General features: G+C 26.1%; 6 protein-coding genes and 3 long non-coding RNA genes across 14 annotated transcripts in view; 5 read left to right on the top strand and 4 right to left on the bottom strand.

The window, feature by feature from the left end:
- Window positions 1-29010: 29010 nt before the first annotated feature.
- Window positions 29011-55271, top strand: LOC135922012 (uncharacterized). Of its 3 annotated transcripts, none has more exons than XM_065466141.1 (4): window positions 29011-29670; window positions 42561-42747; window positions 43186-43899; window positions 55196-55271. In XM_065466141.1, exons 1-4 carry the CDS (start codon window positions 29102-29104, stop codon window positions 55250-55252), a joined length of 1527 nt encoding a protein of 508 aa, XP_065322213.1. In that variant the 5' UTR covers window positions 29011-29101; the 3' UTR covers window positions 55253-55271. The 3 variants fall into 3 exon arrangements, with proteins under 3 accessions (XP_065322213.1, XP_065324104.1, XP_065315663.1); XM_065468032.1 differs by lacking the exon at window positions 55196-55271 and adding an exon at window positions 45728-45824; XM_065459591.1 differs by lacking the exon at window positions 55196-55271 and having other exon boundaries at window positions 43186-43990.
- Window positions 53351-65685, bottom strand: LOC135931561 (N-lysine methyltransferase KMT5A-like). 2 transcript variants are annotated; one of them, XM_065456704.1, is made up of 5 exons: window positions 65539-65685; window positions 65044-65419; window positions 64782-64841; window positions 54366-54513; window positions 53351-53932 (listed from the first exon to the last, which is right to left on the bottom strand). In XM_065456704.1, exons 1-5 carry the CDS (start codon window positions 65541-65543, stop codon window positions 53817-53819), a joined length of 705 nt encoding a protein of 234 aa, XP_065312776.1. In that variant the 5' UTR covers window positions 65544-65685; the 3' UTR covers window positions 53351-53816. The 2 variants fall into 2 exon arrangements, with proteins under 2 accessions (XP_065312776.1, XP_065325185.1); XM_065469113.1 differs by having other exon boundaries at window positions 53360-53932; window positions 54323-54513; window positions 65539-65664.
- A 7600-nt stretch (window positions 65686-73285) lies between these two features.
- LOC135922675 (uncharacterized) lies at window positions 73286-89330 on the bottom strand. The gene is made up of 11 exons (XM_065457107.1): window positions 89161-89330; window positions 84567-84706; window positions 80787-80831; window positions 79346-79455; window positions 78375-78510; window positions 77714-77831; window positions 77218-77412; window positions 76621-76707; window positions 76216-76325; window positions 74936-76071; window positions 73286-73508 (listed from the first exon to the last, which is right to left on the bottom strand). The coding sequence occupies exons 1-11, from the start codon at window positions 89324-89326 to the stop codon at window positions 73325-73327; spliced, it is 2427 nt and encodes an 808-aa protein (XP_065313179.1). The 5' UTR covers window positions 89327-89330; the 3' UTR covers window positions 73286-73324.
- A 7161-nt stretch (window positions 89331-96491) lies between these two features.
- Window positions 96492-103721, top strand: LOC135922676 (uncharacterized). Its single transcript, XM_065457108.1, has 5 exons — window positions 96492-96539; window positions 98034-98133; window positions 102645-102822; window positions 103062-103175; window positions 103480-103721. Exons 3-5 carry the CDS (start codon window positions 102718-102720, stop codon window positions 103669-103671), a joined length of 411 nt encoding a protein of 136 aa, XP_065313180.1. The 5' UTR covers window positions 96492-96539; window positions 98034-98133; window positions 102645-102717; the 3' UTR covers window positions 103672-103721.
- Window positions 103722-108340: 4619 nt separating this feature from the next.
- On the top strand, window positions 108341-109145 carry LOC135922177 (uncharacterized). Its single transcript, XR_010570768.1, has 4 exons — window positions 108341-108470; window positions 108515-108646; window positions 108687-108963; window positions 109007-109145. It is a non-coding gene; the product is annotated as an uncharacterized LOC135922177 (long non-coding RNA).
- A 795-nt stretch (window positions 109146-109940) lies between these two features.
- LOC135931367 (uncharacterized) lies at window positions 109941-110704 on the bottom strand. The gene is made up of 3 exons (XR_010573022.1): window positions 110373-110704; window positions 110163-110334; window positions 109941-110080 (listed from the first exon to the last, which is right to left on the bottom strand). It is a non-coding gene; the product is annotated as an uncharacterized LOC135931367 (long non-coding RNA).
- A 39-nt stretch (window positions 110705-110743) lies between these two features.
- LOC135931365 (pyridoxine/pyridoxamine 5'-phosphate oxidase-like) lies at window positions 110744-118417 on the top strand. Of its 2 annotated transcripts, none has more exons than XM_065468425.1 (5): window positions 110744-110979; window positions 111027-111176; window positions 111374-111476; window positions 117375-117634; window positions 118142-118417. In XM_065468425.1, the coding sequence occupies exons 1-5, from the start codon at window positions 110906-110908 to the stop codon at window positions 118335-118337; spliced, it is 783 nt and encodes a 260-aa protein (XP_065324497.1). In that variant the 5' UTR covers window positions 110744-110905; the 3' UTR covers window positions 118338-118417. The 2 variants fall into 2 exon arrangements, with proteins under 2 accessions (XP_065324497.1, XP_065324498.1); XM_065468426.1 differs by having other exon boundaries at window positions 110920-110979; window positions 111020-111176.
- Window positions 118418-120921: 2504 nt separating this feature from the next.
- LOC135922024 (uncharacterized) lies at window positions 120922-121535 on the bottom strand. Its single transcript, XR_010570701.1, has 3 exons — window positions 121279-121535; window positions 121051-121226; window positions 120922-120992 (listed from the first exon to the last, which is right to left on the bottom strand). It is a non-coding gene; the product is annotated as an uncharacterized LOC135922024 (long non-coding RNA).
- A 6932-nt stretch (window positions 121536-128467) lies between these two features.
- LOC135922964 (DNA mismatch repair protein Msh3-like) overlaps window positions 128468-144179 on the top strand; it is a 25373-nt gene continuing 9661 nt past the window's right edge. For both annotated transcript variants that reach the window (XM_065457520.1, XM_065457521.1), the window contains exons 1-8: window positions 128468-128852; window positions 128929-129422; window positions 129593-129845; window positions 130425-130612; window positions 130947-131137; window positions 133216-133325; window positions 141183-141425; window positions 141563-141684. In XM_065457520.1, coding sequence (XP_065313592.1) covers window positions 128474-128852; window positions 128929-129422; window positions 129593-129845; window positions 130425-130612; window positions 130947-131137; window positions 133216-133325; window positions 141183-141425; window positions 141563-141684 — 1980 coding nt within the window. In that variant the 5' untranslated portion in view covers window positions 128468-128473. The remainder of the gene's footprint in view (window positions 128853-128928; window positions 129423-129592; window positions 129846-130424; window positions 130613-130946; window positions 131138-133215; window positions 133326-141182; window positions 141426-141562; window positions 141685-144179) is intronic.

Below are 144179 nucleotides of genomic sequence, written 5' to 3'. Positions count from 1 at the left end.
CTTATTTATTTATGAAATAAAAAATAATAATTTGTCTAATTTATATTTCCTAAATTTAATAAAAATATCTATTAGATTATCATGGATAAATTAAACAAGAAATTATAAACTAAAAAGAATTTTCTCTAAAATTAAATACATGGTTAATGATTAATTTTTTTTAAAATTAAATTTATAAAAACAGGAACAAACCGAAAAGAACCGTTATAAATTATAAACCGAACCGATATGATTTTTTTTAAAAAAACCGAAATGGAACAAAACCTTTATAAAATTTTAAACTAAAAACCGGAACGAACCGAACCGTTATACTAAACGGTTCGAAACCCTGCCTGAGGATATACTGATTGCTCACAAATAAAAAGTGGAAACATTTTACAATATTAAATATATTCTTTCGGAGAGAACGAAATATAAAATAGGCAACACAATACTATGACAGGATAAAAATAGCATAAACTCAATAGGCAATAGTAGAAAATATTTTAGTTAGACTGTCTTTGTTTATTGCCTTTTTAATGTGTTGCGTAATCGGCTAAAAACTACGCCTAAGCCTAATAAGGCTAAGCCTAAAAATCGGCTAAGCCTAATTAGGTAAGCCTAAAAATCGGCTAAAACAATCGGCTAAGCCTAATTAGGTTAAGCCTAAAAATCGGCTAAGCCTATATAAATCTGCTAAAATTAAATTAGTCAAAATTCTGCATCGATGCTTAGTATTAATTATTATGTATTTATTTTAGTAAAATAATTTATTTTATTTATATTTAATGTAAATATTTTATTATTATCAACAAATAAACATGATATGATTTAATATTTTTTATTTATATTATTATATTTTGAAATGAAAATAAATTTATTTATTTGATGTTATTTTAATAAAAAAAATAATATGCTGCTATATTGTAAAATTGTAATATTCTTTTTAATATAATTTATTAGTGATTTTCACAATCTTCTTTATAAATACATCTTTTATTGAGGAATTATATTGTAAATTTTATTAGATAAATAAACAATCTTTTAAGTGAAATCTTTTATAATTTTTTTATCATTTTTTTAAAATTATCTATTTTTTATTAAATGAGGTGGATTTTATGAAACTTTATTAATGATTTTATATGATCTTTTTAAGGATAATATTTTAATGTGACAATTGTCATAATCGTTATTTTATAAGTTTTTTGAATTTTTTTGAAGAAAATAGGTTAAAATAAGTATTAATAACATGTGTTAATATAAATTTAGTTAAGATGTACCAAAGAAAAGTGACAATTGTCATAATCGTTATTTTTAAAGTTTTTCGAATTTTTTTGACGAAAATATGTTAAAATAAGAATTAATAACATGTGTAAATATAAATTTAGTGAAGATGTACCAATGAAAAGTGACAATTGTCATAATGGTTAATTTTAAAGTTTTTTGAATTTTTTTGACGAAAATTTGTTAAAATAAGTATTAAAAGCATATTTAAAATTTAGTGAAGATGTACCATAGAAAAGTGACAATTGTCATAATCGTTTTTTATACGTTTTTTGAATTTTTTTGAAGAATAAGTATTAATAACATGTGTAAATATAAATTTAGTGAAGATGTACCAATGAAAAGTGACATTTGTCATAATCGTTATTTTATAAGTTTTTTGAATTTTTTTGAAGAATAAGTATTAATAACATGTGTAAATATAAATTTAGTGAAGATGTACCAATGAAAAGTGACATTTGTCATAATCGTTATTTTTAAAGTTTTTTGAATTTTTTTGAAGAAATTTTGTTAAAATAAGTAGTAAAAACATGTTTAAATAAAAATTTAGTGAAGATGTACCAATAAAAAGTGACATTTGTCATAATCGTTATTTTTAAAGTTTTTTGAATTTTTTTGAAGAAAATATGTTAAAATAAGTAGTAAAAACATGTTTAAATAAAAATTTAGTGAAGATGTACCATAGAAAAGTGACAATTATCATAATCGTTATTTTATAAGTTTTTGGAATTTTTTTGAAGAAAATATGTTAAAATAAGTATTAAAAACATGTTTAAATAAAAATTTAGTGAAGATGTACCATAGAAAAGTCAATTGTCATAATCGTTATTTTATAAGTTTTTTGAATTTTTTTGAAGAAAATATGTTAAAATAAGTATTGATAACATGTTTAAATAAAATTTAGTGAAGATGTACCATAGAAAATTGACATTGTCATAATGGTTATTTTTAAAGTTTTTTGAATTTTTTGACGAAAATAAAATAAGTATTAATAACATATGTAAATATAAATTTAGTGAAGACAATGAAAAGTGACAATTGTCATAATCGTTATTTTTAAAAATTTTTGAATTTTTTTGACGAAAATATGTTAAAATAAGTATTAATAACATGTGTAAATATAAATGTAGTGAAGGTGTACCAATGAAAAGTGACAATTGTCATAATCGTTATTCTTAAAGTTTTTTGAATTTTTTTGACGAAAATATTTTAAAATAAGTATATATAACATGTTTAAGTAAAAATTTAGTGAAGATGTACTCTAGATAAGCGACAATTGTCATAATCATTATTTTTTAAGTTTTTTGATTTTTGTTGACGAAAATATGTTAAAATGAGTAATAATAACATGTTTAAATAAAAATTTAGTGAAGATGTACTATAGAAAAGTGACAATTGTCATAATCGTTATTTTTAAAATTTCTTTGATGTAAATGGGTAAAAATTTAGATTGTAAAATTAAAATTGCCTGAGTATATGCTATAGAAAAACTAATGGTAATAATAGATTCTTCCCCAAAAACAGGAGCAAATTGGCATTTTATAACATTAGTTCATCGGGTCAGAAATTATATGCAAAATTTATATCATAATATCTAATCCTAAGTTAGAAATTATTATTTTTTTACCAATTTTCACCAGACAATCTTGTTTAAAATTTGGGTAAACTTTTTTTTCTATTTTAAAATCAATATCGATGCAAGTTAACTATTTTCGTCAAAAAAAATCAAAAAACTTTAAAAATAACGATTATGACAATTGTCGCTTATCTAGAGTACATCTTCACTAAATTTTTATTTAAACATGTTATCAATACTTATTTTAAAATATCTTTGTCAATAAAATTCAAAAAACTTTAAAATTAACGATTTTGACAAATGTCACTTTTCATTGGTACATCTTCACTAAATTTATATTTACACATGTTATTAATACTTATTTTAACATATTTTCGTCAAAAAAATTCAAAAAACTTTAAAAATAGCGATTATGACAATTGACAGTTTTCATTGGTACATCTTCACTAAATTTTTATTTACACATGTTATTGTTGTAACTGTTGAAAAAAGAAGAAATAAATTTAATATAATACATCAAATGTCAGTTATTTTCTGACAGGGGAATTTAGTTTTCCTTGGGGGAAGAAGGGGAGATGGGATCACGGGGGGTTTTCATTGATAGGAAAAACCCCTAGTTGGAGATTGGGAGATATTGGATAAGATGTCAGCTGTGGACCTTTGGATGTCAGCTGTGGACCTTTGGGAAATGAAGAATTAGATAATTAGATATTTATGATTTGTAATCTTTTCAATATGTATAGAGATTGTTGTTGGTGTTTTTTAATAAAGAAAGTTGAGTCGTATTCTTATTCTTATTATTATGAAAGGATGGCTTGCTAAAAAAATTAAGACTTTACTCGAAATCTAAACTTACACACTAAAAAAATCCTAAACACAAACTAAGAGGAAAACAGAAACAACTCAAACAAATTCCCGAATAGCCAAAGATTACATGTGGTGGCCTGGTATAAATAATGACATAGTAATGGAAGTGAAAAGTTGTGACGATTGAAACATATATCATGATAATCCTATAAAGATACAAAAACCATTGGTTTCGGCAACCAAACCGTTTGAAAGGATACATATAGATTATGCGGGTCTGTTTTTCACAAAAAATTGGTTGATAATAGTCGATGCCTACAGCAAATTTCCAATTATTATTCCTGTTAAAAATATTACGACTGACGTTACTTTAAAAAAAATCTTTAAAACTATTTCGCTAAATGGAATACCTGAAACTATAGTTACTGATAACGGCACTAACTTTACGAGAAACGATTTTGAAAAATTTTGCAACAATTTCGGTATTAAACATGTGCTCACGTCTGCGTATCACCAGCAATCCAATGGCCAGGTAGAACGCATGGTGAGAACGTTCAAAACACATATGGAAAGGAATATTAAAATTGACCTAGATATCGCACTTGGCAAATTTTTATTTAATTACAGAAATACGCGTAATAATACTACAGGTGTTACACCTTCTCGGAGAATGTTTAATCGAGATATTAGAATTAAATGGGACTTATTAAAACCTTTGGAGGAGAAGGAGAATAAGATAAACGTTACTTTACCACGTAATAGAACTTTTAATGTAGGAGATTATGTTTGGTATAAAGTAAAAGGTGATGATAAATGGTGCAAAGGCATGATCACACATAAAGAAAGTGACATGATGTTCCAAATTAAGACAGAAGGTATTTTGAGGAGACATTTAGATCAAATAAGAATTAGAAACTGTTTTAACACAATTATTAACTATGACTCTAAGGATTCTTTTAAGGAGGGAAGTGTGGACAAAAATATAAAAATTACTGATAATAACGATATAACACCTATTTCTAGACCTGTGCGAATTAAATAAAAACCTGTTTATTTAAAAGACTATATAACTTAAAATATAAAATAAATATTAAAATGCATAAAGTAAATTAAATATTAAAATGCATAAAGTAAATTAAATATTAAAACGCTTATAATAAAACGCATAAAATTAAAACGCTGAAAATATTATATAACAATCTTATTGATTTATCATTCGTCGTTTATTCTTATATCCAATATGATGAACTATTATTTCTTATTATTCGCAACTTACTGATGATAATAACAATTTTGAAAAATGATAATAATAACAACTGAGTACTACCAAGCAAGCTATGATTAATGGAGACAACTTACGATAAGGATATCAAGCTTGCGATTTAAACAAACCAACGTGCAAAATCGATTTAAACAAACCAACGATTGGGACAAGCCAACGTTATGATGATTTGTGAAACAACTTGATTACTAAAACGATAACAAACTCTATGACTTCTCAGATGAATTTATGGGAAGGCTTTCAGAAGAGGGAGAATGTTACATTATAGTCTAATTTTTAACCTTACTTTTACTTTTGTTTTTTTTGCATACAAACTTTTTATAATCTAATTTTGTAACTTTACTTTTTATTTTTTGTAATCTTACTTTTTGTTTTTTTGTTTATATTCTAATTTGATGTAGTATATATACGAAGTATAAAATGAAGAAAGATATAAAATAAAGTTAATAATAATAAAAGATATTTTTACATACTGGCACGTTTATCATGATTCTCTTCATATTTTAATAAAATTCTCAATAAATCTTTAATACTTCCTTCAAATCCTGTGATTAAAAATAAGTAAATCTTAATACGAGGGGAGAAGGGGATACGCGCCGCAACGTAAAATTGATTTGCTCATATTTATTGACCATTTCTAGTTCTAATTTTTTTATCTCTTGATATTTTAGGATTTAGGGCATTGACAATGTGAGTAGTGTTGTTAAACGGCTCGTTTTGAACCTATTTTTCAAAACAGCTAGCTCAATATTTTGGCCAGAAAAATATTGCCTAAGCCTCGAGATTTTGATAATATATGTCTAAACCTTTGTTCTTCTATGAGCAAAATCTTCAGACTTGCGTAATATTTTTCTGGATGAAATATTGTGTTAGGCGTTATTAAAAATGGACTCAAAACGAGCCGTTTAACAACACTAAGTGCGAGTCTACAGCAGGGAGGGTCAACAACCATGCCAATAAAACTTATGGCACATTTTGAGGTTATTCGAAATTTTTACGAAATGGTTTATAAAAACAAAAAATAAATATTTTTCCGAGAGGGAGGGGGTATTAAAAACCTTGCGTCATTAAATTCAGAGAAATTTTAGGGTCAGAAGCGTAATACGTGATATAGTTGGGCTCAAGACAAAATTTTGCAGATACAGGAGAGGAGCCCCAAATTATGAGAAGAGGTTCAATAGGAATTTTAATTTTTTGGCAGATCCTCAATATTTTGTTATCAGAAGGGATTGGGTATGGGTAAGTTTTAAACAGTGTGCAGTAAATAAGAAAGAAGTTTATTTTCGAGCTGCAAATTTAATTTTTTAAAATGATTTTACAATTGTTTTCTTTCGGAAAATGAGCGGAGAATAAAAGTTGAATTTAATTTGAAATGAAATAATAAAAAGATCATGTGTAAAAGAATTATATTTAATATTTAAAGCTAAATCGGTAGAAAAAAATTTAAATAATGGGTAGATACAATTATAGGTAATTTTTAAACATGTCCTGCTGTGCCCTAATAGCTAGCAGTTTGGTTTTAGTAGTAAAAATATGTTTATTAATATCTATATCGATAAAATGTGATTTTATATTTATACTGAGTAAGCCAAAGTATATTGACAAGAGGATAGCTATTGATCCATTTCTAATTTAATTTTTTTATTTTATTTGATCCCAGGGATCATTATATTTTTGTAACTAAATCATTGAGGCTAGAGTTAAACCTATAGAGATATGGGCTAGAAGTGTTGTCAAAATATACTTTTCTTTACAATTACCAGTTAATTAGTTACATTTAAAAATAGAAGTAATAAGTAACTCATTACTTTAAGTTCCCTTACAAAATATTTTATAGACTCATCATTTTTGATATAATCTTTCTAACATAAAAAAGAATTTCGCTATTTAAAAATTGTAATCAAATGAATTTAAATGAAATATAATAAATAAATAATTGCATGAGAAAAATATACCATAATCTATCAATTGTTTATACTGAAAAAATATATAAATAATATAATTTGCACTAAAAAAAATTAAATAACACCACAATATATTATAATATTTATTTTCATAAAAATTTGAGCTTAATAAATTTTATTTGGATTTTTCTAACAGCAAACTATAATCAAAATTGGAATATAAAAAGTGGATTAGTTTTTCAAAAATAATATTTCCTAGAGTAAAACAAATAGTTATAGAGGAGCGCTTGATTTAAATGAGATATTGTATAAACAGTAATTTTAGATTTGTTATATCATCATATAAAGATAATGAATAATATATAAAATTATTTAACATATTTTAAAGTGTAAAGTAAAAATAACTCGTACTTCTATAGTTACATTTTCAAAAATAATTAATTTTTATTTTTTCACATGAATGTAATTACCGTTGACTAGTTACTTTAACATCACTATGGATTTGGTAGAGTTTTTAAAATCACTATGGATTAGGTAGAGTTAATATATTTAAAAAAAATAATAAGTCATCAACTACCCACTTATCATAATAAATATGTTACAGGTGTTTTCAACTAAAATACTTTTTTTGCCAAAATTTAAATATAAATAAATATTCTAACTTCTAAAATCCATTTTGCTAGTTAATTATTAAGAATATAAAACGTTGATGAAATAAAGTGCATATATAAAAGTTTCACTGACCATTTAAAAAGTTAATTAATCGCTTAATATAAAAATTTACCTTAATTTATCCTTTTAAAATTAATGAACAATTATTTATAGATATTTCTTAATTTATTATATATTTTAACCAAACAATTAGTAAAATAAATATTTAAATAAAAATACTATCGATAACTTTCATAAAAGTAAGATATTAAATCTCAATTAATCGTAAAATTGTACTATAATAACAATAATTGCAAGACATCAGTTATAAGTGAAGAAAAGATAGAGATTAAAATAAAGAAAAAAAGAATTATTTTAATAATATGATAAATAGGCTAAGTTGTTATAAAAGTAATTTTAAAAAGCAGGTGACCCTAGGTCGCAAATTAAAAAAATTTTAAAAAAATTATTTTTTCCCCCTTTATTTTATTGTAAATTTAAACACCTTTAAAAATATGAAATAAATAATTAATTATTTTTTAAGATAATAGATGGGATGGATGTACATATTATATTTCAATTTCTGAAGAAAAAACAAGAAATTTAATTGAATTTAAAATATAATATTTTCTATATATGATTTCCTTTTTAAAATGTACTGTCATGTTCATATTACAGTGAAACGATACACATGTTTAAATATACTATAAAGGGGGTAAACAAAATAAGATTTTATTTTTAATAGAATAAAGATTGAAATTAAATATGGACAAGCAATTAATTAAGAAGATTAATAGTTGATTAATCATTATAAAAAAAATGTGTAATTTGTGATGAAAAATGAATTTTTTTTTTTATTTTCTTTGAGAATGCTCAAGTAAGATATTTGATTAAATTTCATTTAAAATTCTAAATCATTTTTTGTAAAAAGTCTTTTTAATATTTGAAAATATTTTAGAATTTCTTAAATGTAATCTATTTTGTATATACATTTATTTCGATAAAAATATGATAACACTATAAACTTTTATAATAATTTCGATAAAATAATTAATACATAAAAAATATAATTATAATTTATCAAACATTTGTTGTTTTTCCGGCATTATAATAACATTTTGGTAACTATATCTAATTTTTCTTTATTCCAATATTTGTGTATTCTTTTCGGTCTTTGAATTCTCGACGAAGATTGGGAGTTTTCATTTAAATTGGAAAAATTAGTATTACTATTGGATAATAAAGATTCTATATTAAACATTTTTTTTTTATTATTTAAGAAAAATTAAAAATAATTAATATGTAAGTATTTTAATTTTTTATTTTGAATTAAATTTTAACACATTTTTTTTATAATGATTAATCAACTATTAATCTTCTTAATTAATTGCTTGTCCATATTTAATTTCAATCTTTATTCTATTAAAAATAAAATCTTATTTTGTTTACCCCCTTTTATAGTATATTTAAACATGTGTATCGTTTCACTGTATAATATATTGCTGCATTTTTCTTTTTATAAATGTGGGAATGGCTTCTAAGTTATGCATAAGTATCTAAAAGAGGTCTAGAAATAACTAAGATTAGTGATAATGGCAACGCCAATTACATATGCTTTGCAATGCATATAAACTAAATTTGGTATTAATATCTTGTCCTATTTGATATTAGTATCTGTATTATAAAATATTTTAAGGCAATTCAAAAAAAAAAATAATATTGCAAAGTAGTGTAGTTAAATCACCTAATTTTGGCTATCTCCAAAACGGCAAGCCAAGTTTAAAATATGGTCTCAATCTAAGTTGAGTTTCTAGAGGTGTAACAGTTTTTACGCTAAAAACTTGGCTGAGCTATATTGGAGGTTATTAAGTTAGGTAATTTAACAACAATATTACAGTCTACTTCGAAGTAGTGTTGTTAAATGACTCGATTTGAGCCTATTTTTTAAAACGGCTAACTCAATAATTTTGCTAGAAAAAATTGCCAAAGCCTTGAGATTTCGTTAATAGATATCCAAACATTTGTGCCATCTATGAGCAAAATCTTCAGGCTTACGTTATTTTCTTTTGGATAAAATATTGAGTTAGCCGTTTATAAAATCGGCTCAAATCGAGCCTTTTAACAACACTACTTTCTAAGTATGTTGGTAGATTTAAATCAATCTATTTAGTCTTATGGATATTAAAGTATAAGTTACATATTTATTTTATTTTTTCAAAATTAAATTTAGTCAGTTAAGAAGGCATTTGCTGTTATAAAAATAATATGTGGAAGATGTCATCGATGAAGAGAGATATAACTAAAAAAAGGTAAATTAATAATCGATTGTTATTTTTTACTATTTATATATATTTTTGATTTGACTTGGTATGTGCCAAGGGGTTAATCGACCTTTATATAAATTTTAAATAGACGAGGTTGTAAATTGTATAGAAATCAGATTATATAAACTTTAAGGAATTTTTAGAAATAAGGGACTTTTAAACTTATTTTACATTAACCCCCCCCCTCCCCCTACTTAATATAATTTTCATTCTCATTTTTTAAGCACACCTAAATTTAAAAAATCACAACTTATCCTAAATTAACAGCGCGAATTCGAAAAATAGAGCATATTTTGTATACTCCGCCGCGAATTCGCGCTAACTATGAATGCAGGATTACGCATGCTAACTATCCACATATAAACTAATTTATTTATACATGATACTTCATTTTTTTATAAACATTTGTCTTTGGCTCATAATAATGAAGAAGTGATTAGCTGATTCGTTTTTCTAATAAAGGGACTAAAACTAAATATTTATTACTGGGCAAGAGTAATCTATAAATTTAAATAACCTTGAAAATTTATATTTTTATAATTATATTAAAAAGACAACGTCTCAATTGATTCAGACCGATCAGGTGATCTTAAAGATTGCAAGCTTTAAGTTTCAGATAACAGTTTAAAATTTAATTTTTTCAAATGGTAGTATTTCTCGTCTAATAATAAATATTATGAGTTTTTCTCTTTTTGAACATTGTATATTTTTCGTTAATAAAGCAAACCATATAGAATATTTTGTCTTATTTTTGAAAGGGATAGGTTAATTTTTTTAAATTAAATGGATTTTATTTTTTTGACAAATAAAGTATATTATTTATGAGAAAATTGAGATATAAGTATATAACACGATATTATCATAACAAAAAAAAGGTTTAAAAGGTGTTTTTCTTTATTAGAAACGTTTTTTTGTTTTAAAAATAAACAGTTCAGCAATTAACTTTTTCAATAAATAAGTATATTATTATAATTAGTAGCTTATATTTTTGGTTCACAAAGGTAGTATTAATGCGTACACCAACTTTTGTAATATTCGTGAAAATAATTATTTAGAGTGTGAAAATTAAAGTATCGATATTCGAGAAAGGAAATTTAGTTGTTTAATCAAATGTATTTTTATTTAATAAAAACAAGTTATTTCATTTTATCATGTTAGATAATGATATTAACTTACTATAAATTATATTTTTTCTCATGTTTTTAAATATTTTTCTAAATAAAAACTATTCTTTGTGAAACATGTTTTGAAAAGTTTTTTGGGATTAGCCTTGAGATTCACAGTAGGATAAGGTCTTTTTGCATTGATATTTTCATTCATCTTTATTGTTTCAATTCCATTTTGATATGGATAAGTTACATTTGTCTCATCTATTTATAAAATACTTCGGCAAATAATGCAGCTCTTTCGCCACAAGGCATTTGGCTCGTTTTTTTAATTCACGATTTCCAAGGGTCAAGATCACTATAGGGTAACGAAAACAAATAGCAATTTCTAATGAAGGGAAGGCGGGGGGGGGGGGCTGATAAGGAGACTAAGAGTGGTTTATTGAAAACAAATACTAATATAATTAGAATAATATGGGAATTTTGTTTACTCTAAAGTAAGTGTTAGAGATCTGCAAAGCCAGGCCGGCTCGGTCCAAAGTTTATAACCAGTGACAGGGATGGGCAAAATTGTGCCGTGTTGAACATTTTATACATGAAGAAATCAGTATAGCCTAACAAATCTTTAAGCCAGCCCAGATTTTAAAATTTTGATATGTTTTTTTGAATATCAAGTTAATATTTTTTTTATAATGCTATTTGTAAATAAATCACAACTATAATTATTTCTTTGCATTTTAAGAGCTGTCTAAATACCAATGTTGTTAAACGCTACTTTTAAAAGTAGCGCGCTATCGCTACCGCTATTTTATAAAAAAAGTAGCGCGCTATCGCTACCGCTATCGTTTTCAAATGAGTAGCGCGCTCTTAGCTACTTTTTACGCTACTTTGATTTTTTTTTAAAATATTTTTTTTTACGTAACTTTATTTCCACAAATAAAATATTGATATAAAAACATGACTATAATTTGTTACATATATATATATAATTTATTTATTATTGCACTTTTAATAATAATAACATTTCGGTACTATCATCCCCAAGTCTAGAGCGACGATCAGAAAGTATAAGCTTTGCCATACTAAATAATCGTTCAGCACTAGCACTTGAAGGCAACGCAGTATTAAATTTAATAAACAAACTTTTTATATGAAAATATTTAAATTAGTATTTTTAGATTTAAAAAAAGCATCTAGAGGTTAATTAAAATTACTTCAGTATATTCTTTAATAAAAGTATGCTCCTCCACATTAAAATACTGTATTTCCATTTGATCCAATATATAATTCATTTCCATTTTTTTCTCATCTAGAAACAATGCTAAAAGTTTCATAGCATTGTAAACACTATTCCATCATGTAGTGTTTGGTGTCATTAAATAACGTCCTAATTTTTTTTTGAAAATATCAGACGTCTTTGATGACTTATTTTGTTTATTCCAAAGAGCTTGGCATTTAGAAAATGTAGATCTTGATACTCTTTTAAAATCCTCATTTAATAATGCTTCTTCAGCATCCACTGTCGCAACTAAATTTAGGTTGTGGCAGGAACAACGATGATGGCTAGGTAACATAGAAGACTTTATTGAAGATCCTAAATATTATAAATTTTATTTTATATTAGTGGAAAATTAAATATAAAATAATTTAAAACCAAGGATGTCATGAACATCAATTATCTCAAACTCCATTTCATCATCCTCTTCTTGTTCTCCATCTTCAATATTTTTGTCAGGAATATTACTAGTATTGTTATTATTATTATCTTCCCCAAATATTCTATATTATTTATATCATATAAAAAAAATTATAATAAATTTAAAACCTGAAGGCCTTCAGGAAATTAGACCCATTATCCGTAATCATCTTACAAACCTTGTTTTGAATTTTGTAAGACCTATGGATTTCTGCAATAATATTGGCTAGAATGTCATAAGTCTGACAGCCAATTATTCTCTTTAGAGCTAACGCTACAGATTTTCGTTTAAGATTTTTGGGATCAATCCAATGTGCAGTTATTCCTAAATAAGCTCTAAAAATATGACATATTATAAATCAGAAAATAAACATTTTTACCTTCTATTGTGAGTCCAGCAATCTGCCGTTGTACAGACGTAGGAGACATCTGATAGATTTAATATCAAAGATTCTTTCATTTCCTTAAAGCTCTCCAAAATTCTTGCCATCAATGTCTGCCGGCAAAATATCTTGTTCCGTGGAGAAAAAGTGTTTATCATCTTTATAAAAGAATCATTATCCACCAAGGATAATGGTTGAACTGTATCTATTATAAAGTTCATAATGACTTTGACAGCCAATTTTTGGGATACACCAGGTGTTGATGAATCCAAATTGGTTAATTTTGTTTGTATTAAATTTGATTTGGAAGTGGGTTTATCTTCTTCCATTACCCCAAAACTTTTGAGATATTTTTCAATCTCTTTATAATTTAAAGTGTGCACAGTCTAAAATTATAAAATACTTAGAATAAAAATTAAGTAGGAGATAAGTACATAAAAATGATTGAAATAACTATTTTAAAATGTTTAAATAATTTAGATAAAATTTATGAATATATAAAAAAAATGATTGGTTTTTGATTTTAATTTATTTTAAAAATTAAAGATTAGCCTACACATTGATATTAAATTTGTTTAATAAATTACCTTTAAATGTTTTTTCAAATTAAAGCTGCTAGTATGATTTGAAGATATAATTTTGAGGCATATCTTGCACCGAAACCGATATCCAGTATTAATTTTTTCTTCAAGGTTAAAGTATTTCTTAAATTTTGGGAAAGGATCATCTATATTTTGCCCATTTTCCAAAGAAATTTCAATATCTTCAACAATCTCACACATAACAAGATTTATAATGCTTAATATAAAATGTAAAATGAAATATAAAATAAGATAAAAGCAAGGACATACCAATAACGGAATTTCAAAAATATATAATTTAATGAATGCGCAAAATATAAATTAAATACAGATTGCTATTTAACAACTGTTTATATCTAATATATAACAATAATGTATATTTTTAAATATAAATTTAAATTTCAAAATAAAATTAAATAAAAGGATAATAATTAAAAAATATATTTTAATAATTTTTAGATGTATTTATTATGTAAAATTGAAAGTAGCGAGCTACCGCTATCGCTATTTTTTTAAAAATGTAGCGCGCTATAGTAGCGCGCTATTTTAACAACACTGCTAAATACAATCTATTAATAAGATAAATTCACAATTTAAACAAGTTTTTTATGATATGAAATAATTACAAATACAGATATCAGGAATATAACCCATAAAGATATCAGTGTAAAAATAACCGCTCAATCAGTGTTTAGGTTAGTTTCGTAAAAAAAATATCCGTTATTAGGTTTGAACCTTTAAAAACTTGTTCAAACTTTTTCGCATATTATCAGCCAAAGCAAATTATTAATTTTCTATAAAAGGGTTAATAAGATATCAAAAATTTCAAACCAGTTCACACTTCACAGGCATTTTTAATTCGGTTCAGGTTCTAATGATAAATTTTTTAACATTTCAGATTTGATTAATACCGGTTTAACGGTAAGGTTTGAATCCTTGTATAAATGCCAAAAAAAAATTAGATATAGATATTAAAAATATATTACCCGAAAAATTCATACGAAAATAGTTCACAGGTCGGTAGACTTTTAGCAAAATTTTAACGCGCAAGGCAACTTGTGCAACTTAAAACGATTCAGACCGCACTTTTTTCAGTAAGCTATTAAAAGGCAAGTGTCCTAAATCTTCTGTTGTAGTAAAACCTAAAAATATTATTGCTTATGAAAAGTAGACTCGCTTTGAGCGTAATCTGAAGAAATTGCACTTCTAAAAAAAACTAGTTATTTTAATATATAATGGGTTTTGCATTTCGAACTAAAGCATAATTTCATTAGGAGATCCGGCTTATAAAAATTATGGAAGTCAGCTTTAATTAGGTAACAGTATTGAGCTTGAGGGTAAGGTGGTGGGATCATTTGAAGATTTACCAGAAAAATGTTATATTGATTTTCAATAATTTTCAATCATCTTTTTTTTTGATATGAATTTTGATAACGTTTACGTGTCAATAAATTTATATATAAACTTATCTTAAAATTATAAATAATCATATTAAATATGAAATTACTAATATTTTTACGGTGTCTGGTGAGAAAGATTTTATTAATATTTGATGTTATATGTAATCCAATTATCAAGAAAAGAATTATATTCTTCGAGGATGAATATGAACTGTTTTAAAGTACAAGAAAAATATAAATTCAAAAAAAAAAGAAAAGTAAAAATGTGTATATTGTGAATTATGTTAAGAGCAAAAGTACTAATTTTCTTCTCTCCTCGATAAAATTATTTGTTAAAATGGAGTCTAGAAAGTTCTAATCAATAACAGGACACTTCTTATAAAGAAAAAGTATAAGATTTGTATGATTTAAAAAATAACATACTACAAAAAAATATTTCAAAAATTACAAGATCAATGATGAATATAAACGATAATATTCAAATAAATGCTGATTTATTGATATTCAGAGGATTAAGCGTTTTACGAAAAAAATAAAATAAACAAAACACAAATAAAAAAAACGTAAACGCAACTATAAATTGAACTGTTATTTTTTATTTTTTTAAATAAGTTATAATCCTAATATATTATATTACTCTTAAATAGTTTCAACCAGCCGGTAAAAATATTGGTTCGGTTCAAGGGAAAAATACTATATTAAATTAACTAGGGTTGCAAGAGAAAACAAGATTTTGGATTAAATATATAAATCAGGGAACTGCAGCATAGCAAACTCCCATAAATACAAAATATTTTCTTTCTTATTTAATCTTAAATCGCCAAATCCAGTATGTATCATTCCAATACTTTTCTCTGTAATCGTTGGGCCTTTTTTAAGTATTTTCTCCTGCCTTTCTATAAGTTATATTAATATCTCTAAATCATCTTCAATAATAAACCAAACTATTATCATCAGATAAATTGGCGTGTATTTGGTTTAAATTCGATTCTATAAATTAACAAGATGCCTTTTCGCACAAATCTGATCATCATTATTAAGTATTTAAGGATTTATAACGTTTATATTTAAATAAATTTAAAATATTAAAGAATCTCATTTAAATTATTGATATTTGTATTTACAATTAAACATAGATCTTATTTTAAATAAAAAACTCACTGAACCCGATTCTGGGTTTAAAAAATTTCCAGGTTCGGTTTGGGTTTTTAAAAATTTTAAAGATAGGGTTCAGATTCTGGTTCAGAATTTTTTTTAAAAATCTGTGCTTTCTGTTCCGGGTTGGATCCAAAACCCTGATTTCAACGTGATAATGTCCAAAGTCCTATTCTAAGTTAATATATAATTTGTCCGATAGTCAGTAACGATACTGGAAGAGAGGGGGTAAGGGGTTAGAACCACCTGAAAAATTTGAAGATTCCCGTTTTTAAAAAGTCAGATTAATTTTTTAAAAAATGAGCCCTCTGAGATAAAGATTAGTGACGCCAATGTTGATAGGTAATTGTTTTTTTAACAGGGTAAGTTGATTTTTTATAGTTTTTTTTTAAAAAAGATGGATTTGGCTGATTAGGTATTTTATTCCTAAAATATATTTAATTTTTTAAATTGCCAAAAGATTTAAAATTAATTATCTTTAATTATTTTTTTCAACTTCATTTGTTTCCTATTAATTACCTTTCTCTTATTTTAAAAAAAAGAAACTTTAAAAAATCAATTATCATACATTGTCTAATTATCACCTCTTTTTAAATTAATTATAATTTTTAATCAAAAATTTTGTAAAATAGATTTTAATTATCAAAAATACAATGTTTTCTTTAATTGTTAAGCTTTTTATTATATTTATTTTTTCAATATTTTTTTTAAAAAAAGGTGTGAATGTGGACACACAAGAGAGACATAACAATACAAAAAATAAAATAAATATTAAATAGAACATATGTTTTTTTTGTATACATAAATTTTGCGACAATTAATTTTCTTGAGCGTAAAGTCGCAAAATTATTTTGTTATATTTTTATGGTTTATTATATAAAAATAAAATATTTATAATAAATGATCGATTTGGATATTTTTTTCATAATTTTATTTTGTAAAAATCGTGATTCAATAAAATGCCCGTAAAATGTTTAATTTATTCCACTGAGAATGGGAAGATTGATTAGAACCAATTCCATAATTTAATTAAGGTAAAACTCTATTCATTTTTAAAAAAATTCATAATTTACAGACACGACTAAGCCTCGAGAAACAGTTACTTATAAAATTATTATTAATGTAAACGTTTTTTTATATGATAAATACCTCTGGGTTTTGTTTTGAGAGTTTTTTTTTATTGATTTACAATTTTGCGTTATATAATTATGACCTTTTTTAATGATGCAATAATGCATTAGAACTAAAAATAATTTATATACCATATAAGAAAGTTTAACATGATTAACCACCCTTTTGACATTATTTTCGGACTATGGAGTGCCCTGAACCTGTTCGATCGACCTTTATTAATTAAAGCCTTAAATTTTTCGAAATCCTTCATACCTTTCACCTGCCTATCCATCAATGCCAAAATTATAATCATGGTTTTATCATTAAGCCATCGCTAAATTTTATCCTAATTTTTTATAGAATATCTCTTATAGTCTATTTCATCAATCACCCTTCTCCCTACAATGCAGCACGGTATAATACTACGGAGTCTATATATATTTTGCGAACTATTTTAGTGAGGATAAGAATGCGATAAAAAAGTTAACCACAACTTATGATTTTAAAATATGTCTTTATTTATTTTTTTTCATAAAAATAAAGCCATATTATTATGAACACTAAACACCTTCTATTTATTCTTTTTTTTCTTCTGTCTTCCATTCACAAAGTAGAAAGGAATATTTTCATTTATTTATCAACTATTCGCATAAAATAGGACAAGGCTTTAAGATATTTTTAAGTGATGTAAAATGTTTACAAACATTACTTCTTTGACACTGCCAATCTCCTGATTAGAAACAAAATACATTTGATGATTATAAATTTTTGGTTTATTATAACGGGTATTAAGATTTACTTTTTATATCTTTACGACCTGAGAAACTGTAACTACGATTCAGACATATTTGTTCAGGACTGAAACTTCGCTTTTTATCATAAGCGTAAATGTTATGGAAAATTTTGGTTATTTTAAGCTTAACATCGTATTTAAAAAAATATATTATATACAAAAGATTCAAATGATATTCTTATAGAGATATACTAATTATTATTCAAACCACATTTTATTTTATAATATATATAATATATTTGTTTACATATCTGACTGGGAAGCAAAATATCAGTTTTATTTTATAATATCGTATTAATTTGATAAGACGAAATTGTGTCTGAAAGTATATTATAAAAACAATAAATTAAAATGGAGATTTGGAAGAGATAAGGGCATAACGGACCGGTTTTTATAAAAACACTTACAAAATCCATATTAATAAAAGAAATTCTAGCGACTTTAAACGGTAGCGAACTAAATGATATATCTAATTTCTAGTGTATCAAATTATTTTCGGTTGTATTTTATTAATCGTTTCAAAAAAAAATTGAAAGAAAGGAGCAACGAGTTTCAACTAGTTAATTATAATTCCTTCTCTGCCCTACCCAGGCTTTCTTACCAAGATATTTTTTTAAGCCTAGCCCAGCCCGATTTGTTATCTATTTTTAAGCCCCTTCCAGCTTTACAAAATCCTATCATTTTTTTGGATTGCACCGGGATAAGTCTGCAGATAATAGGAATTTTATTATCGAGGAAGAAGCCTTAAAGTTAAGATATTAATTGTTTGTTCTAGGATTTTACAAATGAGGAGAGCTTGGTGTTCGCTTATACCCTTAGTAACTTATACCAACAAAAATATATCAAATTTCATAATTATTTATACATACTGGTAATAAAACCATTATTCGGAATGAATCGTCGTGTTTCGATTTTAAAATTAAATTCCTTAAAAGTATTTTTAAAAGTGAAAATATATTTTTAAAAGGAAATCCAGTAAAAAAATAAAAAGTTCGAATAGTTGAATATATATAAAATAATTTTAAATATTTACGAATAATCGTTCGTATAATAAAAAGGTTATGTTCGACGAATAAATTTTTTTTTCATTATTCATATTTGATTCAAATTTTTAAATCAAATTAATGCGTTATTCGTATTCGTAAAATACGAATTAAAGAATGAAGTATGTTTTGGATATAACTAGACTAAAGAACATGTATAATATTATTGAGATGCCTATATTTATTCTCTTTATGGTTTTCTGTTTGGGCTGATAAAAATTTATAAAAGAGGTTGCGAATTTATCTAAGCAAGGTGTAATCCCAAATGTGTGCAACTCATTTTGACTCCATTAGATGAGGGATTATTTATAAGGCCTGATAAATATACTAGGGTCGGGTCTGCAGATCTCTGATTATTATATTCATATTATGAGAGTAATTCATACCCATATTTTTTTTTAGGATTAAGAGTTTATTAAAATGATCCCTATATTATTTATCCAAATTAATATTAGAATAAATCCAATAATAAAAAATATTCAAATAAATGAAATGAAATCACTAGAATTCTTCATCATTATTGTTAATGTTAACGTTAAACTATTAATTATTTCATTTTTCAAAAATACGAATTAACTCAGGCGAACGTCATTTTGATTTAATACCAAATTCAATGTGTAATTATTACTAAATTACAATAATATAATATAAAATGGAGCAAAACTCAAATTTCGGTGGACGCGAAATTACAGATATATAGATTTTTTGGACAAATATTCTCCAACAGATAATTTCCTTTTTCAAAGACATAATACGAATTTATTATTTAAAAGATGCTTTTTAAAAAATTAATAAATAAGATTTAAATTGTTAAGAGATAAATGGTAAAAGTATATATCATTCCATAACAAATGGATCTTTATTTCTTCTCAATTTTTTTTAAAGATCGAAGATAAAAGCAATATACCAAAATTAAGATTGGGATTTTGGAATACTTGTTAATTCTTCCATATTTATGTTTAAGCAGTATATCCTCTATAGGAGGCAAAAGCGTTGACCTGCGTGTTTCCCTAAAATTCATTTTTGGTGTATGTTCTAAACATTCATGTTTGAGGGCCACTAATTTTAAAAATAAAAAAGGAACTTTTTATCACCCCTAAACGTGATGATACTGTTTACATGGATACAAAAATAAGAAGGAAAGGGTTAAAATAAATAAAATAATAGGACTACAAAAGAAAAGATGATATACTAATTTGTTCCTAAATATATTATGTAGAGATTACCTGGCCCGATATTCCCATTAAAATTTTTATGTGGATTTTCCAACTTGGCCTTGATAAAACAATGGTTTTGTCAAAAAAATGACATAAAATAAAATATCTTTATACTAATACACATAAATAATTAATTCTTCTTAGTTTTAATACGAGCGCGGACATGGTAGCCATGCAAATATGTATTGATATGTGTCTATACAATATGATAATAACGCTTTTTTATCGTCTCTTGAGCCACTTTCTACTGACAAAGAATAATAATAATATGGAAAAATTAATTAGTGTCACACTTACACCAATGACATTCTCACAAATTAAAAATAACATTTTTATTTTTCATATTTTATATAATAATAATAAAAAGCCTTTATAGTTTATACATAAGTTATGAGTTATCTACTATAGGAAATAAAGTTTTTTTTTATAATTAAATTTTATATAGTAGTATAATATTTTTTTTATCTCTTTCTTTCTGAGCTTAATATTTTCTTAAAAACTTGCGAAAAACACAAAAATATTTTATAAAACACCACGAGGGAATTCTCTTGAGAAATTTTGGTATAATATAATTTTTAGTGTGTAATACTAGATAAATTTAATCATAAATTTATAGTCATTAAATGTGGGTGTATTATATATGTATTGCATACTGTAAAGTTGTTCATGTTTTATACAATATAAATTATATATCATATCTAAAATAAACTATGAAATGATGGATAAATTTTGGGTGCTTTAGACACGAATAACTCGATTCAAATAAATTATAATCCATACTGGCTAAATTTATTTATACTACAAACAATATTTCATTCAAATTTCGTCTGAAAAACATAGTGTCCTTATTTATGTCTGGTTTTAAACATCTGCAAAATCTAAATAATACTATTATTCTATATAAATTATTTGGATTTGTTACGTTTGACCCGACTTCTGAAATTAATATATTTTTTTTTGCGTTTATATATAAAAAAAAAATAAATGAAAAGAAGTGGCACTATTTATTTTCCTATTATCCAACTTTACAACCGACTAAAAAGTTAGTCGTTGTTGACTTTCAACATTGTGTTTATCGGAAACCAATGCTAGACATCAGAAAGGAAGCGAGGCTACAGAAAGAAGAGAGGTATTTTGCTAGACTTTACCAAACTAAAATCACCCTCTATACTCCTCCTATTCCTCCATCAAATAAGGAATCGGCAACTGGCTTGGCCTCTCAGCTTGAATAGCGAAACTCTTGCTTCCAAGAATTTACCGAGATTACTATTGGTGATTCTATGAAAGCTTTTGAAAATTTTAGTCCGATTCACTTTAAAATGAAAAAAACCCCACCACCAAAAACCTCCGATTGCCCAAAAAAGCTTTAATAAGTATGGCCGGGGAAGGTTTTTATGTTCTGAAAGAGTTAGACACTCAAACAAGAAATAGATCAAAGCATTGCTATAAAATCTTTTATTCTCCTTCTAGCAACTATATTATGATTCCATTATTGATCGCCTATTCTTTGCTTCTATAAAAAATGTTTAACACCCTTGAAGAAATGTTTTAGGAAAATTAGGACTTATTCCTATAATTGACTAGTAAAAATGAACTCTATCGAATTCAAATCTCCCAAATTTCTTCTCGACTTAGTTTTAGAACTCTTATTTAGTTTCTTACACATAAATTTAATTTATAGGATGGGAGAGATTATACTTTATCTCACAGATTTATATAATATACACTAAAATAATACTGTCAGCAAAGTAATGTCCTTTCATTTAAAAAAAAGCAATATCCATATTCATATTCATGAATATTTAATTAAATTTTTATATATTTTATTTGTGAAATTCCTATTTTTAGTAATTAAGTTATCGTGTCCTAAAATGTTCTATAAAGGTATTGAAAATATCTTTATACATATTTATAAAATATTGTGTTTATTTGGGATTTAAAATGCTTTGCGACCTATAAATAATATTCAACAATTATGCATATATAATATATACCCATATTAAATTAAAACCTTGGCCAATTTATAGAGTTCTTGGAAAAATTTCCACTATTTAAATAAATTAAAGCTAGTTAGTGATTTTATTCCTTTTTTTTAAAGGCTCCAACTTTAAATGCAAGTATTTATTAGTTATGTTTAAAAAGGTGTTTTCAACAATATGCAATCGTATTTGAATAGAGTAAGATTAGATAGATTTACTTAATAAAAGCTATATTTTAAAAAAAATAAGATCTTAACTGAAGATAACTTATTTTCACGGGTTGTTAGAACTAAACTAGAAAGGAGATTGGAGCACAGTCAGTGGCGTAACCAGGAATTTCTCATGGGGAGGGGAATTTAAAAGACCCCCCCCCCAAAAAAAAACTCTCATTTTTTATGAACATTGAACACAATTGCTTGTATCTTAGGCTATGTTAAAATTATTTTAAATATTTGCATATAACAAAATTTTAGATAGCATTTATTATAGATTATTTATTATATAAAAATACTTTAGCATAAATAACATTCCTTTATTTAATCATGTATTTATTTTTATTATTTATAATAAATTTCAAAATAGATATTTTATTCAAATTATAATATTAAAATTTTATTGTATAAAAACTCTATTTAAAAAAATATTTAACAAATTACATAAAATATCAGTAATTTTTAAGCAAATAATGGCATTTAAACAATATGGCAATATTATCAAAATAAAAATATACACAGTACTTTGATTAAAAATAGTATTAACATAAATTTTAAGAGTTAATACAAAAATTATATAAATATTATAACCTAAGAATTCATTTTAAGAAAAAATTTGATTATATTATATATTAAAACTAATATAATAATATTGCAATTTTTTAATTTGAATTTAAAAAGAGATATCTACTTTTCTCTGAGATTTGCTAATTCATCTAGAATCAAATTTTTTTTAGAATAATCTCCTTAAAATATTAAATAGGGCTAATCCATTTAAACATTTTTCAGCTGTGGTATTTTTTAAATAGGTTTTTAACCTTTTTAAAGTTGAAAAAGACCTTTCATTAGTGTAGGTACTAATTGGTAAGGTAGCTAAAATGATTAATAATGTTTTGATATTAGGCAGAGAATTTAAAGTGCAATTACACAAGAAAAGAGCCTGCGGAGCATTTTTTGGTTTCAATGAATACTCTTTTCTTTAAGATTTTTATGCCAAAATCCGACATCACAAATAACTTATCATACCTACTAAATCATCAGCGTAAAACTCTTAGATTTTCTTAATATCCTCTAGTGTTTCAAGTGTAATCAACAATTTAGACTCAACCGGCAAAAGAAAATAAAAACTTTTAAAATAAAATTATGACTATTAAATCTTTCTTTATTGAAATAAAAATGTATAAGGGGAATAAAAAAATATATTTTATAAAATCCTCAATCGTAGATGCATCAATATTTGAGCGATTGGATTGCCTAGAAACTACTCTATATTTCACAAAATTTTTCATCCACATTCTCTCTGATATTTGTTAATATTTCAACATTATCTTTTGCTCTATTCATAACCTCCCTTAAATCCCTCAACATCTGCTGAATCTTTTCCCTTGCTTGATATATAAAATTCCAGTACTGCAGATACAACATCATATAATTTATTTAAAAAATATAAAAATAATCAAATACTGTAGATTATTATTATATATAATAATTTAAAAACGAATCCCGGAAAAAAACCCCTGGAAAAAAAACCCCGGAAAATAAACCTCCGGAAAATAAACCTCCGGAAAAGAAACCCCCAGGAAAAAACCCCCGGAAAATAAACCCCCAGGAAAAAAAAACCCCCGGAAAATAAACCCCCAGGAAAAAAAACCCCGGTAAATAAACCCCCAGGAAAAAAAACCCACAGAATTTTTTTCCATTTTTATAGAATTTAATTAAGACCTTATTTGGCCTACTCTTCATAAAAAAATGCTTAAATAAGAAAAACTGATGTTTAAATTGGTACTGGGAAAAAATGCCTCAGTAAAATAACTATGTATTGTAAAAAAAATTTGTTATAGTAAAAATACAATCTTTAAATATGATATTAAATAGACTAAATTTGACAAAATAAGAAATGTTTATTTTATTGGTAAATCATGATTATGTATATACAAATTTTATAATTTATAATAATAATTATATGGGTTGACATCGAATATTGAAGGAAATCGCTCTTATAAAATCTGGAAGGCTTCGCACCCCATCACGGTATTCTTCGCAAAGTTTCTTTAGCCGAATCTGGTTGTTAGAACTCTGCGATTTTGTTTTCGATGTCCAACTACCTATGCGCCATCTTTCAAGTTTGGTTTCATCGGCAGCCACCTCGCATTTCATTTTTTTAATGAGTACCCAGATTGATGGGTGTTTATTCCCAACCAGATTAGAAAAACGATGATTAAAACCTTCGCATTGATTATTTGTTCGTTCTTCATCTGAGAGAGTGCTCTGATTCACGTTCCAGGTTTCTGGAGGAAATCGAGGCTCAATTCGACGTGTTTGGGATTGAGAATTGCTTCTTATGACCTCCCTTGATACTCCATTGACATAATTTTTATCGAAATAATCAAGAATATCCTTACCATTGCTCGGAGTAACCGATCTCAGGAATGTCATTGCATTGCCCATATCACATAACGGAAATGCTAAGCCGTCCATCATGCCACAAAAAAACTTAGTTTCATCGGTCCTGTATATACCACTCTGTCCTATTAAATATTAGATTCAAGGAATCATCTGTTGCGAACATTATTATGCGTTCTTCAGCTTGTGGGCCATTATCAAATAATAAAAATCGTTTTGAGTTCTGGGAGCCACAATTTGCCCAATCACCTATAAGATTTAAATTTTTATGAAAATATAATTATATTTAAACTAATACCTTCAATAACTAGGTCTTCCAAATTCTCAAGATTTGAAGGGTGTTGCATTGCTTTGTGATTCCTTAGAGTTCTTTTTATAGAATCTTCTGATAACATATGCGACTGAACTCTTTGGTCTAATTTTACAATTTCCTCTGCATAAATTTGAAGAGGTTTTGCCAAAGAGTCTGCACATCGCTTCTTCATGTTAGCAATGGATTTCATTGCTACTAGTCCATCAATATTTGAGGGATGATTATGAGCTGTATCAAGAACCGGGTCTTGATTATCGAGTGTTGAAAAAAGTATTGCTCGGCCTTTAAAAGAAGAATATGAATAAAATATTTTTGTAAATTAAAATTTTTTTTTTGTCTTTATATACGGCATAAAGATCCAAATTATTATTGTTTAATTTTATAAATAAATACCAATTATAGCGTTTTTAATTGATAAACAATTTTTATTCTTTTGATTAAAAATACATTTTAAAACTTTTTTCCGGAGGTTTTATTTCCTGGGGGTTTTTTCCGGGGGTTTTATTTCCTGGGGGTTTTTTTCCGGGGGTTTTTTTTCCTGGGGGTTTATTTTCCGGGGGTTTTTTTTCCTGGGGGTTTATTTTCCGGGGATTTTTTTTCCGGAGGTTTTTTTCCAGGGGTTTTTTTTCCTATTACCATTAAAAACACAAAAATAGTTGTTTTTTTAAATTTCAAGCATATATTATCAATTTAGTAAGTTAACATAAAAAATAATTTTCATGGGTGGGAGGGATTTGAATCCTCCCCCCCCCCTCCCATGCCTATGCCACTGGGCACAGTAGATTTAATTTTTTAAAAACTCTTATAAAATTAAATAGAAAAAATATTGCCCTAATTCAAACGGTAGTTGATTAAATTATCTATTTTTTTAGCAAATAGAATTTTTGATTTTTCAAATAAAAAAGAGCACATTGGACCAAGTAACAGGAAACATAACATAAGATAATATTTAAAAAAATTTTCAATAATAAAATATCTTTGTATTAATAAAGATTATGAGAAACAATAAAAATCTAAATATTTTTTATCTATAAAAATTTATGATAAAATATTGAACATGGTCCTACATACCTCGATCCAACGTGCCCCTAGTCCTCAATCATGATAGAAAATAATAAAATATATGAATAGTTTATATTTATATCTTATCTTATCTAGTACGTTGGTCATAGACCTGCCCAAAATGAGCGAACGTAAATTTTAAGATGGCCCACCCTTCATAAAATTATGCCTATTTTTTTCTCAAGGATATCAACAAACCTTGTACCCACTTGTAATTTAACAAAAATGAGTGTAACTTATTCTTTCCAATTTTGTAATAGTGAGATTTAGTAATGAGTATTATAAAAGAAAATATAAATTTAGTAATATTACCCATTTGAATCCATAGAATAACCACATCAATAATATAGAATGAGTTAATAATATTTGAATCCATACAATTACCTATCAATAATATAGAATGAATTAATAATATATAGTAGTTTCCATTTCATCGTTAATTTTTTGAGTCTAGAAATAAACAAATGATTAAATAAAAATAAATACTAATTCAAAAAACAATACAACCACTTATCGATAATACTAGTGCACCGGATGTGATAAAGGGCTTACCTCGGACTAAATTTACGAAGATAAATTATATGCATTTTATTTTCGCTTTAAAGACATCTTTTTTGAGTGTAAGTAAAAATTTAATGAGTTGACATATGATATAAATATTTTTTTCTCAAGAGGTTTATTTATATCATAATTATTTATTATAGGATAAAATTTAAATCTTAAATTTAATTAGTTTTTACACAAATCGGATTGGACCGATGTGTTTATTGGCCCCATATAACGGGTCTCTCCTATTTGTATTTAAAAAATTGAACTTTTCAAAATTATATCATTAAATGAAGAATTTCAGATTATATAGACCTTTAATTAATATATACTAATTCTTAAATTATTTCTCTGCAAGAAGTAGGCCTACAAAAAACGAATCGAATAATTGGGCTATTCGTATTTGTATGTACGAATCGAATAATTCATTATTCGTATTCATAAGACTAATAAAATCGACTCGATTCGAAAATTTTTCTAAAGCTATAAAAAATAGATTATATTTTGTAAAAAATATTTATAAACAGATGTTGTTGGTTTAAAATGACATTTTTGAGATGATATTTTGTTCGAATATTTTATCCATGTTTGACTGGATTGTTGTTTTATCAGATCATGTATTAATATTAGATATAACTTTGTATTCATTAAATATTTCCTTAATTTTTTTTAATAAAGTTTTAGTATTTATATTATATGTGGTAGGTAAAGTTAAAAGAATTCCATTATAAATAATTTAGAAATATACGAATAATTCGAATCGAATAATAAAAGTTTACTATCCTACGAATATTTTTTCTCATTATTCATATTCGATTCAAATTTTCGAATCGAATAATTATGCTATTCATATTCGTAAAATACGAATCGAATGTCGAATAACAAATAATTAGTTTTAGGCCCAGAAAGAAGTGTTAATTTTCAAGGATCTATCTTATTTATACGTAATAAAAAGGTTTTTAAATAAACTATATTTTCCAGTTGGTAATGCAGTTATAATTTATTAACTGAAGTTTTTATTTAGAAAGCTTCATCTTATTTACTGTTTCAATCAATTTCATTGAATTAAAAATTAAAACTTAAAAATTTAATTTATCATTTTAAAGGAATTCAATATCCGTTAGGAGCCGTCAAAAAATTTTTGTAAGTAAGAAAAGAAGTTCATATTTTTAATAACAATAATTGATCAAAATTTCTAAAAAAATATAACGAATAAATTAACAAAATAACGTTAACCGATTATATACCTAATAACATATTCTATCCCCTACTCCTATTTATTTATTGATTCAATACATTCAAAACAAAATGTTTGTTTTTTGGGTGGATTTTGTAAAACATTTTTGATATTTTTTGAATTATAATAATCTTTAACTACAGAGGAAGCTATATTAATATAAAAAGGGTAAATGATCAACCGGCTTACTAAGTAGTATGTCTAAGTAAATTCTCGGCAGAAGCACTAGGCGAAACAGATACCCTGAGGCGCGGGGAGGCCTGAATAAATTTTTTTATAGACAAAAGGACCAATATGGATATTGGCCCATAGGTGTTTTTGTTCGTGGGGGAGGGTTAGGGATTTTGCTTTATGCTTTTACAAAATTTGATTACAAAATAATTACAAACAATATATTTTTAGTTTAAAAAAACAACTTTGTAATAAAATTTTGTCCAATTTTCCCCATTTTTATTTATCGATTTTCTAGTGAATCCATAAAAAAAATTAGTGCCAAAATATAAAAAAAATTCATCAAATTACCACAAATTCAAAAAATAAAATCTTTATAATAAAAAAGTTAATTTTTGCTGGCTATTTTAAAATAATTTGGACAATGATATTCATTCATTAAATAGTATTCAAGAAGGAGGGAAGGAAGCATGACGGAAAGAAAGAAAGAAAAATAAAAGGAAGAACGAGAGAAAAAATAAACATAGGATACCTATAAATACCTCTAATGATTAAGGATATCATTTATTTTCTTTTATTTGTTAATTAATAAAAAAAAGTATTCTCTATTTATGTTGTAAAATTTTAAATAACAATTTATTTAAAACAATTTTTTAATTTTTTTTTATTATCATTTCAGCTTTATTTATTTTTTTTAATTATACCCATCAAAATTCAAAGCGCACATTCATAAAAAAGCCATTCCTATCAATAAATTTATGCCTTTAAAAGATCCAATAGCAATAAACAACTGCCAATATTGCCGGGTTCAATATAACAAAAGACTTCAATATCGTCCTAATTTTGACTCAGATTATGGAAATGGAGATCGCTTAAGGTATAAAATGAATAATTTTTTCCTAGTCAAAAGAGACCACAAAAATGTTATCACTATGCGCAAAGAATGGGCATTATCGGAACCTCCCAAATTCGACATTCTGCCTCCACCTTCCTTTTTCGCCGAACATTGTCTTGAAGAAGCTCTTATTAAACCAATAGACTTACTAAATTCTCATTCAGTCAGCTCTAAATGTTCGAGACCTTATTCGATGAATCCTCGAAATGAAATCAGCCCTGGAATCTATGATAATAATTTTAGAAATAAGGATTTGTTACTAGCTTTCAATAGTCTATATAAAGATGAACACAGTAAAAACGGTAATAATTTTAGCTGGATATCTTCTTCTTCCATTAGCCTCGCTGATGATGATGTTAAAGGGGGTTACCGAAAGTATGACGATTTAATGAAATACAAGCAGGGCGGACATGATTGGATGAGTGATAGTGATGCTAATGCCAAAGTTGTAGAGATGGATGTTTCTGTAGGTTTTTGGGTGACAATAGTGGTATCATCTCTATTTTTGGCCTCCTTGCTTTTCCTCGTATTTCTAACCGGATATTTCATTTATAAAAAGTAATAATATTTATTTTTGAATTATTTTTTAGATTTATTAATAAAAAAAGCAGCTAATTTATAAAACAGTTTTAGTAATAGTGAAAATCATAGTCCGGTATTTCCTCCGGACCATGCCGAAATCCAAATTGATTGGACGCTTTAAACGTTTATAAAATTAAATGACGCTTTAGCTAATAAACGCAGAATTTTTATAAAAAGTTCTTTTGAAAAAAATAATGTAGTAAAAATTATCTATAAACGAAACATCATGGAATAGTGTGGGCAATAATGAAAATTTCACTTTATCAGATATTTTGGTTTATTACATCCGATCAATTACTCTAATTGTTCAGCTATGCAAATTTTTTATTTAATTAAATTTCTTGACTTGAAATTTCTGAGTAAAAAAATTCCTATATTATAATTATTGTCATATATATGTTGTAGTGGGATATGTAATCCATTAGGATTCGGGATCTCTAAATTATTTACCTAGGGCGAATTTTAAATTTGATATATGTGTATGATATGGTTTGAAATGTATAAAGAATCCACATTGTGAATTTCAGACAATTTTGCCTAGAACCTTTGAATCATTTTAAATTTATATTAATTTTTTTAAAAAAATACAAAAGTTATGACAAAAATTTATAGGGTAAATATTTTATACATGCTGGAGAAAATTTTCGGTCAAATTAGATCTATGAAATTTAAAAATCTCCATTAGCAAATAATATAAAATTTAAAGATTCCACATTCCAAATCCAACATATACACACCTTTATTTAATTATGAATTGGTTTATAAATTTATCGAATAAAACACGTTAGTGGAACTAGGAAACCAAAATGTTTCATTGAGGGAATAGTTAAACGGGGTTGGTTTTGGTTTTATTTTAACTATTTAAAATAGTTTCGCTGGTGAGAGGAGAAATACAAAAGAATGCATTTAAGATTTAGATTTATAAATATTAAATATCATGATTTCACGAATTTGATAACTCACTCACAGTCACAATCACACCCATCTTTGGCCACTTCAAAAAAATGTAAAACCTTTATTGTTTGTAAAATGAAGTTGCTTTACAGTAGAAAAATGAAAGTAATATACACTTAAAAATCACTTTAATTCGATTGATAATTAAAGAGTAATATAAAAAACAGATTATCAATGATATTAATTATTTATTGAGCTTTTGTAGTAATTACAAAAGGCGCATCTTTGAACAAAATATCCTTTTCACGTTTTACAATATACAAAAAAAATTTCTCTATATCAAAAGTGTTTTGCAAAATTTCTTATTGCCTTAGGTATATATTTTTCTTTTTTTAAAAAAAGAATACTCATTCATTCAGAGGAATTTGTTTCGATTTGATTTGCCGATGTGGTCACTGTAAAAATCGATTTTTTTGTTATATAATACAAATAAATAAAATAAGAATTTTTTTTTAAAATAGGCATCCAAAACTGTTTTTAAAATGTGAAATTAACCAGTTCCATTCATTCGTCACTTTTCGATAAAAGATATATATGTAAAATACTCATTCAATTTTAAATCCTTGTCAACTTAAAATAATATTGTTGATAATGCATGTATGCAAAATGTCGATTTAAAAAAAGTGAGTTTTTTTTGTTACGTTTTTATAAAAAATTTGAGATTAACGATGTTTTTGTTCTTTAGTATAGATAATAGTTTCGTAATTTTAGCGAATTAAGGAATATGGAAAGGTCCCAGATGATCGAAAACAGAATTGAATATTGGGAATAGTAAAAAAATTAAATTAAATAAAAATGCCGGATGTGAAGGATTAAAAAATATTTTGATTCGATTGTATAGGTTTTTTTTCTATAAAATCCTGTATACTGTCCGACCCTCCTGGAGACCCTGGAACGCAAATTTCTTCTTTAGTCATAGGAGTAAATAGATGATGGGAAAAGAGTATTTTTGAATAAATTTAACATTTATCACTATTTAATGATAAATTTAGTCGTTGAAAGCAAGGGTCAAAATTTAGAGGGCTTTATTTGATTTATGGGGCCTGAGAGTGTAGCATAAATACCAAACGTTCAGGTTATAATACTATCAAAAATATTCATTTAGCACTTTCAAGCCTCACATTAACAAGAATAAATTTACAGATGGCTTTAGGTGCACAAGTTACAATACACTTACATACGTGGTAGAGATTGAGTGAATTCAGGGTATGGTGTATAGACAAATCTTTAAAACTTAAATCATTTATGGCGCGCGTTTATTATTTAGACCTGATTTTGCCCGAATTATTTTCTAGCATGCCTAATATGGCACCTAACCTTTGATTCATCCCCCCCCCCCCATCTTCTTTTCCCGATCTTTATTGATTTTTGGGCTTGAGCCACTAATAATCAAATGTATGAGAAGCCAGGAATGTTTAAAATAATCCATCACGTATTTTTTTAACTGTATTTATTTAATTTAAATTTATTTTTAAAACTTATTAGCAAGGTTGTAATTTTATTTTAGACTCGGTCTTGACTGCGATAGGGGCCCACAGGTCTCTGATATTTTTTTTTATGGATAATATAGAGTCTCTTCCTGATAGAAGCACCCTTTTATGTAATAGTTGGAGAACGTTCTGAGAAACTCCTGTATAAAAAATTTCAATGCCCATATCAAAAAACTGCGTCAAGAAGATATACTCTTATTTAGGTGATATTTTTTTAAAAAAATGAATATACGTTGATATCGGTAAAGGTCCTCAATTTTAAATCCTAATATACAAATTGTTAATATAAATTTTTAAATATAAAATATTAGCATATATTAATAACTTCGCTACGATGAAGATGATTTATTTGTAATTTTCATTTTATTTATCAAACATACTTAATACATAAAGGGGTCAAAATAATTTTGGATGGTTTAAAATGTTGTTTTTATAAAAAGAAAAAATTGTTGGCTAATTCATATTTAAATATTTAATGAACCTTGATAAAACAAATGCGATGGATGGGCAATAAACCACTGTAATTATTTTTTAAATATAGGAAAGTCTATAAAAAAGTTCCGAATTTATTGATTAGTATTTTATTTTATAAAAATATTTTAGCAATTTTGATAAGATATAAGAATATATTTTTGCATTCTAGACAAGGGTATAAATTTAGTATTCATAAATTATTGATTAATCTATTAAAAAAGGTTCAATATTTTAATTTTTGTTAAAATAATTGAATTAGCCTAGTTATTTAAGATGCATTGAAACACTGGCCCGTTAGAGGGGGTTCAAGGGGAATTTGATCCTACCTAATGGGATTTTACTATAATATAATGCAATTTTTATATCTCCCTCCTCCGAAAAAGGTTCTTACTTAAGCCACTGCTTTGAATTGAAATACCCATAAAATTATCGCAATAACAATATTTTAAATAGTTTTTGCTATACAAAAAGATTGATATTATAATACGGATTAAATATTATATTTTTATTATTCGCATTCGAAATTATTTGTGCTATTCGAAATTATTTGTAAATATTTGTAATTTTTCGTAAATATTTTATATTTTCATTAGTATTCGTAAGTAAGCAAAAATAAAAAGTAATTATTAAATTTTCCCAGTGGATTTTATTTTCATTTCCTCTTTTTGTTATTATTTTCATAAGTTTTATTTTGTGATTTCATATTATTACAAAATATTTTAAAAAATCGCATTATAAAGCGTACCAAGTTTTATTTTATGAAGTTTAAAAAAATGAAACGATGCAAAGTAAAACATTTTATTTTATATATACAATTTTTTCAAATATTAATATTATTCATATAAATTTGTTCAGATAACGCAATGAATATTGGGTTTTATTTATTTCTCTTGTTATTTTCTGTAGATTTTGATACGCTGATGACATTTACAGTGTGCAGATTTAATTTAAAACATTTCCATATTTTTTAATTTGTTTGTAAATAAAATTTTTTAATGTAAAAATTGATAAAAATATTTAAATAAGTTATTTTAACAATTTTTTATAAGTCAAATAATTTTATTTTCAAATAAATATGGAAATGTCTTAAATTAAATTTGCACAACACTGTAGTTGTTTTAGTATAATTCTTAAAAGTGTCATTCATCCACATCTGTAAATAATTTTTTTTGCAAAATATAATATATTTTTTTTATAAACTTTAGTAAATTTTCGAATCAAAGCGTATAATTATTTTATTATATACGAATACCATAATTATTCGATTCGAAAATTAAATCGAATTGATTCGTTTTTTTGTAGGCCTACTAATATGGCATCTCTTTAAAAATTAAATTTTTTGGGGTAATTTTGATCTAAATTCAATAAAAAAATGTAACCTTTCTCATTTCTAAAAAGAAAAAGGTTTTTGGATTCAATAAAAATTCCCTTAACCGGGCTCAGGGTTCGGAGCCAAATAAAATAAGAACTTACAAAAATATATTTAAAATAGAGAAACACCGTTTTTTACAAAATAATTTATCATAATTATATAATAATTAAATTAAAAAAATATATAATTGTATTTGAAATATTTCATTGCAAATTATCATCGATATGCTGTATTTTTGCATTATTCGCGCGAATTTTGTATACTCTGCAGCTAATTCGGGCGTGAATTTAGGGTAAGTTTGTCTGACAATTTATATTTTAACGATCCAGGGTTTAAAAAAATTATTCGCCTAGAATTTTGAAAAAAAAAATATCTTCTAAGATCAAAAGAATTGAAGATCTTTTTTCGCAAAAAAAATTTTGAGCATGCTCATAGAAGATTTTTCAAAATATAATATGTTTTTTGCTGTATCTTCTTCGATTTTCCCTTTGATGTTCTTTTTTAAAAAAGAATAAAAATTTTCCCAGATGTATTTTTAAATAAAATGGCTAAATTATTTTTTTTATAAAAAAATCTTCACATTTTTTGATCTTCAAAAGAGCAAGGAACTTTGAAGATTTTTAATTTTGAACAAATGTTAAAACCTGCTTTCAACACTTTTTAAAAACCATGACCATACAGGTGCGTACGCAGCGGGGGGGGGCAGAGGACAAATCCCCCCCCCCCCAGCCAAAAAATGCAGATGCCGAATTATATTTCCAAAATATATTGTTAATATTAATTTATATTTGTTAATATTTATAATCCTATCTCATATATATATTTAATTACATTTATATAACATATTCATCTACTAGTTATTTTATCAATTAATTTCGATTTCAAGTTTTCCTTGGCGTAATTTACCTATTATTTTAAAATTTTAGTGGCGTATTATTTATCTAAATTTCTAGTCAAATAATTATTTCTGAAACTCCTTTTAGGGAGAAAGAAATTGTAAGCTTGTCCAACGAGATCGAGTCTCCGCCAAGCAATAACAGCTTTTATGGAGTTAGAAGAGCCGATTAATGCTATTACTGAAATATCACAATGACTTGAAAGTAATATTTCCTCAGAAGCAAGAAAATTATTGGATTCAATACTTATTGCAAATTTGTAATACTTTTCAAAAACATAACATTGACTTGATTAAGAAGATGAGAATAGCGGAGAGCATTTTATTAGAACTCAAGGAAATTAGAGCTAATGTTGAGGAAGGATTTCATATTTTATACGTTATTGGAGTCAAAAGCAGAGCTATACGTGTTTAATATTTGTCCTCCTCAACTTACAGCAAGCTCATCGTCAAAACATTAATATAGGATCAGTAGAAGAGTGTTATAAAACGAATGTCCTCTCTCTTAGATACATTCATAACCCAAATAAATGAATGGTTTTTAATTCATCATGCAACACTTACAAATCCGCAGATATTACTTCCACAAAAGCCTTTCCAACCTTTTTCAGATGGTGATAGAAAAAAATATAAATATTTGTTAGATTTTTGTCATGAAGATGTTAAAATAGTGATGCCTTATTAGCTGAATAACTATGATTAAAAGATTAACTATGGTTGATATAGTCCCAAAAAATGCTATGGATGCTTTGCATTATTTCAAACACATTTTAGATTATATTCCCACTGTATTAAAATGGTTATATATATAAGCAACTCTTCCCGTTAGTAAACTAATGAGAGAACATTCTCTTTTTTAAGAAGAATAACAGAGCCTTGCAGAGGTACAATTTGCAGGGCACGGCCCAGATTTTTTAAAAATAAATTATATTTATTTTTTATTTTTATAGCTAATAATGGCGATTTCATATATTTGGTTTTAAAATAATATACAGTTCGGCCCGGATATTTTCTTAAAAAGATTTTCAGGCCCAGCCCGGGTGTTTTTTTTAAAAAAATTTCGGGCCCGACCTGGGTATGTTTAAAAAAATTAAATACGGCCCGGCTCAGGGGCCGGGCCTGCAAGTCTCTGTATAACATATCTATGAAATACAACTTCTGAAAGTAGATTGAATGATTTGGATCGTTTGAATATTCATAGGCATTTAACGCCAAGCAAGGATAAATAATTGAAAAATTAGCTCAAAACATACAAAATACAATTATTCCTAAGAAACTTTTTGTGTATTAATTTATATTTCCAACATTTAAATTTTTTATACTTTATATATTTTAAAGGCTCAAAAAATTCAAATTTCAATTTTGGGTCATTTAAGTGATTCATATCGTGTAATTCACATTTATTTTATAGTTTTTCAATACCGGTTTATATATATAATTTTTTTGTAATTCACATTAATTTAAAATTGTGTAATATAAAAGTTATGTCATAATAAATTTATGCTTAGTATTTTTAATTAACAATAATATTTCTTAAAAAAATTTATTATCCTCCCCTCCCCCAGACTAAATTCCTGTGTACGCGCCTGTCACCATATATTACGTAAAGATCTTAGATACGCCAGCCACTCACTCTTTTAAAAGGAAACATTACACTTCGTTTAAGACTCACACTATCCTTAATGCTGAAAAGAATAACATAGATGTTAAATTAAAACATAGATTTTAGATAACCAACCTAAATCGCAGACCAGCATTTAATTTAGTATAATTGATTTTGTTATTTTTTATTTTCGTTGGTCTTACTTTTTTTAAATAATAATTTGATAAATAAAAATAAATTTTCATTTAAAAAAAAATGTTTAAAATATTGTATATCTTTTATAATATTAATTAATATAATAGTATTGTAAAAAAGTACAAAATTTCAAATATATTCTTTATTGTTAATATTATTACAGGGTTTCCCATTCAAAAAAGGAAAAGGGTCAATCATAAAAGGAAAAAGGTAAATCATAAAAGGAAAAGGTTCAATCAAAAAAGGAAAAGGCCCAAACAAAAAAGGAAAAGTGTCAATAAAAAGGAAAAGTCTCAAAGTTTTAGGAAAAAGTCCGATCAAAAAAAGGAAAAGTGTCGAAAGGAAAAGTGTCAAACAAAAAAGGAAAAGGTCCAATCAAAAAAGAAAAAGTGTCAATCGAAAAAGGAAAATTTCTAAAAGTAAAGGAAAATTCCCATTCAAAAAAAGACTTGTCAATTTTTCTTAAATTTTTATTTATTTTTGTTATTCCTTCTTATTTTATTTCTAACTTTTTGCGATTTCTTTACATTATTTTTCTTACTGTATTTTTTCTCAATTTATTTCTAACTTTTTGCGATTTTCTTTACTATATTTTTCTTACTATATCTTCTCTCAATTTATTTTTCTTCTCATTTCTAATAATTCTTTTGTATTTTTAAAAATAATTTATAAATTTAGGTCCATTTTTTTAACAATTCTTTACGTTTTTTTTTTCATCATACATACAATATACCAGTGGCATATCCAAAATTATCTTATGGGGGGAGGGATATTTTTGGGGGCTTCGCCTCCAAACCCCTTTTATCTGGCCTTCGGCCGGGTCTTATGTTTTAGCTATTCCATTAAATTATTTATAATTTAATAATAATTATATTTCTATTTGTAACTATTATTTACTAATTCGTGCTAATGTATATTACAAGCCTATTTTTTATTATTTTTAGTTAGGTATATTATATTTAATAAAGTTTTTTAAATGTAAAGTTGAAATAAAGTTTAATGTCATTTTTTTTATAAAATTTTCTTTAAAAGCTAGCCTCAGCTTAAATTCTCATACAATATAAGTATAATATAATTTTTTTATTGAAAATACTAATAGTAGGATGTATATAATATTAATGTTGTTAAACGGCTCGTTTTGAGCCGATTTTTAAAAACGGCTAACTCAAAATTTTCGCCAGAAAAATATTAACTAAGCCTCGAAATTTCGATACTATATATCGAGACCTTTGCTCCTTCTATGAGCAAAATTTTTAGGCTTGCATAATATTTTTCTGGATAAATAACTGAGTTAGCCGTTTTTAAAAATCGGCTCAAAACGAGGCGTTTAACAACACTATAAAATTTTGACTAGAAAATAATTTAAAAAACAAGTTTTTTTTAAACCTTATCAAATACAATATTATACAAGTTTTTTTAAACCTTATCAAATACAATATTATACAAATTTTTTTATTAAATAATATAATTATAATGTGATTTTTAATTTTCGTGGGAATGTTGCCAATTCATCAAGAATTTTGTTTGTCATTAGAACCAAATCTCTGTGGATGTTTAACAGAGCTAACCCATTTAGCCAAGATTCGGAAGTAGTACTTCATAAATATGTTTTCAACCTTCTTAAGTTGGAAAGTCCTTTCATTCGTACATGTTATAATAGGCAAACATGGTAGAATATAAAACAACTTCAAAATATTAGGAATTTGAGCCAAGGTTTCTTTACACCGATTGAGCGCATCAATAGCATGCTCAGGTAAAAAACGTAGTAAATATTTATACCACAAATGCGAATTCACTGATTAAATTGATTTAAGTATGAATATCATAGGAATAAAATTTTACTAAATATTTAATTTTACCAATAATGGCATCAGAAAACGAAGAATGGTCTTTAGGTAATAAAATTTGATGATTACTAAAGACTTGTTTTTTATCTAAAAACCGTACTTTTATTTGCGATAAAAAAGTATCTAAGAATGGGATGAAAGTGGATATTTTATAATATTCTTCAGTTGAGCCAATATTTATTTTGTATCTCAATAATCGCCCAGGTGCTAAGCTAGGTTTAATTAGTGTTATATCATAAAATTTAGCCTTCGATTCAATGTCTATATAAATATTATGAAAATATTCATCTACATTCATTCTTATTGTATCTACCTGTTCTTATATATTTTCCACCAAATCAATAACCTGAATTTGGTTTTTGTAAATTTCTACAAAGTAGTGAGCTATAGGAAAATAATTTATTGATGCAACTAGCAGCAATGATAAACTCTGAATGATCAATTTAATTCAATAATGATATCGCTTCTGACGACACATTACTTTTTTCATGCTCAGCCTTATTTAACTTTTGTATTTCTATTTCTTCTGTTCTACAAAAAATACTTATTAATTCTAACTTACTAATAATTTTGAATTTAATAAAATAATTATATATAATAATAAAATAAATTACCATTTGATTTCAATCTCTTTGACTTAAAATATTTCCATTTATTAATATTTTTGAATAATGTTAATGTACTCACAAGGAAAGAAAATTTTAATAAAATTTATTTATAAAAAATAAGTTTTATGTTGGAAAATTGATATTCAAATATTTGTAAAATTTTGATTGGGGGGGGGGGGGTGGAGGGTAAAATTTTTGTTAGCTTAAAATGATATTTATGAAAACAATCAAATTTGCGATGGGGCCCCCCCCCCACCCATTGTTTACGCGCCTGCTATATACTTTTTATGATTTTTTCATTGTAGTCTTTTACATACATTTCTAACCTTTTCAATCTCTTTAAGTGATTTTTAATCTTTATTTTTTTAGCTTTTCTCAATTTTTTTTCTTCTCATTTTTGAAAATTTTAAAAATATGAATTTAAAAATGATTATATTTTATTAATTTACATATCGTTTGGTATTACAGTTCAAACTTATTTAATTTTAAAAAGGTACATTATAACCAAACGATTAATTTAATTTAGCAATTGCTAATTATAAATAATTTGATATTTGTCTGCCAAAAAAAATAAATATAATTTTAAAAAATAATTATCAAAAATGAGAAGAAAAAAATTGAGAAAAGCTCAAAAAATAAAGATTAAAAATCATTGAATAGGTTAGAAATGTATGTAAAAGATTACAATGAAAAAATCACAAAAAGAATATTGTATGTTTGATGAAAAAAAAAGTAAAGAATTGTTAATGGACCTAAATTTATAAATTATTTTTAAAAATACAAAAGAATTATCAAAAATGAGAAGAAAAATAAATTGAGAGAAGATATAGTAAGAAAAATAAAGTAAAGAAAATCGCAAAAAGTTAGAAATAGATTGAAGATACAGTAAGAAAATTAATGTAAAGAAATCGCAAAAAGTTAGAAATAAAATAAGAAGGAATAACAAAAATAAATAAAAATTTAAAAAAAATTGTTAAGAAATTTTAAAAAATTACGATTTTCCTTTTTTGAATGGGAATTTTTCTTTTTTGATTGACACTTTTCCTTTCCTTTTGGGAATTTTCCTTTTTCGATTGACACTTTTCCTTTTTTGATTGAACCTTTTCCTTTTTTGATCGGACTTTTTCCTAAAACTGATTGACACTTTTCCTTTTTTGTTTGGGCCTTTTCTTTTTTTGATTGAACATTTTCCTTTTATGATTGGGACTTTTCCTTTTTTGAATGGGAAACCCTGTATGTGATTTAAAAACAAGCGAACAAGATATAGATATACTATAAATATCATATGAGTTTAATAAATTCAGGACTATGCTTCGTAGGCCCGGATTAGCAAATTATAAAAACTTAAATTATCTAGCTCATTTTATTTTATCGGAATATGTATAAACCTAGCTTGTGAATTTTAGACAATTTCGCATAAAATATTTGTTAATTTTTAAATTTACTAAAAACCGTCGAATATAGAAATTAATTTAATTTAAGAATAGTTCAAATGTTTACTTAAAATTGCAAGGTAGTACTCCTTGCATATTGAAATAAAATTATAAACTAATCAGGTCTTTCAAAATTTAAATAAAAAATCTTTACTACTACAAATAATTTTCATAAAGATTTGCTAAAACTCCAGATTTGCAAAACCCTAACGATTTTCATATTCATATTTAAAAATAAAAATATCAATTTTAAAAAAACTGTCATTCTGTAAATAGAGATATGACATTGAAAGTAGTGAGGGTTACAGTTCGGTCTTTAGGAACTACGCACGGATCGGACCACGGTCATTAAATAAAAGATGGGGCCTAGGCAGTAGTCCTATATAAAAATACCATTCTTTTAATTTTTTTGTTATTTTAAAAATATTTTTGTTTTTCCTTTATTTAATTCTTGTTTTATGATTTAATTTAAATATATAAGTATTTTATGATAATCAATTATTTGATATAAGTAAAATACTTTTTTGACAAACATTTCGTTATAGTATATTGCAAAATAAAAATGAACTAAAAAAGAAAGAGTATCTCCAATATGAAAGTAACTCCTCTAGAAAAGTAATATAAAATAAAATATATTCAAAAATTTTCTAAAAAATTATATAAATTAATAAGGCAAACTTAAATATTAATAAGAAACAGCTTTGGACTACGGTCCTCGAAAAATACCAAAGTATTTTAATGACGATGATCATTTTAAAGATCAGAGATAGAGACAGTTACTAAAATTATTCAACTCATTGTATCAAAAAACACTTATAATTCGACTTATTTCCATTCAAACTTTATAATTTAGTTATGATGTTTGTAGCGGTTATAAAGTCTTTTAATTAGATTAGCTAAAATAAAATAATTTTATTATTCGGTTACATCAAAAAAAAATTGAAATGAGTTTTGATTTTAAAGAAATCCTAAAAATTTTATATTCATACATCGAGACTATTATTTTTAGTAGAGACCTTGATAGCTTAAATGAATTAATTTGAATTAAAATTGAATGTGTTCTAGTTTTTATAGTTTTATTTATGTTTTGCCGAAATTCTTTGACCATTATAACTAATATTATATCATAATTTAATTTAATTTAATACAAATTTATTATGATTTGTAAATTGTAAAAGATTTATTTAATGGAACCAAAATTTTAAATTTTATAACAGAAATAATTTTTTATTATATTGATTTTGCTGCCTTTTATAAGGTAATCATAGGCGTATCTAGGTTTTTCCTGTAGGGAGAAAGCACGATTAGGTGGGTTTTTCCGTAATAAATTTTATAAAAATGCTTTTTTCAAAAATTTTTGAATTATAGTCGGTATTTAAAAAATTTATTAACTTTTACTTAATTTTCTTTCATGTTAGTGTTTATAGTGATATATTATATGCATTCGAGAGGTGTAGAGTCTGGGATTTTTTAAATGATATTTACAAGAACAGACAAATTTCTGGAGGTAATGATATGTATAATTTTTCAACCCTTTATTTTACTGATATTAATTATCTCTTATAATATACTTATTTCTTATAAATGGCTAAAATATTAAATTTTTTGTTAGCTTGCTTTTGTATAAATATAATATCAAATGTGGTTTTAGGATGATCTGAGATTACTCCAGAATTCCTAACACTTTAACAGGAGTCAGCGGAATCTGATATATATATATATATGAAATAATTCCAAGCTCTATGATTTAGAGGATAATTGGTCGAATCTCATTTTATTATTATAAAAATTTCTTTAAAATAAAGTATCGGGCAAACAACAGTAATTCAATAATTTATTTGAAAATATTTTGTGACAAAATATTATTTTCTTATAAATACAATTTCATTCCACACTTTACCACTAAGTGGTTGTATAATTTTATTATGCATGAAAAAATATTTTATCTTAGTTTTTTTTACTTTAACAAATCTATTTTTTTCTAAAATATTCTAGAAATCAAAAACAGCTTAAATGTGTCGGATTTAAAAAAGATTCTTGCTTGATCTACAAGAATACTGATAATTTGATCAACAAAAAAACTAATCATTTAGACAATTTGGAATTGAGTAATAGTTTACTGGAAGATAATCGAAATCATCAATGCATAGTGGTTCCAGTCCAGAAAATATCTCAAACACAAGTTAACTATTTAAAAAAATAAATAAACTATCATTGATATAGTAAACATTAGTGTCAGTTTTAAACAAAGACTACATTGGGATTGGTTTGAGAATATTTTAGGGATTCATTCATAAAAATTTGCCAAGAGTGAGAAAGAGTCTACTCTTGCTAGGCCCACAAAAATGAAAAACTATGAAACCTTAATAAAAGATTTATGAACAATTTTATTGAAGATGTGAGAAAATATTGTGATTTTTCAGAATCGTGTAAGAAAAAAGTATGAATGATTTTAAGGATATTCTTTTTGATATGAGTAAGATCTTAATATTTCATTTTCTAAATCCATGAGACTTCTTTTTTTTTTCATCTTAGACAAACCTGAATTATTTTTCAATTACCCTTATCCGGTTTTTTTTATTCATAATTCAATTTTTATTTTTCTTTTATTTACAACTAGAACACTAATCTTCCTTGGAACCTTCTATGTGCGAATAAAACCCAAGGAGTAGAATCTGAAAAAAATGATAAATTTTATTATTATTACAATATCAACCAGCAACAGAATAGGTGGTGGAATAAATATCAACATAAGAATGAAAATACTTTTTCCAAAGAAACAGAACCGACTTATATTATAGTGCCTATGACCACAAATGATCCTAACACAAATAATCTAAATAGACGAAGACTGTCCGCCTATAATGATTATTCCAAGGATTTTCACAATGATTCTAAAACGTATTCTTTTCAATATCACACAATGCAATATCCTGTCAAATCAAAGCTTCATAGCAATAATAATATTAAAAGATATGAGGCATACAATCAATTAATGGAGCATGGGGCTATAGTTGAAGACGTTCCTAAGTTAATTGAAGATGAAAATGTATCCCAAAAATTTGTTTCAGAGCTTCACATTAATAGGAATATGGCACAATCTCACCTTAACATAACAAATAATGATAAAAAAAATGCAATAAATAATCTTCCCGACCTAACAGATTGCCATTATTCTGGAAACTATCCACCCATAGACTGTTATAAATATCTGAGACTATTTCGATATCATCAAGACCATATCTCACGCGAAGATAATAATGTTAAATTAAATGACATATTTAAAGAAAGATACGATATATTCCCCGAACATAATTCATCAGCGGAAACTAAGGTACCATTTTGCTTGAGCTATGATGCTGGAAACTACTTATCTCATATATATTCCAAGATAGATGACAATTGTTAATAATTTAATATATATATATATTATGTATAAAACTGATGTTCATAAAACGTTTTACTGAACTTACGCATTTAATAAAATAGAAAAATGGCTAAAACGACATTTAATTTTATCTAGAAGAGAAATTGAAAATCAGCAATATCTAGATATATACTTAGGATTAAATAACGATAATAATATTTTATTCGGTTGTGAATATTTATAAAATTAATGAAAATGATTTCTAGTTTTAGTGGATTCTATTTTAATGAATATAAAGTTAAAATTTGTTTCATATTTTATATATACTTCCAAATTTATTTATAATGGCTTATATAGAAAAGATACCAACCCCTCCCCCCCGCCCCTTCCACCAAAAAAAAATGTTAACCCCCAAAAACTTGGCCCTCTTAATTGCAACTTTTTAGCTCTGGGCCTATATATAATATCTTTAACTATTTATTTATATTTGTCGATAGTGTCCTTTATAATATAAGCTAGTTTCATTCTTCGACTATTTATTTTAATAAAAATGCTAAAATGTTTTAATAATATTCACCAAAATATTATGTTTTATTAATAAGTTTTTTATTCTTCTATAACCTCTGGTTCAATATTAAAATTACGATGCGTTTTTATGTGATTTCAATTGGTACAGTAAGTTGCCAATGATGGGAACCCTAGATAAAAATGTAATGACTAAATCATACATTAGTAGTATATTTTATATTTTCGTAATAATGGAACTAATATGAAGGATATTTCCAATCTTTTTACTCAGTCATCTGTTTAAAAATATTAGTTCACAAGAGATTGAATTTTTTATATTTAATTTGATTACTGTAAAAAGATAATATTTAATTTATAAAAATATATAAACTTTATTTATTGCAGAAAGAACCAGGGAAGCAATTCTAAAGACCTTCTGTCCGATTCGAAAAAATAGGATCGTTTGAAAATTTGAGATATGATTTGGTGATAATATTTTACTCTATTTTTCAGTATAGACTACGTGTCACCTATATTTAATATAAATATAATGAAATTGTTTATTTAATTACAAGGAGAGCAAAGATACTTATTCTTTAAAAGAATGTATTAATTAGGGTTGGTAAAGGTTTTTTTAAATAGTAACTAATTTATCACGTTCAACTTTATATTTGCGGTGTAAAATTGATTCCAGTTCATGCAAAGTAAAAACTTTGGTTCAAGTTTATTTGGCTAAATCTAATTAACAAACTGAGTATTCATAATGAAAAAGAAAAGATACAAATATTTTGCCAATTTAATTAACAATATTTATTTAAAAAATTTAACTTACTTTTTAAAGCAATCATAAATTTTGATTTAAAAAAAATGAATATATTTTTTTTATTGAATCTGACTTGATAAAAACTTTTTTAGCTCAGCTATAAAAAAATTAATGATAACTTTTCCTTAAAGAAACTTCATTAAAATAGTCATTTATCACTTTCGCTTATGTTTAGTGTTCACAGTTAATCATTTTTGCTTTCTTTCTCCCTCTTAATATTCTCGTTTTTCTACATATCAACGATTATTATAAAGTGTATTCAGTGGAGTAAGCAAGAGAGGAGAGGGCGAAAAATTAGCCCCCTGCCTCTATCGGGAAATTTGCAATTGATAAAATATATTTAAAAAAATGTAAGTTTGTAACCTGAGAGAACATGACAATTATTAGGGCCCATAGGAACACAGCTTATAATTAGTAATTTTCTATTATGTATATTCTTCAATTTCCTGTTCAAATTGAACATAGCCTGATTATATTTTACAAGAGAAAAAAACATAAATGTTGTAGACACCGCTTACCATGGGCAGGCTCTATAAACGTATGATAACCTTATAGAAATTAGATCACCATATATTTTATTTTCATAACAGTTTCAGCATAAAATTTCATATAGAGAAATGTGATGTTTTAATTCAGAAATTTTATAGAACTGTAAATAATATTCGTGAATCAAACTGATCGCTCTTACTTAGAATTTTCAGAGAATTTATAGGTTGCATCTTCTATTAATTTATATCTATTCCTATTATTTTATGTTAAAATAATTTTTTATATATTTTAATGTGGGATCCTATGATGAATTTCTAAAGTATTAATGATTAGTCGTGAAATTATTCATGATATTATATATAGATCTAAAAATACTCAATCTAATACTTTTTAGAGAAAAAGAGATAGGAAATGCATAATCGCCTAACGAGATTTGAGATGTTCGAAAAATATATAAGGAAAATGAATATTCAGGTATGAGTGGTATTACTTCCGAATGAAATTCATTTCTCGAAAAAAACCTTTATTACTTGCGGTTTTTACATCCTCCTCCCTCCCAAGTTAATTTTTACCCCTAACTAACAAAACTGACACTGAAACTTCGAAAAATAATTAATATTAATATAAAATGGGCATAATATCCATTTTATCTTGCAAAAGGCACAGCTGACTAGTACAAGAGGGAGGGCCGCGGAACGATCCTTTTTGGAGGGATTCCGAAATAAAATACTGGATATGCCACTAGGTAGTGGTATTATCATCAATAGATTACTGGGTGGTGTAGATGTGTCTGCCACCAGGGAGTATGGGGCGGCATCCACCATGGATTACTTTTCTTGTGAATATCATTGTTACACTAATGTATATTTCTGTTTAAAACAACCCATAACCTTATAGGTTGAATTTAATATAATCAATCGACAAAATCTCACTTAAATTGATTAATAAATTTAATAATATTAAAGGAAATATATTAATTCATTTTCATAAACTACTCTATGTAGGCGCAATAGACGCATTACATTTTTGTGCCAAAATATTTTTATAATAAAAGGTTCACTCAAAGGAAATTTTTTTTTTTAAACCACAAACAAAAATATACCTTTTATATACATACTACCATTATTTATATTTATAATATTAATATCTTAATTTTCATTTTAAAAAAAAATATTTAGAAAAAGAAAATATTAAATTATATGCTAAATGAAATTTTATTTTCATCGTATTTAATAGCTTTAACAGTTATTTCTAAGCTTAACAAATAAAATTATTATACCACACAAATTCGAACATTTTACAATTTTGGATAATTATTGATTTGCACATATTTTATGAACCAAAAGGGATGTCCATAGCCTTTGCTATATACAAGGATGAAATGAAAATTCTTGACTTGGACAAATTTTCCTAAATATTATTTTATGCAAAAAAAGAGGAGTTTATCTTATCACATTCCTTATGAAATCATTTGACCATTAAAAAAATAAACTAATAAAATACTAGAAATAAGTAATTTTAGGAAAAATAATCCGAAATTTCTTTAAACCAGGGATCTGAGAAAGTTTGATTATATTTAAGAAACGAAAATTTCGAAAAAATAGAAACTTTTTTAAATGTGTTAATTATATAATATGATACTTATAATGGCCAGTTGCGTAACTACACCCAAAATTAGGAAGAGGGGCATACCTAAAATTTATGGGTAATGATATAGAGCGTTGGCCACTATATAGTAATTTGCTAAACGAAATTTTATTAAAATGGAATAAGACCCACTTATTTTTTTATTATATATTAACGGTATCGAGCGATCGCCTCCGATATTCCATATATCATTGTAGTAACATGGAATAATCTAATTGGTTTTAGAAATAAAACATGGTCCTAGCGTTACAAGGACTCAACCGACTAGAACAGAGACGCTACCTTAAAACAATCAAATTTTTTGTATTACCACATTAACTAATATTTTAATTTTTAAAAAATCAATGGGGTTCAACGCTACATCATTATACAATTTTGTAGGTGATCCGATTTAAACTCGGCTCACTAAATTATTCCAATTTTATTATTTTCAATTTAGCATTGCTCATATATTAATAATTTTATTAAATCACAAAAATAAGACATTAAAAAGTTTTATTTAGCATACAAGAAAATTTAAAAAAAATTGTATTTTCTCATGTAGGAGCAGAGATTTCAAAGAGGCATGGATTCCAGGCTTGCCCTCCCATAGTTAGCCCAGGCCTCTGACATATGAAGAGGAGTATGAAGCATTTTCTTCGTGGAATCCCTGGGAGGGGTAATTCAAGTGAGAATTCCTGGTCACAAAGCTGAATGATATTGTTTACTACAAAAACAGGATACCCATATACAGAAAAATCAAGAATTAAAGTTTCTCTAAGGAATAAAAATTTAAATCTTAAGCTACAAACTCGTGACAACCATGAATTCTGTAAACTGTAATTAAATGTAAGAGAAACCTAAAAAGCTAGTCTAATTGTCGATAATTAAATATAATAAAATTAGATTCTGAGGGTACATTCTTGCATGATTATTTATTCTAAGATCAAAAATAAAAGATTGATAAAATTAGAAAGGTTATTTAATATTATATTCGTAACAGTAATAAAATGATTTAAAAATTAGAAACAAAAAAAAGGTTGCTCAAATTTTATAAGGCAAACGATAGAATTGTTCGGAGCAGAAAAGAAGGCAATCTCTATTTAGACCAGACAAATACACATTTCTCCTGAAACTCCTTTTTAATAGTGTTTTTCCTTGTATTCCCTTATATCAAACGAAAAATTATTTTCCATCTTTAGTTTTCCAATTTTTTACCTGATGAGCTAATAATTTTTATATTTAAAAAAGATGTAATTAATCTTTTATCATTCTTTAAAAATCAATATTTCTGATATTTTAGTTAATATATTAGGTGATTACCCTAAGAAGAAATAATTATTTTAATGGTTTTTAAAATAATTTTAGTCCGGACAAACCAAGTCACAATTTAGAAGTTTTATTGAGCTTTAAAAATCTATATTTTTTTATTATTATTGATATTATTATATATCTAGACATTTAAAAATTGTCAATTTTTTATATTTATATCTAAATAAAATTTTTTTGTTTGACACCTGTGAATATTATATATTTTTGGACTCATTAAATATTAAAATATTAATTAGAAGATATATTTTCAAAATAAGTGGAGGGAGGAGAGAAAAATGATAAAAATATTCGTTTTTTTAAAAAAAATAAATAAAATAATAGGTTTGTTAAAAATTGCTTTATTATAAAATAGTGCTTTATGTACATATTCTAGGGTAATGAAATATAGAGTTTGTAATTAATAAACAATTTGATAAAAAAAACGACCAATTAAAAAAAAAAATTTAAAAATCATATTTCCTTTTTTTAGCATTTAGAATATCATATCAATAGATTAGAATTTAGATATTTTTTATGCTTTAAATGAAAGTAAATTTTGATTATTTACAGTTTTATACATATTTTATAACTCCTTTACTAACTTTGCAAATGAAAATAAGGGGTATAAGGGAGCGAAGGAGGTAAATATATATTGTAACAAATAAATCGTGAAGATGCAAGATCACTTCAATTTCCTATAAACTCCAACTGTAAATTGTATAGGACAATATTTAATAATTATATGTGCGATTAAAGGATTTTATATGTGGAATCTATTATTATATATGCACATTTGCAATATTAGTATATGTGAATGAGTTTGATAATAAATGTCCAGTATGATTTTAAATGCACATATTTTAAAAATGTGGTTATCGTAAAAATGTAATTGCTATAATAAGGAATGAGCCAGAAAAGGGGTAAAAGCGAAAATAGGGTGCAACCCTCATAAAAATGAGGTCCACCAGACCGCAACATAGCCAGTTTGTCCCTGCTCGACGTTTAATATCCTCACGCTGTATTTAGTGCTATTATAAACTTCGATTTATTCAAATTTAAAAAACTGCTAAATTAAGATTTTACCATTAAGATTTCTAGAAGATGGCAATAAGATTAAGCTTATTTTAATCAAGATGTCTGAAATTTCCTTTGAAATTAAAATCACTAGCGAATATATAACCTAATTATTTGCAAACAAAAATGCAAGAAATATAAAATTTTGCCCTATTGTATAATTAAGTTAAAAAATTTTAATTATACAATTTGATTGTGAATAATTTAGATAAAATATAGTAAATTATATAAACATTGCGCTATAAGATCCTTTATCTCTTTGTCATTTATAGGATGCTTTCTAACTATAATTTATCTTTCCTACATTAACATCCGTTAACTCTAATCTTCTTTTTTTACCCTCCCTTTTCCTTTTTAACAAAAAAATTATATTTAAAAATGATATAAAACAATGATTTCAAATTGGTTAACTATAAACTTGTCCAATAAAAACCAAAGATTTTCAAGAATTGCGGTTTTTTACTGGAATTGTCTGTTTAATAAAAAATTGGAATAGACAATATTTTATTGCACTCGACTCAATCCGAATTTCAAAAATATATTTGCCCTGGGCCAAAAGTCTAAGCACAACCTTGCTTAATTACTAGATTCCATAATTTGTCTAGATTTTAATATATTATTTTATATAGAAGTTCCTTTAATATTTAAATTAAATAGAAAGCTAGAATTTTAAAAATTAAATTCAAAGTGGGCGGGTCCCTTGTTAGAAAATTTCCCGCGGATTAAAATACGACAGAAAAATTTATAAATATTGAACCACAGTCTCTAAAGGAACATACTTAATATTATTGAAGGACTAAAAAAGATAACTTATCAAAGAAGTTATCACATTAAGCAGTGTTGGTAACTCCCTTGACGATTGCCAACTTAACGAACTGAGTTTTTCGTCAAAAATGATGGACAGTTTCAAGGCTTAGGAGATTTTTATCGACAATATATCTGAATTTTGCTCTACACAATATACATATTAATTTATTTTTATTGTTTTGAAAAAATAATTTTTTTATTTTAATTATTTCATTTTATTATCATAAAAAAAACGATTTTTAAAAATTAAAACATAAAATTCCAATCAAATTATAAAATAATTTTATTATTAAAAAAATGAAATGTCCTTGGGATATACAGTATTAATATGATTTGTTGTAACACATTTTCATAATGTGAAAAAATATTCTTATATAGTGAAATAACTTTCCATAATTATTGTAAAAACATTTTGATAAAATTTTTGATATAAATTTTTTTTAATAATAAGAGTTTTTAAACTTTAATGAAGATTTACGTCAAAGTTATATATCGAATATAATTTTTTTATGTTTTGGACCCAAGTTTAAGTGGGAAAATGAGAATAAAAATTTTCTAAGATTTTTAGAATAATTTTTTTTTTAAATGCACATTATAAATTTTTTTAAATTTAAAGTATTATTACAATATATTAATGTTACTTTTAGTTATCTAAAGAATGGAAATCAGGATAAAAAATTTGATAATTTCTTAATAAACATAAGTGAAAGAATATTCGAATTTAGGGTTTTCAAATAATTCTTATTTTTTTTTAGTTTTAAAATTAAATAAAATTTAAAATTTCCGAAAATGACGCATACCAAAAATCATCGAGATGTGCCACCAACCATTCCATAACGGAAGCCCCGACACTTCAATTTAAATTTCCGTAATTATTGTAAAAACTTGTTGAGAAATACAACCTTTTTTAAAAAAACTTTTAAAAACTTGAAAGAAAATTTTGAGAAACACATTATATTTTTAAAAACTTCCGGTAATTAACTTAAATTAAAACCTATAATAATTCTTTCTTAAATTTGCGACAATTTTAATTTTAAACTTCTATTTTTTAAAAAACTATATTTCCATTTTTTTAAATGTCAAATTTTACTATCGCTAGTATTTTGAATCTATCTCCAGTTTCAGGTTTGTTAATATAATATTCTATTATTTACTAATTAAAATATTTATTTTTCCACTTAAACTTATCTCCAAAACATAAAAAAACTATATTCGATTCATAACTTTGACGTTAGTCTTCATTAAAGTTTAAGAACTTTATTATTAAAAATTTTTTTTGAATTCTCATTTTTCCACTTAAACTTGTGTCCAAAAAAAACTATTTGATTCATAACTTTGATGTTAGTCTTCATTAAAGTTTAAAAACTTTTAAAAATTTTATCAAAACTTTTAAAAATTTTATCAAAACTTTAACTTTTAAAAATTTTATCAAAACTTTTAAAAATTTTAACTTTTAAAAATTTTATCAAAACTTTAACTTTTAAAAATTTTATCAAAACTTTTAAAACAAAACTTTTAAAAATTTTATCAAAATTTTTTTAAAAAATTTAATTTATATCAAAATGTTTTTTACAATAATTATGGAAAGTTATTTAACTATATAAGATTGTTTTTTCACATTATGAAAATGTGTTACAACAAATCATATTAATACTGTAAATAAATAGAAATATAAATAATTACATGCTTTTCCAGAAAAGTATATTCCAGATTTATTCATGATAGCAAAGACCAATGTTATTAAAAGACATTTTCAGTAAGCGTTGAAGGATTTGATACCAAATTAATTGCAAGGATTAATGATCTGCATCGGGCCTAAATTTTCAAGCCCAGCCTAAATTTAAAAAAAAATTGTCCGGCCTGGCTCAACCACAAACAAAATTTTCTTTTTTTATATGTCCCGAAAAACACCCGAAATAAAAATTATTTGTCCGTCCGGCCCGAATTTTATTAAATATATTTTTTGATTGTAAAAAAAATATTTTACAAATAAAAAATATTAGCGCTTTGTTTCTTTCAAGAATTTTATAATATATCAATTTATTTAACAAAATGTAATATCATATTTAAAAATTTAGGCCAGACCTGGCCCGAAATTTTTTAAAAATTAAATTATTATTTTTAAATGACCCGACCAAAACCCGCTCGGGACGGGCCGTTATTTGCAGATCTCTAACAAGGATTGGTCGGTCTAGACCCATTCAAAAACAAATACGAATCAAATAATAAATCATTTGTATTCAATTCTTTAAAATTCATTATTCAAATTTGATTATTATAAATAAGAAAAGAAAATTATTCCATTCATTTTTGAATAGCTATAATAGGGATGGATCTATTTACAAAATATTGACGCCAAACTAGACACAAAACCTTGGCCTATTCAGAGATGCCCCAATATCACTTTTTTTTGTCGATACCGACCCTTCTTTCAAATGAATTAATTTTCAAACTTAAGTTTATGAAAAAAACCTAGTCACCATTTTCGCAGAAATATTTTTTGATGATTAATTTAAGTCTTAAATTATGTAAATCATTGATGAAAAAATATTATCCATGAGGCACCCTTAACGATGTTTCAATATATTGAGAGCAGAGAAAGAAACCTGACATCTTATAAAAAATATACAATTTACGAATGCTTATACATATTTTATTCATTACTATAATACAATTATATCTACTGTGGCTATAGATATAAATACTAAACATAAATATTTTGAAAGAAAATTTTATTTCGTTATAAAAATAATTTACATGCATTTATATATATAGATATACATACTAATGTCACCGAAATAGAATCATGGATAATAAAATACTGGTTTCCGCGTGTTTATATATAATTTATAAATATGAATCGAGTAGAGTATATAGCATATTTTTGATATATTCATTCATCATTTTATATTTTGATTACTCTTGTAAAATCATACTTATGGGAAAGTGTATCTCGGCGATATAGCAATATGATGTTCTGCCAAAAGTTATCATTATTTGTTATATAAATTTTCAAAAAATTAAAGACAGAAACGGAAGTCAAAAGACTTATCATTTCTGCATAGGGATTTAATAAATAAATAATTCTGCTAAGAAAGTTTCGGAAAAAGGGAACATTCTGGAATTTTAAACGAATATTTTTTTTATTCCTTGAGCCATGGATGAGCTTTAATAGCTTCCTTGTCCCTCTCCCCATAATCGTACAACAATTCTTCACCTATCTCGATGTCACGAGTCGCCATAAGAATCAGCTTAGGGAGTTTGAGTTTTCTGACCCAAACGGCTTTAGTCTTACAGTTGAAGGTTTTGCAGCTATGATTGAGTAATCGACCTTTTCGGTCAGTTTCTGGGGTCGCGTCCACGCTTTAATATTTTTTTGGATAGAAAAAAAATGATAGGAAATAAATATAAGGGCATTTTGAGGAAATCCTAGAAAAGTTTAATTATTAATTTGACGATGATGGAAGAGGATTGAGTAAATTGTATTCTCTCTCTGTTAGATCAACAAATACATTAAATTAACATTCAAAGTATTATTAAATGTGAAGCACTTTGCCTGTGGTTTTATTTAATTGTTTAACTTAAACTTTAAGATCAATATATTTTTTGAATAAATGAGCTAAGATTTAGAAAAAATCTTTGAATTAAATATCCTATTCTTATTTTAATTTGTTTTCAAAAATTAGCATTTTTTAATAATAAAATAATGTTACTGAAATTTTATATAATAATAAATGATTATATTCTTAAAACCAGTAATGTTTGCCAGCGACTTCAAAGTAATACATATAGCAACCTATGTTTCTATCCAATTTGTATCTAGTATCCCTAAGTTTGGCTTCTTTCAAATCGATTAAATCACCAGCATATTCGACGATAAAGTCTCCTCTGTAAAACTTTTTTTCAGCTAAAACACCCCTACCTTTACCGGGTAATTCAACGATCTAGATGCAGAATTTTTAAATATTAATTTTACTTTTAATTTATTTTTTTCATTCTTATGTTTTTTCCTTGTTTAGGAAAAAAAATGATTCGTACATTTAAGACAGAGAAATTTTAAGAATAGGATGTATGACGTGATAGGTTACCTAACAAACAATGCGCCACATTTCAAATTTTAAAGTGGAGTTTCAAATCTAGAAATGTTTAATATAAGATTCAAATCAATATTATTTATGTCAGAGTTCTCAAGGAATATATAAAAAAAATAGTTTACACATAAATAAAACTACAAATTAAATTATAATATAAAAGAAAATTTTCACATATTTACCAAGAAATATTTAATATAAGATCAGATATATAAAGTAATATTTATGAACCAAGTAGTTCAGAGCTCTGAATTAATAATTAAAAAAAATATGAGTAATGCACTATTTCAAATAAATCATGATTCGGCCGACTCCTTCCGATTTTTAAGAAATTTGTTTATAAATTAAGGTTCGTGTAACCCATGGCAAAATTTTAGCCTCCTCACTCTTATACTTTTAGAAGTATCACACGTATAATTTTTTTACGAGTGTAAACTTAAAAAATGGGCAATATTATATACTATAGATGTCGTATTTTATTATTTATAATAATGTAAATATAAAGATATTTTTTAAATAATATATGATCTAAAAGGTTCCTATCACAACAATTACAATGGCTGACCTGTGGACGAGGCTTTGGGTCAGGTAATGCGGGAATTAATATAAAAGTGACATATTTTTATTGATTATTTTCGTTCTATTATTAAACAATAAAAGTCAAAGGGTGGAAATAAAAATCAATCTGATTAAACCAAACTTTTTTTATTTCAACTAAGCATAATAATTATCCAAATTTATTACTTAAAAATCATTTGAGATTTTATTTTATATACCTTTATTATTCAACCTTATTTTATAGTTTAAGAGGTGAAAATTATTTTGTGATATACTTAGTTTTTTCACCCATTTATTTGATTTTCCAGATTGCATGTAAGTATAAAAATATATGTATCACAGAAAAATTTATTTGATCTAACAGAGTTGCATGTAAGTATAAAAAAAAATATAATTCGCTCATATGTATTACAGAATTTTTTTAAAATTTTTATATATTTTTTAACATAACAATTGGCTGTGAAGCATTTTCCTATAAGTCACAAATCAATAATAAATCTTAAATTATCAATTAATATAAAAAATAATTTATTAAAATTAAATATTAATAATATTTTATCTAATACTTACCAATATAAAATCGTTTATGTAAATATTTATATGAATGCCATACCATTAACTTACCAATACAATTTTAGCTATAATATGCCTATTAGGGTAGCAACTAGCAAGCCAAAATTGAAATTGATATGTTAACATTTTGGAAATGCAAAGAGATAGAATTCAATTTAGCAATACCTGCTAGGAAAATATTTTTCATTCCAGCTACCAGCACCCCCAAGTAATGTATTTTCTCTGTTGTTGGTTTGATATTGAATTTAAAAGATCATTAACTCCAAATAACTTGGATAAAATTATATTTATAAATGATAACTACAATGCTATATCTTCTGCTATAAATTTATGAATTCAATTTTTATATTTAAAATTTGAGCAAAATATATTTATGTATCCATTAATATATTCCCTTTTATAAATAATGTACACTTTTTCAGTCATCTTGTTGTTTAAGTTGATCCATCAAACTTTTGTTAAAGATATTTTATAAACATTTATAAATTTTATATTCATATTTTGTTTGGTATATTAAAGATATATTTACATTTAGGATTTTAAGCTTAATTTTGCAATAATATACAAAGAAATTTACAGTTTTTCATGTAAGTTGTTTTATCACTTTTTATTGACGCATTGATGCTCCACCAATATAAAAATAAAAATGGGCCACCACCACTAAATAAAACAATGCTGCAAAGTCTACTTATATTATTAAACATTTCAATAAATTATATTTTAGATTAAGGTAGATTCATTCAAGATCAGGCTGGGCTTGAAAAATTGGGACCAATGTAGATCATTTAAAAAAGCATCTCTACTTTTTTTGTATTCCTATAGAATGGTAATAGTAAGTCTAAAATTTTATTAAAATTGGAGCAAATCATTTTTATGTATGAAATTTTGAAATATTTTTCATGGTAAAAAAATACCCTAAAATTTTAAAAATATTAAATATATGCTGTATTTTAATTAAAAATCGGCTAAACCTAATTAGGCTAAGCCTAAAAATTGGCTATAATAAATTAGTCAAAAATTCTGCATCGATGCCTAGCATTAATTATTATTTATTTATTTTAGTAAAATAATTTATTTTATTTATATTTAATGTAAATATTTTCTTATTATCAACAAATAAACATGATATGATTTAATATTTTTTATTTATATTGTTTTATTTTGAAATGAAAATAAATTTATTTATTTGATGTTTTTTTAATAAAAAAAATAATATGTTGCTATTGTAAAAAGTGAGCTCCGTCAAGTTGACCGAACATTTGGAAGCACTAACGATGAATCATATGTCATTTTTTAGTGCTTCAATCCGTATAGTAGCCGAATTTAAGGAAAAAAAGTTACAAGCAAAAATTTGTGCTAACTTCAAGCTTAAAAGTTGATTGAAAGCACTAACGATGAAACTTATATCATTCTTTAGTGCTTCATTAGTAGAGGTTAGTGCTTCAATCAGTTTTGTTGCCGAATTTAAGAATAAAAAGTTATTGGCGAAAAAAACAAATATTGGTGACGTGCCAAAACAAAAACTAGAGTAGTACTAAACATCCGGTTTTCGCCATTATTTAGTGCTTAATTAATGTATTTAAATTCCGTTATTAATTTAGTTAACCGCCATATGGAAAAAAAGTTATTAGCTAAATAAAAATTATGACGTCACGATTTAAGCGTGAAGTTGGCCGAACTTTTGTAAGCACTAACGATGAAACATATATCATTCTTTAGTGCTTCGTTAGTAGAGGTTAGTGCTTCAATCACTTTTGTTGCCGAATTTAAGAATAAAAAGTTATTGGCGAAAAAACAAAATTAAACAAATATTGGCGAAGTGCGAAAACAAAAACTAGAGTAGTACTAAACATCCGGTTTTCGCCATTATTTAGTTCTTAATTAATGTATTTAAATTCAGTTATTAGTTTAGTTAACCGCCATATGGGAAAAAGTTATTAGCTAAATAAAAATTATGACGTCACGATTTAAGCGTAAAGTTGGTCGTACTTTTGGAAGCACTAACGATGAAACTTATATCATTCTTTAGTGCTTCGTTAGTAGAGGTTAGTGCTTCAATCACATTTGTTGCCGAATTTAAGAATAAAAAGTTATTGGCGAAAAAAACTAAATTAAACAAATATTGGCCACGTGCCAAAACAAAAACTAGAGTAGTACTAAACATCCGGTTTTCGCCAATATTTAGTGCTTAATTAATGTATTTAAATTCCGTTATTAATTTGGATAACCGTCGTATGAAAAAATCGTAATATGCTAAAGAAATATTTAGAGGTCAAATTTTGACCATAAAATTATGAAAGCACTAACGATGAAATTTATATCCTTCTTCAGGGCTTCCTTAGTAGAAGTTAGTGCTTCAATCACTTTTGTTGCCGAATTTAAGAATAAAAAGTTATTTGCGAAAAAACAAATAATGGCGACGTGCCAAAAACTATAGTACTAAACATCCGGTTTTTGCCATTATTTAGTGCTTAATTAGCAAATTTGAATTCCGTAATTAATTTGGTTAACCGTCTTTATGAAAAATTGTAATATGTTAAAGAAATGTTTAGAGGTCAAATTATGGCCAGAAAATTATGAAAGCACTAAGGATGAATTTTATATCCTTCTTTAGGGCTTCCTGGTTAGTGGTTCAATCAGTTTAATAGCCTAATTTAAAATAAAAAAGTTATTAACAAAATAAACAAAAAATCTATCAGCGACAAACATTTTATTTTCACCATTATTTAGTACTTATTTTGTAAAATTTAAACCCTAATTAGTTTGATTAAAAACCCCAAGTAATTAAAAAATGCATATTGTCTTTTTGCACTTAACCTATCAATTGTTTCCGTAGATCATCTGCCATATTTGAGTAATATAATGTTTCAGAAGCTTATATATTAAGGTTCCCAAAATACATGAATAACTATAACCAAGTCACAAAATATTATTTCCACTACTGCCTAAATGGGTCCATTGAACCCCATTCTTGTGTAATAATTATATAATTTTTAACAACTACATTTTTTCTCCAGCATCTATTATTCTGAGGTGTCATTGAATGATATGGTTAAAAACATTCTCAGAAATTTTTTATTCTTAATTCAAATTGTTCTTTTTACATAGTTATATTTTATTCGAAAAAATTACGCATATATTTATTTCTATCATAAATTTTAGTTATATTAAGATCACAATATTATATAGTACCCGTCGAACCGTGCTTAGACCTAATTTTTTTTAAATAAATCGGGTTCGGGCCTAATATTTTTAAAAAAAGGGCCGGGTAGGGTTGGGCCTAGAATTTTTTTTAAATATATCTAAATTTATCAATTATATATTAAATTTTTTATGTAAAATAAAAATATTTGATTTTATTTTTAGAAACTAGACAACATATAACATTTGTCTTTTATTTTGAGTAATTTTAAAAATTATTTTCTATATTTAAATAAATTCGGGTAAGACCGCGGGTCGGAAAATTTTTTTAAAAAAATTTCTGGTTCGGGCCGGCAAAACTTTTTAAAAAAAATTTCGGACCGTACCGGGCTTGAAAAATTAAGCCCGATCCAGATCACTAATACTTATGCAGGAATTCTGAGAGTTCCTGATTCGATAATTTACTGCCATATTAATCCTTCAAATTTTCTGACACCTTTCTCGACGCCTAAGAAAATTTTAGACCAAAACATTAAAAAATTATCGATTCATAAATTTGACGTTCGTCTTTATTAAAGTTTTATTAAAAATTTTTTTAAAAAAATTATATCAAAATCAAAATGTTTTTTACAATAATTATGGAAAGTTATTTAACTATATAAGAATGTTTCACATTATGGAAATGTGTTACATACTATAAAAATTTACAAGTAATCAAAATTTTTTGAGTAATATAAAAATTAACCACAGAATTTCCCACATGTGATTAATAAATCAACACTCAGCTGTAAACCATATAATAAATAAAAGCCTAACAGCTGCACACATTACAAACAATCTTGAACCATCAAATTTATCTCAAGTAGATGGTTTAAGACCTGATGGTATGACAACCATACCTTGGGCCCTCGGCAAATCACTCATTGGGACCTATACGTGTGTCTTATCATTCCCTTCAAACATAAATTTCAATTTAATAACACAGGCAGAAATTAAAAAGACAAACAAATACAAAAATTTTAAAAACTTTATATTCACTCCAATAGTGACTTCTACTAAAGGGAATTTTTCGCCTTCAACATTTATGTTTTTAAAAAATCTGCGTAATAAAATACGACTTTTCACAAATGAACCCAGAGAATTTTATTTTATTCGACAAAAAATTCAAATAGAAATTTTTAGACACAATTATGGATCATTTTTGGGTACTCAATTATAGAATTTTATTTTTAATTATATAATTATAAATTATAATTTTTTAATTAGGTTTTATTACATATTTTATAATTTTATATATTTTCATAATCCTTAGTGTATTACAATTTTTTATAAAGACGGTTAACCACATTAATTACGGAATTCAAATTTACTAATTGAGCACTAAATTATGGCGAAAACCGGATGTTTGGTATTACTATAGTATTTGTTTTGGCACGTCGCCATAATTTGTTTTTATCGCAAATAACTTTTTATTCTTAAATTCGGCTACAAAGGTTATTAAAGAATTAATCTCTACTAAGGAAGCTCTAAAGAAGGATATAAATTTCATCGTTATTGCTTTAATAATTTTCTGGCATAATTTGACCTTTAAACATTTCTTTAGCGTATTACAATTTTTATAAAAACGGTCAACCAAATTAATTATGGAATTCAAATTTACTAATTTAGCACTAAATAATGGCGAAAACCGGATGTTTAGTACTGCTATGGTTTTTGTTTTGGCACGTCGCCATTATTTGTTTATTTTTGTTTTTTTCGTAAATAACTTTTTATATTTAAATTCGGCTACAAAAGTAATTAAAGCACTAACCTCTACTAAGGAAGCCCTAAAGAAGGATATAAATTTCATCGTTAGTGCTTTCATCATTTTCTGGCCATAATTTGACCACTAAATATTTCTTTAGCGTATTACAATTTTTTATAAAGACGGTTAACCAAATTAATTAAGGAATTCAAATTTGCTAATTAAGCACTAAATAATGGCGAAAACCGAATGTTTAGTACTATTAAAGTTTATGTTTTGGCACGTCGCTATTATTTGTTTTTTTCGCAAATAACTTATTCTTAAATTTGGCTACAAAAGTAATTGAAACACTAACCTCTACTAAGGAAGCCCTAAAGAAGGATATAAAATTCATCGTTAGTGCTTTCATAATTTTCTGGCCATAATTCGACCTCTAAACATTTCTTTAGCGTATTACAATTTTTTATAAAGACGGTTAACCAAATTAATTACGGAATTCAAATTTGCTAATTAAGCACTAAATAATGGCGAAAACCAGATGTTTAGTACTGGTATAGTTTTTGTTTTGGCACGTCGCCATTATTTGTTTTTTTTTGCAAATAACTTTTTATTCTTAAATTCGGCAACAAAAGTGATTGAAGCACTAACCTCTACTAACGAAGCACTAAAGAATGATATATGTTTCATCGTTAGTGCTTACAAAAGTTCGGCCAACTTCACGCGTAAATCATGACGTCATAGTTTTTATTTAGCTAATAACTTTTTTCCATATGGCGGTTAACTAAATAACGGAATTTAAATACATTAACTAAGCACTAAATAATGGCAAAAATCGGATGTTAAGTACTACTCTAGTTTTTGTTTTGGCACGTCGCCAATATTTATTTATTTTTGTTTTTTTTGTCAATAACTTTTTATTCTTAAATTCGGCAACAAAGGTGATTGAAGCACTAACCTCTACTAACGAAGCACTAAAGAATGATATAAGTTTCATCGTTAGTGCTTCCAAAAATTCGGCCAACTTCACGCTTAAATCGTGACGTCATAATTTTTATTTAGCTAATAACTTTTTTTCCATATGGCGCTTAACTAAATTAATAACGGAATTTAAATACATTAATTAAGCACTAAATAATGGCGAAAACCGGATGTTTAGTACTACTCTAGTTTTTGTTTTGGCACGTCGCCAATATTTGTTTATTTTTGTTTTTTTCGCCAATAACCTTTTATTCTTAAATTCGGCAACAAAACTGATTGAAGCACTAACCTCTACTAATGAAGCACTAAAGAATGATATAAGTTTCATCGTTAGTGCTTTCAATCAACTTTTAAGCGTGAAGTTGGCACAAATTTTTGCTTGTAACTTTTTTTCCTTAAATTCGGCTACTATACGGATTGAAGCACTAATAAGCACTAACGAAGCACTAAAAAATGACATATGATTCATCGTTAGTGCTTCCAAATGTTCGGCCAACTTTACGGAACTGTAAAAATGTAATATTCTTTTTAATATAATTTATTAGTGATTATCACAATCTTCTTTGTAAATACATCTTTTATTGAGGAATTATATTGTAAATTTTATTAGATAAAAAAACAATCTTTTCTAATTTTTTTTATCAATTTTTTAAAAATATTTATATTAAACTTTTATGATGTAATTTTATATGATCTTTTTAAGGATAATATTTTAATGTGACAATTGTCATAATCGCTTTTTTTAAAGTTTTTTGACGAAAATATGTTTAAATAAGTATTGATAACATGTTTAAATTAAATTTAGTGAAGATGTACCGTAAAAAGTAACCATTGTCATAATCGTTATTTTTAATGTTTTTTGAATTTTATTGATGAAAATATGTTAAAATAAGTATTGATAACATGTTTAAATAAAAATGTAGTGAAGATGTACTCTAGATAAGCGACAATTGTCATAATCGTTAATTTTAAGTTTTTTGAAGCAAGGTTAAAATTAGTGCTATAATTAATTTTGATTAAGAAATTAAAATACAAATATTTATTTTTTTTAAGCTAAAGATAATTTGATTGATAAATAACCAATTATTAACTCGACTTATTTTTCTTCTATTATAAAATTTGATGTAAATATTAATAAATTTTTTTATTAAATATTTTTTAAGGAGATTTTTATTCATATTAAGTGTTGTTTATGAATTTTTAAATGTGGTTTTTGTAAATAATTAATTTATGAGATAGCAGTAGAGGTGTTATTTGAATGACCTTAATTTTTAAAATATAAAAATTTTGTCCCGTCTCCTTTTTTCAAAAAAAAGGCCTGGCCAGGATTTTTAGTCTGTACTTTATATATTCAGGGCCGGCCCGTCCTAGATTTTTTTAATGTTGTTTTATGTTAAATATGTTATCAATACTTATTTTAGCCTATTTACGTCAAAAAAATACAAAAAACTTTAAAAACTACGATTATGACAATTGTCAATTTTCTACGGTACATCTTCACTAAATTTAATTTAAACATGTCCTCACTATTTATTTAAACATATTTTCGTCAAAAAAAATCAAAAAACTTTAAAAATAACGATTATGACAATTGTCACTTTTCTACGGTACATCTTCACTAAATTTTATTTAAACATGTTATCAATACTTTTTAACATATTTTCATCAAAAAAATTCAAAAAACTATGATTATGACAATTGTCACTTTTCTACGGTACATCTTCACTAAATTTTTATTTAAACATGTTATCAATACTTATTTTAGCCCATTTACGTCAAAAAAATTCAAAAAACTACAATTATGACAATTGTCACTTAGCTATGGTACATCTTCACTAAATTTTATTCAAACATGTTACCAACCAATACTTATTTTAACATATTTTCGTCAAAAAAATTCAAAAAACTTTAAAAACTATGATTATGACAATTGTCACTTAGCTATGGTATATCTTTACTAAATTTTATTTAAAAATGTTATCAATACTTATTTTAACATATTTTCGTCAAAAAAATTCTAAAAACTTTAAAAATTATGACAATTGTCACATTAAAATATTATCCTTAAAAAGATCATATAAAATAACATCAAAAAAGTTAAATATAAATATTTCTAAAAAATTATTTTAAAAAAACACTCATTTAATAAAAAAATAGATAATTTTACAAAATTGATAAAAAAAAATTATAAAAGATTTCACCTAAAAGATTGTTTTTTATCTAATAAAATTTACAATATAATTCCTAAATAAAATATGTATTTATAAAGAAGATTGTGAAAATCACTAATAAATTATATTAAAAAGAATATTACATTTACAATAGCAGCATATTATTTTTTTTATTAAAAAACATCAAATAAATAAATTTATTTTCATTTCAAAATATAACAATATAAAATAAAAAATATTAAATCATATCATGTTTATTTGTTGATAATAATAAAATATTACATTAAATATAAATAAAATAAATAATAATTAATGCTAGGCATTGATGCAGAATTTTTGACTAATTTATTTTAGTCAATTTTTAGGCTTAGCCTAATTAGGCTATTTTATAGTCGGCTAAAATTAGCCGATTATGCAACACTAATTTTAATGCTAGATTTATTATTTATAAGTATGTAGTTTTTAATAAATCATTAACTAATTGAAAATGATATTCATATGCTTCTCCCCTGCCTCCAAAAGTATATGGCTAGGAAGTTGAGATTTTGCCCAAATATAGCTTACACAAACCCTAGTTTCTATGTTTAATTTAGTAAAAAAGGATCATCCAAAAACTGTTTTTCATTAATTTGAGATGAAATGAGACCCTTATATAGGGATCAATATGGCCTAACTCAGAAGAATTTTAAAAAAAATTCAGTCTGGCTCAAAAAGTATTTTATATAGGTGTCCCACTCAATTTTTTCCTTAAGTCTGGCCCGTAATATTTCTTTAAAGTTTAAACATTTTTGGGTTGGCCTATTATCCCAACAAATATTTTGCCCAAATTACTAGCCCAAAAAATATACTGCACAAAGCAGATGTTACTTTCCCCAAATTTAGTCCCTCTATGGGGTGAGACCTTAAAAATTAAAAAAAATAAATTCAACAAACTTTTAGGATTTTATAAAGCATACCTTTAATCCTTCTTCAAATTGTGATATTATCTGTTCTTCTAATTGATTATTTTTTTCATTCTTTTAGGAATAAAAATTCAAAAAGAAATATTTAAGTGTTAATTGGTATAAAAATTAATACAAAGTTATGATTTCCTTTAGTAGAATTATAAAAACTTGTCTAATCAATTATTAACAAAATATTCAACAATATTAATTAATTTAAAAGTATTCCAGAAAAATTAGTCCTTACATGAATAATATTTTATAATTGAAAAATTACCTCTATATCTGTTTTACATTTTCTTAAACTTGATCTTTTAACAACAGTGAAATAATCTGTTACTAATTGTTTTTGATAATTTTTGTCCTTTTTAGTGTGATTTGAAAAAGTAAGAGGAGGACTTGTATAGGGTGGGATGTTAGGTTTTGTAAAAGATTTTATGCTAGTTTGATGAGTCGGTGTTTTATCACAGGCCTTTTTAGTAACTTTGTTATCATTTATATCTTTATTCTTGTTATTAATTTTATCACCTAAAGTTTCCTTTGATTGTATGCTATTATGTTTAGACAAGCTATTGTTACTCATTAAAATATTTTGGGTACTTTTAATGATTATTTTCACTTTAGTTGGATCTGAATGATTTATTACTTCATATCTATAATAAACAATATAATCAACATTAAAATAAAATTAAAAGATCATGAATATTTTTAAATTATCAAAATTTAATAAATATACAGGTATAAAGAATTTTTTTTATAATATACAACTTACCCCATTTTCAGCTCATATTTGTGCAATTTTATAAAATTTATATATACAAATGATGATGATGTACTAAATAAAAACTATAATCATTAATGGTAGATTCATTAGAAGAGGAACATTACATTAATGTTAGAAATAGAATAGAATGTAATCTCAAAAGATTTGTAAATTTCACAATAAAATGCATTATTTTGAATTAGCCAATAGCGAATAATCAATAACGGCGCAAAAAGAGCAGTCAGCCGTCACATAAGCTAATATAAGAGCTGTTTATTAGCAATGATGTATATATATTAGTAAAACCAGGCAAGTAGCCAGGAATTTTCTACAAGGGATTTGCGAGGGGGGAGGATATTTTTTATATAAAAGAATTTAAATTATGTAAGAATGTCAACAAGTAATTCTATTTATAATAGCAGATTCAACAAAATCGACAGAATTGAACAAAACTAACTGCAAAGATTTGGAATATAGGTTGAATTTGATTTTGACACTAGTGCGCTGGGGCTATTGATCGTAATTGATATATGGGCAAATATTGGACGATCAAAAAACAAGCCAACATGTTCATTGACGAATATGAGGAACCGTTAGATGTTAAAAGAACGATACCCCAATTTAACCTTATGATTATAAAATTTGAAACTTATAAAATTGTGGTTTATTCCAACTAGAGCAGCGGTCGTGTAAGGGCGTGAATTATTTTCTTACCACAGTGAGCGGGCGGGCCAGGAATATAAATTTAGGCCGGCAACTACAACTTATACATCCATCTACAATCAATATAAAATTTGAAACTGATAGCCTAATATTTATCATAGCTATTTATAATTTAAGCGGTTTATTCAAAGAGGAGTTTGAAATTTTCCCCTCTTTAAATAATGGAATTCGTAATAAATTTATATTCAATTTTAATTTTCAAGTGTTACATCGACGATATCTATATTTTACACACAATCATATACATTATTCTCCAAATGAAACTATTTCTGGACAATTTTCTGCTATCCTTTTAAGATTAGACATTCGAACAGTAAAATCCTATTCCTAAGAATATACTATGATAATGAATGCATTGTAAATGAAGGAGTTTCTAATTGATTAATCTAAAAATAACTCTTGCATATTCACAATATTTTGATAGTTGGTGGTAGCGCATTAATTATTTTTAAAATTTATGAAGGGGGTACCATTGTAATTAATAATCTGAAAATATTGCCACCCTAAGCGAGAAATTAGGAAGGTAGATATACTTTTAAGGGGGGGGGGGGGGGTTGCATCTAATGAATATCCTCTAGGCGCTGTTGAACTCAACTTGGGTTTTAATAAATTGCAACTAAACATCTATAACCTGAACCGTTGTTAAGCAGAAAAAGAGAAATGGGCAATAGATCGCAAGTTGGAGTAAAGATAATCAGGTATCTGGAATTATAGGATAGGGGCATTCCAATTATTCTGCTTGCTTGAAGTGTAAAGAGGAGTGGCAATTGCACTTGTGTTGTGCCGGACTAAGGGTGCATTCACAGTAGAGAGCGACAGCTACATTACAAAATACAAATATATGTAATTACCAATGACTATTCATAGTGATCTTTTGCTACGTGACACGACATTCCAGCCACCTTTGTCGCATTAAACATTGAAATCAACTTACAAAACATTTTGTTTTTTTTTTCAAAGCGACATAACTACAATATGGCCGAAAAAGAAAATTTGCAAGTAAATTTTTGAAAAGCTATTAAAATAATAAATGTTATATATATATGTTAGAATATAAATAAATATTATGTTAATAATTTTTTATAAAAAATCAATAAAGAAGATTTAATTAACTCCATCAGATACCATCAGCTAAAGACAATATTGAGACAGGTAATTAAAGAGTATATTAATTTGAAATATTTTTCTTTTGCTGGCCAAATCAGCATGGAAAAATCTAAGAGATAGCTTTATGAGGGAACATAAAAACTATAGAGCCAGGAATTCAGTATAACAATTTGAAAAAAAAAAAATCCTGTTATATCTAAAATTGATTAAGCAAATATTGCTAGAGCAATGTATTAGTAAAGGAGTTGTAATGTATATATTTAGCATCATCATCAACTAGTATAGGATCAAATTTATCTTGCAAATAAAAAATTAATTAAAAAGAGGGATATTGATCAAGGTAGTTTGCATTTGTAAATATTTTTATTATTTTAAACTAGATCTATTTGAGCAAATACTTGAAATAGAAAAAATGAAAGAAAAAAGATTATCTACAAATTCTTGGATCAATGTCATTCATGCTTGAGCAAACTCTTGCAAAAAGATCAGAAAGGGGAAAGAAAAACTTATTAAAATTATTTTTGATATACTCTTCAATTTTGACAGTGATCAAGAATAATAAAAAATATTTTATTGTATCGTTATTATTTCATTGGAGGGCTTTTATATTATTTTAATCATATTTAAGAATAAACTTTCTTTTTATTAAATAATTAGAAATCAATATAAAAAAAATAGAGTAATATTTTTAAAATTTACTAAATTATAAAGTTATAATGGCCATGATAATTTATTTCTATTTGTTAAGTTTTTAGGTGGTCGATTATCTAAGTCCCCCTTATCAATTATTTTTGATAACAAAGAATTTGAGTACACACCTCCATCTGATTCACTGCCATAACTGCCAATAGCAATTACTATAAATCTACCTTTACCATCTACTAATGCTTGTAATATCATGGAGAAATATTGTTTATAATTGTAATATATGCTCGCAGATTTAGAAGGATTTTTAATCTCAATGTACTTGCCAGTACATGTTGTTATAATTATTTTTTCAATTGTCAATATTCCCATTTTATGTGAATAGGCTAAACTTGGATAGTTACATCCTGTTCGCAAATATCTAAGCAATTTTGATTGTATAAAATAAAATTAATATAAAACTTAGTGTGATCATCAAGTTTTCTTCTACTGATGTTGGATTTTTAATAAAATTTGTTTTTCATTAGTTTTGAATTAATATGAGTTAAAATATAATAAAAGGTTTTCTAATTACAAAATTTTAATTTAGATTATACAATGAAATATATACTTTGGTTAATCTCATATAATTGTAAAACTTTTCAGGATTGCTTATAAGTTTTGGAAATAGTAGTGAGAACTCTCCTTCCTCTCTTTTCTAACATTCAGATTATTTTTTTCTCCTTTTCATATAAGGATATAATAGGAATAATTTTAAAGTTTTATAGATACCTTGTTTTTTAAAAAATAAAAATATGCTTGTCGCACTCGCAACTACTATGAATGCTATGTCGCTTACGACACATCAGCTGCTCTGTCGTTTAATGTTGTGTCGTATTTGTAGTGTCGCATACTTAATCATGTGCATATTTTATTATTTTTATAAACCATTTTTATTTTACTTTATGAATTTACATTATAAAAATTTATACATAAAATTCTAGCTTTATAAAATTATTTTAGGATGTTAATTTAAATTTAAAAAAAATAATAATATGATAAGCAAATATACGAATTTTAAAATATAATATAATATCAGAGTTGTTACTAACTTTTTTAGTAGCTATAGCTAATAGCGGCTTATGTTTTTGTAATTATTTAATTTTTTGGCGCGCTACTTAGCTACTTTTAAAAAATATAATGAATCTAAGTATAAATATGAAAATTTAAATATAATATCATAATAATTATAATTTTTATGATTTATTATTAAATTTTGAAATTGAAATATATTTTCAATTTGTAATTTATATTTTCATTTGTATTATAAGCCTAAATCACGTATTAATCATTTAAAATGTCATCGCTTATGGATATCCAAATAGTTGAAAGTGATTCAGACAACTATATTAATGATGAAATGGAAGATACCAGGGAAGAAAATGTTCTTAATAGAATAGAAAATTTCCTACCTAGATTTGAAAAAATTTTTTAAATAAATATTAATACCAAAACTGACTTCAAATTTATTTGTTTAAAATGTAAAAAAAATATTTCCTCAAATCAATCCTGTAGCTATAACCTCTAGAAACACTTAAAGGTAAATTGTTATTTTAACATTCTAATAGTATTTATTTTATAAGACTGTTCATGCCAATCGTTTTAAGGAAATGGAGAAACATCTAAATAATTGGTATAGGCTACTCTACTTCCAAAAAAACTAATTCCTAAATTAAATAATAATACAAATGCCAATATTTCTCAGAAATTGGCTGATAAAGTTATACTTTCTGATCTGATCGTCTTTCTATATACTTGGGAATGATAATATTGAAATGATCTTATTATTAAAATGCAACAAATTACAATAAATATTTATTTTTATTACATAAATTTTTTTATAATAAAATCTAACTATTTTTTAATATTTATAAATGTTGTTATATATTTACTATACAATGACATCATAAGCATAAAATAAAACAAATATGTTTCTAAATTTTTTTTATAAAAAGTAACTTAAAAAGTAGCGAAAGCTACTTTTAAAAAATAGTAGCTAATAGCGCGCTACTTTTTTTGAAAAATAGCGATAGCGGTAGCATGCTAATTTTAAAAGTAGCGTTTAACAACTCTGTATAATATGAATGAAAAAAGTAAGAATCAAATGTATTTGACTACTGCAACTAGGAGAAACCTCACCTAGTAAATAGTCTTATGAAATAAATGAGAGGCAAGGATTGCAGAATATTATTTGCTCTTAAATATTTTTGTACTTCCCAATATTATATTATTTGTGTTCAAAATTTTATTTTTTAAAAAATGATTGGTTTTAATAAACTTTATATGATGATTCTAACAATTTTTTAAGTTAAAAAATAAAATCCTTTCAATATTTAAAAAAATAGCTCCTCCTCCTTCCTATGAAAAATTCCTGGCTCCGCGCCTGAACTGTACAAAAGTCAACTAAAATGAAAGCTAAGATGGGTGAACGTCAGATTGGATAAATTACCTAAAGTAGATGAGGAACATTATGACACTTGAAATAACAATAAATGCACTAGGGAATTCAATATCACCCATGTTTATATATGTTACATGATTGTAAATATTGTAAAATAATTTACAATTTATATTTTAATGTTAAGGCGTATTTTTATATTGTATTGTGACTTGATAATTAGATATTATATATATTCATTTTTTTTTATTTTTAAAGTTAATTGTTTAAATAGAAAACTAAATTAATATATATATATTATATTTTTGAAGAAAATTAAATTTATATATATATATTATATTTTCACACAAAACATATACACATTGTTTCTTAAATAAAATTACATATATATTTTTCTTAAATACGACATAAAATAATAAATAATTGTCTCACTACCTTGATCGTTCTCATATTATTATCGACTAAAACCCCAACGTTATTGCAAGTTTCCCCCCTTGCAACAATATATCCCAGAAAAAATATTATGACCATTACTTCAGAGATGGACCTATAGATTCTATTAGGATTTCTAATGGTTCTGGTTGGATGTATTTTGTATTTTTTTAAGACATTTTGCAAAGTATTCTAAGCCTATCAAAGAAAACAAAATTTTAATGATATTAAAATATCATAGTTCTCACCAGTCTTTGAGTTCAATAGAATTTTATAGTATCAATAATATAAATTAACCATACCACCACATTGCACTCATAAGTTGTAACATTTAGATAAAACTGTATTTGAACCCTTTAAAGGATATTACAAATAAATGATGCATGGATGAGAAATAATCCAGTATTGTATAAATTTTGCCGAAAATCTGTGATCCTGAAACAATAAAAATGAATTTAAATCTTATAGGGCATGGCTATATTCCTATAATGTTTAATGATGATAGATTTAATTCTCCTTATTTTGATAATGATTGAAGATATGGTAAAAATTAAAAATAATTATATATCTTTTATATCAATACCATTTAATTCCCCATTCAATCCAAATGAATTATGAAACTATAATATCATATCACCAATTGAGCCATTAATATTAATGAGCCATTAATATTAATGAGCCAATAACACTCAATAAACCTTATTATCTAACCTCAATATTTTTTACGTCTATAATGCCATATCCAAAATATATAAAAGGAAGGAACCTAAAAATAAGCAATCGTATTCCTTTTTAACCTCCTCTCCCTATAAAAAATGCCAAAGATAGGGGAAAATTGCTTCTAAAAACAACAACAATAATAGGATAAAATGATAATAAGAACGACAATAATAAAATAACGTGTTTAATATGTAAAAAGAATTAGTACAAATCTCATAATAATGAGGACTAGTTCTAATGTTGTGAATGCACTTTAGGAATACATAGATCCTATCTAATTTTTATCCATTTTTTATTTGTTTAAATTCAGTATTTCAATAATTTTTTATAATTATAATCTAATAGGCCGTGTCATAGGTCGCCGTCTTTTAAGTATCGGCTAAATAGACAAAAGAGCAAAACAAAAAATTTATAAAAAACAAAGAAGAAAAAAAAGAAGGAAAGAAAGAAAGAAAGAAAGAAAGAAAGAAAGAAAGAAAGAAAGAAAGAAAGAAAGAAAGAAAGAAAGAAAGAAAGAAAGAAAGAAAGAAAAGAAAAAAACATGGAAAAAAATAATGAAAAGTAAATATAACCAAAAAACAAAAAAAAAGAGATTAAAATACGAAAAATAATAATGCCATAATATTTAAAATAAACCAAAATAGGGTGCCCTTAATCAAATATTTTTTAGTCTATGCTAAAAAGCAATTAAATAACTAAATCAAGCCGGCCTAGGATGCAGTCGTATGGCTTATTAATAAAATATTTGCAATAATATAAATATCATTAAAAAATAATCAATATTTTACAGCCCAAAGTGCCTCGTGAGAAAGATCCTTTCTCAATTTTTTATAGAAAAATTATTAATGTCAAGAAAGTATAATTTAAAAAAAATTAGTGGAAATGAGATTATTCAATATTATCAAATAGTTTTAATTTTATTGATGTTTGCCTTTTAGTCACATCTTTTCCGGTCTTCCCCAATTATGATCTAATAGGAATGACTGAGAAATAAAAATTCCTCAGGTATTTATAACAATATATTAATATCCATTGTAGTTTCAACAACCTGCTCATTCGGAAAAAAACATAACCCTTTCACATATCAGCCAAAAGAGCCCTAAAACAACAATTTCAAGAACTTTTTCGATCAAACAAAGGTTAAACTTTGAAACTATACGCTACAATTTTTAGTTAAAAATTCCTAGGAATCATTATAGGAGAATGATTCATATTTTAAACTATTTAAATTTATTTATATTAATTGTCTTTTTTTGGAACTTATGCATTTGTATTTTAATCATATAAGTTATCTTATTGCTTACTAAAATCAATAACTTTAAAAAAATTAAATATTGAAAAATAATTTTTATAATTTAGGGGAATTTTTATAAGAATATAGAATCCATAGGTATTTAGAAAATATCATTTTAAGATTATTTACTAAGAGCGATTTTTAAATTTGAAAAATTTGATTTTAGCGAAAACATTCTGATACATATTTCCGGGCAAATAAGATTTTTTAAATTTAAGATCTTAATCAATACAAGATTTAAAAATGTAAGATTATAGATCTATGGATTCCATACCCTTACAATTAATGTACATATAATATTATTCCTTTTTTAAAAAAAGAAAAATTAATATTTTTTATTCGGACATAATTCGAAATTTAATATTATTTTTGCAATTACATCAATATAGTTTGAATAAAATACTGAAATATGTATAATTTGTCTTTATATGGTATATTTATTCTAAATTTGTCAGGTTAAAGATATTATCGATCTTCTGTCCTACTAAGGAGTTCGAAAAATGGATACCTTTGAAAATTATAGTAAAAGTGGCTATAACAGCGAATATAGTGAAAGCGTACAAACATAGCCTGTCTACGATCATCGAAACAAATTTCCAATCCATAGAAATTTCATGATCTCTATATATTAATAAGATAATAATAAAAATAAATAAATATCAACACATTTAATTATGTTAAATATTATATTGAAAATCTGCATGTAAAACACTTTGTTTTAAGAATCGGCATTGCAAAGCATTTGATAGGAATATAATGGTAATTATAGTATAAATGAGAACTATATATGAAATAAATTTTCAATATAACATAAAAAGAAGGAACTAAAAATGACTAATCGGCTTAGTGAAGAGTAGATGCTTAGAAAATGAGAGTGATAGATCTCTAGAGAGATCTTTTATATAGTATAATATTCCTTTATTGTTGGACCTATTCTAATAATTTTTAACAAATGGCTTTGCTCTTTATAACTTTGATATAGCAAATTCAAGAAATTAAACTCATTCTAGTTTCACGGTTCGGTTAGTTCCTGGTCCCTGATTTAATCAAATGCATACAATTTATAAGGCTGAAACGATATTCTCTCTTTTCTTTTCTTTTCTTTTCTTTTTTTTTGTCAATAAAGTTAATAAATTTATTTTATAGATAATGTAAAATGATATATTATTTATGATATGTTTTTAATCTATTTACATTTACACAATAATTTTTATTTAAAAACTAGCAAATATCTCCGGGATTTATATTTCCAATTTGTTAAGGAGTCAAAACTCTATAAAACTATTTATTGCTCTAATTTATATTTTTCAATTATGAACATTTTATTCATTTAGATAAAACCTTTTATGTTTTAAAACGTTTGTTTATGATAAAAGTTTACGATTTTAGAATATAAATTTCAGTTAATTATCAGATTTTTAAATTTTTAAATAAATATGTAAATATGTAAATTGTAATTTACTTAAAATAGAGTGATTAACTAATTATTTAAATAGTATATAATAATAAAGAAATGGTAACGTAAGAGCTAACAATTATCATATTTTAAAATTTTAACCTTCAATAAATATATAAAACATTCAAGATTATTCATTAAAAAATATTTAAATTATATGTTTATGGGAAAAATATTAAAGATGACATAAAACGACCCAAAGCGTATTATACACAAACGCGAAAAGGTTTTCTCATTTTATGGGGTAGGGTTACAATGAATGTACCACCTATTTTTAAAAGTATCATTTGTTTTTTAATATTGAGTATAAAAATAAATGTATATTAGCTATAAACCTATTTGAATGTATATGTTGTAGAAACTCAATTTTTGTATCAGGAGGGGGGGGGGGTTATTGTATATTTTTTAACGTTTAAAATGAACTTATCTAGCCATACGGGAATCAATACTTATATAAATCATACAAGACATTGCATTCCTTATAATTTTAACATGCAAGTTATATTTTATTAATTTAAATATAATAGGTTTCTCACACTTTAAATTAAATGTGTTACGATACATTAATTATAAATATATTTCCATAGTATACTTATCATCTTTCTTCATCTTTCGGGTTATCATTTGCAATTCCTTTAAGATTCTCTTGATTGATTCACATTGACATACGCTGCCTTTACAATCCACATTCTTATTAATAACTTCGCCTTTATTAATCCCAACATGCGTAGAGGGGGATGATTCTGATAGCTTGCTATTAGTACTAGAACCTGACTTATTAGAGAAAATTGTTTCTCTTGTTACATTGCGAGATATCAAGTCATCAGTCGCAAATTCTTTACTTCCGTTAGCCATAGAAAATTGGTTATGTACTTTTGTATTATAAACTTTTTTACGTGACTTATCAATGTAAATGTCGTTGGTATTCTCAAAATTATTTATGGAAGTATCATGTTGATACAAAAAATCGCACTTGGGACTTAAAAACGAATACAGCATTTTGTCTAGTTTATCCTGCCTGTGACAAGTATCTCTCAACCCATCATCTTCGAATATATTATCATCGTTAATATTATCTTCTGGAGGGGCGCTTGGATTTAGTCTTAAACTAGAATTTTTTCTACAAATTTGTCTAATGAGACAACAATATTTATGGGAGGAATCATTCAAGTGATCGGGCTGAGGTTTAAAGGAATTACGAAATTTAAATTTTAAAAGGTTTAAAAATATCTGACTTGTTTTTTCTATCAAGTACGGCGTATGTTTGCTAAAACTTTCATCAAATTCATCTTCTAAGTCTTCGAAACTCATACCATATGCCCCTAATTCGCGAAATTTAGAATTTACCCTATAGTTCCCTTCATCATCAAACATATCACTCATGGAATAAATGTCGTGTTCATTGGATTTGCCATGATTCATAATTATATGAGGATTTTTAAGTACTCTGGCATTGTGGCCTAGATAATCATGGGGTGAGTACATACAACCCGGAGTGTGAACAAAATTACTCATTAGGTCATCTGCGCTCTTTGCCTCGCTAAAATTATCAATCCTCTCGAAATTTAGGATGTTGTTAAGCATATTTCTGGATTGCTTTTCTCTTAGAGCTATTTCACGTAATTTTTTATGTAATTGAGACATCTTTCGCTTTGTTGTCCTCTCTTTATCTACTGGTCTCTCCATTTTCAAGATTTTGGCCATCCAATCTATGAAAAATTTGCGTACCTATTTACAATAATATGGTCAATGGGAATTTTCTTCAGAATATAAAACTTTTACAATATATAACATTCGGAAGATCTGCACTTCCAAAAAATTAATTTAATGTAAGGAGATAATTATTTTTAATAAAATTTATCAATATCTAACCATATACGGCATGTGGAAGGTCTCCGCACTTCTATTATGAAAATTCAATACTACCACAGTCATTAAGACCGAAGCCGAACACATTACCATTATACAAGAAAAATAAATACCTAAACGAAGGTTTAAAACAAATTAAAATACTATTACCAATATTGAAATAACAAATAACTTATAGGGTTACAGTGGATATATCAATATTTCATTACACTTAAGGAGAAGTTTAGTTTTAAAAAATCCTTTTAGACTGGTATAGGGAAATTGATTGAATATCGAGTAATTATGGGAAGATGATCGTTTAAAAAAAATTAACTGAATTTTCTTTTTAAAAAAGCGATTTTTTTCCTCATCCCTTATAAATAAAAATTATGATTTTTAAATTGGAATATGTGGCAAATAAAATTATACCTATCAGCGGGACGGAGTCAGAAGTGGCAGGCATTGTTTCAGCTACCAACAATAAAAATACAGTCAGCGAGAGTAATATTGTCACTCCTGTAAAAAAAGCATCAACTATCAATAAATGATGTTCTTATATTATAGTTCAGGGATAGTTAGACAAAGTACCATATGGTTAAAAATAATTTACGCCATATTAAAAGATTTAAATGTTTAAGAGAATCAATTAAAAATTAAATTAGATTAACTATTTATTATCTAACATATCTACTTCTGAGAATTGGGTTATTCCATATCCACCTTTTTATCAAAAATGATTTTTTTTACATAAATCATTTTTTTATAATTATACTATTTTATTTACATAAAAAAAATCCAAAATATTTATAAATTAGCCAATATATGGTTAACCATCCTATTGCAAACAATAGAAACTTAATTTTTAAAATTATTTTCCTGTAAAATTACAGAAAGTGGAGATGGAATAATCAAATTCTCAGGTGACGAAATATAACAATACAAAGTTTAGTTATATTGTAGTATTGTCAAAATATAGTTATTAGTTTATAACAAATTTAAAAGCAAAAAAAAATGACAGGTGAAAACCCAAAGTCAGTTTCTCTCCGGAATCAGGTGGTAAGGCAAATCCTAAAAGAGTCATCGAAGATATGAGCACACAAGGGATAATTATATTGAAACCATAGTAAAGAGTTCTCCTCCTAATAACTACTTCATAAGTTATATCAACGTAGGGTTCTGGACAGCAATCGTAAGTTTTAATATTTTTGGTAGCAGGTATCCCTATTTTTCCAATAATTGGTTATAATAATAAAACCATCAATGAAACCGATATTTTTTTCACTTAGACTTAGACGTTACTTGATTGATAAAGATTCCTCTTTTTTTCTTCTCTTTTATTTCTTATGTGGTAAGTATAGATAAAAAAAATTGGGGAAAGGTTAAATTTAGGCAAAATTTATTAAAATGGTCGCTTTATTTTCTACCAAATGTATTGATGCTTCAAAAATTTGCAATTTTATTCTCTATATATATAAAATATGAATATTACAGATTTTATTTTATCATTTATCTCGATTTTAACCTAACATGTCCCATTCTCCGTTTTGCATATAGGTTGATACATCCGCCGAACTATTTTTTAACTTCAGATCTATTTTGAAGCCATTGTATGTCCAGGAACCAAACTTTAATGGACACTTCTTTATAATTATACGTTATTTTAATTATTTCTTTATCTATCTTTATTATAATATGAATGAACCAAGAAATTAGGTGTCATTTTAGAGCACGTCAATAATTCAGCAATCATATGATTTTTTTAACTTCGGTATATAATATATCCTAAGTTTTGTTGGAATAACTTATTCCATCTCATGTAAGTATAATCTCTTAATTTTAAATCTACGATGAAGGCGATTTTTAAAGTCGAAAATGATTTTACCGGAAGTGTACTCCCCCCACGGGCAGAGTATCTATAATACTCTATAAAATTTACACCCTTTAACCTTTGTATAATTTATAATTTACATAAAAAGAATAGTCCACTTTAAAATTGTTTGAAATTCATAAAGAGGATACTTTACATATAATGGAATTCATTTCTGATAAAATAAAAAATTTCCAAACAATTCCTCATATAAACTAAAACATATACTTAATATATAAATTTTGCCTGAAAAGTTATTATAATGATGAAAACAATAAATTCCTTTTTAAAACAAAATAAGGTGTGTTATTGAAACTTGGTAATCAAATGGAAACCATTTGATGTCTATTTTACAGGTGCTTTTAAATATTCCAGGCGGAATATAGTTTATAGTCCCGTCACTTTTAAGCACGGCATTTGTTTGGAACGTTCCGTCGAATCTTTCATCGGCACTTTTAATAATATATTTTTTTAAAAAGCATATACATAGTTTTCCAATGAAACTAACTCTTTTTCGTGAATAAAGAATATAAAAATAATAACAAAACAGATAGATGCCGTTTATTGTTATTTTATGTTCGATTTTTATGGAAACCTTTAAACCTCCCTTTCCCCGCTTTTTCTGCATAATATTTTTAAATACATACAAACATTTAAATTTAGAAAAACATTATATTAAAATCGGCTAAAAAAGCATAAACTTTATAATAAAAATCCGCCTAAGACGTCTAACCCGGCCTAAAATGGGCTGAAAAATAAGTTGACTTAATCCGGCTCGTTCCGAGCTTAAATTTATTTTGAAAATACCTCAATCTCTCAAATTATAAGATATTCTTAATTCGATCATCATGATAATTTGAGATTGATGTTCAGGAACAATAAAAGTAAAAACAATGGAGTTCTTATAACTCTATCAATTAGTCAATGAAAAATAAATATCCAGACTGTGTCAAATAATAAAAAATCCCAGGTCGGGATTGAAAATAAAAAAAAACTCGGAAAGTACGGGATTTCTACGGGTTATCTGATAAAAATAATTTTTCTATAGTGCATAATATTATCTTTAATCAAATTGACCAACCTTAAGGTACACAATTCAAACTTCAAACTCAGTTTTATATAACGAAAGTTGTATAGGTGATTTACAAGCATGTTTTCCCTAAATACTTACTAGAATGGTATAATATAGATTATAAATATATATTAAAAAAATAAGCCTTAGGATAAAATACCTTTAGAAAAAATATTTAGAAGTTAAATATTCGGTCAAATCTTTTTTTTACAAACCTGTTGTACATCAAAATATCCGGTCTCCACACTTTGCTAGCAGCTACCCTTATATCTTTTATGTTTCCGTATTCCGATTCATTCCATTTGAGATTCACGTCATTCCATTCCTTAAAAAAATAGTATAATTATTTAATTTTATCAATTTTTTTAATAACAAATTTACTTGGAATTAAGTAATTATAAATAATAGTAATAATCAGTGGCATTGCTATTTCTTAAGATTCAAGCGCGCTAAAGAGTGCATTTTTTATATTTAGATATGTTTAAAAAAATTAGATCTCACAAATCAGATGTCGATTTGCTAACATGCTGGGCACTCCCCCCCCCTTATCTAAAAATTTAACGAATAAATAATTTTGTCGTAAAATTAATTAAATATACCATAGCCTCTAAATTCCAGATGGTTTTGTTGTTAAGTTTTGTGTATTTTTTTTTAAAATTTATATGAAAAACCTATATCTAAAAGTTCATGATAAAATTATCTGTATAGGGTAGGTAACTCTATACACGCATAAAAAAATATTATTCCGATGATTCGGTATTTCAAAAATTGAAAAACGTATGCTCTATATCATTTAAATTTTAAAAAATTTGGTAAAAACCCATGAAGGAATTATAAACCCTGAATCTTTTAAAGCCCTAACTACCTGTGTATATATTATAATTCACTTTTAACTCTTTTAATATCATCTTTGTTTTTCAATATTATAAATAATAATGGGGTTTATAAAATACATCGAAATGGGGATAAAGTTTTTAATTACAAAAAATCTAAAAATAATGTGGTTTATTTTATAATTTACGTTTCATGCATTTTAAGGACTATTGAAAACCCCCTTTTCACTGTCACATTTTATCAGCGGAACGTTCCGGAAACAAAACTATGGGAAAATTATGGAGCGGGATCAGTTCTAATGCTTTACGTAGCAATATTATTACCTATTTATAAAAACAGTTTTTTAATCAAATTTAAAATCATTTTGAACTTTTTGTTGCAAAATAATTAATATTTATAATAAAAGTTTTAAATTTAATCGATAATTTTATTAATTATATAATATTAATACCACTGCACAAAATATAAATGATGATCTTTTAGAGAATGTATATTTAATGTGTAGATGTATAATTGATCTATTATTAAAGATTAATGAATAAATTTATTATTATACAATAATAAAATAGAAAACTATACATTTATTTTAGAAATGAGTTCCGAAACGTTCATAACCTGAAATAAAACGTGTAACGAATTGGACCAAAATGTGAACAGAATAGGAACTCCCAAAAAAATACTTTTGTCTAAGTGTCTTCAACTTTTTTTTTGCCTATATAGTAGGTCTCACTAAAGGACCCTTTAAGTGTAAGTGTAATAACATTTTTAAGATTTTACAAAAGAAGTATATACTCAATTAAATAATCAAAACTTTTTTTTTACCAGGTCTAGCCATACATTAGATATGAGTATTTGATTCTTTTCATCCTAAATATTAATTTTTTAAAAAATAAATAAAACTTATATCTATGGTATACAAATTTATAAAAGATTAATTCAAAAAAAGCAAAAACTTTTAATCATTTGCACAAGATTCTTTTCCAGGTCCGGCCCAGCAGATTGTGAAAAATTTTGATTGCCGAGAAATTTCTTAAAACTTAAAAAATAGAAATTTCCCGTAATAAGAAGAGAAAGGAGGGGGGAGGAAGAGGCAAACCAGTTCCTATATTTCATATAATTTAAATGGGCGTATTATGAAAAATTTCATAAAATTTTCAAGTATTTTATGTGACGAGTAAAAAAAAAATAATACAAATATTTTAATTAGACCATCAGGACTTTTCAATTAGGAGAGCACTAATGGGCAACGGAATTGGTGAATAAGCAGTTTAGAATATGAAATCGGCAATATTTATGCAATAATTATTCAAAATAAAAGTTATTTATAATAGATAACTGTAATTATGTTATTGTTTATTCTTTCTTTTAAATGTTGGTAAATGAACAAAACGAAAAAACAACCTTAAAAAAATCTAGTTTTGGGGACCCAAAATATTGATAGAAGCCTGGAACCCCAAATGTCTCTATGTAGTTATGATCTTTATTATCATATTAACATATATAATATCATTCGCTTAATTATTGGAGGGTTCAAACTTCTTTTTTTTTGTTTAAATCGACTTAAAGGATTCAGATAAAAATCGTTATCCTTAAGGCTATGTTGCATTTACTTATTTAGATTATTACTCCACTTAATTTTAAATATGTTTTTTTTTAAATATAAAATTAATGGAAGTGGAGTTATAATCACACGATGACAATTACAAAATGTTAAAAACATTTCTACTCTTTTATTTTAGCTTAAATTTATCATTTAAGAAAAAAATTTAATAAATTTGATTTCAAAATTCAAACTAAAAAAATTTTTTTATCTTTTAAAAGTCCAAAAACATAACCAATACAAAAAACTTTTTTTAAAAATTTTTCATAAATCGGGAAATTTTTTCTATATATTTCGTGGATAAAGTTCCCCTTTGCATTCGTCCTATTATTTTTGGCGCCCGTCTTGTCTCCTTGACCAAACCGGATGGCGGCGTTAGACCCATAGCCATAGGGTCATTCTTTCGTCGCTTAGTCGCCAAGGCTATCGTAAATAGGATTCGGCCTAAGGCTAGTTCCTTCTTATTTCCTTCACAGTTAGGATTTGGAGTGAGAGGTGGGTGTGAAGTGGCCTCACATGTTGCGCGTATTTTTATAAATACTGAGGCCGATAAGGTTTTCTGCAAGTTAGACTTCAGAAATGCCTTCAACACCATCCATAGGAGGGCATTCTTACCATCTTTTTTACACCATTTCCCAAAATATGGGAATTTCCTTAATTCCTGTTATGGATTCCCTTCGTTACTCAAATTCGGGGAATTTTCCATCTCCTCCGAAGAGGGGATACAGCAAGGTGATCCTCTAGGCCCCCTGCTCTTTACTATAGGGATTCATGATTTGATCAAAAATTTAAAGACTAATTTCCAATTAGACCTTAATTTATGGTATCTCGACGATGGCTCTTTTGGCGGTTCTTTATCCAATGTTATGTCGGCCATAGAGTACGTTGAAATGGAAGCTTCGAAAATTGGTCTTTCCCTAAATAGGAAAAAGTGTGAAATTTCCTCCCTCAACAATAAGGATTTTATTCCTCCCTTAGATTTTACAATCATTCCGCATGAGGAACTCTGTCTTTTAGGTTCCCCTATTGGTTTTTCAATCTCCTTTTGTCAAAAAACTTTTGAGGATTTGATCCATTCCCTTTCCAATCCACTCAAGAATCTTCCTCATCTCCCCAAACATCAGTTCTTCTTTCTCACCAAAAAATGTCTTTTTCTACCTAAATTCTTACATTTATTTAAATCTTCCCCCGTTTTCCAGTACAATACTCTCCTTAAGGTCTTCGAATTAAAATTTAAACATTTTATCGAATCCCTTTTAGGCTTAAATTTTTCCGATTTCAATTGGTCCCTCGCCTCTATGCCCGCTTACCAGGGTGGACTGGGATTGTTACCCCCCTTCCTTATGGCAATTGCGTGTTTTCTTTCATCTCGAATATCCTTCGCCGATTCTATTTCCTCGCTTATCGAGTTGGACGATCCCCTTCTATCTTCAGCTAAACAAGAGTGGCTTACTCTAATCACCCAAGGCTCCGAGCAGCCAATTTCCTGCCATCTAAAGAGCTTCCTGGTCCCTATGCTTCAATGCTCGTTTGAAAAACTTTGTATGTATCCTGAGCTAACTAACCTTCAACTGCTCAGAAACGCAAAAAAAAACTCTAACGGCCATGAATGGCTAGACGCGATTCCGAGTGGTAAAAAGGAAACGTTACTCACAGACGATGAGTTTCAAACTGCCATTGGCCATAGGCTTGGTTGCCTTATCCCTTCTGTGGACACCTGTGCCGCCTGTCACAAACAGGTTGATCCTTTCTCTAGACATTGTTTCTCGTGTCTCAAAGTCAGTGGCCGTTTCCTGAGGCACGACAACCTTAATAGGTTAATCGGCAAAGCCTTGATTTCGGCCGGTTTCCCCAATAGCTTGGAGCCATTGGGGCTCCTAAATGCTGACGGTAAGCGCCCTGACGGCATGTCTTTAACGTCTTGGCACGGCGGCAAAAGACTTGTCTGGGACGTCTCTTGTGTTACCTCCTTTCCGGCTAACGGAAATACCGACCCCTTGGAACTACAAGAAACCAATAAGTTTAATAAATATAGATTCCTCCCTAACTCTTTTATATTTATTCCCCTAATTTTTAGCGTCCTTGGAAACCCCGGTCCCCAATCACTAAAGTTCTTAAATCAATTGGGTAGAAGAATTTCGTTAAGGACAGGGGTCAAAAACGAGTCCCTATCTCTTAAACAAAAAGTCCAATTTGAAATCCTAAAGGGGAACTACAAATGTTTCTTCGAAACACTCCCATTTCCCTCCTAGTTTATCAAATATAGTCATTGTTAATTTTATATATATTTTGCATCGCAACTATATTTAGATTTTAACCACAAAAAAAAATATTTTTTCGTTATAATTAAACAGTTATGTTTTAATATATATATATATTTTTTTTCCGAGTATGTACTATATTTCTTTTTTATATATCATTAGATTCTTTATACTTACAAGATAATAAATTATATCTAATAATAAAAAAAAAAAAAAAAAAAATTAAAAATTACAAAAATATTATTTTATTTTCTTTTAATGAAAAACAAAGTATTGCATTTTAATGATGTTAGTAAACAAAAATTTAATTCTGCTAAAAAAAATTATTATCATAAACATCAAGTATATTATATTTTGAAAATTTTTTGAAAGAGTGCGGGAGGTTCTGCCTATAGAAAGAGATTCCTTATTGACTCATATTATTAAGCAATGTAAGTTTTAAAGTAAAACAGTTTCATTTTATTATAATAGGATAAAAGAGCCACTTGCATATTGATTATTACTCAATAGTATACATGGGTCTTCTTTAGGCTAGTCACATCATTCACAAATCACGATTTATCTTCGGGGAAAGGGAGAACAGTTTAAAATTCAATTTGAAAAAATAAACTATACAAAAAAATTTTGGAACACGAGCCCTCGACTAGAGCCCTGTTAAACCACTGAAACTTAAATTATTAGGTGCCAATAAAAGATTTGTTAATTAATAATAAAATTGATGGAACGCTATTATATTATTACCACATCTATAATTTGTTGCAAGGTTATTCCCAATATGACATAAAGTGTATCGTTTTCTCTCTCCACAGGTCTTTCGAGCGGTTCGTAATCTTGGAAGAGATCTTTTAACAATCTTTTCTCGTATTTGCCTCCCTGAGATACTTTAAAAAAAATAAATAAAAATAGAGATAACTATACAATATATATACACATTATCTTGGTTTAAATTGTACATGTTTTGATGACTAAAACCACTTTTGCAGAAAATTAATTTCCCTAATTTATTTAATATATTTTTCTAAATAAGTTTTACTATTATAGAGAGAGACTCGAAATTTAGTTTATCTCTCATAAATTTGGCAATCTGTTTACAACTTTAAAATTTATTCTAATTTTGTGGCAAGGGGTAAATTTGATCCATCACTGGGGTAAAAGCAGACACTTTTATAAGCTTTTTTTATATCATAAATTTTTTTTTATTTTATTATTATTGTTTGTATCATCTCACTATCTGAATATTTCATTAATATAAATATATATATACACACTTATATATATTCCATTATGACAAAAATGCTCTCTCAAAAGTCAGGAAAAAATAAAAACATATAAAAATATCTCATTGATAAATGTCAATTAAAAGATTTTTTTAATAAGATAGTTTTAAAAAAAGTTTTAATCTATCAATGAAGATATGGAAAGAACGTGACTTGAATACATAAGCAAGCTTAAAACAAACATATACAACTCATCTTATTTGTCTCATTAGTGAAAAACTTATTATAATGACACTTGAACCAAAAAATAATTAAAAGTATTTTGATAATATACAATTAATTTATGTTTTATTTTTTAAACATATTTTTGCGGAGAATAAATTTATAAAAAGAAGTCTTACGAATTTCTTGGATATTTCTTCCATTGAAATATTTTTTCCTTCAAATTTCCCAGTAAAATAAATATTTCTTCAGAAATATTTAAATTTTCACTCTCCTTATGAAATATTTTTATCCCCTCCTCTCCAGCCTAAAGCAACAGAGTTGGAAAAAAATCTTCAAAGATCTTTTGAAGTTTTTTTCCCAAAATTTAAAAAAAAAAACTTTTGAATATCATAAAATTTAAAGATTTTTTCAAAGCAGATGAAAATTTTCTTTTAATTTTTTGTGATTACATCATAAAACATTTTTTTAAGCATAAAAACGACAAAAGATTTATTTATAAAATAATTTTTATAAAAAAAGATTTAGAAAATTCGGTAAAATTTGATCAAAAATCCTGTTTAAGCATGCAGAAATTTTATGTTGTAAAAATCTCAGAGATTAAAATCTTCGGAGATTTTTTATGTTTGAATAAATGTGGAACTCTGCTGAAAAATATTAAATTTTTCAATAAAATAGGAACAATTACCTTTTTTTAAAATAATGCATAGTTTAGTTTATAATCATTTTCCCCTCCCAGCACACCTCCTATTCTAACCCATTTGTGGGGGAGGAAGGCTTACTCTGTAATTTAACATTCGAACTAAAATATTAACTTTTTAATTCCGATTTTCCAAATATAATAGGGAGAAATTATAATACTCCTATCTTATAGCTATCATTTTTTCTAATGGGTTTATTTCTTAAACAAATATAAATAAGTTATCCATATATTGAATATGCGATTTAAAAAAATATATTCTTTTTGAGAACATGTAAATTTTCTCTTTTATAATATATTAAATGATTTTATAAACTCTTGAAAGCATCTTTTTAAAATTCTTCAATTTTTCAGAAATAAAAAAAGAAAGGATTTTATTTTATGCGTCTGTAGCACTGCGTTGAAACACTCTTATCTAGCTTGCAATTTATTGACCGCACTCTATTCTCTTCCCTGCTCAATGGTACTGAACATGCGTTTCTCGAATACATTCATTCCAACAATCTTCATCAATTATCCAACAACGTACCCACGCCATTGGTATTCGTCTTAACTGCTCCATCACCCACCCTCACATGTGTAAAGTTAACTCATCTTGACTGGTATGGAACTATTGACCCCCTGGCCCTTTCTAACCAAGAAATACACAGAAATTTCAAATGATCATTGTTTTATTTTTATCATTTCAACCACACTTACCACCTTCACTTGCCCTAGCATTCTTCAAAAATTTGGGGTCATAAATCACCAAACTCAAAAAAACCTCGAGAGGGGTTTTTTTAGACAAAAGTTGGCCATAGCTAAGAAAAAGAACTACATTAACTTTAATGGTAGTCTACTACCCGAAGAGAACTATCTTAGACTCTTTCTACTTATTATTTTTTCCTCTCGTTTTATACCATCCCCGGTCTTTATTGTTATTTTTTAAATTTTTTGTACATATTGTATCCCATTTTAATATAGATTATAATTATGCGCTCATATATTTATATTTGTTTTTTAATAAAAAATAACTATTTATTTAAAGTGAAACACCTATTCTGAATAAATTTAAAATATTAATATTTTTGAACAAGAAATTTGTAAAACTACTTTAAAATAAAATTGTAATGAATATTTTTGGTTCGGGAAAACTTTTATGAGGTCAAAAATAGCCATTATCACGGCAATTTCAATTTTTTATGAAGAAAATTATGAATAAAAATGAACAAATTTTTAGTTCTCACAACAGCACATGCATTAGGCGAAATCTTCTCCAAAATGTCAGGAACAAAATGAAACACCTCTAAAAAGTGATCCATTTATTTCAATTTTATTTACGTTTGACTTTTGAAGCTCATCACCTACTTGTTTTGGTATTATGAAAATCTATAATTTCGGTCCTAAAATAAAAATTTGAGTTAAGTCTTAAAATGGCTCGGGCTTAAAAAAAAAAATAATTTTTGGCAGGATCAGGTGTCTAAAAATATGGAATTTGTAACTCTAAGCTAAAACCCCTTTCAAATATTCTCAATTATCCTAAAATTTCTACTAACGATTCCGATCAAGGTCTCTGTCTGGTAAGCGATACTTGTAAAGGCTAAAATTAATCAAGAACTATGTGAGATATTGTATGTCTCAGGATAGGCTCGCTGTACCCTAACCCTAATCTCAATTAAAAATGATATTACTACATCTATAGATTGCTCATATATTATATCAAGCTTGGAAAATATAAAGCACGGAAAAGAAAATTTTAACTATAATGTAAAATTATTAATAATATAGTACTTTGGTTGTTAATATCTCATGCCATTTAAATTTATATTGTATTTACAATTTAAAATTTTATTTTAAATTGAAGATATTTTTTTCTGTATTTTTTTTTATAGTTTAAAATAAAATATTTATAAACAAAACTTATATCTATATAAAATTTGATACTCTAAATGTTTAATAAATAAGCCCGCTAAAATATTTTTCCCCAGGCTTCCTAAAGTCTATACAGATTCCTGGTTTGCTAATATATTTGCTGATTTGCTATTACATCTGCGTTTTTACTATTAAAAATTCGCTTTTTTACTATTAGATTGCGCTTATTTGCTCTTTTACTCATTTAGGTGAAACGGCTATAAATAAACAAACTAGGCATATAGGCAAAATGGCCCTCGTCAAATACTTACAAGCACATCCCTGATGAATAATATTATTGACTTTAATAAAATGGTTGCCTGTTAAATTTTATAAATCCTGAAATTACATACCCTCGAGAGAGATGGGCCTAAAAAATAGATATAAAATGTAATTCAAATATTCAGGCCAAGACAATTTTAAGAAATAATCGGAATTGGGTAAGACTGGAAAATGTGATATATAATTTATAAGAAAACGTATTTTTTTTTAAACTTTGAAAAAGATTTTTTAATATATTTTTCCTTTAAAAAAATTTAATTTTAAAAGAGATGATTATTTTTTAAAAAAATAAATTCCCAATGGATTACTCTGGAAGAAAAAAAATATTAGATAGCAAAATATGATTAAACACAACCAAAAAAATATTAGATTTTCACAAAAATATTTTAATAATTTATTGACTTTTTTGAGTAAGGAAAAGATTATCAAATAAAGTCAAATTATTCGTATAAATAAAATGAGTATTAATTTGTCACACAAGTGGAAATAAAAAATGAAATTAACTTTTTAAGATATAAATTAATCAAAAAAAAATCGTATTTACATTATGATGAATTAAAAACTCATATATACATTATTATAAATATAATTATTTATTAAAAAGCGAGGCCATTTTTTAATTAAAATGTGTCGTGAAAAGTAAAAAAATATGAAATATTTAAATTTAAGGAAGGAAGGAGGGAGGGACGGAGGAAGGGAGGAAGGGACGGAGGAAGGGAGGAAGGAAGGAAGGAAGGAAGGAAGGAAGGAAGGAAGGAAGGAAGGAAGGAAGGAAGGAAGGAAGGAAGGAAGGAAGGAAGGAAGGAAGGAAGGAAGGAAGGAAGGAAGGAAGGAAGGAAGGAAGGAAGGAAGGAAGGAAGGAAGGAAGGAAGGAAGGAAGGAAGGAAGGAAGGAAGGAAGGAAGGGAGGAAGGGAGGGAGGGAGGGAGGGAGGGAGGGAGGGAGGGAGGGAGGGAGGAAATTTTGTAGAAAAATAAATTACATATATAGAAAAATAAAATAGAATTTATTAATTAATAACTCACATTTAATAATGAAAAGGAATAGGCTAAAAATATAATAAATTTTTCGTTCCATTCCTCTTTTTAGAATATAAAATATTGATTTTAATATAAATTCCTGGATGAGAGAAATACCGTGAGAAGAAAAAAAAATTAAAAATTTCATGCCTAAAAATATATTTTTTAACATTAGAAATAAGGTGAATTGAATTTATTTATAAAATATTAAAAAAATTCTTTTAGTTAAAAATTATAATTTGCCATCACATGACTGGTAAACTTTTTTAAATCAAGATATAATATTTTAATCTGAAAATATTGAAAAATAGATATGATAAACAAATATTTAAAATAATATTATAAGGAAACTTTTAAAAATATAATACAAGCATAATAGCAAGTTTGTAATTTTATATTGTGAAAATTAAATTACCGTTATGAAAAATTAGAAGTAGTTCAACTGTAATTTGTGGAAAATAAATGAATATATTTGAAGAGTGATTTGTTTCTCAGTTAGCTAATAATATTTAAGTTACCAATATATTTAAAAGATTTGAATAATATTTATATTCCCGATCCCGAAAAATATAAAGTAAGTATAATTATTAATCAAACTACGAGGTTTATTATGATACCATAACTTATTCGGGTGTTTTGATAATGAATAATATAATACCCTACCCAATCTATAAGGTTAATTCAAATATCTCTCATCCTCTAAAGAAAATTTTCTTGAATTTGAGCCTATCCGCTATTAAAACCAGCCAAAATGGGTCAACAGGTCAGATCATAATAATGATAAGTATCATTTTCATGATAGCAAAAAATTTTAATACAATTTCCTAATTATTTCATATTCATACCATGAAAACTATAATTAAAAAAAATATGTTTAGCAGTTCTCATGTTAAACGAGAACCTCATTATCATATAGATTTAATATTAAAAGATATATATTTCTTAATATAACATAATTTTCATGTTTTTTGAGAAAAAAAAATGGCTTTATTAATTTCATTTGTTTAATACTAAATTTTCTTTAACATAAATAGTAACAATATATGATTTATTTAATCACTTTACAAAAAAAAAAGTTTAAAGAAACTATTAAATTTGTTAGTAATAAGGATTGGTTGGTAGCGATATATTATATAATATAATGTCGAAATTCGAAATCTATCAATTAATTCTTTACTATAGAGACGATTATTAAATTAAAAAAAATTCGTCTTGCCATAATATATTCCAATATTTTTTAACTGAAAGTAAGTGGGGGAAATTTAGGATTAAATCACCAACGATCTTAAAATATTGAACGTAAAGAACAAAAATTACCAATATTTTTGGTTAATCCCAAAAAAGGACGCATTTTTAACAAAAAGGACGCATTTTTAACAAAAAGGACGCATTTTTAACAAAAAGGACGCATTTTTAACAAAAAATGCTATCAAAAGAAAATGACTTAACCAATTTCAATGAAATTTAAAAATAACAAAGTTTCTTACAAGAAATATATATCATTGAGATCGGTTAGGCCATTTGGCCGATCAATATATTTAAAATATGAGTAATAAAAAATCAACTTTATAAAATTATTCCATTTTTTTCGACTACGCCTTCCATTTTCTTGAATAACCTTTTAGATGACTTATCCTTTGTTTAATAATTGATGAATATAATCTTCTGATACGAAAGGCCAAATATCCCGAATCATTTGTTGCAGTAAGTCTAGAAACTGAAATGACTCTCTGATCCATGCCAGCTACCTAAATTTCTTTCATGCAAGGGTAATATAATAGATGGAGATGAGAATTTGGTGGCCATTCTAAATTGAGTAAATTATTACCCTTGGCATATTGTCTTATATAACAAATATCAAGTTTGACCCGCACAAATATGTTAGTTCACGAAAATGCTTAACATAAACGTTGGCGTTTACTTTTAAACATTAAAAAAAATCAATTTTACTAGACAACATAAATTTAAAAGAAAATGGAGATTATATATAGTAAAGTTGTAATAGATTAATGTTGCTCTTACATTAGGTCTCATCTAAAACTTGTTTAAAAATTTCAAAATTTTAAACACTTTCAAAAGTTCCAAAACTTTAGGGAAACTTAATGACAAAATTTTTAAAATTTCACAAATATGTTTTGGCCATTTCTATTTAAAGAACACCTAATTTCGTTTTTTTCAATTAATTTATGAAAGTTTTAAATTACATTTTTATGTTTTGGATACAGCCTTAATGAAATATCAAGTTTAAAAATAGCTAAAACCTAAAGTAATCAAATTTTAGAGATTTTATATATTTAGGCTATGTCCTAAACATCAAAAAGCTTAATTCAAAAACTTCCAAAACTTTATTGAAATACAGATAAAAAGGCTTTTTTATAATAGAAAAAAAGAATGGCCAAAACGTTGAAATTATTTATAAAGAATGCATCGTTTTTTTTTGTAAAAATTTTTGGTTTAATTATATTGTTATAGTTGCCAATAAAAATCTAGTAATAATTCTTGTGTGTTATTATTTTATATCTATGATTTTTGCTAAAGACTCTGCTACCTCCACGGTTAATACCAAAGCCAATGAAAAATCCATCGTCCTCAGTAAGGACTTCACCATGATGTTTGATCAAAACCTCTGAACTACAATCTATCCTATTCATCTCCTTCCATGCCACAACATACTACAAAATACAAAATGTCAAGAAAGGTTATTCCTATATGCTGATGAGACCTAAACCGGCCATAATAAAAATTATAATGATCTAAACACCACGTATTCAATATTTAATTAGGTTTACATCTTGAAGAGTTGACAAGATTATTTTCCCTATTATGACTGAGGTATCCCTGAACGAAGCTTTCGTCACATCCCAATTGTCACACATTTTTACATGTGTATTTATCTGTATAAAGCTTCATCTGACGGTCATTGATTATTAACAAATAAAATATGAATATTATCAGGCACATGATCTAATTTGCTTGGCCAACTAGCCGGTATTCAAACCAAACTGGGCCGTGAAAATCTCTACCTCAGATAATCCACAATTTTTTCCTCATATTATTTAGATAAATCGACCACACTAAACCCTTTTAGTGTTAAAGGGCCTTGTATTTTTAATGATTAATCAAAAATAGTTTTGAAAAAGAAGCTTATTATTAATTTGAAAGCTATTTTCGTTTAAAAAAAGGTAAATATTTTTAAATTAATACATCTTATCATATGTTATAATTTAAAAAAATGGAGCTTAAAAGAACAGATAACTTTATCTCTCCTTGGAAAATTTTTAAAAATTATTTTTTGGAATATTTATCATATAATCATTATTTAATATTGTTTATCTTTTTTTTGGTGAGAGTAGTAAATTAATTTCAAATTAAAATTTATCAGTGTCCTGAATTGCAAGGCTTGGCCCAAATTTGTAAAAAAAACTTTCGACTAAGCCCGGATTATTTTTCAAAATATTTTGGCCCGGGTTTTAAATTATCAAACTCGGTTTGATCCGGGTTTATTTTTAAAAAAAATTTTCAGACCCGACCCAGGGTTATTTAAAAAATTTTTTTAATGCCCACGTTTATAAAAAACAATCTCAGTTTAGATTTTAAAAAATATAGTACTGAAATTGGGTATGTTAGTATAAAAATTTATAATTTCACATAAAAATAATGATAATTAGTTGAATAATTTGTAAAATATTTTACCTTTATTTTATAAACTTGTTAACATTTATAACGATCCATAAAATGGTTATGAAATAAAAATTAGGAAATATGAGAAGTGGATGAATGTGATATACTATTCTACGATGCAACAATTTTTAACTATATTTTATTTATTTATTATTTTCAATTTTTATATACAATTTAAATAATAGTCGTCTATATATATAGCCCTATTCGACTAGGGTAATTCAAAAAAAAATTTTCAGCCAGACCCGGGTTTATTTATAATTTTCCTGACCCGTATATACGGGTCGGGCCGGTTTATTATTATAAAAAATTGATAAAAATAATAATTTATAAAGGAGAAAATGTTATTATAATAGGATGTCTATCAATTAGCTATAAATATCAGGCGCGTACGCATCGGGGGAAGGGCAGGTGGACAAATCCCCCTCCCCCCTAAGCCAAAAAATGCAAATACCGGATTATATCTTTCAAAAATATTATTGTTAATATTAATTTATATTTGTCAATATTTGTTCCTATCTCATATATATATTTAATCTACTAAGTTATTTTATCAATTAATTTCGATTTCAAGTTTTCCTTGGCGTAATTTACCTATTATTTTCAAATTTTAGTGGTGTATTATTTATCTAAATTTCTAGTCAAATAATAATTATCACTGAAACTCCTTGTCCAACAGAGAGAAAGAAATTGCAAGCTTGTCCAACGAGATCGAGTCTCCGCCATCAAGCAGTAACAGCTTTTATGGAGTTAGAAGAGCCGATTATTAATGCTATTACTGAAATATCATAATGGCTTGAAAGAAATATTTCCTCAGAAGCAAGAAAATTATTGGATTCAATACTTATTCCAAATTTTTTTTCTCATTAGAATGTATTATTTAATTATACAACTATTTTATGTAATATTTTTTAAAAACATGACATTGACTTGATTAAGAAGATGAGAATAGCGGAGAGCATTTTATTAGAGCTCAAGGAAATTAGAGCTAATGTTGATGAAGAATTTCTATTTTATATGTTATTGTTGAGTCAAAAGCAGAGCTATACGTGTTTAATATTTGTATCCCTATCGTCAAAACATTAATATAGGATCAGTAGAAGAGTATTATAAAACAAATGTCCCCTCTCTTAGATACATTTATAACCCAAATAAATGAATGGTTTTTAATTCATCATGCAGCACTTACAAATCAGCAGATATTACTTCCACAAAAGCCTTTCCAACCTTTTTCAGGTGGTGATAGAAAAAAAAAATATTTGTTAGATTATTATCATGAAGATGTTAAAATATCTTATTATGCCTTATTATCTGAATAACTATGATTAAAAGATTAACTATGGTTGATACAGTCCCAAAAAATGCTATAAATGCTTTGCATTATTTCAAACACATTTTAGATTATATTCCCAATGTATTAAAATGGTTATATATATTAGCAACTCTTCCCATTAATAAACTAATGAGAGAACATTTTTTTTAAGAAGAATAACAGAGCCCTGCAGAGGTACCACTTGCAGGGCACGGCCCAGATTTTTTTTTAAAAAAAATTTGGGCCCAGCCCGGGTATGTTTAAAAAATTAAAATAGGGTCCGGCTCGGTGCCGGGCCAACAAGTCTCTGAAAAACATACCTATGAAATACAACTTCTGAAAGTAGATTGAATGATTTGTATCTTTTGAATATTCATAGGCATTTAACGCCAAGCAAGGATAAATAATTGAAAAATTAGCTCAAAACATACAATACAATTATTCCTAAGAAACTTTTGTGTATTAATTTATATTTCCAACATTCAAATTTTTTATACTTTATATATTTTAAAGGCCCAAAAAATTCAAATTTCAATTTTGGGTTATTTAAGTGATTTATATCGTGGTTATATTCACTTTATATTTTATAATTCACATTAATTTTATAGTTTTTCAATGCCGGTTTATATATATAATTTTTTTGTAATTTACATTAATTTAAAATTGTGTATTAGAAAAGTTATTAGTCCTAATAAATTTATGCTTAGTGTTTTTAATTAACAATAATATTTCTTAAAAATTTTTATTACCCCCCCCCCCCCCCAGATTAAATTCCAGCGTACGCGCCTGATAAATATAATTTTACTTGTTCTGATGAGCAGTTGTATGTTCAAAAATATGGAACGGCCGATTTCGAGTTGCATTTTCTGGTAAATGCAAAACCCCTTAGAGAAGATATTTTCCCTCTAGATTTTTGTTTCTAATATGCGAATACCTCAAGTGCATTTTTCACGGAATGAAGTTAACATAAGGTACATTTTAACTGTTACTAATGACCGATACCATGATTATTAAGCTTTATAAATTGAAAAAATATTTTTTCAGTCTATATTAAGCTACATTTTTATTTAAAAAATATTCATGTATAAATTTCTAAACAGATAATAAAAAAAGGTAAGAATTGCTCTTTAACTTTTTTATTTGATTTTACATAAATTAATTTTCATAAATTAATTGATAAATTTATGTTTTTTTGTATTTTCTAAATATATATTCTCGTAAATGCAAAAGAAATCACCAATATTATTGTCTATGTAGATGATTTGCGGAAATGGGAAATACCCAACCCGAGTAAGTACATTTAAACAAATTCAGAGATACGCCTACTATTGCGGAAAGCTCATAAAATTAGGAATGGTTAAATAAAATATTAAAAGCTGAATTTATACATTTTGTATCAACATTCAAACAAAATGTAGCTAATGTTATGATCATTTTTTTGTCAAATTTTATTCCGAATCAAAATTAAATGAATATTGAAATTATAGGTTTATGTGAGTTAATGAAGTTATATTTTGGTTATATTTATTTTTAATAGATTGGAATATAAAATGACAATAATCGCTTGTAATTGGAATTTTGACCTTAATTTAATTCGGCCCTGGGTACACTTACATCTTAGAATAATGTCATTTATTTACATTCAGAAATGTTTTATTTTATATAATAAGATCTAACTTTGTTATATTATTTGACATGAAGATAACTAAACTGAAATATATTAATTAGTATTAAAATAATTATAATCATTGTATATTCATGAAATATATATATATATATATATAATTAAAATATTTTAAAATTATATAAGATTTAAAAGTTTTCTAAGAGCCCGACATGAATTTGTTAAACTTTTACTACATATTATTTATTCATTTCAAATAAAAAAATATAAGATAGCTATCCAAAAAATAGTTATACTTGTTTAAATTTAATTTAACTATTCGGAACATTTATTATAACCTAATAACCTGTATATAAATTATTATGCCGAAATAAAAAAATTTGCTATAACATGGGGTTTGATCTTACGACCTTGAAAAAGGATCTCTAATTTTGGCCCACTATACGCTAATCGGCATCTAAATTAATTAAACTTAGGTTTATACAAGCAAAAATTTGAATCGATTGTTGTTTCTGACATCCTTTTTAGATTTATTTTTATTTTTTTTAAACTAAAAAATTAAGGTCATCTTACAAATATTATTATAGCACTATTTATATAAATTAGTGTGCCTTTAGCCCGATCCTCGTTTAAAGCAAGGTTTGTTTTTCTAAATTATAGAACGTAATTAAAAAAATTATCTGTTATAATAATATTTAAAAATGTTGAAATTGGCTGCATTGTGTGCGATTTTTTACTTTGCCTTTTTGCAAAAGTCCGAAGCTAAAGGTAAAAAAAATAGCAATATTGATATATTTTTTAAAATTTTATTTTGTATAAGATTAGGTTTTTAGAAGTTTTCGTTTTTACATAACTACTCAAAGTTTAACCTCGTAAAAATCTTCATAATGCTCTCTTATTAAAATGATTTAAATTTAAGTGGTTTATTGTTTGAAAACAACGTTCATAAAATGTATCTGATTAAAAAAAGATTTTTGTTAATATATAAATTTTAGTACACGGTTTACTTTTAACATTAATTAAAACTAGAGGCATGGGAATCTTAATAAAGTAATAAATTTTCATAAAAATAGCTAATTTCTGAGTAAAAAAAATGGAAATTAAAAGATGAATAAACAGAGTTTGTTTCAAATTTATTCCTAAAGAGCACAAATATGGTTCAGTCACCACAGAGCTATTAACTCTATAATCTTGAGCATCAACCAAATCTTCTGGAACCCGTTAGGGAAATACCAGATGGGCTCACAAACATTCCTTGATTTAGAGGAAACACTATTTGAGTTTCATTTGTGTCTCCCAGTTTTCCTTTAATCCAAATGTCAAAAATTAGAAAGTACCACGACTTTTCAGATTTTTACTTTATCCCAATAAATATTTCTATCAATGTGCACATAAGCCTCCTGAGGCCATCATTTTTTTAAGATTTTAGGTTAAATTTTTATATCAAATTAATAGGGTTCAGGAATCCCTTTTAAAATGTTGCGCCGACGGCTTTGGTTAGGGTTTGTAAATTTTTGTTGAGGTAACTACCATGGTTCCCTAGGATGTCAATAAGGGCCTCTTTGCTTTTTCCTCCCCTTCTTATAAGATTTTTTTAAAAATTTGAATATAGTTTTCATACTTGTCATCTTTTATATACATGTTTATTTCACTTTTATTTTAATATTACATAATATATTATGTTATTTATAACATATTTTATAAAATTTAATAAATAAAATTTTTACCGATAAAAAAAAGGAAAAATATAATAACCATGTAATCTTACTAGGGTGACTATCAACTTGCTGAAATAGACATGTATCATGGATCTGCAATTTTATTTTATCATGATAAAATATTATTCATTTTCACAAAAATAATCGTTATCAGATGCATCTTTGTAATTAAAAAATTAAGCTTATATTATATGTTCATCATTTTTTAATTTTGTATTATCAATATGAGGACTAATATTAATAACAACATGAAAATCGTATTGAGGCACATTTAAAAACGGCTAACATTATTCTGTTTCATATTTTTGAGCATTCTTTCTATTTGTAACTTTAAATCTTCTATGCTCTAAAATGGTAGCGTAAGAGAAAGTTAGTAGCTTAACTTAACATAATTAATTCTCTGATTCATTTATATAATGGGTACAATACAAATTAAGGGTTTAACCGGCCCAAAAACAAAGGAACTTTTTCCAGTGCAAAGGGCTTTAACAACAGCACAAAACGATGTATTCATATTTTATATTTTATTTGGTGTTAAACGAAGGTTCTCCTTACATCAGTTATAACGAAACGTGCAATATAACTAGACCAGGATTTTACAACATTAAGAATATCCCATTCCACGGGCAAGTCCGTAAATTTAGGTTTTTAAAATAAATACTATATTATAAATGTCCATGACCTACAATTCGCACCCAATTTATGCAAATTTAATTAAGTGACAAACAGAATTAGAAGCTAATTTTAAATATATTATTTAAAAAATCAATTTTGGGTTAGGGTTAAGTAAATTATATATTTTAATTATATATAGAGCCTATTTATAATTTTTTTTTAAAAATTGTCTTTGGGTGGTATGAAACTATAGTTGTGGGTGGGTCATTATATGACAATTATAAATTCATTGCAAAACGATATTTTTTCCAAAATATTTTAAATAATTTTATAAAACTTTAATCAAACTAATCTAATCAAGTTTCTTTTTTATTTTATTATTTTCAATAAGTCTCAAATTCCTTACATTATTTCTTTGTAAATTTTATTTGTAGAGAAAGTGATATATTGGTATTATAAATGTGTGGCCGAGATATAAAAGTTTTTTTTCTCTAATTTTTTTTAAAGAAACTATCAGAAACGAATATTATGTAGATGCAAATTGCAAAGCAATTTAATAAGTTTGAATAATTAATAGCGTTGCAAGTCAAAGGCAAAAATTTGTTCCACACGCCTAAATGATAAAGGATTTCAAGTGATTAAAAATCGGATGTGAAGACATTACCTGGCTAGAAAATTACAATTAGGGATAATTTTTGAAGTATAGATCATTTTTGCAAAAGCCATAAATCCAGATTTTACATTTGTTGAATTAACTTAACCCCAGTTCAAGCTGAAAAATTATCAAATATTATTTTATATTTTAGAAAATATATACCAAGGTCTTATTTATTCTAGATTAAATTAACATTAGCTTTGAATTCTTTATTTTTGGAGAAATTGTATCTTTTAAGAGGTAAATCCTGTTAAATCAATTTTTTCTTTACTGTAATATAGGATATGAATGACGGGTAAAATTATATCAGCATTATATACCGTTAAATGTATTATAAATAATAATCTTAAACAGCTGATTTCACTATGTTACTCTTAGAAAATGGATGAGTTTCGGTTGCTTTTAGGTTTGTAAATTTAGATTCCTAAATTTCAATCAGGTTTAAAAATTATTATATTTTAAAAAAAAATTGATCAGTATTGTATTGGTCTCTATTTCTACTATATCCAATATCAACTTTTTAAATTATTTTCTAGCTATTAATTGGTTTGGACTTGGTTGGGCTTAAAATTTTAAAAAAATTGGTCGAGGCTTAAATGTTGAAATAAAATTTGGTAACGATAGTTTAATAGGTTTTTCCCACATGCGCATTAGATTAAATTTTAAGAATATAATGAACAAATATTTTTGCTAAAAGACTACTTTTTATTCTAATGCTTATAATTGCTTGTTTATTTATATATATTCATAATAACAAATTTAAAATTTTATTCTTTAGTATTCAATATAATTATTTTATTTGAATATATATATAAATAACAATAATTTTTCCTGTACACTAAGATTAACAAGTTTTTTAAATTAGTCTATCCCCTGTTCTTGGAATGCTATTTTATAAGCTTCTCCATTATCTTTCAATGGTCTGTGTGTGTATTGATGGGTGGGTCAGATCTTGTCACAAAATTTTCCAAATGATTGACCATGTAATGATCACAATTACACATATTCAATAAAATATGGCTATATAATATAAAATATAGTGCAATTAAACTTCTATTAGCCTTTCCAGCTACCTGTCATGATTGTATAATCTTCATGGAAATGTTTTTTTAATTCCCTAATAATGTCTATCTATCTATCCCGAGAGACAACTGCCTCAAAGAAACTTTGTTTTCTGCAGATTCCTCCAAAATTCCATATAGCTCTACTCGATAGAACTCTATCTCTATTATATCTTCTCCTAAATAGATGTGTCTCATCTATTTCTATAATTTCTCCTGGTCCACCAAGCTTAGAACTCTATCTCTATTATATCTTCGCCTAAATAGATGTGTCTCATCTATTTCTATAATTTCTCCTGGTCCACCAAGCTTATATACCATTTGTCTTCAAAAGCTTTTCCAAAAAGAAGGAAAAAAATAATGAAATTTATTTCATTTAAGATGATTAAATGATTTTTAATATACCATTTTGTTATAGTAGCTTGAGATAAGCTCAGCATAGGCTAGATATGCATTCTACTTTTGTTTATCTAGTTAAATATTATATCCTTAGTCTAATTAATTGATGGATTTTTATTTTAACGTTCAAATATTATTCTTAAATATTTGTAATTCATATATATAAATAAATCAAGCCATGATAAAAAGAGAATTTTTAAAAAATTTTTTTTTCAGAATGTAAAAATTGGCGAAGCGGGTAAAAATTCTCCAATAAAATTCTTATAATTTAATCTACTGCGTGTGGGGAAAGCTTATTAAACCATCGCCATACCTAAAATTGATATATTTTAAAATTTATGTAAGAAAGGCGCCAATATAGAATGATTAAAATCTTAATTGTGTTTAGTGTATAAATGTGAAACTGAGGAAAAAAATTAATTTCCAGATTTAAATAAATTCAGGCCGGGTGGATAAATAGCTTTTTGAGACAAATAAAAAAAAATCGTTTGGTATCGGACCGGACTTGACAAATATTTTTAAAAAGATTTTGGGCCATGCTCGAAAAATTAGGTCAGATGCATATCACTACTGTGAATTACAAATGGTACTTACTCATAGATCTCATTTTGATAAAAAATATATAATATCAATGATATAATATTATTATTATTCGAATATATTAATCTAATAAAATTTATATAAAATATCCATATATATAAAAAATATTTATTAAGAAAAAAGATATTAAAAACTATTATATAAAAAAAGGTAAAATAAAATCAGTAAGAGAGATAAATTATGAATTTGATCTCATAATAATTGCTATATCGTTGGACAACAACCAAATCCTTGATATTAAGTAAAATCGCTCATCTGGCTACAAAGGGTTTGGAGTTGCGAGTGGGTTATATATCTATAACTAATAGAGATGGAATAATTGGGAAGTTGTTAAAAGAGACTTTTTAAATATATCGGTATGCAGATAGATGGCCGAAAACAGTATCTAAATATATTTTCTGATACATGGTTAAAAATCATTCTAGATATCGATATGATTTTTTAAGATACATTTTTTTAAAATTATAATCATGTATAAGGTTTAAATAATGTCAAATTGAGAATCTATCTTTAAAATTCAAATTGTGAGGTGAATCAAACATTTTTTTTACTCAATTTGATATTTTATTTATATTAAATATAAAATTAAACTAATTATAAATTCGCATTGTTAGTTTAATTAATAACTCATTCTTAAAGCTTTTATCGCGGAGGCATCTCTATTTATCCGTCACACATAGTTAGCCATGTTAATAAGTTTTTCAACAGGTACGCTGTAAGGTTGTTTAGTGTTATACCTTATGAGTAACATCCTTTGAATTTAGTGAAATCAAGAGCGCGACACTCTTTTAAACATATTTATTCAAAGTTTCTATCCTTATCTTCCATATCATCTTTGGAGGGTGTTAAAAAAATATGATAATATATCTTTCAATTTTATTGCCTATTTCCTCTTTAGTAATAAGAAATTTGGAAGTTCCAACTAATCACTATGTCACACTATCACTAATATTAATCGACTATAAAAAAAAGACTACATTATTCTTACCATTTATCATATTTTCGTCATACACTTTTTTCTATAAAAAATAAAGTATTTTCAATAAAAAAGGAAAATTGTATCAAAATGAATCTATTAAATATATCTATAAATAGATATCAAATCGATACGGCTAAAATTTATCCTTTAATAAAATGTATCTATATAAAATACATATACACCATTTTTTCTATCTAAAAAGTCTAGCAACTCTACTAAATTGTTTTTTATTTCGCTAAAAATATATATATATATATATTGATTGTGAATGAAATAGTTTGCAATTGGTAACTGAATATTATTGGAAGATATTCACAGGCTCTAAGTAAAAAAAATTACGGCCTACCCCGAATATTTCTATTTTGGACCTTTGTCATTGTAATAAAAAAATACTTATTAATTAAATCTATTCTATTTATATAAGAATAATTAATGTTGACCAATCTTTATATACTACTAATTAATTTTAAGTTTGAATAAATCTCTTTTTTAAATAAAAATTTTTTATATTGTACTATATAATGAATTAACTATGAATGAAATATTAAAAAATAAAACCTGACTTGAAAGAGACCTACGCTAAATTTTAATTGAATTCCCCTGGTAAATATGAATAATGATTAAAAAAAATGACCGATAAAATCTTCAGCTCGTTAATACATTTTGAAAGAACATAAGCTGATGATAATAAACTTGATGTAAAACATTCATTCAAACGTGTCTATGTCAACAATTTTGAATTATTTAACTTGCCGATTTACATAAAAATATATTGAACAACTAGTTTTCGATAATTTAAGAGTTAAAATAGTCACCATATATTACTAAATATCATATTCGACTAAGGGATCTACCAATTGTTAAACGTGAAGATGGCAGCATATACATTTCCTATGGATCTGATTTTAAAATAAAAAGTATGGAGGAAAGGAATGTGGCTGATATTTTTTGCCTCAAAAAATTTAGCTCTCTCAACAAAGCCAATTATGTTTTAAATTATACCATAACCATGAATAATCCAGAGGTTAAAATATTTAAAATTTTAAATTTATAATTGCTTTTACTACTACCTTTCTGATACTTTTATTTCTTCTTTTCTTTTCTCTCCTCTCCTCTCCTCTCACCCCTCCCCTCCTATCCTCTCCTATCATTCTCTCATTCTCTTCACTATTCTCTTTCTCCATCTCCTACGCCTTCTTCTCTTTCTTTCTCCTTCTCTGTTTAAAATTAGAAAATAAGATCATTCATATTTTTCTCACTTAGATCCGGATAAGTATGGTGGCTAAAGAATACAATCCTCAAGAATCTAGCAATATCTTGATGATGAATATGATACATGGTGGAATCCGGATAAAATCATTTTATGGTGTCAAAGAAGTAATTCATGAATAAGTGAATAATTACCATTGATTGGTAGTTACCATTATAATAAAAACTTTTTTTGCAATCTTAGGGTAAATATATATCCTAGCGGATCTCTTTTTTAAATTAAGGGTGTCACATTTAGGTGGTTTATCATAGTGAAAAGGGATATTATTCTTTTAAAATAATATATTCGAAAAATATCAAAATATAATTTTTTGGGATAGCCATAGGGACTCAATTTTTAAGATGAGCCATAGCTACATATAGCGTTCTACCTTAATTGTGATCTTCATACCATATAAAATATATAATAAAGATGAATATAACTCAATATTTGGATCGTTTGGTGGTCGACACATTAAAACATGATAACTCAACCACCCATCAAGTATACATAAACACCTTCGTAACAACATTAGATCTTGAACTAACAATAAAAGTCCTAGATATGGCTGGATTTAGAAAAAACAAAATTTTGATCAGCAAGAAAATCAATTCTTGCCAATAGATTTGTTATACATATATATTCAACTCTATTATCACAATTCTATTATTTTCTCAGGTCTTAATTTATTTTATAATTTCTTTATATTTTAGATGATATTATACCTATAGACTTTAAATTATAACTTGGTATTGATATCGAACTGATTTTTCCCTATATGCTTTAATTATCATATTAATTATCTTGATATACGATATCTAAAAAATTTAATAATTATATTAATTGTGTTAAAATACGATATCTTAAATGGGTTAATAGATTACACTTACATATAAATGTATGGCATAATATACTCTGTCTATAAAATATGATACAAAGAATGATAAAATGCTCATTTGAGTTGTATAATGTACTCTTTAATTTTTACCTCCCATTTTTATTTTAAGGCCACTTCCAAATCTGATTTATTGCAATTTTTTCTACTAAACAAGTTTTTTTTCAAATGTAAAAATAGGATTTAGAATTTTTAATTTTAAATAATTAAGTCGGAAAAAGAAAGGATGCTCGGTGTTTAATACAGCATTTATACTATGCTGAAAACACGTTCAACAGGTGCAGATGAGAGGATGGTATATTATTCATAAATAATAATTATTTTTTTATGTAAAACAATCAAAGTTTTGTTTTTCATTATCAGAAAATTTAGAGTATAAATAATTTTAATTTATTCATATCTAGAACCTATTGACAGAAATCCGAGATAGCAAGGCGATTTTTTTTCTACCTTTTTCAGTAGTGTATCAACTCGCCGAAGTCCCCATTTAAATAAGTTCTTTCCTTATCCCACTTCTAATATATTATATATTTGTTAGTAGAAATTAAAATTAAATAAAAAATGTCGTTTAAAATTTTTATAATTCTAAAACGCTACTCATTTTTTTTATGAAGTTATAAAAAAAAATAAGCTGAATATCCTCAATTTTTTTTATAATTTGATCAAGTTGTTTTGAGAAAATTGAGATCGAAAATGTTAAAATTAGACAAAAAATTTCAGGATTCTAAAATAAAATTTCTTACAAAGGGACAAGATGGATTCTAAGTGACTATAGCAGGACTTGTCTTCTTCAAAACTTTTTGTTAATCATAATTTTTATCTAGTTTATAGAATACTTTCAATGGATCAAGAGCCCCACCGCCCAAAAATTTTTTTTTTACCTTTTATTATCCTGAAAATTTTTCAAATATCCATAAAAATTATTAAAATGAGAGAAATCAATATTTTTATCTTAGTTAATAATAAAATATAAAATGAAAATGAAAATGAAAATAAAAATAAAAATAAAAATAAAAATAAAAATAAAAATAAAATAAAAATAAAAATAAAAATAAAATAAAAATAAAAATAAAAATAAAAATAAAAATAAAAATAAAAATAAAAAAAAAATAAAAATAAAAATAAAAATAAAAATAAAAATAAAAATAAAAATAAAAATAAAAATAAAATAAAAATAAAAATAAAAATAAAAATAAAAATAAAAATAAAAATAATGCAAGTAAAAATAATAGAGAAGAATATTAAACGGCTGGATTTGAGCCGATTTTTAAAAACGGCTAACTCAATATTTTAGCCAGGAAAATATTGTCTAAGTCTCGAAATTTAGTTTAGATGTCCAAACCTTTATGTCATCCATGAGCAAAATCTTTAGGCTTGCATAATATTTTTCAAAATAAAGCATTGAATTAGCTGTTTTTAAAAATCGGCTCAAATCGAACCGTTTAGCAACACTAATTATATGCCATAAAGGCGCTATCTGGCAATAAAATATGAAAAAGGAAATAAATTCCTATTTTTAAATTTATAAATGTTTTAATTTTACAATAATAAAGATAAACGAGATTCAAATTTAACACTTTTCAAAATAAAATTTTTTTTGGGGGGTAAGGGCTCAGTTCTTCCACTGGAAAGAGGACTAAAATAGAAAATAAATTACTAGGCCTTAGCTCTTCGGGGGGGGCTCAGTTCTTCCACTGGAAAGGGGACTAAAATAGAAAATAAATTACTAGGACTTAGCTCTTCCCTCATATCCCCTGAAGATACAACTCTGATAGATTTTATTTCTGCCATTTACGATGATCAGACTCAATTCCATATTTCAAATCAGCTAATATTCGAGGGCCATGACTTCTCTAATTCTTTTTAAGGAGATTATTAATTCTTGAAATTTTTTAAATACCATTAATTGTTACTAACTTCTAAAGACGGTGCACCATGCACAAATGAGCCTTATATATCATTATTTCAGTTTTACTAATATTCAATGCAAAATAAGATTCATATTATAGGGGATTCTCCTATAGACTATTTATATTCATTTACAATTAAATATTTTATATACCTCATAAAGGTTTTTGTAAATATCATTTTAAAGAAATAAAGATTATACCACTATGCTTCTCCCCCCCCCCCCCTTTCCAATGAATGAAATATCTCATTATAAAAACAAATAAGTAAAAGATAATAATTTTTGAAATAATGACTACAATTAAAATTTAAAAAAAAAGATTTAAAACAAAAGAAAATTAACTGAAAGACGAATATTTTAAAAAAGTAACCCCTCCCCAAAGGCTTGAAGAGTCAAGCTTCTAGTGGCGTAGCTACGAGGGGGGGTCGTTGGACCCCCTCCCCCAGAGATTTTCTAGATTATACATTCAAAAGACTCAAAAGTGACTTTATAGCAAATAAATACCATGAATATTTATATTTTTCTGGTTTTGTGGAAGGATATTATATTACTATTGAAATTATTCTGGATAGTATTATTATAAAGTCATTGAGAATAATCTACTAACATATTGTTGATGCATTTAAAAAATATATTTATTATATATTATCGAAGATAAAGTTCCTCCAGAGCAAAAAAAAATTTGGATCATACTTTAAAAAATACTTTAATTCAAATAAATACCCCAACAAAATAATATTTTAAATAAAAAGTTTGTTGAATATAATTATGTACTTTAAAAATTTTCTGGTTATGATGTGGAAGAATTATATTACTTTTAAATATATATAAATTATTCTGAATATTATTATATTAAAGTCATTGATAATAATCTACTAAATTATAATAATATATTATTGATGCATTTAAAAAATATATTTTCAATAATTCTAGGACTTTTATATTATAAGAAAAAAAATATGATTTCGGGGTCTGGGGGCGAAGCCCCCCCCCCCAGGATTTTATATGTATGGATCCCCTCTAAGGAAAATTCTTAGCTACGCCACTGCAAGCTTCCTACACTAATAAAATTTATCAAGAGAAAAACCTTATCTCCCTATCCCCTACAGAAAATCCTAACTAAGCCGAAAGTATTTTAAAAAACATTTCGCAAACAATTGATATACTAATTCTAATAGATTTATCAATATATAGTGATAATTTGATTCATAGCTAGTAAAAGGGAAATGTTATTTTCAAAATTTTTAAGTTAGCAATGATAATTAGTATTGGAAACGATAAATAATAGCCAAATTTTTATACGTCAAAGAAAATTAGCCCAAAAATTGTCTCTATCTCGAGGCTGAGGCGAAAAAATTACATAACCTCACGATATTTTTAAAATAGTTTTTGCTCTAGGCGTAGCCAGGTCTTTGCTAATGGAGGGGGGGGGCACATTTATGGGGTCTTTCCCCTTAAATTTTGCGTAAGGACTATACTTGCTAATTGTGAGCCTTTTGCTCAATTACATTTTTTTAAAGATAATTTAATATTTTAATTTTTATCATTAAACTGAATTTTCGGAAAATTTGAATTATTATTTTTACAAATTAATAACTTGCAATTATTTCTCTTTAAAAAATTATTTTTTATCGTGATATAATATTGGGGAGGGGGGGGGGGGATTATATTAGTCTAAGATATATTTACGACAAAAGGGAATTTTCCGAAGGAAAGGGATGTCTTCATAATCCCCTTGGCTACATCTGTACCAGTGACCCCTAGACTTGGGTTATCATGTGAGCTACATTGTGTAGCATACATTTAAACATTTTGTCTATTCTATATGAATATAACAGGAAAATGCCCTTTAAAATATTAAAGAGATCTGATTATTAAAATAAATTCTAACTTTAATAATATATCTCACAAATCAAATTGATTGATTGTCTTTGCATCGAGAAAGTAAACCATTTTTATTTTAAACAGGAGACTAGATAGTGACTATGGATGCTAAAGCTCCCCCCCCCCTTCTCAAAATTAGCACCAATTTTGAAAAATGAATTATTATTTCATATTTTCAAATTGGCACCTAATTTTAAAATCGTAATTTTAGGGCTTATTTTAAATAAATAATATTTTCCTTATGGTATTAAATCATTTTATTTTTATATTTTCTTTCCGCTTGCCTAACAAAAACATGAGGAAAAATAATAATATATGGTATAAAATTTATTATATTTATTTTGCGCTGATTTTTAAATATATATAAAAAAACTGATATTTTAAAATAATTTTAATGTTTATTTTTAATTAATTCTTAACAAAAAAAAATGCAAAATCAAAGGACAAACTAGGAAATTCTTCTAATTTGTTGATAAAAAAAATATGAAAAATTTGGGGTTATTAAAAGATTTTTTATTGGTTGAAAGGGTAAATGTTAGTTCTACATTTGTGTTATAGTGCGTACAAATTGTGCGTTGCAACGTTGCGTTTCAAAACGCAAACAATGCATTTTAAATGCATTCGTTCAAATTGAACACATTTCCGTTTTTCATTTAAATTATTTTTTTCAAAACGTAAACCTGCTTGCGTTTTCAAATTTTTTTGAAGTGGAGAAATGAAAACACCATCAAAAATGTAAGAATATATATAATTAAATCATCATTTATTAATTATTTTAGATCATGGAATGAAGAAATAACAAAAAGATTTGCTGAAATGTTGGAACCTGAAGAGGTTATTTGGAATCAGGCGCATCCTGATCATAAGAAGACATTCTCTGTGATGGAAAAACTTTCCATCATAGGAATTAAGTTAAATAATATATAATATTATTAATAATTTTATTTTTAGATTATCAGAAGAGTTTCCAGATTATGATTGTAGCGTGAATTACCTAAGGAAACGCCTTAGGAACTTTAAGGATCAACTCAACAAGGATAAGTAAGCGAGACCTTCAGGATCTAGAGGAGGGGTGCATGAATATTAATTTCATGCAAGCCACGGTTGCTGACAGACCTACTGTCAGTAATTTTCAGGAATCCCCTCCTCAAACAAGGAACCCTGCTAAAAATCAAAATGATTTGCAAAAGCTTATGAGTGTATTGGAAAAAACATCTTCTAGTATCCAGTAATTCTTATTTTTATCTATAATTTATTTATCTTTTATATAGAATCTTTTTGGATAGCCTGGTTGATGTATTGAAAGGTTACGATTCTGATGAAGACTATTTTTTTCAAGACAGAAGTTTTAAAAACAATGCAAATTATCAAGATTAATAGAAGAAATACACAAACAACAGAAACATCTGAAACAGCTTTAGATATTTTTAATACTATATAATTTTGATATTTATATTTGTTATATTGTTAATTTTTGATATATTGTTATTAATAAAATTTTTATATAATTAGTAGTGAATAATTATGTGTTAACTTCTTCCTAAAATGTAATTTTAAAAATATAAATAGATTTTAATATATAGCAAAATATGATAAATATTTATGATTATATTTACTGGCTAAAGTCAAGGTTTCACTCAGTTTATTTTTATTATGATTGAGGGCAATTAAAAATATTTGCATTGTTGAGTTTAATATATATAAATCTAATCTACAACCTTCATTTTATTAATAAAATTTTTATATATTTAGTCTGTTTCATATGTAAATATAGGATAATAAGTAGTGGATAATTATGTGTTAACTTCTTCCTAAAATGTAATTTTAAAAATATAAATAAGATTTTAATATATAGCAAAACATGATTAATATTTGTAATTATATTAACTGGCTAAAGTCAAGGTTTCACTCTTATGATTGAGGGCAATTTAAAATATTTGTATTGTTAAGTTTAATATATATATAAATCTAATCTACAACCTTCATCCCCATTATTAATCCTCAACTTTGGATCCCACTTCATTTAATCTATTACAATTAACACTAAGCTTACAAATATATAACTAAACTTAAAATTATTTCATGATCAATACTTTATTCAAATTTTATTTAATATTAATAAATTTATTATAATAGTAATATAAATAAATTTATTATAATAGTAATATAAATAAAATTATTATAATAGTAATATAAATAAATTTATTATAATAGTAATATTAATAAATTTATTATAATATAAAAATTTAAGAATTTATCCCTAATGATTTTAGATTCCTGTGAGCTTGAGTTGTTTTCCCTGCTTACCAAAAATGGTCTTGTTGTAAGGTTAGCCAATGTAGGATCTGTATTGATGATAATATAATTTTAAAAATATATATAAATATGATTTTTATATATTTATTTAAATTTAAATATTGGTATTACCTATATCATCAATGGAAGCTGATCCTTCTTTGTTGATGATAATGTTATGTAGAATGCAAATAGCCTTTATCACTATCTCTATGCTAGGTAGTCCTATTTCTATTGGCTTACTTAGAATGTGATCCTTGAACTATAAGCTAGTTGTGCAAATGATACACCAGTTATTAAATACCTATTATATAAATAATTAATAAATTAAATTTATTTTACCTTAATGTAACAAACAAACGATCCTCAGCATCGATTTGTTTGTTACAGTTAGTAACTTTTGGATTAATATCCTCATATATGAAATATGAGCTCCAGTATATAAGAAAATGTCGCTCTTCTCATTCTTGTATAATTATAAAATTGCGAATTTGTTAAATCGCCTTTAATATTAATATATTCAGAAAAAAGATTTCTTTTAACAAATATTTTGGACGTCTTGCTCTTCTTCCTTCCTTTATTTCTTTGTAGTAAATACAAAGCAAGTAATTTTTTTTGTTTTAAATTTAAATAAAAAAATAAAAGTTAACGCATCAATTTATACATGGCTGCGTTTACGTTTTTTTATATGCGTTTTAAAACGCTGCGTTGCAACGCACAATTTGTACGCACTATTAGACATTTATTAAGCCGAAGCCTGGGCTCGTAAAGAGTTGTAGAACCTTTAAGAAAAATAAGCACCTTCCAGCACCCCTTTGTAAAGTAAACATCAATTAATCCAAATTTCACGATGCTAATGTTGACATTCATCAAAAATGACAAATAAAACTTACATGATTCGGAGGATTATATGTTCAGATTTTTTTTTAATTAAAAATGGATATTCGCAGTAAATTTCTCTATAATATAACTAATATAGTATTATTGAGAAAATAGAATTGACTATAATGATGCAGATCATGCTTTATACGAAAGAAAATGTGACATACGATTTAATAACCCTATCAAATCATTTAATGAGTGGTTTGGAGATGCCCAAAAATCAATTATAGAACCAAATTCAATGTGTCTTTCCACATGTACAAAGTTTAATTTTAAAAGTTGTTAGTAAAGTTCAAAACAGTTATTAAAAAGATATATTTGATTACAAGTTCAATTATAATTAAATATTTTTATTTATAATTAAAATAAAACAACTTCGTAAGAATTTGATAAAGAATAATTTGTTAATATTATGCTATTATTTAAAAAATATTGTTACATTTTTAATAACTATTTAATAGAGATGGTAGATCATCTTCCAGATTTGTGTTACTTAAAGGTATTGATCAAGAGACTGGTTTAAAATTTTTTACAAATTATGAAAGCTGGAAAGGAAAACAATTAGTTTAGTAAAAATTTTACATTTAATTTGTTTAATTATTTGTGGATGTTATTATATTATTACTTGATAGCATTCAAACATATGTCATATATTATTGACATTACACACTTTATAGAAATCAATATTGAAAGAATGAAATTTCTTAGAGCACTAATAATAAAATTTTAATATACTCATTTTAATTTTGTTTGTTTTTGTTCATGTGCTGGACAGTAAATCCCTTGAACATTCAAGGAAATTTTGTATAATGTCAACTCTTCCTGATTGTATTTATTTAAGTATTTCTTTAAGCATAAATTTTGATTTTGTCAATACTAAAAATTTTAATTTTATGATTTACTCCTAGACCAAAAGTATGTTTTATTGAATATTCAAGCTAGAGGTCTCTCATCAAAGTAGGTGGGCAAGTGAGCAGGTTAAAATTATGGGCAGGTGGGAAGGTTAAGAATATTTTAACTATGGGTGGGTGGGTGGCTTAAAAGATTTTTAACTTTTATTTGTTATTTATAATCATTTAAATTAACATTTAAAAAAATATGCTCCCTGAAATTTCAACATTTTTTTTACCAAAATACCTATAACTGTGGATGTTGTCATTGGAAGAAATTAATTAAGTAAAAAAATCTATCGAAGACATGTTGGTTGATTTGCATGGAAGAATTAACATCAACATGGATGAAAATCTGATTTTACCCATTTCCCCAAAGGCAAAGAGAATTCAAAGATTATCTGTCAAAATTAAACAAAAAATGGGAAGATCTGTTTGTTACGTAGAAGAGCCATTACCTAATGACATAACAAAATATTTAATTAAAATAGCTGGTTTTTATATAATTTAGCACAATCATAGCAATAGGTCTCCGTCTTGGTTGTAAAATACTGGCTAACCCCACATGTACATTATGTTCCCAACCCGTTGATTGTTTCGGACATCATCCTCTTCATTGCGATTCTCTAAAGGTAGACATTCTCGACACAGTGCAGTTAATGGCACCATTCTTGCTCTATGCTCAACTCAAATTCCTGCAACCCTTGAACCCTGTGGCCTCTCAACCAAGAATAATATACCCCCAGATGGGCTGACCTTAATACCTTAGAGTAATGGAACTCCATTAGCATGGTTTTGCTCCCTCATTTAGTAAAAACTCATTTTGGTGAGCGGAAAACTCTAAAATTAATAAATACACTTCCCTAACTAATTGCAATCTCATACCAATTGTATCTGACACAACTGGTTTTTTTGGCAATCATGCCCTAATCTTCTTCAAACTTGATAAAAAAATTTGTGCCATCACTGGTGACCCACAAGAAGGCTTCTATTCCACGGCTCCCTTTCTTGACCTCCTCCCACCCAACATTTGTTGCCTATTATAATGTTAGTGCTAAAAGGGAACTTGAATCTCAATTTTAAAAAAAATAGCAAGATTTAATGACTTTATATAATTGTGATTTACTAATATTATATTTTTTTACTATTATTATAACTTACCTTGATATAACGAAATTATAACAAATGGACATTATATTAAAGTTAAATATCAATTAATTAGTATAATAAAAGATAAAATATTTATTTATTATACTAAATTTTTTATTATACAGTTTTTATAGAGATTTTATTTTACAAATAGTTTACATGATATTTTTAATATATATTTTAAAATTACGTATATGGGTTATTCCATGTCAAATGAGCAAAAAAATCAAGATTTTCGGCCGACCCCTTTCAATTTCAATAAAAAGTTGTAGACTGGTTATATATGTCCCCATTAGATTATAAACAAAATTTTAGCGCATTAGCAACTATATTAGCAGAGATAATCGGGGTTAAAGGTCTAAAAAACGTCTTTTTTAGCTTTTTACTGATGTCAAATAATTAGTTTTTAATTTAAAACTAAATATGATCAAATATTGAATCTAATATCAATAGCTAAGTTAATAATTGATAATTATGGCTAAAACATCAAAATTAATTTTTGATAAAATGTGGGTCATCTTATGGTCAGTTGAAAACTTGAAATTAATATTTCGAATCCGATTTTTAATTTTTTTAAGAAATATTATCCGTTTACTATTTTTTTAATAATTTCTTCAACAATTAGCATGGCTGGATATTTATTAAAAAAAATATTGCGATTTTTATACTTTAAAAAATAGATGGCACTATATATAATAGTTTTAATATGTTAAAATTCATTTTTTTATTGATTAAAAATATTTTGATTTTATAACTTTGTAAACCTTATTCCCCTGAGATATTCGCAGGATAAAAAATTTTAATAATTTTTTTTAATATTTCAATGTAAATTAAAAATAATTAAAAAATCCGACTAGCACACGAACAAAAAAGCAGGATTAAAGGAGTGCAGGAAAATTATTAAGGGAAAAATCGAAAATCACATTAATTACCAGGCCTACCCCCAACCCTCCACCCCCCCCCCCAGACTAAGTCATACCCATCAAGATCAAGAATGTTATGAAATTGTCATTATCTTAAATTATTAAAATAACCAGAGAAAAAAAAAATTTCGAAGATTTTGAAAAATTTTTTAAGCAATAAAAATAAACAATATTATAGTTCTGATGAAATAAGCCGACTCATGCCTGGAATAAAAGATTGTGTATCTGTTAAAGGCGAGAAAGAATCAGTCCAAAAAAGACTTAAGCTTAAATAAATATTCAAGATGTTTAAGGAAGAATACCCAAATATATCAATTGGATTCTCTAAATTTGCCGAACTTAGACCAAAAAACTGTATTTTAGTTGGAGCTAGTGGCACACACACTGTTTGTGTCTGCGCCATTCATCAGAATGTGAAATTAATGACAAATGTAGAAAAAATTTAAAGATGGGGAATTTTTAACCAATCTAGATTATTCTGAGGATTATTCCTTCATTTTACAAGATGAAGTTCAGGGATTTCATTGGAACAACTTGCAGGCTACTATACATCCATTTGTAGCATATCATAAATCTGGAGAAGAATTAAAAAATATAAATTTTGTTATTTTATCCAAATTTAATTCTAAACCAGAAAAAATAATATATTTTTCAGATGAAGCCGCGTCTCAATACAAGAATCGCACAATTTTTCTGAACATATGTCTTCATAAATACGATTTTAATATTCCTGCCGAATGTCATTTCTTTGCCACTGCTCACGGCAAAAATGCATGTGACGGTATCGGAGGAACTGTCAAAAAATTAGTTGCCAGAGCTAGTCTTCAAAGGCCAAATAAAAATCAAATCCTAACCCCATTAGAATTATATAATTATGCTAAAGAAAATATTAATGGAATTCAATTTGAATATGTATCCAATCAAGAATATATCGAAGAGGAATTAGCCCTTCGTAAAGATTTAATGCACTGCTTATACATGGGACCCAAAAAATTCACGGGGTTATTCTCATTGATCAAAATAGACTAAAAACCAAAATATATTCTAATTCCAAAAAATATAATATAAAACAAGTTTCGTTTTTAAATGAGAAAATTAATTTTTAAAATATTAATATATATATAACATGTGTATATGATGATAAATTGTGGTTAGGATATATAATCGATAAAAATGATATAAATGAAAAAGTAAAAATCCGATTTTTACACCCTTGTGGACCTTCAGCCTCATTTAAATTTCCTCTGAAAGATGATATTTTAGTGTTGCCTAAATCACATATTCTCTCGCTGGTCAATCCTTCTACTCCCACCAGTCAAACATATATATTATCTCCTGAAGAAATCTCACAAGCTAGCCAGGCTTTGTATTCCTTTAGATGAAGTAAGATTTAATTAATTTATAAACTATTTTAATTAGGCTAAATTTGTGAAGATTTTAAAAATTTATGATCTGAATTACAAATAAATATATATAATGGACATTGTAATCGATTTAGTATGATATATAAATATTTTTAATCAATAAAAAAAATGAATTTTAACATATTAAAACTATTATATATAGCGCCATCTATTTTTTTAAAAGTATAAAAATCGCAATATTTTTTAAAATAAATATCCAGCCATGCTAATTGTTGAAGAAATTATTAAAAATATAGTAAACGGATAATATTTCTTAAAAAAATTAAAAATCGGAGATCATATACATTTCGAAATATTAATTTTAAGTTTTCAACTGACCATAAGATGACCCATATTTTATCAAAAATTAATTTTGATGTTTTCGCCATAATCATCAATTATTAACTTAGCTATTGATATTATATTTAATATTTGATCATATTTAGTTTAAAATTAAAAACTAGTTATTTAACCAGTAAAAAGCAAAAAAAGACGTTTTTTAGACCTTTAACCCCTAATATCTCCGCTAATATAGTTGCTAATCCGCTAAAATTTTGTTTATAATCTAATGGGAACATATATAACCAGCCTATGATTTTTCATCGAAATCGCGGCCGAAAAGTAAAACATTTGACATGGAATGACCTATATATGTTTTACTTTTAACTTTCAATTTGATTAATAAAAATTTTAATATAAAAAAAAAATAATTTATAAACAATTAATTTAAATTACTTTTTTTAATGGTTTAACTATAAACAATTAATTTAAATTACTTTTTTTAATGGTTCAACCTTTTATTTAAATATCTCACTTGAGTTGAGGATATACTTCAAATGGATATCTTACTTTGATAAATGACAAGGAAAAGATTTATCAAAACTATCAAGATTAGCTAGAAATATGCTGCACTAGTGCTTCTTCTCAATGAGGAATTAGCATTGCTGGAAGGTTTTTAGTATCAATATATATCAGTTTTCAAATATTTTTTTAAAATTCCTTATCAGTAATTTAAATTGAATATTTTTTATGCTTAATATAGCAATTTTCTAAATGTTAAAACTTTTTTGTAAGGATGCAGGGCTTAGACTAAATTATTATTTTATATTGATGCTTAAAAAATTGAAAAAAAATACTTTTTCTTTTCAAGCTGAGAGTGAACTAACTAGCAGCCAGCCTCTTCGCGGAAGCTGAGCAGATTTAATGAAAGCTGCCAGTAGAGCTATATATGCTAACATAAGAATAGGGTTGTTAGCTAAGGAGGTTTTATTATTAGTAATTATATCAACATTGGTAGAACTTTAGTAAAATATAGATAGAATAATTATAACATACGCAATTCGATTGATTCTTATAGTTATAATAGCTTTTATTATAGAAAAATGTTTGATAAAATATAATTAAGAGAAACGAAGTGAGTCCGAAACCATCTCACCCAAGGATGAGTACATTTTTTCAACTTTTTAAGCATCTAATATAAAATAATAATTTCATTTATAAATAGTAGGTGGTGGATAAAAATTTTTAGACTAATAGGCGAGGAGGCAGAGTAATGTTAGACCAAAGGGTGGACAGGTTAAATTTTTTGGATGGGTGGGCTTGTGGGCTAAAAAGTTGCCCATTGCAGACCTCTAATTCAAACCATAGGTCTGCAAAACTGGGCCTTCATTGGCCCTTTTAAAATTTTTACTCAATTGTCTAGCCCAGACTAAAAAAAAATTTTCTGGCCTGGCCTATTAAAGTTTTTTTTAATTTGACCAACCTTACCTGACTTATTTTAAATTTTTTTTACAAAAGTTTTAAATATATCGAAATATTAATATCCAGATTTTTGAGGCCATACCTGATATTATAATAATTTTCTGACCCAGCCTTAAAAAATTTATGCATAGGCACAAATATCCCATCAGGCTTGATATATTTTTGCCTGTTCTGGCCTGCTATAATTTTTTTTTAAACTTTCATGTCCCAGTCTGCTGGTTAGGTCTTTGGATGAGAGGGGCTTTGCAGATCTCTAATTCAGACACAAAACATTAAAAACAAAAAAAAACGATTTTGGTATTAGGGATAATAAAATATTGATATAACTATTATAAGGCAGAAAATAACCAAGCTAGTGCAGTGTTTTACTGGCAGCCTCTCCACCGTTCAGTTAGGTTTGAAGGGAGATGTATTAAATTGGATGCAGCGCAAAATGCTGAATATTTTTTGGAGCGTTGCAAAGGCAGCCAAATATCAGCCATAATAAGCAAACAGAGCCAACCTGTCAAGGATAGGGACACAATGGAAAATTTATGTTCTCAATACGAAAAAGAGATATCTGCAAGTAACAAGCTGCTTGAGTGCCCTAGCTATTGGTTAATTTTTTTTATAATCTTAAAAAGATAATTAAATGAAATACTTTGGAGACACACTGAAACAACCCTTGATTGAGAATAAGAATGAAAACTTTGTTTATAACAATCTTTCTTTAAGTGTCACTTTACCAGTCTTAGATTACAAACTATATCAATCTTCTTATTTGTACAAAATCTTATCAAAATTACATTTTTAGAAATAATTAATATTAATTGTTAGTTATTATGTCATTGCTAGTGGTATAATTATTTGAATTTCCCCCTTTATTTAATATCTAAAAAAATTCTTATGGTGTAAGAATGGCTAGAAATAAAGCTGAACATGCTAGAATCATTGGAAATAGGATTTGTAAAGGGGGATCTTTGAATATCTGAAAGATTACATTTTAGGGAAAAATTTTCTTTTATATTTTTCAAAATATTTGTAAAAGATTAATTGATTATATACATATTACAATTATTTATTTTTATAACAATTTTTTTCAAAATAAAATTTAATTTTTAAAGGGGTGGGTATGCTCTACAACCTGATAGGATAGAGTTTTGGCAAGGGCAAACCAACCGTCTCCATGACAGATTTTTGTTCCTCAAAGTCAATAATGAAATGGGAATTAGTCGAGAATTTGAAGAAAGTGACAATTTTAGGGAACTTAGCAATTTAACTTCCGACGGGCAATGGCGGTGTCAGCGATTATTTCCATAGCTTTTTTTAGAATCTATTATTATTTCATATTTTTTGATATTCTGTCCTAAATGTTTATTTTATTGATTAAACCACCTCATGTTGTGATGTTATAAAAATTAAAACTATTTAATTGGTTTAAATTTCTTAATAATTATTATAAGAAAACCAAATATTTTAACATTTATGAAGGATAATCGATTTATATATATTACCAAATTTAAAAAACAAAAAATATCTCCTTATTTATCAATAAGTATTATAAATAAAAATTTTCACTTTACTTTATGTGGAAATATTAGGAATTTTCTAAAACTTTATATAAGATAAACTAAAAACTATTTTAAGTTGTAAACATGTAATTTTGACATAAATATTCCCCTTATCATTTTTAATATCTAAACTGATATTATTGAAGCCTCGCTTGTATATTTTGAGGATTAAGCGTCCATCTCGTCCCCTCCCGTCTTTAATTTCAGGACGAGACGCGCTCACGTTCTTCCCCTTCCTAACTTTTCTAGTAAAATATAATTTTTTTGAATGATAATTTACTTTATTTTTATATTCATGCTTATACTAAATCTTTTTAAAGAAATATATAATAGCTTTTAATAATTCGAAAGAAAAATAGAATATATTAAACCATAATTTTTATTTTGTAAAAATATTTAGATAATGAGCATATTTTCATTTAATTGATTTATAAAAAGTTCATTTTTGAATTTAAGGGCGCTAAACTATTGATTTCTATAAGCTCATCAATAATTTCTTCTCTTCCATTAATAAGCTCGCAAAGATATTATAAAAAAATATATCAATAAGGATACTTTTTAAGATGCTAGGTAGTTAATTTTTAAGAAATTCAGTTTTTAAAAAAAATTAAACTAGATTTAAATTGTAAAAAAATTTAATCCGTCTTTTCAGTTATCTTTGAAAGACTCTGATCTTGCAGATAATTTGTACAAAATCTAATCTACGAGCCAGGTAAATAATTGCACCAGGCTGAAACACTCGTCAAAAATTTCCAAGCCAGTTGGGATCAGGTCGCATCTACCTTATATCAAATGAAACAACTCTGGAATTCTATTTCTAATCATGGAAAACCACTATGTTCAATATTTATATCCAGAAAGGAAAAAAAATATTTCCTTACTTTCAATATTAATTAATCAGGAAAGTCAATAGAATTATATAAACAAAATTACATTACTATCATTGTATGTGACATTTATATATCCAATTCCATCCATTTATTTTATATATAGATTAATCGCCATTTAAAATTTCGACCCGGCCCAGGTTTATGAAAAAAAATTTCCACTCATGCTGGATATTTAAAAAAAATTAGGGCCTGGCTCGTGTACCCAAGTCGAGCTTTGCGCTGGAACTGTAAGTCCTTTAAAATTAAGTTAAATTTTTTAAAGTCGCCCACCCCCACCCATTTTTAAATACACTAAAATAATATATAATACATTTTCACGTCCAAAACTTTGAGCAAAAATCTTCGAAGATTTTTTTAAAGCTGTTATCTAAATGCCAAAAATATAATCTGTAGAATTCGAAGTTTTTATTGAGGGGAAAATTTAATTAATAATTATTAAGATCAAGAATTGAGAATAGTAAATTAAAATATATAATTTGAATAATCATAAAATAAATAAAATTAAAAATCAAGATTATATATAATCAACGTAATCAAGAAATGAACGTTTTCGTATAATTTAATGTTAATTTTTATTTTTTCTATCAACTTTCCTATCATAAATCGATGGAGACTATATATTTCTAATGTTAAATTTTAAGAAAATTTATTGTACATCACGGGATTCGAACCTAATGACATAACGTTTTAAAGGCAAACGTTCTCCACTCAGCCACCTTCTATATTAAATTTTCCAGAGCTGTTAAATGATACTTTTTAAATGGATACAGATACATAGTCTAAAAAGTTATCTAGATACAGATAGAGTTACAGCTTCTAAAAAGTTATCTAGATACAGATACATATTTTATTATACTCTTAGATAAAGTTTGAATAAACCTAAATTAGGATTCTATTGTGAAAATTCGTGAAATTATCTAAATTTATTGACTTGATATCACATTTATCAAAATATAACTAAAATAATGATTTTTAGATATTAATATAATATATGATTAATATAAATAATTATTATATATGATTAATAAAATAATATAATATATGATTAAAAATAATTATTCGATTTCAGTAATAAAATATTTTCAAAATTTTGACATTAAGACATCCTCGTTTATCTGTAAAGGCATTTTTAGCTATTCTAAAAAGTCTTTCAACAGGGGCGCTGGAAGGGATTGTGGTGTTATATTTAAAATGAATAACATTTTTATTTCAGGATATTGTTAAAAAATACTAAAATCTCGGCATTCATTTTAAAAAAAAACTATTTAAAATTTGTTGATTATCAGAATTTAAATCATTAACATTCATATCTCCTGCTGTGGGATACTGAAAAAAATCGGATATTAAATTATTGGGTTTTTTTTCACAGGTTAATTTGCACTCATTTGAAGACTTTGATAATTCCTCAACTAATCTTTGTATTAGTTGTTTTTTTTTATTATTTCATCCATTTGCAACCATGTCCAATCTAGTTTAAAAAAAGGGATGAAGCATAGTTGCCAAAATATTTTCATCTTCAAAAATTGTCCCAATCTAGAATTATTAAATACTGATTAATTTATTATTATTTACCTATCTTTGATTCCTTTAAATAAGGCATTAAAGAGTGGTAAACAAAATTTCAGGTTCATTTGTTTAAAATTTTTCAATTTAATAATGAGCTGGGAAATAGTTGCACAGTAATAAGCTGTGAACATATATTTATCTCCCTGCAGGATATCAAGTGAACTTGCTACCGGCTTCATTAGCTAATTTGAAATAATACTGTATATATAAATATAAATTTTATTTATAACTTACTAAACAATATTCATGAATAAACACATTCATCAAATAAAAATTTAGGTAGTTTTATTCCATCGCAAATCTTGTCCAATTTTTCAAATTTAGTCTTAATAATTTCTGAGATTAATTATAAAGCATTATAAGTGGAGTTCCATCTAGTTATATTGGGACATATAAAATATTGGCCAATATTGTTTTTTATAATCTCAGCTGAATTTTGAGATTTATGTTGTCTATTCCATATATTTTGGCATTTAGACAATGTTGTGCTATATATCTAAGGAATAAAATATTATAATTATAGTTTTACCCTCTGATATTGTTTACACTGCAAGGCTCTATTTGCATCTGCAGTGGCAACAAGATTCAATGTGTGACTGGCACAACATTGATGATTAGGTAAAATATATGATTTTGATATTTCAAAATCCTGAGCAGTAGTATAAAGACCTGATATTGATATTGGTGCAACTGTTTCTTCATCTTCCAGATCAACAATGGATTCACTAATATTTTCAATTGGCTTGAAAACTCTATCATAAATAAGTAATATAATGTTTATATTTATAATAAAATAAACCTAAATGACTTGATAAAGTTTTTGGCATTATCAGTAATGGTCTTTGAGATTTTATTTTGTATGCAATAATCCTTTGCTATACCTTGTAAATTTTTTGCTATTTTATCATATGTATGACTACCAGTCATTCTTTTACAAGCCAACGCTACATTTTTTCTTTCCAAACTTGTTGGATCTATATAATGTGCTGTGACTCCTATATATGAACTAAAAATTAACATTTCTTAAAACTGCTCAAATAATTTGTTTGTAGTTAAATTATTATACAAATTTAAATGTTTAACAACGATAGGCACTCCAACAATCTGCTGTTGTGCATATTAACGATGGTTCTATTAGACTTTTAATGATTTCTTTCTTTTCATTCTCCCATCTTTGGGAAATTCTAGCAACAACTGTCTTCTGCAAATTATATTTTTTGTGGAGCTAATGTTTTGATAATTTTTATAAATGATGGATTTTCAACAACTGGAAATGGCTGTATGCTGTCAATTATAAAATCGGTTATTAAATCATCTAATATTGCTTGGGTTTGGGTTAAAATCTTAGTTCTCTCGAAAAATAAATCAATGGACGAAGAGCCTTGTCCATTATTTTCTTTAATATAAATTTTCTCCTTCTCCTTTTTTTATTTGGATTAGGAGTGTTGGATGTTTTCTCTTAAAATTTAAAATTGTAAACTATTTAGTATCTATACCCTTAAATGCTTACAATGTTACAAGTTGAGGTAATGCTAACAGAAATTTCTATATTTTTTGGTAAACATTTTAAAAACAGAGATTTGTTTTCTTTATTATTGTAATAAATTAATAAATGATTATTTATGTATATTGTATATTAAAAATAGAATCGAACATTCGAAAAACAATAAATAAAAATTTCATATCAAAAATAAATTGAAATATAAATTAGTAGTCGTATTGTTTATAATTAGTAGTTGGGATTACTACAAATGGCGACGATAAATGGAGAAAATAATTCCTTAAATGGAGATAATAATTCCTTAAATGGAGAAAATAATTCCTTAAATGGAGATTCAAAAAAAATAGCGGATTTATCTACGATTAAATTTGATAAATTCGAGTTGGATACTTCTATTCACAGATATTTTTCTCAATGGGAAGCCAGTTTTCGGTTAAAAAACGTAAGCCCATCTGAATGTCAATATAAAGATATATTTTTAACATTTTTTGGCAATAAGAATATTGAGTTGGTGGACCGTTTTTTGTTATCCTGATTCGATCGAAACTTTATCTTTTAAGGAAATTAAGTCAATATGTTTTAAACTATTTAAACCGACGTCAACAGCTTTTGCTTCTAGATTTGATTTCGTTAGATTACGGAGAACAACTGAAACCATAACTGAATTTGCAAATAAAATTAGAACAATTGGAAAGCGTTGTCATTATCTTAATGATATTGACGAGCGTTTACGTGATCAGTTTATGGTTGGCATGGAAATACCGGGAGTGGAAAGAGATCTTAGAGCTCTATATCCCGACGGTCTTGATAGAGATAATAATGTACTGACTTTTCAATTTATTCTTGATCTGGCATTAGCTTCTGAGCGAGCAGATAAAGAAATGGCAAATAAAAATATGCCAGTTGTTAATAAGATAAATGTTAATAACAAAAGAAATGATAATGATAATAATTATAAACATCCAATAAAAACGACGACTACAATTGATAAAGGCTATAATAAAGTCAAGTATAATAATACATTTGATAAAGAGAATAATAACTACAATAATAATAATGATAAAGATTATAATAAACTTAAATGTTATAAATGTGGTTTTATTCATAACCGAGAAGTGAGATGTCCAGCTACAAATGCGGCATGTAATAAATGTAAAAAAATTGGTCATTTTGCAGTTTGATGTAAATCAAAGAATTTAAACTATATAAGAGTGTCATCAAGTGATTCTATTCATAATATTTGGAAGATTCAACAAAATCGAGAGAATCGAGCAAAACTAACTGCAGAGATAAATGGGTTAGATGTTGAATTTGATTTTGACACTGGTGCACAAGCGTCATTGATAGGAATTGATATATGGACAAGTATTGGGCGACCAAAAATTAGGCCAACCAGTCCATTGACTGCATATGGTGATCATCCGTTAGACGTCAAGGGCGAGACCCAAGTCAATGTTAGGATTGGATCACAGACAAGGACTCTACCAGTGGTAATAATGAATACAACTGGGGTGCCTCTTTTCGGATTACCATGGATTATAGCATTCAATTTAGAAATGCCTCGTCAGGTTATGATTAAACAAGTACGCAATTTGGTCAACAATATTGAAAAAGAAAAATGTTGCATAACACTAGATTCTAGAATTCGAGATTTGATTAATAAACACCAAGAAATTTCGGAAGAGAATCAAGATTCTAAACATGCTTTGGATATTCGAAGTATTAATTTGGATGATATGCAATTGTCAGAAAATATTCTGCGAAAAGAGTCGAAGCAAGATTTAATATTAAAAAAAGTAGCAATACATATTCAGCAAAGTTGGCGAAACTTTGATCGTCATAAAGATAAAGAAATAGTTAATTTTTATAATCGACGGGAAGAGCTTTCTGTCAATCGTAATATTATAGAATGGAATGGGAGATTGGTTATTCCTAATAAATTAAGAAATGCAGTGTTAGGAATGATTCACTGGGGACATCCTGGGGAAAATGTAATGAAATCTATTTTTAGATTGTATTGTTGGTGGCCCAGATGTGATGTTGATATAGAAAATTTTATCAAAATATGTTCTGGATGCCAGAAAAATAGACCATGGTTAGAAGTTGATCTAATGCAGAATACCTCTGCTGATGCTATGATAAAACGACTAAATAAATGGTTTTCTAGGTTTGGAATACCCAAGTACAGTGTGTCAGACAAAGGACCACATTTCTTATCAGGGGAATTCCGTAGGTATTGTGATTTAAATAACATACGTCATATACGTTCGGCACCCTATCATCCAAAAACTAATGGATTAGCTGAACGTACAGTACGAACTTTGAAAGGTCGGTATTATGCAACGAGAGATTCAATTAGCGATCCCAAAGAAGCTATGACACAGGTTTTAACAACCTACCGATTGGGAGAGCATAGTTCCACAGGGAGATCTCCTGCTAAAATTATGTTTGGGAGGCAATTGAAAACAAGTCTGGATTGGATCCGACCAAATGCCGAACACGAAATAGTAAGGGCTAATGATAAACAAAGCCTTCATCATGATTTACATTCAAAGGAAAGAGAATTTGAAATCTCACAACCTATATGGTTAAATAATGAAAATACCAATGGTTGGAGAGAGGGAGTAATTAAAGAAAGAATAGGACTTTATTTTTATATTGTTGAATCTTCCGGGAAAACATTACGGAAGCATGCAGATCAGTTAAGAAATCGTTTAGTTATCCCAAATCATGAAAGTTCTTTGGAAGTTACAGAAATGGTTGTGCCAGTGAATGAAGCAAATACAAATACAAATACCACATTACGTTGCTCATCAAGAAACCATAAACCTACAAAGAGGTTTATTGAAGAAATCTAACTTTAAATTGTTTGAAGGAAATGTAATAAATTAATAAATGATTATTTATGTATATTGTATATTAAAAATAGAATCGAACATTCGAAAAACAATAAATAAAAATTTCATATCAAAAATAAATTGAAATATAAATTAGTAGTCGTATTGTTTATAATTAGTAGTTGGGATTACTACAATTATGAGATGTTATTTTAAAATATGGTCTATAAATTAGCCAGGATGGAATTATTTAGGATATTATATATTATAAAAATAATAATAATCATTAAATCATAATTTATTAAGCCTTTACATCTTGATTATTATAGCTACTTAACCCCTACTCATTTATTGCTTTCATATCTATTATTTTATAAAAAAATTTAATGGTATTAAATAAAGATTTAATTTCCGATTTTCTATGTGAAATGACTTAAAGTTTAAGGATTTCTATAAAATAATATTAAATGAACTAGATAAATTCTTCTCAAAAAAATGCTAAATAAAATTTACAATAAGGTATACTATAAAGCGATTTTTAAAAATATTTTACCCGAATTTCCCCTCTTCCATGTTTAGGTTGTGATAATATTTTTGATTGGATGAAGGTCTGGATAAGTAAAGTTTATTTAAAAAATGAAAATGAAAACCTTTAAATTATTTTTATATCAAGCTTTTATTTGCCATTGTTATCAAAAGGGACTCATTTTTAGATTTTTTATTTTAAATTTTTATAGTAGAAAATTGATAAAGCCTGGTTATCTTATTACAATAATACACATAAGTCCTTTGAGTTTAAAATATTAATTCGATCAAAAACAAAGTGGATAAAATTTTTGAATATATTCCTGGAGTAAATATTATTAATAGCAGTCCGTTTAAAAATAAATTTGAGCTGACTCTGCTCACTGATGTGCTCATTGAGCCTCTCAATTTAAGGTTGTATTTTACGACTCTAAATTGAGTTCAGCCTTGTAAAAATTTGACTTTTTAACAACTGAAGAGAATATGGATTATAGTGAGAGCAATGTGAGAGTAAGTAAAAATATATTTTTCGTACACACACTATATATATATTATCTAAAAATATAAATTAGAATACATATAAACGAAAAACAAAAAGTAATAATAGGTAAGGTTATAAAAATTAGATTATAAAAAAGTAAAAATATAAATTTGAATATATAACAACAACATTACAAAAAATGCCTTTCAGTTAATTCATATCATTTGTTAAATTGATAGGCTATCCAAATTTTTTTATAATGTTCAAGAATTAAATTAAGAATATAAATATTTATTTTATTTATTCCTACATTTCCTAAAACTCGTAATAGTATAAACGAAATATAAATACAAATAGATCTTCACTAATTTTATAGGTTTATAACACTAATGAGAAAAATCATTCATTAGCAAAATAATTATAAAGTAGCAAGGATATTAAATTATTTGAAAAATAAAAAAAAATATTTGGATTCACTGAATTTTTATTTATCGGATTCATATAATCTAAAATCCTTAATCCTCATAAATCATAAAGAAGGGCAAATTTTTTTTGCCTGTCAGGTTCATTCGTATTAGTGGGTGTGATATGTAGCAAATTATAAGCTAGTGCATGGTTTGGAATAAGTAAAGATAATGAAAATAAATTGATATATTTTAATAAAATTTGTTTATTATTTAGCAATGTGCTATATGATGACCGATGGTATACGGACCTATTTTTTGAGTACATTCGGATTAAAATTTTATCATAAAAAAATAAATAAAAATAGAATTGGAACGGGCTGGTGTAAGGTGGTGAGATGAATAATGGTATATTTTGTTAGGCAGATAAATTAGTTGATAATATTTAAATCAGTTAAAACCAGGATCTAGAAACCGACTCGCGGATAAAAAGACCGGTACAAAAGTTTACCCTGTACAATAAGACACTATACAAAATTACTACAATTTCCAAAATAATTTAAAAGCTTAAAATAGAATAATTATTTAAATCACTCATCTTTAAAGCATTTATTTGAATTTTAGTTTGGTTGTGAGTATTTTTATTAAGGAAATTCTTGTTAAACCTTTTATAAAATCCCAATTAACAATTGATGTTAATAATAATTTGAACATACTTACTTAATAAAATAAATTATTTAAATATTTATCGAATAAACGAATTATTCAAATAATTCGTCAAATATCCTTATTCATTTTTGTTTATTTAGAATTTATAAATTTAAATCAGAATTAATTCGTATTAGCATGCAATTTTAATCCTTTTAAAAATCAAATTAAAAATAATACTATCTTTTTATTTAAAAATAATAAAAATTGGATCAGTTGGGTGTTTTCCTATATGCCAATATACAACTCAATGATTAATTTCTCTAGAGATATGAGCTTGATAGGTTTATATATATCAAAAGATGTATGAATTGTCATAATAAAACTATTTAATTATTCCAATCTTCATTATTTAGTAAAACTATATTACAACTGGGAGTTAAGTAGCACTTCTGAAATATTTATTTACAGGTATAAATCATTATTCATTCATTTATTAAAACCACATTCAAACTTTACATACGCGAATTTTGCCATATAATACACACTTTACTTTACTTAGACGTTAGCGCGTTGGTCTATTTATGGGAATTTGCAATTTTAATCTTATATTAAATTTTATTGATAATCGGATAGTAATTCAAATCATAACAGTATGCAGACACCTACAAAAAAAATCAATTCAAATAATAGACTGTTTTCACCTGAAACGATGAATTCTACAAGCAGAAAGTTTGAAAATTCAATTAGCAATGCAATATCTAAATCTTTAATGCATAATAAAATTTTTAAATTTAATAAAAATGAAGGAAATTCATTAATTATTAACTCAAAAATTGATGCTATTATTAAAAATATTTCTGTTAAAATAATACCCTTAAGTGAAAATGTGGATACTAATTTTAAAATAATAAAAGTTGATGAAAAAGGAAGATATAAATTGATTCCTAAACTTAATAATCAATTTAAGCAAAAAAGTAAGAAGCATATTCAACAAAAAAGTATACCATCAAATAACTATTATAAAACTAAAATGGATCAAGCGAAACCTACTAAAAAGATTGAGAAATTAGTTAACCTTCCAAAAAATAGAAAAAATTTACAATCAAATTCATCAACCATAAAGGCAACTATTAAAAATGATACTAAAACAACGTCTAATACAACTACAAGTACAGTCAACAAAGTTACTCCCAAAATTAATATTAAAACCACTTCCACAAATTCCTCTCATCAAAATATATATTTTTACAATTCAGAACATTTATTTAGACCTAAAACAAATAGAAGATTAGAAAAAGAGAAAGCACTGATGATGGAATGCTTAGAAAAATATAGAAGAGGAGAATTTGATTCCCCACAAAGTTTAGAAAACACAGATAGTGATGATAATGAAGCCAATGGAGATGAAGGTATTTGTTATTGATCTTTTTATTATATAACTAAACACATCAATATACAATTATTTGACAAATTTTTTAATCAAAGGTGTTTATAAAGATGATAAATTTGATAGCTTAGCCTTCAAAAGAGTAAAAACTAATGATGGTGAACCTATACAAGGTAGAAGTGATGATGATAATACAAATTCTATGTCTTATAAACATAGTAAATATTTTACACCTAAGGTATGTGATTCATATTCTTATCCTAACTCCACATCAGTATCAGATAATATTTCATCTCTTAAAACTTCTAAGATCAACCTAAAAAAATCCTCAAAATATTTTTCAAGAGAATCAGACAATAAAAATAGCATAGATTTAGGATATTATAGTCTAGGTCAAAATGGTGTAAGTTCGAAACCCATTAAGTCAAAATTAGGCCAGAATGCCAAAGCTGACATGCAAGACTTAGATAAATCTTTTAGAAAATTTACCCCCTTGGAATTGCAATTTCTCAATATGAAAAATGAATGGCCAGATGCAATTCTGATGATTGAATGTGGATACCGCTATAGATTTTTTGGAGATGATGCCCAAGTATATAATATATAGCCTACATAAATTGTTAAATCATTTAATCATGGCAGAATGTTCATTATTTTATTTGATTGTAAAATTTAAACTTATTGACTGATATCTGATTTAAAAAGATGAGTTTAACCTATTTGATCAAATATTTAAAAAATTATTTTTTTTTCTAAAAATAGATGGCATCCAAATTACTAAACATTCAATGCAACCCAGACAAAAACTTTGTCACCTCTAGTGTACCTGCCCATAGACTATCAGCCCATCTTAAACGCTTGGTTCAAGCTGGACTTAAAGTAGCGGTTATTAATCAAAATGGTCATTCAAAATTGCTGGATTGCCCTGACAATTTTTACGATAGAAACTTATCCCACCTTTACACTAAATCTACCTTTCTTATCACCCCTCACTATGAAGAATATGCGTTATTTGGTAAAAATACAATCAGATTAATTCTTATAATATAGTGTATTAATATTATATTTAATATTGTTTGATAAAGTAATGAGAAATATGTTGTGTTAAAAAAAATAAAGCAAATTTATCTGTCATTTTATTTATGCCTTTCACCATTTTTGGTAGCTTATTAATTACTATATAATAATTTTCTTTGTGAGAGGAATAAGAGTATGAATCCTCTTTAATACATGGCAAATCTTTAAAAAAGCTAGAAGAAAGAGCATGGTTGATAATTTATAATTTATTTATTCTTGTCAAAGTCATAATTTTTAAATTTTATCTCTTGAATTTAAATTTTGATATAATAAAAATAGGATTTTCTCTAAATTTCTTCTTTTTTTGGATTCTTAGAATTAACTTTCAAGTATTTTTAAACTTTATCATTCTTCCAATCAAAAATGTTTATTTTTGAATAATTTTTGTTAATAAAATTTTCTTTCACCAATTGATTTTAAAAATATTTTACATTTTGTCAAATCAGAAAATTATACTTGCTATATTCAATACTTTTTTTGTTTTATTCTTTTAATAATAAAAACGCATTTCCTTAAGACAAAGTTGTTGATAATTCCATGAGCATCAAACAGGATCTTGAATATACGAATCCTCTAGAAGAGGAACTAGACATGCAAGATTCTCAAGATATCCCTGGGGCATTGGTCATTATGTATCAGGACAATGGTGGGAAGTCAAAAAAGGCACTATCCACATGGGATTCAACCATGACCCTGCCCATATTAGTTAATCCTTAAATTAGTATTTCAATTTATAATTAGTATTAATTATGAGTCATATTTAAGTCAAATATTCTCGAATTTTGATATATTAAAAACTGAAAATTTTTATTGATCGAAATGGATAAAATATAAACGTGTTAACCACCTTTGATATTTTTGAACATCATATGAATATGAATGCATGTTTCAATTCTAGAAATTTACTGTACACTTATGAATTCCGCCCTCCATAAAGCATCTAAATGATAAAAAATAATGTGTATTGTTTTGATAGCTGCTGATATTTAAAAAATAAAGAATATTCCTTAAATCCATTATTAATATGTTATGCTGACAGGCTGTCAAGTTCGGCACTGGCGAAATATCGTACAATGAAATTTCCGGAGAGCAACACTCTACAACCTTGAAAATGATCAGTCAATTAGAGCGCCTTATGACGTCATTAAAGCCCACAGAAATACTTTTGCCGGATGGGGCTAATTTGTGTGAAGAAGTGGAAAAAGTTGTGAAAGATGTGGTCAGGCAAAGGTATACATCTAACTCAGATTTTTATTTTATATAACCTCTAGAATGAGATAAAAGAATTATTTAAAGGAGAGAGAAAAATTAACGTAAAGAAATAAAAGATATAAAGGGATTAAATTTTCACGTTACGCTTTATCTGATATATTTGTGAAAAGATCAGGATACTAATAAAAATAGCTTAACCAGAAACTTTTATCATTTTTTATTTTAATTCAATCATACATTTAAAAAGGCATGTTTTTGTAAAAATATTTTTATTCTATCCTCAAACTTTCCAATTTTTCATATAATAATAATATTTAATATCTTTTAATTTTATAATAAATTGTTGTGATATCATAAAATAATTACTTCCTGATTCTGATGATGAAAATGATTATTATGTAAATGTGAAGTAAGTTTTATATAATTTTTGAAATCAATCTATATAAAATGATATTTTGGAAGTAAGCAATTTATTCATAAAATTTAACAGTTTTATATTGCCTAATAATAATTTTTGATTAATTAAATAAAGTTATGATATTTCCTTTCTTATTTAATAATATTCTATTAATTTAAATTATATATAAATTATAATTAAAAAACAAATTTTACATCCAAAAAAAAAATGTAAATCACAATATCAAAACAACTAGAATTCCATTTATTCGTCGGTCAGAGAAGATAAAGAATGTGGCTTAAATGCAATTTGTATAATAGATGTAAAAAAAACATTCAACAAGGCAAAAATATATTTCCAATTTCATAAATAAGGAATTATCAAATAATAAAAACAATAATTTATGTGATGACAATCCATCACACGATAAAACATTCGTTTAGTTATCATCTACTACATATAAATGCCTATACTCTTGATTCAAAAATAGCCAAAAGCATAAAATGTAGAAGAACTAAAGCCTCATAAATAGTGTTAAATATCCGACTAAGAGACATATGAAGGATTTGAAAAAATCATCCATTTTCTCTATTAATTGATGGATCAAATAATGGATATATTAATAAATTGCCAATAATGCTGCTCTATTTTAATGAAGAGAGAGGTGTTTCAAGTAAACTTATAAAAATTTTATCATGAGACTTAGAAAAATTTAAGGATGTTGCGTCTATGCTTGTGCAGAGCCTTGAAAATTGCAACCTTTCACTATTAAATGTTTTTGTGCCTATACGCAAGTGAGTGTTAATTTTAGAAAAATGCAAAGTGTAATGACCGAATTATTAGTTTTGAATTAAACTATTATTCCCATTGGTTTCCTGTGCCATACAATTCACAATGCAAGAAGAAAGGGGCAGGCTTAATTATCAATAGACAAAAATAATTTCTATGAAATGTTATGACGAATTCAGCAGATTCAAAAACAGGATATCTGTTTTAAAAATTTATGGATTCTCAGATATTTATTTATTAATATAGGGATGACTTTAAGCAATGTGGTTAAACAATTGCAATGGGGATGTTTTCATTAATGAATAAATCAGTTACGATTTTAAAGACCCAAGTTATCAATAACTTATGGCTCTATTGTAAGAAAAAATCTTAAAAACAATTATTTCATATTTAGAAAAAAATATGAATATAAAGTATTATGAAGCTAGATAATAAATTCTAATCGGTGGAATTTGAATTAATAATAATTAATTTTAATTTAAAAGATATCAAATTACATGAATTATTTTAGGAATTCGTTGCTTTAAATACATTTATAGAAAATAATAATATATCGAATTTGGCTCATAAAAATAAAAGGGTACTTTTTTCCAAAGAACATTGCGCCAAATTTTAAAAACATATGCAATATTATCACATTCAAACACTGATTCAGAGCGCATATTTAGTTTAATTAAAAATTTCTGGTGGAAAGATCGAATCGGTTATCTTTATCAGCTTAAAAATTTTGAACATTAACTGAGAATTTAATATATAAGAGTTCAAGGGGCAGACAGGAATTTACTAAACGGTAAAAGTATTTCATTTAAAATCAGGTATTTTACCGTAATCTGTAATTGAGGATTCGTATTTTTTTTAAAATATATATCTTTTTCATTAAACAAATTTTTACAATTTATTTGGCATTAAGCGTCAAAACGGGAGACCTGATCAGAGTGGAAAGGCTCAGTCCTTCTCAATTCGAAAAAGATGATGTGCTGGAATATCTGACCGTATCATTATTATCATGCAATAAATCAGGTTTTTTTTTAGTATGGATAAAAATAGTAATACTGTTTTTTAAATATTACCTCGTCGCAGCTCGACTGAATCGGATTAATTAAATCGTTCGTCTTAAGCATCTTAAATTAATCATCCATTTAAATTTAGCGAATTATTTGAGTTTTCAATGAATTATCTAAAAAAATTTAAGTAGCCTATTATAAATGAATAAGAATCAGGGGCGTCGCTAGCCTTTACAATCTCAGGGGGCTCAACTAAAAAATTTATGGGGGGGGGGCGAAGCCCCCAATACCCCCTTATAAGCTGGCCTTCAGCGCGCTTTTGCCCGGGCTTCGGCCGGGTTTAATATTACTATATTATACTTTTTTAAAATTAGCTAACTCTGAAAATTACTTCTGAATTTTGTATTTTGTCATTTATTATATTATGCATACAAAATAAACACATATAAATAAAACAATACAAGACATTTCTAGAAATAATATTTTTTAATACAAAATCTATTTCAGTATAAAATATTTTCGCTGATATAAAAAATTTGGCGTCTAAAGAATTACAATTGATAAAAAAGGTTGATTAATATATATGCCTCAATTGATAATGGTTTTTAAAAACCACATAAGGCTATAACTTACATTGACAAAAGGTCATGAAACTAATATAACTCTCTGTTACCATTTTAAACAATGTTTTATAGAATGGACTAATAAGAAAAAATTTATAGGCCTTACCAAATTAACAATTGTTGAAGAGAATATAAATGACCAATCCAAATCATAAAACTTTATGGTAGTTAGAGCTTCCTTTTAGATGACAAGATGGAAGCTAGATAAGTAATCGAGAAAATTAATGTGAGATATTAAATTTCTAAAAGATTATCTTCCATTTTTAATGATATATAAACGACTATACAGTTGACCATTATTGCATATCTAAAATATGCAATCATATGCACTCAGCAGCTATAGTAATAATCTTAAATTACATAGCCACACAAATTATAGATGCTGGTTAATTTACAGTCATATCCATGACACTCACGATGTTAACTCATATCAGAATTTAAAATGTTAGATAAATTGATAAAACAAAAACACTTAAAAATCTTTAGAAGAAATTAAGCAAATATATTGAAGCTTTGAGTTATTTACATGGTAAGAATGCCAAATTAGAAATGAATTATATAGAAGCTAAAAAATAAGAGTGATATGATGAAAGCAATTAAGATCTTATATATTATTGTATTGTCAATATATATCTCAAAAAAAAATTTATTATAAGTGCCATATCTTTAAGCTAATTTTAGAAATGATAAAAAAATTTATAAAATAAATATTAAACGATATATTTACTCGCTTATACTAATGCCTTAAATTACGTTTGATAATATAAATTATAAGGTTAAATTATCTGATAAAATAAGTTTTCTACGACGGTTAGTCATTGTTGCATATTCATTTATAATGTGATCTATAGGAATGTTATTAATAACATTTTTTTCAATGCTCAATAGAGCCAACGAATTTAATCGTTCCTGACCCATTGTCGATCGAATATATGTTTTCACCCGTTTTAAAGCTGAAAACGATCTTTCACATGAACAGGAATTAAAAGGTATAGTTAGCGCAATTTTATATACGAGGGAATATATCGATGGGTACGATTTTTATCAAATCTATTATCGATTTGCACATAGGTTCATGTGTTTTATTATAGGTTAAAATATAAATCTTTAATATTGCGTATTCTTTCATTGTATCAGGAAGATTATAATGTAAGATAAATGGTTTAATGATATCATTATTTAAAAATTGGGGGGAGGAGGGATGTAAAGCACTTATAGCTATTAATATATCTGTGTTTTCTTGACAAAATCTCTTTTTTAATTGATTTATCATAATGTCCAAAATTGGATAAAAGACATGACACTTATAAAAAGTTTCTGTTTGATCAGAATAATTAAAAGAAACAATATCATCTATTTGAATAGAATCATTTAAAATGGTAGAAGTATATTTGTTCTTTTATTTGTTTTTTTATATTATATAAATTGCAGAATTTATTTACTTGGGTAAATAATGAAGAAAAATAAGAATTATTTCTTAAATTTGACGAAGAAATGATAAGAGACTCGATAAGAGCCAATGCTGTTGATATGTCAGAATCTGATTTTTGTAAAAAAATAGAAATATTGGAACACATAGATAATAATTTTTGGAATATAAACATACACATAATTGTATCATATTGTAATAGAATATATAAAATTCCATTTGCTTTCACCATATCACCATGCTCTATATTTTCTAGATAATAAATAATTGCAGGGAAAGTGTTTTTTACTGCCTCTATTGTTCTAATATGGGATCCCCAACGTGTAGAACTCAAGGCATCAATATTTTTGGATTTTAGCCCTAATCTTAATTGTAAATCAAGAAATTTGTTATGATGGATAATAGATATTGGGAAAAAAGCATGAATAGATTCTAATACATTAAAAAACTTTCAAGACTGAGGCATGCTGAGATCAATACAAGATTGAGTTTATGTGCATAGCAGTGCACATATATAGCCATTTTGTGATTTTTGCGATATCTTTCCTGGACTCCTGAAAGATGCCCTTTCATAACACTGGCACCATCATAAGCTTGAGCAACGCAAATCGCATTTATAGAATTGTTATTTAAGGTTGATATCAATGTCTTTGTTAATGATTCTGCATCTAAGTCTACAACTTTTTCGAAAGATATAAAAGATTCCTTTGGTGTTTTTGTTTTATCAACATATCTAACACATATACTAAATTGTTCATATGAACTAACATCACGAGTGTCATCAGCCATGACAGCAAAATAACCTGCCTCCCTTATTTCTGAAGCTATGTACTTTAAGATTATGTTTCCCGCTGCAAATAGCATTTGATTTTGTGATGGAGGTGAGCAATAATGAGCATTGCCTGGTGGCTTATATGCCATTAAAAATGAATCAAACTCTTTCAAACAGTTTAATATTTCACAATAATTCCCTTGATTATTGCTTGTCTTACTTTCATGATGTCCTCTAAGGGGAAGTTCTAACTTACCACATAGTATTATAATTTTGAATAATCGTTTCAAATATTATCTTCTTTCCATTATTGCTGATTTAGTTAGAGCTACAAATTTTTCTTTAATGATCCCTTCTATTAGAGATTGTTTAAAATAGTTCCAGAGAATCACAATCGTTGCATGACCATTTGTTGCTCCGTGAGCTGTTAAGAATTCTTTTACCTTACAAAATTTTTGATAACCTATATCAAAGAGATAACCTTTTTGAGGTTGTGTGGGAAAATTACCACAAGGAAAACAAAAAATAGCGTTTCTGGTAATGCTATATTGTATCCAAGGAAAGGATTTGTACCACTGAGGTTGAAATCATCTTTATATGGATTACTGCTATCAGATTCCATGCCTATATAAAATTTTATATTTAATTATTAATACATCCTGAGATATCTATACATTGGATCTCACATATATCTACAGATTGACCCTCAGGTTTATCTTTTATTATTTTATAAATAAAATATCTGAGATTATATATTAATTAATTTACCTGTCTTTCTTTTAACCTTTTTGTTTTCACAATTTATATCTTTTAGAACCACAATTAATCGTCTTTCATTATCTAAGGTATAGTTTGAAATTAAAAAACTGTATTGGAACAAATTACTTTTGATGAAATACATTTTAAAATAAATCTTATTTAGATTGTTTGGTTAATGAAGAAAGAAGGCTTATTGATGAGAGGACTAATGTAGGGACAGTAGAAAAGAAAAAATAGGTAAATTAATTTATATTTAATATAAGATATATTTATAAAATAATAAAAGCTATACACATTGCTCAATCTAAAAGTGACAACCATACAAGTATTTTTTTCATTATAACAATATTTTTCTTCAAATATATAATATTTGCCATAATTTTCATAAAAAAAATATAATTTTAATTTATATATTAATATTTGTCACTTTTTTAGAAGAACTTATACAAGTATTATTTTTATTTTAACAATATTTTTCTTCAAATATATATTTGTCATAATTTAAAAGCAATGATATTTTAATTCATATATTAATATTTTTACTTTTTCAGAAGAGCTTGATCTGGGTACTAAAACAACTGGACCTATGCAACCAATATTAGGTGCATATCCTTATACTGGATTGGGGGAAGATAGAAGATGTTTTCAACCTCAGTGGTACAAATCCTTTCCTTGGATACAATATAGCATTACCAGAAACGCTATTTTTTGTTTTCCTTGTAATTTTCCAACACAACCTCAAAAAGGTTATCTCTTTGATATAGGTTATCAAAAATTTTGTAAGGCAAAAGAATTCTTAACAGCTCACGGAGCAACAAATGGTCATGCAACGATTGTGATTCTCTGGAACCATTTTAAACAATCTCTAATAGAAGGGATCATTAAAGAAAAATTTGTAGCTCTAACTAAATCAGCAATAATGGAAAGAAGATAATATTTGAAACGATTATTCAAAATTATAATACTATGTGGTAAGTTAGAACTTCCCCTTAGAGGACATCATGAAAGTAAGACAAGCAATAATCAAGGGAATTATTGTGAAATATTAAACTGTTTGAAAGAGTTTGATTCATTTTTAATGGCATATAAGCCACCAGGCAATGCTCATTATTGTTCACCTCCATCACAAAATCAAATGCTATCTGCAGCGGGAAACATAATCTTAAAGTACATAGCTTCAGAAATAAGGGAGGCAGGTTATTTTGCTGTCATGGCTGATGACACTCGTGATGTTAGTTCATATGAACAATTTAGTATATGTGTTAGATATGTTGATAAAACAAAAACACCAAAGGAATCTTTTATATCTTTCGAAAAAGTTGTAGACTTAGATGCAGAATCATTAACAAAGACATTGATATCAACCTTAAATAACAATTCTATAAATGCGATTTGCGTTGCTCAAGCTTATGATGGTGCCAGTGTTATGAAAGGGCATCTTTCAGGAGTCCAGGAAAGATATCGCAAAAATCACAAAATGGCTATATATGTGCACTGCTATGCACATAAACTCAATCTTGTATTGATCTCAGCATGCCTCAGTCTTGAAAGTTTTTTAATGTATTAGAATCTATTCATGCTTTTTTCCCAATATCTATTATCCATCATAACAAATTTCTTGATTTACAATTAAGATTAGGGCTAAAATCCAAAAATATTGATGCCTTGAGTTCTACACGTTGGGGATCCCATATTAGAACAATAGAGGCAGTAAAAAACACTTTCCCTGCAATTATTTATTATCTAGAAAATATAGAGCATGGTGATATGGTGAAAGCAAATGGAATTTTATATATTCTATTACAATATGATACAATTATGTGTATGTTTATATTCCAAAAATTATTATCTATGTGTTCCAATATTTCTATTTTTTTACAAAAATCAGATTCTGACATATCAACAGCATTGGCTCTTATCGAGTATCTTATCATTTCTTCGTCAAATTTAAGAAATAATTCTTATTTTTCTTCATTATTTACCCAAGTAAATAAATTTTGCAATTTATATAATATAAAAATAACAAATAAAAGAACAAATATACCTCTACCATTTTAAATGATTCTATTCAAATAGATGATATTGTTTCTCCTAATTATTCTGATCAAACAGAAACTTTTTATTTTATCCAATTTTGGATATTATGATAAATGAATTAAAAAAGAGATTTTGTCAAGAAAACACAGATATATTAATAGCTATAAGTGCTTTACATCCCTCCTCCCCCCAATTTTTAAATAATGATATCATTAAACCATTTATCTTACATTATAATCTTCCTGATACAATGAAAGAATACGCAATATTAAAGATTTATATTTTAACCTATAATAAAACACATGAACCTATGTGCAAATCGATAATAGATTTGATAAAAATCGTACCCATCGATATATTCCCTCGTATATAAAATTGCGCTAACTATACCTTTTAATTCCTGTTCATGTGAAAGATCGTTTTCAGCTTTAAAACGGGTGAAAACATATATTCGATCGACAATGGGTCAGGAACGATTAAATTCGTTGGCTCTATTGAGCATTGAAAAAAATGTTATTAATAACATTCCTATAGATCACATTATAAATGAATATGCAACAATGACTAACCGTCGTAGAAAACTTATTTTATCAGATAATTTAACCTTATAATTTATATTATCAAACGTAATTTAAGGCATTAGTATAAGCGAGTAAATATATCGTTTAATATTTATTTTATAAATTTTTTTATCATTTCTAAAATTAGCTTAAAGATATGGCACTTATAATAAATTTTTTTTTGAGATATATATTGACAATACAATAATATATAAGATCTTAATTGCTTTCATCATATCACTCTTATTTTTTAGCTTCTATATAATTCATTTCTAATTTGGCATTCTTACCATGTAAATAACTCAAAGCTTCAATATATTTGCTTAATTTCTTCTAAAGATTTTTAAGTGTTTTTGTTTTATCAATTTATCTAACATTTTAAATTCTGATATGAGTTAACATCGTGAGTGTCATGGATATGACTGTAAATTAACCAGCATCTATAATTTGTGTGGCTATGTAATTTAAGATTATTACTATAGCTGCTGAGTGCATATGATTGCATATTTTAGATATGCAATAATGGTCAACTGTATAGTCGTTTATATATCATTAAAAATGGAAGATAATCTTTTAGAAATTTAATATCTCACATTAATTTTCTCGATTACTTATCTAGCTTCCATCTTGTCATCTAAAAGGAAGCTCTAACTACCATAAAGTTTTATGATTTGGATTGGTCATTTATATTCTCTTCAACAATTGTTAATTTGGTAAGGCCTATAAATTTTTTCTTATTAGTCCATTCTATAAAACATTGTTTAAAATGGTAACAGAGAGTTATATTAGTTTCATGACCTTTTGTCAATGTAAGTTATAGCCTTATGTGGTTTTTAAAAACCATTATCAATTGAGGCATATATATTAATCAACCTTTTTTATCAATTGTAATTCTTTAGACGCCAAATTTTTTATATCAGCGAAAATATTTTATACTGAAATAGATTTTGTATTAAAAAATATTATTTCTAGAAATGTCTTGTATTGTTTTATTTATATGTGTTTATTTTGTATGCATAATATAATAAATGACAAAATACAAAATTCAGAAGTAATTTTCAGAGTTAGCTAATTTTAAAAAAGTATAATATAGTAATATTAAACCCGGCCGAAGGCCTGGCAAAAGCTGTTTTTTACATGAGTTCCCTTAGATTGTAAAGGCTAGAGACGCCCCTGGCATTTTTCCTTAAAATATAATACTCTTTATGAAAATAAAAATTATAAAACCTATTTACTTATATTTTGAGCATACAATCTTCCTAAAGTGTGCATTTTTTTTGGGCCCCATGTTAAAATTTGTGCTTTGACATCATTGATAAACTACATTATATCAAAAACACTGTACGAAAAACATTATTGCGAAATTTAGTTCTAACTTGGACACTTTTAATTAATACGAAATTCATAACTAATTTAATCGACCAGGATGAGGTGTAAGAATAGTAATTTCGAGTACCATAATTTGAACAAACTGGGATCAATTAAGAGTTTTCAATAATTAATCAATAAATAAATGTTCCATCTCAGAGTCATGCAAAACCGGTTCTAAACTACGATTTAAAAAAAAAATTATTAAAGAACTATTGTTTTATCGGGTCAATTTTGAACCGCTCCTTAACCTACAAAGAAAAGAAAGGCCCTTATACTTTAGGTCAAAATTTTTTTAACACGTACATTGTTTTTTGTTATAAAGAAAACATTGGATTACTTACCAAAAACGATCGCTTGCTTCGACGAGCAACATTGCATTCCGTCCTCGTTAGGTATTTGAAAACGGGGTTTTTTAGTGAGCGCGCCATAAACGCGCTGCTTCCTCTGGATCAGATGATTTTATCGATGCGTGACGAGCCGAATAGCAAGATGGCGACCGACGGAAATCTGCTGGAACATTCTGCGAGTCTTTACTCGCATCTGTTTACGGGAAAGGATGGTAGAGGTTTCATAGTTTTCATATTATGATTAATAATTTTTTTATATGAGTATAATAAATATATCCAAGATATAATTTTCCTCACTTAATCATAGTTAATATGTTTCAATCGCTGCCTTTATAATTCAATAATATATATTCAGCCTCTCCTAAGACTCCACAGGGAAGAAGAAAATTGCTAAAGTGGATCGAGGAACCTTTGACTAACCTCAACAATATAGAAGGCAGACTGGACACCGTGGGAGAATTGCTTGGACTTGTTAATGTGAGTACTGTTTTTTTTACTATATCAGCTTTTAAATTTATATCTTTTTGTCAATAAGCCTCAGCTTTTAAATTTATATCTTTTTGTCAATAAGCCTCAGCTTTTAGATTTATATCTTTTTGTCAATAAGCCCATAGGTAACATAATAAAATTTATTAATGTTTAGATAATGTTACATTACATATTAATATATTTTTTTAGAATTATTCAATAAATTATTTTAAAGTTCATATTTATATGACGTAAAAATTGATGATATGTTTGATATATTCTTCTCTAAAAAAATGTTAAATGATATTTCATTATTAATAAAAGTTATAAAAATAAGTTGCTATGTAGTATAGTATGTTATTATTTATAATTTTTTTTTTAATGTTAGTGCTATTGATTTTAAGAATTTGTATACCATTATAAATTTTCAAAAAAATAATGGACTCTATCGTTTTTCACGGACTTCTGCACCCTCTAATTTTAATGACGATATTAAATTATCCCCCCCCCCCTTGCTGGAGTCTTTGCCGGTTCTTCAAAATAAAAATGGTTATAAGCCTATAACGAATTATTTGTTATTCAATTCGTATTTTACGAATAAATCGCAAATTATTCGATTCGAAAATTCGAATATGAATAATGAGAAAAGGTATTCTTCAAATTGTAAACTTTTTATTATTCGATTCGAATTAGTCGAAATTATTCGTAATATCCTAAATTATTTATAATGGAATTCTTTGAACAATTACCTACCTCATGTAACATAAATACAATTAGAAAAATTTATGAAATATACAAAGATAAATATAATATTAATGCATCATCTGGTAAAACAAGAGTCCAGTCAAACATGAATAAAATTTCATCTCAGCAATATGCGAAGTTGAAACATATCTTAATGAATTAAGAATCGCTTCTAATAAGAGCCCAATGGTGGAGATTGCTTGGGAATCATTTTCTTATGTTGTCGAAAATGGCAACTGATATATTGTCCATTCAAGGATCCTTCATGTGAGCGGTTATTCTCAGTAGAGATAAATATGATAATGAAGAATAGAATGTCTTTGAAGGTAGAAACCATTAGAAAGACTTTATGCCCGAAAAACTGATTGTTGTCAAATTCGGTTCTAGCATAATTATATTTTTTATGTATTTTATTTTTATGTTTACTAAATGAGATAATTGTGCATTTTTAGAAAATTTTAATAAAATTTGAGAAAATTCGATCGAAGAAATAACGTATAGAAAAGAATTTAGATATTTTTATAAGCAATTCTAATTCTAAAAATCGGTTTTTGGCTAATTATTGGATAAAGTTATGAAAATATTGAATTTTATTTCGTTTGTTATCTTCTATAAATTTTATTATGCTAATGACAATTATTTTAGTAGAATCCTTAAAAGTGCTATTTTAATCATCCACAGGAAATTTTTCGAATCTAATTGAATAGAAGAATCGAATCGAATAATGATTTTATTATATTATGAATTATTCGATTACCCCCCCCCCCTCTTCCCATCCATGACTCAAACCCGAGAACATAGATTAATAAAATTCAACAATTTATTTGTTTAACTTCAATTTGAAATAAAATACTTTAATGGCAAAAATTTCTGAACGATTGAATTTCTGATGGGAAATTCAATAAAAAAAATTATGAGATAATAAAAATTTTTACCTTGCAAAATCGTCTTTTATTTTAAGAAAAATATCTGTAATCGGTATAAATCCTTAGCTGTAAGTATTCTTTAATTCTGAGCAATTAAGTAAAAAAAATTCTTGGCGTTTCCGTTTTTATTTTGTGCGAAATAATAAAATTCATAATTTTTCTCTAAACTTATAACTAATTTTGTAAATATCAGACACGAATATTTCGGTTTTATTTAATGAATTATAATAATAATTAAACATAAGAATTAAGATAATCGTCAATATAAAATTTTGTCCTTTTTATAGGAAAAATAAAAGGCTCAATATAAAATATAAATTGGTTCTAAAGTTTAAAAAAAAACAACATCTAATGATTTCTCAGTTGTATTAGTTTTATCCGAGACAATTTCTTCTAAAACTAAATTATATCCCGCGATTCCGATTGCTCTAGCATTTGCTGACTATAACAGCTTCGTACAAAATGAAGAAAACCCAAAATCATATACTAAAGTGCACTTTACACATAAATTGTTTGGCATGAAAATAAAATGGATATTAAATAAAAAAAAATATACCCCCAAGGGTGAAATGGAAATAATAGCAGTAATCGATACTAGTGTTGTTCAACGGCTTGATTTTACGGCGAAAATATTTTAGCCAAAAATATTACGCAGCCTGGAGATTTTGCTCATAGATGGTAGAAAGATTTAGACATCTATTAACGAAATCTCGAGGTTTGCATAACATTTCCTGGCTAAAATATTGGGTTAGCCGTTTTCAAAAATCGAACCGTTTAACAACACTAGATACGATGGGATAATTTTTTTTTAAATATTAGAAACTTATGTAGGCT

This window comes from Gordionus sp. m RMFG-2023, chromosome 1 (assembly GCF_954871325.1).
Source record: "Gordionus sp. m RMFG-2023 chromosome 1, tfGorSpeb1-WG-v2, whole genome shotgun sequence".
Lineage (NCBI taxonomy): Eukaryota > Metazoa > Nematomorpha > Gordioida > Chordodea > Parachordodidae > Gordionus > Gordionus sp. m RMFG-2023.
Note: the sequence above shows the minus strand (reverse complement) of the source record. Positions and strands in the feature narration are given on the sequence as shown.

Excerpts from the sequence above, each read along its gene's own strand:
- LOC135922012 (XM_065459591.1), top strand. The coding sequence starts at position 29,102 with ATGAATAATTTTTTCCTAGTCAAAAGAGACCACAAAAATGTTATCACT. Across the intron at positions 29,671-42,560 it reads GGATATTTCATTTATAAAAA|AAATCAAAAACAGCTTAAAT; the intron begins GTAATAATATTT and ends AAAATATTCTAG. Across the intron at positions 42,748-43,185 it reads AGAAAATATCTCAAACACAA|AACACTAATCTTCCTTGGAA; the intron begins GTTAACTATTTA and ends ATTTACAACTAG.
- LOC135931561 (XM_065469113.1), bottom strand. Across the intron at positions 64,842-65,043 it reads AATGTAAAACAGATATAGAG|AATGAAAAAAATAATCAATT; the intron begins GTAATTTTTCAA and ends TATTCCTAAAAG. Across the intron at positions 54,514-64,781 it reads AATTTGAAGAAGGATTAAAG|ATCGTTGAATTACCCGGTAA; the intron begins GTATGCTTTATA and ends TTCTGCATCTAG.
- LOC135922675 (XM_065457107.1), bottom strand. The coding sequence starts at position 89,326 with ATGTTAAAAAATATATTTTTAGGCATGAAATTTTTAATTTTTTTTTCT. Across the intron at positions 80,832-84,566 it reads TGCAACAAATTATAGATGTG|GATGAAAAGAATCAAATACT; the intron begins GTAATAATATAA and ends ATTAATATTTAG. Across the intron at positions 73,509-74,935 it reads AAGATGAAGAAAGATGATAA|AGATCATGAAATTTCTATGG; the intron begins GTATACTATGGA and ends ATTAATATATAG.
- LOC135922676 (XM_065457108.1), top strand. The coding sequence starts at position 102,718 with ATGGAGGAAAGGAATGTGGCTGATATTTTTTGCCTCAAAAAATTTAGC. Across the intron at positions 102,823-103,061 it reads TAACCATGAATAATCCAGAG|ATCCGGATAAGTATGGTGGC; the intron begins GTTAAAATATTT and ends TTTCTCACTTAG. Across the intron at positions 103,176-103,479 it reads CATTTTATGGTGTCAAAGAA|ATGAATATAACTCAATATTT; the intron begins GTAATTCATGAA and ends TATATAATAAAG.
- LOC135931365 (XM_065468425.1), top strand. The coding sequence starts at position 110,906 with ATGACAAATAAAACTTACATGATTCGGAGGATTATATGTTCAGATTTT. Across the intron at positions 111,477-117,374 it reads GCTGGAAAGGAAAACAATTA|GCAGAAAATAACCAAGCTAG; the intron begins GTTTAGTAAAAA and ends AACTATTATAAG. Across the intron at positions 117,635-118,141 it reads CTTGAGTGCCCTAGCTATTG|GGGTGGGTATGCTCTACAAC; the intron begins GTTAATTTTTTT and ends TAATTTTTAAAG.